Genomic DNA, 144179 nt, shown 5'->3' on the forward strand with positions numbered 1-144179 from the left:
CCCAGAATGGTGCCAGACTGGGCGTTAAACGCCCAACAGCTAGCATTACTGGCGTTTGAACGCCAGCTTCTTCTCCTCCAGGGTGTGCTGTTTTTCTTCCTGTTTTTCATTCTGTTTTTGCTTTTTTCATTGTTTTTGTGACTTCTTATGATCATCAACCTACAAAAAAGATAAAATTAACAAAAGAAAATAGTTAGCTATAAAACATTGGGTTGCCTCCCAACAAGCGCTTCTTTAATGTCATTAGCTTGACAGAGGACTCTCATGGAGCCTCAGAAATACTCAGAACCGTGTTGGAACCTCCCAACACCAAACTTAGAGTTTGAATGTGGGGGTTCAACACCAAACTTAGAGTTTGGTTGTGGCCTCCCAACACCAAACTTAGAGTTTGACTGTGGGGGCTCTGCTTGGCTCTGTTTTGAGAGAAGCTCTTCATGCTTCCTCTCCATGATGATAGAGGGATGTCCTTGGGCCTTAAACACCAAGGATTCTTCATTCACTTGAATGATCAACTCTCCTCTATCAACATCAATCACAGCCTTTGCTGTGGCTAGGAAGGGTCTGCCAAGGATGATGGATTCATCCATGCACTTCCCAGTCTCTAGGACTATGAAATCAGTAGGGATGTAATGGTCTTCAATCTTCACCAAAACATTCTCTACAAGTCCATGAGCTTGTTTTCTTGAATTGTCTGCCATCTCTAATGAGATTCTTGTAGCTTGCACCTCAAAGATCCCTAATTTCTCCATTACAGAGAGGGGCAGGAGGTTTACACTTGACCCTAAGTCACACAAGGCCTTTTTGAAGGTCATGGTGCCTATGGTACAAGGTATAGAAAACTTCCCAGGATCTTGCCTCTTTAGAGGCAGTTTCTGCCTAGACAAGTCATCCAGTTCTTTGGTGAGCAAGGGAGGTTCATCCTCCCAAGTCTCATTTCTAAATAACTTGTCATTTAGTTTCATGATTGCTCTAAGGTATTTAGCAACTTGCTCTTCAGTGACATACTCATCCTCTTCAGAGGAAGAATACTCATCAAAGCTCATGAAAGGCAGAAGTAAGTCCAATGGAATCTCTATGGTCTCATTTTGAGCCTCAGATTCCCATGGTTCCTCATTGAGGAACTCAGAGGAGATTGGTACACGCCCACTGAGGTCTTCCTCAGTGGCGTCCTCCTCCTCTCTTTCCTCTCCATATTCGGCCATGTTTATGGCTTTGCACTCTCCTTTTGGATTTTCTTCTGTATTACTTGGAAGAGTACTAGGAGGGAGTTCAGTAATTTTCTTGCTCAGCTGTCCCACTTGTCCTTCCAAATTTCTGATGGAGGACCTTGTTTCATTCATGAAACTTTGAGTGGTCTTTATTAGATCAGAGACCATTGTTGCTAAGTCAGAAGTATTCTGCTTAGAACTCTCTGTCTGTTGCTGAGAAGATGATGGAAAAGGCTTGCTATTGCTAAACCTGTTTCTTCCACCATTATTGTTATTGAAACCTTGTTGAGGTCTCTCTTGATTCTTCCATGAGAAATTTGGGTGATTTCTCCATGAAGAATTATAGGTGTTTCCATAGGGTTCTCCTAGGTAATTCACCTCTTCCATTGAAGGGTTCTCAGGATCATAAGCTTCTTCCTCAGATGAAGCATCCTTAGTACTGTTTGGTGCATTTTGTATTCCAGACAGACTTTGAGAAATCAAATTGACTTGTTGAGTCAATATCTTGTTCTGAGCCAATATGGCATTCAGAGTGTCAATCTCAAGAACTCCTTTCTTCTGACTAGTCCCATTGTTCACAGGATTCCTTTCAGAAGTGTACATGAATTGGTTATTTGCAACCATTTCAATCAATTCTTGAGCTTCTGCAGGCGTCTTCTTCAGATGAAGAGATCCTTCAGCAGAGCTATCCAAAGACATCTTGGATAGTTCAGAGAGACCATCATAGAAAATACCTATGATGCTCCATTCAGAAAGCATGTCTGAAGGACATCTTCTGATTAATTGTTTGTATCTTTCCCAAGCTTCATAGAGGGATTCTCCATCCTTCTGTCTGAAGGTTTGGACTTCCACTCTAAGCTTACTCCATCTTTGTGGTGGAAAGAACTTTGCCAAGAAGGCATTGACTAGCTTTTCCCAAGAGTCCAGGCTTTCTTTAGGTTGAGAATCCAACCATATTCTAGCTCTGTCTCTTACAGCAAAAGGGAATAGCATCAGTCTGTAGACCTCAGGGTTAACCCCATTAGTCTTGACTGTGTCACAGATTTGCAAGAATTCAGCTAAGAACTGATGAGGATCTTCCATTGGAAGTCCATGGAACTTGCAATTCTGTTGCATTAGAGAAACTAATTGAGGCTTAAGCTCAAAGTTGTTTGCTCCAATGGCAGGGATAGAGATGCTTCTCCCATAAAAATCAGGAGTAGGTGCAGTGAAGTCACCCAGCACCTTCCTTGCATTGTTGGCATTGTTGTTGTTTTCGGCTGCCATGTGTTCTTCTTCCTTGAAGAATTCGGCAGGTCCTCTAAAGAGAGTTGTGCTTTAGCTTCTCTTAGCTTTCTCTTCAAGGTCCTTTCAGGTTCAGGATCAGCTTCAACAAGAATGCCTTTGTCTCTGCTCCTGCTCATATGAAAGAGGAGAGAAAAAGAAAATGTGGAATCCTCTATGTCACAGTATAGAGATTCCTTGAAGTGTCAGAGGAAAAGAGAAATAGAAAGAAGAAGGAGAAGAAGAATTCGAACTTTATTAGTTAGAGTTCGAATTGTGCATTAAGAAGGAGTAGTACTCCATAAATAGAAGGATGTGGGAAGGAGGGAAGAGAATTTTCGAAAATTCAATTAAAAGATTTTGAAAACATTTTGTAAATTTGATTGATAATTTTCGAAAATTAAAAGTGAAAAAGAAATCAAGTGATTTTTGAAAAAGATTTTGAAATTAGAAATTAAAAAGATTTGATTGAAAACTATTTAAAAAAATGTGATTAAAAAGATTTGATTGAAAAGTTATGGTTTTAAAAAGATGTGATTGAGAAGATATGATTTGAAAACAATTTTAAAGGATATGATTTGAAAACAATTTGAAAAGATGTGATTTAAAAAAATTGATGACTTGCCTAACAAGAAAAGATATGATTCAAACATAAAACCTTCCTTAATAGAAAAGGCAAAAAATGTTCAATCAAATCATTAATTGTTAGTAAGTATCTTTGAAGAAGGAAAGAAATTGATTTTGAAAACATTTGATTAAAAAGATATGATTTGAAAAAGATTTGGTTTTGAAAAACTTTGAAAACTTGAAAAAAGATTGATTTGAAAACAAAATCTTCCTCCTAGCACCATCCTGGCGTTAAACGCCCAGAATGGTATACATTCTGGCGTTTAACGCCCAAAATGCTACCTTTTTGGGCGTTAAACGCCCAACCAGGTACCCTGGCTGGCGTTTAAACGCCAGTCTGCCTTCTTCACTGGGCATTTTTGAATGCTCAGCTTTTTCTGTATAATTCCTCTGCAGTATGTTCTGAATCTTCAATTCTTTGTATTATTGACTTGAAAAGACACAAATTAAAAATATTTTTGGATTTTTAATAATCAAAATGCAACAAGAATCAAATAACAATGCATGCAAGACACCAAACTTAGCAGTTTGTGTACTACTGACACTATATGAGACACATAAATACTCAAGCCAAAAGAATTCAAAGATCAGAGTAAGAAATCATCAAGAATTACTTGAAGATCCTTAAGACACATGAATGAATGCATGTAATTGACACCAAACTTAAGATGAGACACTAGACTTACGCAAGAAACAGCAAATATTTTTTTGGTTTTTATGATTTTGTAATTTTTTTGTGTTTTTCGAAAATTAAGTGGAAAAAGGTATCAAAATTCTTAATGAGAATTCCAGGAATCAGTGCAATGCTAGTCTAAGACTCCGGTCCAGGAATTAGACATGGCTTCACAGCCAGCCAAGCTTTCAAAGAAAGCTTCGGTCCAAAACACTAGACATGACCAAAGGTCAGCCAAGCCTTAGCGGATCACTGCTCCAAAAGCAAAATTGATGAAAATCAACAAGCTCTTGTGGTGATAAGTTGAAACCTCGGTCCAATCAGATTAGACATGGCTTCTCAGCCAGCCAGATTTCAACAAATCATCATGAAACTCTAGAATTCATCTTCAAGAATTTCGAAAAAAATAAATACCTAATCTAAGCAACAAGATGAACCGTCAGTTGTCCAAACTAGAACAATCTCAGGCATTGTTACCAAAAGCTTGCTCAAAACTTGAACAATCCCCGGCAACGGCGCCAAAAACTTGGTAGCGCGAAATTGTGAACAATACTTTTCACAACTCTCATAATCCCTGGTCATGAACTCCAAAAACTTGGTGGTTCAATTCCATGGCATTACACAACTTCGCACAACTAACCAGCAAGTGCACTGGGTCGTCCAAGTAATACCTTACGTGAGTAAGGGTCGATCCCACGGAGATTGTTAGCATTGAAGCAAGCTATGGTCATCTTGTAAATCTTAGTCAGGCAAACTCAAATGTATATGGTGATGAACGAAAATAACATAAAAGATAAAGATAGTGATACTTATGTATATCATTGGTGTAAGAGCTTCAGACAAGTGTATGAAGATGCCTTCCCTTCCGTATCTCTGCTTTCCTACTGCCTTCATCCAATCCTTCTTACTCCTTTCCATGGCAAGCTCGTGTAGGGTTTCACCATTGTCAGTGGCTACCTCCCATCCTCTCAGTGAAAGCGATTGCATATGTCCTGTCACGGCATAGCGGAATTCAGCTGTCGGTTCTCGGTCAGGCCGGAATAATATCCATTGATACTTTTGCGTCTGTCACTAACGCCCTAGCCTGCTAGGAGTTTGAAGCACGTCACAGTCATTCAATCATTGAATCCTACTCAGAATACCACAGACAAGGTTAGACCTTCCGGATTCTCTTGAATGCTGCCATCAAGTCCTGCCTATACCACGAAGACTCTGATCTCACGGAATTGAATGGAAGAACAATAGTAATTGCATTAATACTCGAGGTACAGCAGAGCTCCACACCTTAATCTATGGTGTGTAGAAACTCCACCGTTGAAAATACATAAGAACAAGGTCTAGGCATGGCCGAATGGCCAGCCTCCAAAGGTCTAAGATAGCATAAAACAAAGATAGCTACCAAAAGTCTCTCTAAATACAATAGTAAAAGGTCCTACTTATAGAAAACTAGTACATAGATGAGTAAATGACATAAAAATCCACTTCCGGGCCCACTTGGTGTGTGCTTGGGCTGAGCAATGAAGCTTTTTCGTGTAGAGACTCTCCTTGGAGTTAAACGCCAGCTTTAGTGCCAGTTTGGGCGTTTAACTCCCAATTAGGTGCCAGTTCCGGCGTTTAACGCTGGAATTTCTTGAGGTGACTTTGAACGCCGGTTTGGGCCATCAAATCTTGAGCAAAGTATGGACTATTATATATTGCTGGAAAGCCCAGGATGTCTACTTTCCAACGCCGTTGAGAGCGCGCCAATTGGGCTTCTGTAGCTCCAGAAAATCCACTTCGAGTGCAGGGAGGTCAGAATCCAACAGCATCTGCAGTCCTTTTGAGTCTCTGGATCAGATTTTTGCTCAGGTCCCTCAATTTCAGCCAGAAAATACCTGAAATCACAGAAAAACACACAAACTCATAGTAAAGTCCAGAAAAGTGAATTTTAACTAAAAACTAATAAAAATATACTAAAAACTAACTAGATCATACTAAAAATATACTAAAAACAATGCCAAAAAGCATACAAATTATCCGCTCATCACCCGACCCGACGACCTCTTTGGGCTGGGTTAGCAGTCCGTAACAGTGCCCCAACGCGTCAGCCTTGAGGTCTAGGGCTCGTGGCTGGGCGCGTTTGTTTTGCTGAGGTGACAAATTTCCTTCTCTCCTCGGCAGCTCGTTGGTGACGTTTTGTTCTCCTTTCGTTTGGTCGCTTTGGTTTTCGTGCTGCTTTCTAGGTTTCGGCGCTGAGCATTAAATGTCCATCGCTCCATTGATTTGAAATTTCAGGTGGAATAACAAATATGCCCCTGCCAGCACTGATGCCTTCATCAAGAACTTCAGGCAGCAGCTCCTTATTCAGAGGCTCCAATCCATTGAGAACTATGAACAAATGCTTGCAAGGGGACTTTGATTAATGCTATATATCATCATTAATTACATATATAAGGTTGTGTATGCATTCATGCATGTATGGATGTATCATGAATATATATTTGTAAATTGTTGTTTCTTTATTTGCCTTTAATTAGTGCACAAGCAAGCATGATTTATTCCCCTGCTGCCAAAATGGAGCATCATGATGATGATGAATGAATTGAAGCCTTGAATGATGTGTATCGTTCATTTATTTGGCTTATCATTAATGAAGACTAGTTGATATGGTTTAACTAACTGTTCGATACCTCGGGTATTCGGACGGTCGGGTCGCCAATGGGTAGCGGCAACGGAGAAGGGAGGTCCCGGGTCAGCACGGGGCGGATATCTGTCGGTGCGGGAGAGCGAGCAGTGCGGAGGGGGTGGCCACCTGCAAAGACACTCCAACGATCAAGTCAGAGTCCACACTGAGGGTGGCTGAATAGGTAAGAGATGTGACGTACCTTGAGGGGAGAGCTGTCCTCTCCCCTTATATAGTATGCTGGGTGGGCCTAATGATGGCCTAACCCATTGGTGGAATGTGAGTTGCTATTCGTCCACGTGTGCGGGTCGTCCGTACAAGGGGTCGGTACCTCGGGTGACGACCCGGACGACCCGGCTGGTGGTGTGATTGGTGATTGGATCCTGGGTTGGTGACTGTTAACCGACCCGAGAGGATCCGTCAAGGTTCTTTGGGCCTGGATGGGGCGGTCTTCCGACCCGACGGCTTCTTGGGCTGGACTGCCAGTCCGTAACAGTGCCCCCAACGCGTCAGCTTCGAGGTTCGAGGCTCGTGGTTGGGCGCGTTTATCGAGAGCTCTCCCCTTTCTCGGTAACTCGTGGGCGGCGTTTTGTCCTTCGCGTTTAGTCGCTTTGGTTTTCGCGCCGCTTTTTTGGTTTTGGCGCTGAGCATTTAATGTCCGTCGCTTCGTTGTTTTCAGTTTTTTGGGCGAAATGGCAATTATGCCCCTGTCCTTTAAGTGCCCTTCCTCGGTGGTTACGCTTCCCTTTTCTTATTTTGTTTCGTAACCCCCACTCCTCTCCTTTACTTTTCTTTGTCTCTGCTCCACAAGGTCTCCAGTGTTACCGTTGCTTCCAGTGTTACCGTTACTTTTGCTGCAGTTGCTTGAAGTATCTTGTTCTTTGCTTTTCTCTGCAACCTCCTGTTTCTTCTGGTGAGTTTCTTATTTGTTTTACCTTTGTTTCAATTGTTGCTTTGTTTCTGGCGCTTTTGCTTTGTTGCATGCTTGGATCTTTGTGTTTCTTGTTTGTTTTTCCTTTTTAGAGGGGGTGCCACTGGGTTTTTCTTTGATTTTACTCGCATTTCTGAGTTTCTCCTGGGTTTCGCTTGCATTTCTGGGTTTTCCCTGGGTTTTTGCTTGCATTTCTGGGCTTAGGGGAGATTCGTAGCTTCCTTTTTCTTTTTGTTATTTTGAGGGTTTTCGGCTTTCCGTGTTGACTTTAGTGGTGCCCCCACTGTAGGTATGGATGACCGTCTTGCTTCTTCGAGCCAAGCCCAGCGCCCCCTGGCCGACTTCGTCGACCACTATGCTTGGGTCTCCTTTGATGTAAAGGATACCCTATCCAAGGTGACCAGGGAGAGTCTCCAGAAGTTACGACAAGCCGGACTCTTATTTGGGGGGGGGTCCCGAGGAAACGCTCTACCAGATCTTTGTCCCTGCTGCCCGTGAGCGTGTGTGCCATAAGAACCTGGCTTCCCCGACCGTTGTTGATTGGCTATGGGTTTATGAGCCCATGTTCACGACTTTAGGGCTTCGCCTTCCTTTCTCTCCCTTTATCATGGGCTTGCTGAACCGCTGTGACGTTGCACCGTCGCAACTTCACCCGAATAGCTGGGCTTCCATTCGGTGCTTCGAAATGGTTTGCGAGTTCCTTGAGCTCCCAATTTCTGTGAACGTCTTTCTTTACCTCTTTTTGCTCATGAACCCTTCTAGCCAGGGGAAGGCTAAAAAGGGTTATATGTCCTTTAGGGCCCAACAGGGGCGTAGGATTTTTGGTCTTTTGAGGATTCCTTTCACGAGTTTAAGTCTACCTTTTTTAAGGTTAGACCGTTTGAGGGGCATCATCCCTTTTGGCTTTCGGCGGAAGGGGCTCGTCTGATCCCGACCTATTGGAGCTTTGGTGCGGGATCAGATTATCTTATTAAAGTATCTTATGACTGGTTGAATAAGGAGGATCGTAGTATTGCTGACATTCTGTTGTCTATCTTTGGTGAAAAGAATCTTAATCCTCGCTTGCTAATGGGAGACCGGGAGGCCAGTCGGTCGTATGTTGGTGGGTTATCTCTTCTTTGCGCGTTTTTGCGTTTTTCTTTTCTTATCTGTTGACGTCTTTCCTTTCTTCTTTGTTTGCAGTTTCCATGGCTGGTGGGAAGAAAACTTTAGCTGACCTGATGAGCCTCATCAAGGGAAATGAGGAGGCTGAAGATGACGCTCCATCAAGTCCTCCAGCGAGCCAAGGGCATGAGGAGGGTGGTGAGACTGGGGAGACCGGGAGTCAGGCGGCTGAAACTGTCCCTATTCAACAGGGGGATGCTGTCCCTCCCGAGAAGGTTAAGGGGGCTTCCGATGTGGGAGTGGAGACTTTTGAGGATGACTTTGGTGATGAAGAGTTGGGGTTTGTGGGAAATGTCAAGAAGAGAAAACGGGATACTGGTAAGGCTCTTTCAGTTATAGAGAAGAATTTTGATGCCGGGGGCTTCATCGAGTCTCAATTGCTTCCGGGCACAGAGGAGTATTTCCATGAAGCCGACCTCTCCGGGTAGGCTAGGTGGATCTACCGAAGTCTGCTCCGTGCTGCTGCTATTGCCAAGAAGGTCGAACCTGTCTTGGGCGGCTATCACGCAATGGAGGTGAAGCTCAGGAATTCTCAAAAGGATTTGACGGATTCTCGGTCCCGGGAGGAGTCTCTGAAAATCAAGCTGTCGGACTGTGAGAAGAAGCTTGAAGAAGATGCTAAGGAGATCAATAGGCTGGTGGATCGAGACATGGTTTTAATGACGGATCTGAACACCTCTCGTGGTGAGACTGCAGCCATGAAGAAAAGGGTTGAGGAGCTAGAAGAGAAGTTAAAGTTGTCCAAGAGTTCGGCAGAGGCGGCTGCTTGGGAGGTGGCAGCCCTGAAGAAGAGGAACAAAGATCTTGCCAAGGGAGCTTGTGACGCCGTTAAGCTGACTGAGGAGGGAATAAAGCTACAGGTGGCGGTGTTGGCTCCCGATCTTGACCTCACTCAGGTTGGCGCGATGAAGACTGTGGAGGGTGGGAAGATTGTTGACATTCTCTGATTTTATTAGAACATAGTCTTGCTTTTATTTTGTAATTTTCGTTGTTTTTGGGCCTTCTAATAGGCGCCTTTTGGTTGTACTTGAACATGTTGCTTTTGGTTGGATTTTAATCGGGCCGTCGTGGCCATTGCTCTTTATTTCGTTTGTTCGGGCCGTCGTGGCCTTTCGCTTTAATCCGTTTTGTGTCGCGTTTACTTTGAGCCGTTTTTTTTTTCTTTTGGTCCCTTCTGGTTCCCGGGGTGATCAGTCCCGGGTTACCGTTAGGTCGACCGTTTTATGTTGCGTCTTATTTGAGACTTCGTGGTGGGATGAACTTGCAAAGAGATAAGCTTACCGTATTGTTAGACATAGGGATTTGTAATGCATAAGGAATTTTAAACAAAGATATTCACATAAAGCATAAGATTATAAAGCATAAAGGAAAATTGTAAAGGCGGAACATGGGGAGGGGGGTTGGGGCCGTGTTGGCCTTCCCTTCTTACGAGTAGAACCTTCTAAGGTTCGCCATATTCCATGTCCTCGGCATCTCGTTCCCGTTCAACCTTTCTAGCTTGTAGCCACCTTTCCCGAGGACTTCTTTTACTCTGTAGGGTCCTTCCCAATTTGTGGCCAGTTTGCCTTCTCCTGGTGTGGGTGGCCCTATGTCATTTCGTCGTAGGACCAGGTCGCCTTCTCCCAGGTTTCTCTTCAGCACTTTGCCGTTGTACCTGAGGGCCACTCTCTGCTTGATCGCTGCTTCTGCCAGGTGCGCCATTTGCCTCGTCTCGTCGGCTAGGTCCTTTTCAACGGCTTCGCTACCCCCACCGAGGAGTAGTCTCGGACTTGGTTCCTCGATCTCGACTGGGATGACAGCGTCGACCCCGTATGTGAGTCGGAAAGGGGTTTCCCCGGTGGATGACTGGGGGGTGGTTCTATATGACCATAGCACTGGGGCTAGTTCTTCTGCCCATGAGCCCTTTTTCCCCTCAAGTCGTTTCTTCAACCCCTTTAGGATGACCTTGTTAGCTGCTTCAACTTGGCCGTTGGTTTGGGGGTGTTCGACTGAGGAGAACTTTTGCTTGATCCCTAGTCCTTCCAAGAATCCTTTGAATTTTTTGTCGGTGAACTGGGTCCCGTTATCCGATATGACTGTTTCCGGTATCCCGAACCTTGTGATTACTTGTTTCCACATGAACTTTTGGCAGTTCGTTGTGGATATGCTGGCTAGTGGTTCTGCTTCTACCCACTTGGTGAAATAATCTATGGCCACTATTAAGTATTTCACTTGCCCGGGTCCTAGAGGAAATGGGCCCAGGAGGTCGACTCCCCACTGGCAAAAGGTCGGGGGGACAGCATCAGGTTGAGCTCCTCGGGAGGTGCTTTATGGAGGTTGGAATTCTCTTGGCATTTTTTACATTTCTTTACGAACTTCTGGGCATCTGACATCATTGTGGACCAATAGTATCCCGCCCTGATGATCTTTCTCGCCAAAGATCTTCCTCCGATGTGGTGACCACAACACCCTTCGTGTACTTCCCTCAGGACGTAGTCTGCTTGGTCGGGGCGCAGGCACTTTAGTAGTGGCTGGTGGAGCCCTCGCTTGTATAGTTGCCCCTGTATGATCGTGTACTTGGGGGCTTCTCTTTTGATGAATTCTGCTTCTTTTTGGTCGGAGGGTGCTTCTGCCTGCTCTAGATACCGGGAGATTGGGTCTATCCATGAGGGCGTGCTTGATGCTTGCGTTGCACACATGATGATTGCTGGTTCTGTTGCCATCCCTTGGATCAGGGATCTGTTTCCTGTGCCGGGTTTGGTACTTGCGAGCTTGGAGAGTAGGTCGGCTCGGGCGTTCCTTTCTCTAGGAACGTGCTGGATTGTTACTTCCTCGAATTCTTTGCACAGTTCTTTTACTTTTTCCAAGTATTTCTGAAGCAGGGCGTCCCTGGCTTGGTAACTGCCGTTTACTTGGGAAGTGATGACTTGGGAGTCGCTGTTGACTTCTAGCCTTGATGCTCCAACTTCTTTAGCTAGCACCAGTCCCCCTATCAAGGCTTCATACTCGGCCTGGTTGTTGGAGACCGGAAATTCGAACTTGATGGATTGCTCGAATACTATTCCAGCCGAGTTTTCGAGGATGATTCCGGCTCCTCTGAACGTTTGGTTAGATGCTCCGTCGACATGGAGCTTCCACCGTGTGTTCGGTACGTCGGGTGCCTCCCCTGCAACCTCTACGAGGAAGTCGGCCATGGCTTGGGCTTTGATTGCTTACCTTGGTTCGTACTGCAAGTCGTATTGGGATAACTCCACTGCCCATGCCATCATTCTTCCCGCCAAGTCGGGTTTCTGGAGGACTTGTCGGATAGCTTGGTCAGTCCTTAGGATGATTGTGTGCCCTTGAAAATATTGTTTCAGCCTTCTGGATGAAATTAGTAGGGCATAAGCTAGCTTTTCAAGCTTCGTATACCTTGTCTCTGCCCCTTGAAGTGTCTTGCTAATGAAGTATACTGGTCGTTGAGTCTTATCTTCCTCTCTGACTAGTACGGCAGCCATTGCTTGTGTGGTTACGACCAAGTAAAGGTATAGGGGCTCATCCTTCCCGGGTTTGCTGAGTACAGGGGGTTCCGAGAGTATCTTTTTAAAGTGTCTGAACGCCTCTTCGCACTCCTGGGTCCATTCAAAAGTGATTCCTTTTTTCATTAGGTTAAAGAACGGGGTGGCCCTTTCCGCAGATGCTCCGAGGAACCGGGATAAGGCCGTGAGTTTTCCGGTCAGCCGTTGTACATCTTTAATGCACCCAGGACTTGTCATTTTAAGGACGACTTCGCACTTGTCCGGATTGGCCTCTACTCCTCTTTGGGTTATCATGTATCCTAGGAATTTCCCTGCTTCCATGGCGAATGCGCATTTGAGTGGATTGAGTCGCATTTTGTATTTCCTTAGTGCCTCAAAGACGGCCTGGAGGTCGTTTATCAGTTGGCCTGGTTCTGCCGTCTTTACAAGAATATCGTCGACATATACCTCCACCGTCTTTCCGATGAGGTCATGGAAGACTCTGCTCATCAATCTCTGGTAAGTGGCCCCTGCGTTCTTTAATCCAAAAGGCATTACTCTGTAGCAGTAGGTGCCTCCTGGGGTTATAAACGCGGTCTTGTCCTCGTCAGGTCGGTGCATCGGAATTTGGTTGTATCCGAAATAGGAATCCATAAAGCTGAGAAACCGATATCCCGCTGCCGAGTCTACCAGAGTGTCGATGTTTGGGAGGGGAAAAGAGTCCTTGGGGCATGCTTTATTTACGTCGGAGTAGTCTACGCACATCCTCCATTTCCCATTGGCCTTTCTGACCAAGACAATATTGGACAGCAATGTTGAGTATTCGAGTTCCTTGATGAATCCTGCTTCTAGCAGCCCTTTTGTTTGCTTGGCGACTTCCTCCGCTCTTTCCTGCAACATCTTTCTTCTTTGCTGGGCTACCGGTTTGACTCCGGGTTTTATGGCCAATCGGTGGGACATGACCTCGGGGTCTAACCCCGGCATGTCGGACGGAGTCCATGCGAAGAGGTCGCTATTTGCCCTTACAACTTCCATGAGAGGGCCTTTCAGTTCGTGGGGAAGATTCCTGTTGATGAAGGTGAATTGCTCTACCGACTTCCCTATCTGAAATTTTTCCATGTCTCCCTCTGGTTCAGGTCTTGGTTTGTCCTCTATTCGGGCGTCCAGGTCTGCTAGGAACACACCAGCTGCTTTTTTGGATTCTTTCCTTAAGGAGAGACTGGCGTTGTCGCAAGCGACTGCCGTTTCTAGGTCTCCCCTTATGGAACCAACCGTTCCCTTGTCCGTTATGAACTTCATTGCTAGGAACTTGGTGCATATTACAGCTGAGAACTCGTTGATGGTTTTCCTCCCTAGGATGATGTTATAGGCAGTGGAGTCCCTTAGGACTACAAAGTCTGCCATAACCGATCTCCTGGCATCGCCAGTTCCTAAACTGATCGGGAGGGAGATCGTCCCGTCGGGCCTGATAAAATTGTCGCCAAGCCCCATGACTCCATGTTGATGATTTTGGAGGTCGGATTCCCTAAGCCCCATGGCGTCGAAGACGTTCCTGAATAGGATGTTTGAGTCGGCTCCCATGTCGACGAGGATGCGCTTGACTAGTCCTGTTCCGACCATTGCCGTGACTACCATGGGGGGATTCTCGGGAAGGTCGTTGAACCACTTGTCTTCTGGGCCAAATGATATGGTGGGGGGTTTCCAGCTGGTGGTGGGGTTCTCTGTGAAGATGGAGAGCACCCGGGAATCCTTCCTCGTTGCGGATTTAGACTTAGGGGGGTATCTCGCCCAACCACGACGTTAACCACAAAGGCTGGGTTGTTGGCGTCCCCTAGAGGTTCTTGTCTGGGCTTGACAGCCCGGTTTCGATCTTCCTCGGAGCGCTCTCTTTCCCGTCTCCTCGGCTCTCTTATAAGCCGGGAGAACTCGCTTAGCTTTCTTTCCCTGATGGCTTGCTCCAAGGCATCCTTGAGGTCAAAGCAATCCTGGGTCTTGTGACCAAACCCTTTGTGGTAATCACAGTAAAGGTTTTTGTTGCCTCCCGTCCTCTCCTTCAGAGGTCTTGGCCTGGATAGGATTCCTTTGTCTGCGATCTGCTGGTAGACCTCTACTATAGGCGCCGTGAGTGGTGTGTAGTTAGTGAATCTCCCTACCCGTGGTTGTTTGGGCAGCTTGTTTGGGGTGTTGTCTCTAGGAGCTTCCTTATACCTTTCTGTCTGGTGCGCGTGCCGAGGTGGCAGGTTGGGTGGCTGCCGTTTATTAGCTGCCACGACCTGACTGACTTCCTCGTCATTGATGTACTCCTTGGCTACACTTTGGATTTCTTGCATGGTCCATATAGGCCTGGTTGTTAGGTGTTTCCTAAAGTCCTCATTCAATAGGCTGTTTGTTAGGCATAGGCTAGCAACCGAGTCCGTGAGGCCGTTGATTTCCAGGCACTCATCGTTAAACCTGTCCAGGAACTTTCTGGTCGGTTCACCGGGTTTCTGGGTGACCCCTAGCAGGTTGATCGGGTGTTTCGCCTTTGCTATGCGCATTGTGAACCGTGCTAGAAACTTCTGGGAGATGTCTGCGAAGGTCGTGATAGATTCTTGTGGGAGGGTGTTGAACCATCGGATTGCCGGGCCGGCCAGTGTCACAGAAAACGCCCGGCACCTAACTGCGTCGCCTACTCCTTCCAAGTTCATCCTTGCTTCGAAAGCTGTGACATGCTCCTGGGGGTCCTTGGTCCCATCATACTTCATGTCCGTAGGCTTGTCGAAGTTCCTTGGGAGCCGGGCCTTGAGAATTTAGGGGTGGAAAGGGGTTGCCCCCATGATGATGGGGTTTTCTTGATTACAATCCTCCTCTTTCTGGGACCCCGACGGCTTTCCGAGTTGCCTCGTGTGGGCCGGGAAGTCGCTTGTCTGTGTGTCTCTTCGCGCCTTGTTAGGCTTCTTGCTTGGCTGCTGCGTACATGGGAAGGGGAGTGGGTGCGGACGTGGGATTGGCTAGCGCCGCCGTGCGAGTGGCCGGCGTTTGCCTGGGACTGATCCCTTGCCGCTAGCTCCCGCTCCAAGTTCTAAACTCTGTGCCTGAGTTCTTGCATGATCTTGGCGCTGTCGGCTCCTGTTCCACCAAAGGGGCGATGCCTCTCGGGGGTCTGAGTATACATCTGGTTGGGCTGGACGGACGGTCTCGGGTGCTCGGCGTTCCGGGCCGTTGAGCTCGCTTTGCTCAGACGGGCTCCGCCACCTTCGCGGAGCTCTTCTGAGGTGATATGCCGCTCCATGTCTGCGTCGGGCTCCCCACAGACGGCGCCAATGTTCGATACCTCGGGTATTCGGACGGTCGGGTCGCCAATGGGTAGCGGCAACGGAGAAGGGAGGTCCCGGGTCAGCACGGGGCAGATATCTGTCAGCGTGGGAGAGCGAGCGGTGCGAAGGGGGTGGCCACCTGCAAGAACACTCCAACGATCAAGTCAGAGTCCGTACTGAAGGTGGCAGAATTAGGTAAGAGATGTGACGTACCTTGGGGGGAGAGCTGTCCTCTCCCCTTATATAGTATGCTGGGTGGGCCTAATGATGGCCTAGCCCATTGGTGGAATGTGAGTTGCTATTCGTCCACGTGTGCGGGTCGTCCGTACAAGAGGTCGGTACCTCGGGTGACGACTCTGGGGATTTCGACCCGGCTGGTGGTGTGATTGGTGATTGGATCCTAGGTTGGTGACTGCTAACTGACCCGAGAGGATCCGTCAAGGTTCTTTGGGCCTAGGTGGGGCGGTCTTCCGACCCGACGGCTTCTTGGGCTGGACTGCCAGTCCGTAACACTAACCAACTTGGGTTGGTCGAGTGGTCAGCTCACTCGTCCGCTTAAGCAAGTGTTTGGGGTTCGAATCCCGCCTTGTGCATGCAGCAACTCATTGGCCAACGACAAACCGTTAAATGGAGCTTCGATCCACCACGGATTAATCCTTGGCCTGTCGGGTTGAGAGATACCGTGAACAACAAAAAAAAAGTTGATATCGTTTATATATATAAATATACCTTGCTTTTTCTGTGATACAAGGATTCAATCACCCAAATGCTATCTATCTAATGATACAAGGATTCAAATCATCAAACAAAGTCCTTCATAATGGTTTTCTAAAGCATTAGACTTTTCATTATGGCAGAGAGATATATAAGTCTTGGTAGAATGGATAGTCATTTTGTTTCTAGAATGCACATATAAATCTTAGTTAATTGCTGGTAACATTTTCCCTTTTTTGATGTTCATTGGTAGAATAAAAGATTCATATTAAAAAAAAAACACTTTACGATTTATGAAGGATACTTTAGATTTAAAATAAATTTTAACATGTTACCAATAAGTGTATTGATATAGCAGTAAACCCATACTACAACAGCATTCTATATATATTTGGAGAGACTCGCATAAAGATGGCTAAAATAACTTTTTTTAAGTTGCTAACGTGTATTGTTTATTAAAAATTGGTTAATAAAATCTATTTGCAAACTATATGTTTTAAATTCGGTTCGGGTCTTTTTTTTTTTTTTAAATCTATGAAATTAGGTCGTTTCACAGTACTCTTCTCCTCTCTCAACATTACTGCACACCAGCTCTCTTATCTCTCACGGTGGCTCTGTGCCTCATTGACGCTAACCCAAGTTGTCTCCCTCTATCGGCACCGGTCTCTCTCACTGTCTCCGACAAGCTTGTTGTCGGTCTCCTACGGTCTCCGATCTCGCATGCCTTCCCTGCCCTCGTCGTCACTAGCGGCAGTAGCAGCAGCTCTCGAGACTGGACGTCGTTGTCGCTCCGTGTCTTGTCACTGCCTCACAGTCAGTCTCGCGCCGTCATTGTGCTCGTCGTCGCCGGAAATAGAAGCAGCAGGTCCCCGAACTTTCTCCTGGCCTTCAGCAACTCCTCAGCTTCCTTCGCACAATCTGGTCCCAATTTGGTGAGTTGCAACAAATTTTTCTGTTCGTCCTTTTTGTGTTTTGTTGCTGTGTTTGTTGTTTTTTTTTTGCTGAAAAAATCACATTGAGTGAAGATCACCAATATGGACACATGGGTATTCATAAAAACAACAACTGTATCAATGATTGAAGTCAAAATTAGAAATTTTACTATTTTATTAATAATTGTATAATTAGGATCAAACAGAATTAAATGGGTTATGCACAAAACTGGTAATTAAAATTAAAATGGACTTTGAAATAAGAAATAGTGACACGAATAACTAACAATGATGTAGAAGAATCTATGCATGGAATTTTGGAGATATATCTATGATGAATACATTTGTGTTTGTTATGCACACAAATAGAGTCAAAGGTTGTTGAGCATGAAGTATGAAGAGGAGTTTGAATTTATTGTTGTTCTACTCAAATAATTACTCAGTTAAATCTGTATGTTACTGAAAATCATTACCGGGTTGAATTTGTTAGCGATTTAATATTGAATTTGTTACTTTATTGAACCTTAGATAATATCACCTTTTATTAGTTATAATATATGATCTTTGCTTTTGAAGAGGCCAATGTAAACACAACAAATTAAGAAAAAGTATTTTTTGAAATATCATTTAACACTATAATCAGGGTCGTCCGAGGTCAATGTAACAATTTACCTTTTTCTTCTATAAATAGTCACTTATTTTAGAAAAATGTTGTTTATTTCTTTTGTATTAAAAAAATGTTAATCAAATTTTCAGGGTCTATACATAGTCTGAAAGACTCGAATTTTTCTTTTGTTTGAAAACTACCTTTCATAATTTTTAATTATTAGTGATATTATTGTTTATTGAAAACAAAGTCCAGAGGTATATATGCATCAAAGAATGATTAGAAATTTAGAATATATATAGACGATTCTATGGTTTTCTCTAACTACTACAAATACCTTCACAAGTAAGATTCAATTGAAAGGCGCCTTCCAAAATATTAAGTTCATTAAGTGAGAAAAAAGTTCTGATTGGAGAAGCATCACTCGTGGATATTCAAAAAATTTTACCTAGTTGGTTCATCATATTCATGTAGGGTTAGGTAACGAATAAAATATCAAAGATATAAAGAATGTGTGGTTTTATTTCTTTTTATGCCATGTCTGATTGCAAATGTAATTGCTGTAAATACACACTACTGTTACCATGCTGCTTTGTTATTTGAGAATGATTGGAAGCAAGAGAAAAAATATATACAGAAACATTTCTTCCCTTTACGCTTTGTATAATTCTACTAATAAAAGGAAAACAGTAATATTCTCTATATATTAAGCCACAAGTTAATGCTTGCCAAAATTTTATCATTTTAATGTCTATTCTTAAATCTTGATAGCTTGATTTGTTGCTGAAAAATTATTGAGATAAATTTGGTACTGATAACATTCAATGATATTTGAATTTGTTGCTGTTCTACTCAAATAATTACTTAGTTAAATCTTTTTGTTGCTGAAAATTATTACTAAATTGAATTTGTTAGTGATTGAACCTTGAATTTGTTACTTCTAGGCTCCTTGGGTTACAATTCCTCTTTGTATGTTGCATTTTTTCTTTATAACTTGGTTTTAATTTATCAATTTTTGCTTTAGAGTTTGAGTTGCATACAAAACTCTCGTTAACTTCCATTGTAATATATTTTTTTAGTTTAGGTTAAGATGTCTTATGAAACTATCTCCTACTTCTATCTGTTCTTGTTTATGGGGTAAAATTTTTGCCTTTTCGCCTTTTCTCCTTTCAGCATGGCACCGTAACGGACATCTGGACACTGTTTCAGCCACGTCAGCCAATTCTGTTTGGTGTATGAGAGGCAAATACACGAAAGGATTAAATTGTCCTCCGTTTGTTAAAGTCAGGGACTTTTTTGTATTTAAATTTTGTCATAGATGTATTTGTCAAAAATTTAAAAAGTCAAGGACATATCTGTCTTTTTCCCTAAAAAATATTAATTTATACCGATTTAAAATTTAATTTATTAATTTTTTTGCTAAACTGATTTGTCCAGTCTAATTTTAATAAAAATAATACAATTTAATTGATTATATATGTTAAATTTTAATTTAAAAAAAATATTTTTAAAAAAAGACGTTTTTAACATCTTTATCTAAGTGGTTCCCAACTAATTAAGTATAAGATTGAAATGTAATATTTTAAAAAATTTGTAATTGGGTAAAATTTGTTTATCATTTATTTATTTATGCAATTTATTCCTATTATAATTTATTAATTTAGGATTTATAGTATAATGTTTATAATTTAATATAAAAATATTTTTTGGGCCAAATATCGAAAAAAAATGATCTGTATGTTATAGGTTGGATATAATTAGCAACAAAGTCAGATTTATAGGATATAACTTGAATATAATTAGATATAAAGTCAAATTCGTAACGTTAATAGCTTTTTTTTTATATTGTTATGATTCGTTTAATTATAAAAGAACTTGAGAAAGATAAAAAAAATAATTATCCAAATCAGTTTCAAGAATTTTAAAAATGGATATTTTAATCCTTAAAAAAATTAATACGCAGAGTAATTTTTAAGGTTTTATTTCGACAAACAAATTAGTCCCTAGTTCATTTTCTAGTAGAGTAATTATTCAGATCAGTTCTCAAAGATTTTAAAAACGGATATTTTAGTCCTCAAGAAAAATTAATATACAGATTAATTCTTAACATTTTTTTCTATCATACATAACATTCCTTCATCTATTTTACTTTTGCTGTATGTTAATCTTTATTATTATTAACTTAGTTTTGTGCATGTGGACGACGACATTAGCATATTAATCACTTTTTTCGTTAGAAATAGATAAGGTGAATAATGATATTTTGAAATCTAAATTAAAACATTTTCTTTTAATATATACAAACATATTTTTTAAAATAAGACATCTTTTGATTATATTAAATACAAAAATATCAAATAATTTTAATCTTAAATTTTTTATAAAATAATCTCTAATAAATTTATTATTATTATTATTATTATTATTATTATTATTATTATTGAGTGACTCTATATATATAACAAAAGTAATGATAGATTTATTCATTAGATTATTATGTTCATGGGATAAAAAAACAAAAAAAAGATTGTATAAAGAAACAAAAAATTTCATAAAAGTTTGAAAACATTTATTGACGGATGAATTATACACTGGCTAAACTCAACAAATACAGTTTGTATAAAGAAAATCTATATACAGAAATGATTACTATATATTGGGTCTTGAATGTCAATGAGAAATTATATTTCCACCACTTTTTTCCATTATAATTATCATTTATTAGCAATAAGCAAACATAAACAATGGTGGGATTACATAACCCACGCTTTTATGTTGGCTTTTTAGTTTCAATCACATGTCTATTTCTCCTCTAAGTTTATTTTATAAAATATTTTTATTATAATTATACTATAATTAATATTTAAATAATAATACATAATTATATTAATTTAAAAAAATATTTTTATTATAATTATATAAAATCAATATATAATGCATTATTAAAATACTTATTAATTATTAATTGAAAATATTTTTAATTATTTTAATTATATTAATAATAATAATATAATATGATAATTATATATATATATGATAATGGTACTACTTATTAAACCAATTTATATTTCTCTAAATAAATTTATTTTAGAAAAATATCTTTATTATAATTATATTACAATATTACGATTAATGTTTAATAAACAATGTATAATTATACTAATTTAAGAAAATATCTTAATTATTTATCTATCTATTCTATTCTATTCTATTTTATTATATAAAAATAGAGTATTTATACTTAATGATGGAACTGATGTGGCATACTCTTGAGGTATTTCTTGATCCATTTCATTTAATTCGTTAAAGCAAATTAATTATAATTAATTAATTATATCAATTAATTAATTTGATTAGACATTCAAAATTCACTATTTATTATATGAATTGATTAATTATAATTAATTATATTAATTAATTAATTTGGTTAATTATATTAATTATTTGATTTGATTGGAGTAAATATCAAATTATTTAATAAATAATAAATATGATAACGAAATATATGAATAATGTATAATTATACTAATTTAGGAAAATCTCTTTGTTATAATTATATAAAATTAATATTTAACGCATTATTAAACTACTTATCAATTATCAATCAGAAATATTTTTAATCATTTTAATGAATAATGCATAATTATACTAATTTAGAAAAATATATTTATTATAATTATATAAAATCAATATTTAATGCATTATTAAGCTAATTATCAATTAGAAATATTTTAAATAATTTTAATTATATTGATACCATTCTAATTCTTATTCATTATCCAATAATTTTATTAGTGACAAGTTGTTATCTTATGGTAACCCATTTATAATAATAATAAAAAGTGTAATTACCCGTGCCATGCACGTGATAAGATTGAAATTATAATTTTAAATTGTTTCTTTAAAATTAATTTAAATTATAATAATTTGATTAATAAAAAAGTAACATGTTATACATTGTTTGTTCTTTCTTAATATAGTGTTAATTGGATTAACTCTAAAATAGTTATTAATCGATTTTAGTAATCTACTTTCTTCAATAAATCAAACATATATACTGAATGTGACCATAAATAATTTAGTAATAGTTAAATCCACCAACAAATTTTTATATGTTGGTTTACTGTGAACTAAGAATAAAGATAACTTGATTACAAATATAATATAAATAAACATATCAAATAAAAGGTTAAATCAATATGCTTACTAATGTTTTTGTTAAATTTTGCAAATTGGAGACTAAGTATGTACTTGATTGCTTGGTGATTACGTAGATAATCAAGTAATTGAGTTACAAATTAATTCCACATTGTGCATCTTATTTTTTTCTTATTTTTAAATAAAAGCGAAAACTAAGAGAAATAAATAGTAATATATAATAAAAAAATAAAAGACTTTGCATATAAATAGATAATTGTTACAAAACAAAATCTCTTTGTAAAATATTAAAATTTCACATACTGCAAATCATGAAGATCAACCACAATGTAATGGTCACTTTTTTCTGCTTTTGAGCATGATATAAGTTCTCCTTTCCGGTCAAGAGTCTAATAACATCTAATTGAAAAAAAAAAGCGTATTAAAAGTATCAAATTAAGGACAAATAAATGAATAACATAATAATAATAATACAAATTTACTACGTACCAAATAAGTTAGATTTTTCATTTGTTTGTCTCAATATATCAGCATGAACAAAAAAAATTGAAATGATTATTAGGAATTTTACGATCATCAATTGTATTTACTATACGTGACTACTTCTTAAAAGTTATCCTGTTTGTATACGAGGTCTGTGCACAGACGTTATCCTGTTTGTATACATTAACCTGTTTTCAAAATTTTGCCATCTAGATACCCCTTTGTTTTTGCAAACACCTAACTAGAACACTTGCACCTTCTTGCACTTCAAGTTTTGGTAAAATAGTAGTTCCTTGTAACATTTTTGCTTTAAACCATCTTTTAACTTTTGCTTTAAACTACACTTTTTCCTTACACCCAAGTTTTACGAATTATTCGATAGTTGAAAAATTATATACATATATATGCCAAGACTTTTGATTTTTTAAAGTATACAAAAGTAAAGTATTCAAAACTATTTTAGTATTTTACATATTAAGTTAATTTTTTAGGACGAAAATTTTTATGAGTGGGGTAGGATGTAAGACTCCCAATTTTTATTTATTTATTAATAAATTATTTATGATGTATTATATTTATTTAAGACTTTATTTTTTAGAGATTTTATATATAAGTTGAGGAAACCCTATTTATTATTTAGAGTTCTTATGATTGAAAAATAGCGAATATTTTATATGGATTAATTTTAAATATTTATATTTTTAACCTTATTTTCTAAATAAAGGAGAATTAGTTTACTTATTTTCAATTTTTATTAAATTAGTATTTAACTAAAAATAATAGTAGAAAAGAAAAACGGCACGCACAGATGGTGCTAGAGTTGAATCTTCCCAGAAACAAGTAGTAGGTCCGCGTATTTCAACGAGCTGAGAACACCAAAAAAACCTAATTCAGTTTCACGTAAGATAGCTAAAATATGGTATTGACATGATTATGAATGATAGAATACCCGAAACACAGAAAGACCACTCGAAGGAAAGCTAGCACAATAATGATCCAACATTGTAGGGGAACACATGCACGCCCTCCTCTGATCTCTGGTGCTTCGACCTAGCTCGGCGGGTCTTCATATCTTGTTGCTCCTCATGAAGAGGAGATTCTATTATTCTTTGCTCGTGAGTTTTCAAATCGTAGTCAGTCTCAGGTTGAGGAGGAGAAACGATAGTTCCATCCACAACAATCTTATCAGGATCAAGAGGAAAAAGATTCAGGCTAGGAGCAATAACTCCGACCTGTTTCTTAAAGATCTTCCAGGCTTCCCCCGAGCTCTCCACCACGGAGTCCTTCAAATCCTGATAAGCCTCCCGACCTCTCGCCAACTCCTTCTTCAGGTCAAGGTTCTCCCCAAAGAGCCTAACATAATTCTGCTCCACCTTTTTCTTGAGAATTTAGTTCATTATGCTTCTATTATGTATCATATATTACTATCTAATTGAAATATACCTATATTATGTATCATATATTAATATTTAATTTAATAATCAAATGTGTCACATGACACTCTTATTAAAATTGAGAGAAAATATTTTTTTTTCAAAATTAATAAACGCCTTTCCTAAATTCTCTCATCTATATCTCTCCATTTTTCTATTTCTCTCTACTATTTTTACTCTATATATAATTATATTTTATATTAGTAATTTGACAAATCAAAATATGTCATCCGATATTTTTTTATAATTAAAATGTTTTAAATGTAAAAGTATACATATTAAATTATTTTAAATTTTAGATAACGAATGTTAAAATTAATTATTAATAAAAAATTAGATTTTTTCATATAAAAATAATAATTAAAAATCTTATTATTTAATTTTTTATCTGCATATATCTTGGTCTTCTTAGGCAGAGACTTTTGTCAACTTACGACTTTTTTGCAAAAGTAGTTTGATTTTATAAATCTTTTGTATCATGCATAATTTATACGGTCAGAACAAATTGAACTATAATTTTTAAAAAAATTATTCTCGTAATGTTATTATGGATAAAAATACTAGTTCTAATATAATACACAAATGCACTAATGCTAACTTAATACATGAATGATGCACAAATGAACTAATGCTAACTTGATGCATAAATGAACTGATACTAACTAATGCCATTGGTATAATGAAAACTGAACTAATGCAATTTAACAAATTCTAATATAATATACAAATGCACTAAAACTGAACTAATGCAATTTAAGAAAAAAAAGTAGAAATAGAACAACCCTAATTTTAATTTTAATACAAATAATTTAAATTGTAGAATACAACAAGTTAACTAGATTTCAAAATACAAGCATAATTTTATAAACTAAATTCTCATAAGAGAAGCATAATGAACTAAATTCTCAAGGACCTATTTGTCCTTTGAACTTTATTTGCAAAATGACTTCAGTGACATATTTGTCCTTGGAATTTTATTCAGCTTCAAGCGTGGCACCGTAATGGACACCTAGACACCATTTCAGCCACGTCAGCCAGTTCCGTTTGGTATATGAGAGGCAAATAGACAGAAGGATTAAATTGTCCTCCGTTTGTTAAAGTCAGGGACTTTTTGTATTTAAATTTTATTAGGAATGTATTTGTCAAAAATTTAAAAAGTCAGGGACCTATCTATCATTTTTTCCTATTTTTTATGAAAAATTACTACAATATCCCTATTATAAAACACAACTAAAATATTCTTATATATATATATATATATATATATATATATATATATATTGAAAACTTTAAATTCTAACCATATAACGATAGAGAATAAAAGGGTTAGAATTTAGAATTCTCAAAATCAATATATATAATAAGAGTATTTTAGTTATTTTATATAATAGGGGTATTGTAGTCATTTTTTATAAAAAATAATATTAATTTAGACAAATTCAAAATTATTTTTTATGATGTGATATTTGTGATTAAATGTACATATAAAATTTTGTACGTATTAGTTAAATTCTAAAATATATCCATAATTTAAAGTTATCTTTTTATATTTAAATATAAACATTATTTGTTACATTATACACAAATTAACGTAAGCAAATATGTAAATATTTTTTATTTAAATTTAAATAAAATACTAATAATACTTTTATAATGTAAAATTTAGATAAAACATACGAAATTTTAAGTTCAAATTTCACCATTGTCCTAATCTTATTCTAATTGTTATATTTACGTTATTTTTAGAGATTATTCAAAAACTAAATGAAGCAAAATATATATATTTAAATTAGTATATTTTAATTTTACGCGATTTCACAATTTTTTATATTAATATTTTATTTGAGTCAAACAATATATGTTATTATTAATATGGTAAAAGTTTCAAGATCTGTTTAAAAAAAGATTATGTGATACGCAGTTTTGGCTCGCATAATTTATTTAGTTATGGCTGGATTTAGAAAAAAGTCTCAAAAATCTTTCTACAAGTGTTAATTTTATCAGAGAGAAATTGGATAAAGGAATTATTAATTGAAAACCACCTATAAACCACTCAAATTGCACACCCACAACATGTTTTCCACCTCAATCTTGACCGTTAATATTTTTAATATTAAATCTGAATGATTAAATAAGTTAGAACGAAAAAGTTCCAGATTCGTATGATGGAATAGGTGATAAGCTTCTTAACATATTTCACATAACTCTATAGAGACAATGACATACATAGAGCTAGTGGAAACCATAAGTGGGTTGAGAGATTTTAGGGGCAGTTACTTATTTGAATAAGTGTTATCTGCCAGCTAACCCTCGTTTTCAACTTTCTTAAAATAGAGTCCGTGTCGAATCCGACCTCTTGTAAGGAGGTCGGTTGTGTGGGGAGGCCAATCTATGAATTGGACCTTTTTATCTCATTTAGTTCTGGGCCATAGTACTGGGCGAGGATATGAACAGTATTGGTTTTACTTGTACATTTTGGCAACAGAATCAATCATACAAAAAAAATTGGTTCTCAAGTTTTCTTCATAAGCAGTTTACACTAGGAAAACTAGTCTGCTAGTGTATATCTGATAGGAAGACTAAGCTCTGATTTAATTACCCTACTTAGTTGTTATTAGAGATTAATATGAAAACTATACATTAATTTGATGGAGGCCACTCAGATAAAAACGCCTAAAACGTCTTTTTTTAAAGATGTTTTCATGTTGTGTTTTAATTGTTTTCTGTACGGTGTTTCTCATCACATATTATTAAATTTCTCAAAAGATTTTCTTTCCAAAAACAATAAAAAATATTTAATTTGGATTAAAACAAAAAGGTAATAGATTAACTATTAGATTTTTTTAAAAGATTATTTACATAAAAAAATATATCACATTCATCAATATATATATATAACAAGCTCAAGCTTCTAAAATTTTTATAAATAAAAAAATAATTAATTTATATTCGTACAATATATAAAATAATTACTATATTATTATTATATTATAGATTAAGATTCACTAATTAATTTTTTTTTAATATAAGCATTAGAAATAAATAAAATTTTTATAACTAAATGTAGTGTAACAAAATATATATAATATTAATTAGTTCTTAAAAAATTTTAAAAAAATAGTTTCTCATTTTAGTAAAATAACTATTTATTAAAGTAGACAAATTAATTATTTTCTTCTCATATACAGTTTTTTTAAGACATAAAAGTAATTAATTAGGACATTGGTTAAGATAATTAAAGTCACTATTTCATTAAATTTTTAATTTAAAGAAAAATCCTAGTTAATTTTGGTATAGAAATTTCGAATTTGAAAACTTTGATAAAAATTATGTTGAATTTTGATTTATTTGATTCTCATTTAAATTAATCACTACATAAGTTAAAGTTCTGTTTTGAAGTTATATTCGAACTTTAATATGATTTTTAAAGTTTCAATTTACTTAGTTTAATTTTTTAACTTAGGTATCCGTGACTCATATTAGGGTTTTAAGTGTTTAGTTGAAAATAAAAAATAAGGTAAAAAAAATTCAATTGTCACATCAAATAGTCGCTAGAATGTATAATGTAGCAGTCGTTAGTCCATCTCAGCATGTCATTAACGATTTTGTGAGACAGTGACAAAAATAAGATTAGGAACCAATGTGAGTCATAACTATTAAGTTGGGAGACTAAATTGAGTAAATCGAAATTTTTGAAATTAGATTGAAACATAGTTGTTAGAACCGAACCAGTGATCGAACCGATCAAGCTACTGGTTCACTGGTTGAACCGATAAAATCGGTCTCACGTAAATATAAAATATAAAATAGTTAAAAACTTAAAATTAAAATTTGAAATACATATCTTCACTAACATTTTATGAAGAATCAAGTCTCAACTTCTAAAAATAACTAATATAAAAAAACCATAAAATTTTAATACTACAATAGTATCTTATTTTGACACAATAAAAAAATAATTAATTCACAAAGCCTATCATCTAACTATAATATCAGTAGATTTTAACACTAACATCAAAACAAATAACCTTAATCATAACACTAGCAATAAAATAGATCAAGTAAATTAATAAATTTTTAGTGAAATTTATATTTATATTAATAATGGTATATAATTAAAATATAATTAATTTTAAAAATAGAAAAAACAAAAAATTAAATTAAATTAGATATTTATGTATACTATATAATTAGTATTTGTCAAATATAGTACTTAGAAGTGCAATGGCTAAGTGGCAAGTAGAGGTTGTTTTTGCTCCAAGGAGTAAACCGAACTAGACTAGGATCCGGTTCACTAGTTTTCCGGTCGAACCAGTCGATCCAGTTCGATTTTTACAACTATGGATTGAAATACGAACATAATTTTAGAGACCAATAAGTATTATCTCTTTGTTGACAATTAAGTTGTTTTAATGGTAATTAAGATATAATAATGGTTTATAATAAAAGAAGCATTCTTTTGCAACAATGAAACTATAGTAGTAGTTAGGGGTGTTCATAAATTAGATCATATCCGTATAAATTCACAGTATTTATCCGTATCTGATCTGTAAGATGATCGGATTGGATCGGATTGGAACATCCTAATTAGTTAATTTTTAAAATTTTAAAATACGTACGGGAACGTTTCCGTGTTATATATAAGAGTGAACATGAATGTTAAATCTTAAAAAAATTCCTTTTCCTTTCTTCATCTTCAAGAAATTTCATTTTCTTTCTTCAGCTTCTTCAAAAAAGAAAGAAAGAAAGGAAGAAATATTTTCTTGGAGAAACTACTATAGTGCACCCAATGAGCTTGGAGACGAGCATTAGCGTCGGGGTATTCACTATCAGCGTCTCCGTTCCCATGGAGGTTGGAGGCACATATGGGATGACTAGTGCCTACATATCTGGTTTAATAAGTGCTTTCATGATCTATAGATTGATTGTGTGGAGGGGTGGGGGAACACTGGAATGGCGCGTTATCTTCCCAGAGGGGCTAAGGGAGTGGCTCTTATCACTATACGCCCGCACCACTTCTTCTTCCCCCGAGGGTGACTGTGCTGATAATCAGAGAAAAGAAGGTAATAATAATGGCCGTAGAAGACGGAGGAGGAACCGCCGCCGTGGTGGACGATGAACACCAAAGGACGAAAAGCGATGAAGCCTTAGCGTTCAGCCAAGGCTGAGCACGCAGCATTCTTGTTTTCCTATCTTTCGTTTTCTTTAATTTTCATTTTGTCATGTCTTCGAGCCAGTAGAAGCACTAGAAAGAGGTATTGTGCTAGCTTCCCTTCGAGTCGTATTGGCCATTACAATTCTCTCTTTTTTTTAAAAAATTTCTTGATGCATGCATGGAGTTTGTTCATATTATAACTTTCGTTTTCTTTTCATTTTGTCAGTCATTTTCTCCACATCTTCCACTTCATCATCAAGAGGAAACATCTTCGAGAGGAGGACGTGCATGTGTTCCCCTATCATTATTATGCTAGCTTCCCTTCGAGTGGTATTGGCCATTACAATTCCCTCTTTTTTTTTTAAAAGAAATTTCTTGATGCATCCATGAACTTTTATTAGGAATGCAAGGCATTAGTTTCTTCATATCATAATTTTCGTTTTCTTTTCATTTTGTCATAGTCATTTTCTCCACATCTTCCACTTCATCATCAAGAGGAAATATCATCTTCGAGAGGAGGACGTGCATGTGTTCCCTGCGATGTGCTTCCCTTCGAGTGGCATTGGCATTTTTTTTCTTTTTTTATGTATATGGATGAACGTTTATTAGGAAGAGGTATATAGTTTGTTCATATTATAAACAAGAATGAATAGATTATTAGTTTTATTTGTAGAAATCAAGAGTTGAACGTGCCACATTTATTTTGGATATATTATGATTATAATTTTGGATTTCATGTCCCACATTTTTTTTACTTATGGAAAGTTCAATTAGTATTTTCAATTAGTATTTTAAATACATGATCTGTAAAAACAGTGATAGATACAGAATTATATATAGAATTAATTGATTGAAGTGAAGCATCAAGATACATAGAGTAAATTACAGGAAAATTGGTAGTAGTGGATGTTCCCCAATACTTTAATGCAGCCAAATCATAAGTCCTAGCTGCTTTATCTTCTTTATCATATCCACCTACATATATATATATGCATACAAATTAAATAAATTAGAGTCTCCCTAAACACATAATAACAAGAAGGAATCAAAGAGAGACTCTTACCCAAATACACTGAAGGAAGAGAGAAGTTGCATTGCATTCATGAAAATCACAAGAGAAAAGTCATAAAAACCTTGATTGAATGTAAAAATAAAATAAAATAGTAGACACACACCTTGGCGACCTTTTCTTGATTGTCCTTCCCTTCTGCAGCTATTATCCCAAAGATGAGCTTCATATCTTCCAGTCCATCTATGTCTATTTATTTATTTCTTTCATCAATTAATATATTGGAATATACAAGGCAGGAATTTCCAAATTAAACACAATAATGAAATTGAAACCTTGTTATGCCACGGTATATTGAAGTTCTCTGGCCAAAGGTATCTAGAGTTCTTCCATTAGAAGGTGGGGCTTCAATAATGCTGTTATTGTCACAGCTGGTTGTTGATGAATCCTTATTACTACCACTTCCCATGGACAATGTGAGTGCTTGCAGATTATTATTTGTTTGAAACTGCTGCACACAATATAAAGTGGAGCACTAAGATGCATCAGTGGCCAAAATAACAATAAAAGAAAGCACTTGATATTAAGAACAATGAAGATTCTTAATTAACTACTTTTTTCTCCGCGAGGGGTGTTTCTGTCCATGGTTAGCTACCAGGACGTGTCGGGTTGGCTATATAACCGACAGATGATATCATCAGCCATAGGGCAGGCATACATCATTTGCATATGTTTGAATTGTTTGGGTTTGCCTATTTGTTTTGGATTTCTACATTATATACGCTATGTTACCTGATTATGTGCTACTTGTTCTACTTGTACCTTATTTGTGTATTACTTGTCTGTATTGCTTGTGTTTGTACAACTGAGAGATCCACATGTTGGTGTCGGTGTATGTTGAGGGCTGTTCTTGATGAGATGATTTGATGATGCGATTGCATGATGATGATGATTTTTGAATGAGATCATTTGAGCCCCTGGTAGACGCAGTGATGTGATTTCACTAGCTCCAGGCGAGGGTATGATGTATTGATATAGAGTTGCTGAGGCAGAACAACTGGTGATGGCTTTGCTTATGATTCTGAGTCTGATTCGTGGAATAATCAGAAAGTTGGGGAAACGTGTGTAACATGAACTAGATTTAGTATCCCCTTACGACAGATGCCTATTTGGATTAGTGAGAATCTAGGCTGGATACTTGGTGAAAAGGAGTTTAGGATGCTTAGTGAGTTTTTATTGCAGTGCATTGTATTTATTTGGCACTTTTACCGTACTGGGAACCCATGGGCCCGGGGTTCTCATTCCGTATATATCTCTTGTTTTTCAGATACAGGTCCAGGTGCTCAGAAGTGAGCTGTGGTTCGTCTGAGAGCCGGCGAAGATCTTTATTTTCTCTACAATGTGTTTTGCTTAGAATCTCTCCACCTTTGTTTTGAAAGGATTATATTATGTATTGAACTCTTTTGGAACTTGCCTATAGAGGCTTTTATATTTCCTTTGGGAGAGATTAGGACATACTGTTGTCAACTACTTTTATAATTCAGCGCCCCAACCCTTCTTTTTAGGGTAAAATGAGCTGAAATGCTCATAACTAATGTTTATATATGTTGGATCTTGGGCCCACTTAGGCCCGGTTCACTTATTTTTGTCCGTTGGCCCAATTTTGGACCAAAACCTTTAAGATTAGCGCTCTAAATCGCACTTCAAATATTTCTACCTCCCCTAATTATAATTCCTCATTTCTTAATCTTATTTACTCATAATCAACTTTCTCAGCTGCATTACCAGACAGGTCTCAGCTGGTACTACCGGTCAAAATTCCACTGCGCACTTTTACGCAGAAAACTATGTCTTTCGACTCGGGAAAATTCACTGAATCCAATATCATTGAAATCATCAAATTCCAATTGCCAAATCTTCCAACCATAATCGCTCCTACTACTCATTATTAATAATTTCGGTTAGACCGGGTATTACATTCTACCCCCCTAACAGAAATTTTCGCCTCGAAAATTCCATCCATCACTACGAGTACGCGAGCATAGTATGCCTTTATATCAAACACATAACAGTTCCAAGGTCCCTTTTACTCTGCGCGCTTCCGTTGCCGCGCTCTGATTTCTCTATTTCTGAGGATCTCGGTCATTCGTTCCTTACTTTTTTTACCGTCTCATCAACCCACACCCTATTAATCTCAAATCATGACATCATAATATTGCCATCATCGTCATAGCCATCATTCCATATCACTATAATCAATCAAAGATCATCTCGAAACTATAACCACACATCCTCGATTATTGAAAAAAAAAACTCGACAGTACCTCTCCTAAAAACTGGAGTCTACCACCCTCACGGGTTTCCTCAAACCAATCTAAGTACCACATCAGCATTTCAATTTAGTGGTTTTCACATTCACCTTTCGAAACCGATCATTATAAACCTCAATCTAATCCAAGGTCACCATGACCAAACATCATAGCACTCATCTCTCGAACACGACAACTTGCACTCAATCATCATCTAAATCCGACTATGCATCAATGGTAATTTTCCTCATCCATTTCAGAACCATTAAGGCTCACCGTCGCAATTAATTCCAATTATCGAGAATCAGTATCTGTATAAGCTCACTAAACTTTTAAGTACTCAAAGCATAAAGCATTTTTAATCATATCCCACTTTTCCTTATTATTACCATACTATGCTAACGCTTTTAGCAAGCTTCCGCCATGCCACTTTGATTTCTCGTCAAGTATTAGCTCCATCACTTATTTCCTCAAGTACCCAACACATTAGTATGACTGGCATTTCAAATCAACGTGTCCAAATCCTCATTTAGGACAATCCCTTATCTGTTTAAATCAACAGAACTAAAAGTCACGGGTCAAATCCGTTTTACCAAAAATCTAGAGATTAACCAACTATATACAACACAACACATCTTCTCAACAGAAAATTATTTACATCACAGGCATTATCCATTTGTATTAAGGCAATTCCTTACTCGACCATCCGGTTTGCTTCTCAGTCTAATATTAAGCTTGACATTTCCAGTTTTACTGTATAGGCGGTATTATAAAATCACACACTGCCATTTAAGCTTGATTATGCATTACCTCAATCTTACTGTCGCAATCGGCCCGCATCCTGACTCTCTCCTTGTTGGCAATTTCTTGATACATGCCCTGGTAACCCGCACTTGTAACATACGCCTAACCCCAATCGGCATAGCCTATTTGGTGATGACTTCCACACCTCTGACAGCTCAAAACATTAGAAGCAGTCGCTGTTCGCTTTCCCTTACCGTTTTTGGGACTCCTCACTCGTTGTAAAGTTATTCCATCCTTGGGGAAAGTGTTGTATGTATTCTCTCTCCTTAAACTCTCGACCCCTTGTTGGGTATTCTTGATTGTGCTCCCTGCGGGGACTCTCGACGGTCATCTTTGCCTCAACAGCCTTCCTCACACATTCTTCAGCAATACGGCTCTTGTTCACAAGTTCAGAGAAGACCCTAATCTCCATCGGTCCAACGGAGCTCAGGATTTCACTTCGAAGTCCTCCCTCATACTTAATACACTTCCATCCTCGAAGTCTCCCGGAGCTCCCTGACACATGCGGGAAAACCTGAATAGCTCCTCAAATTTTCTGTATACTCAGATACGGACATAGCACCTGCTTCAGCTGTAGTAACTCCAATTCCTTGGCCGTCCCTGGCGGAATTTGGAAAGTACTTCTTATAGAATTCCACTTGGAAGCACCCAGGTGATAGGATCATTCCCCTGCTGCAAGACGTCGAGCCCCTTGCCACCAATGCGATGCTTCCCCCGTGAGCAGATAGGTAGCAAATTCAACACACTGCTCTTCAGGCACCAACTGCGCTTGCAGTGCTCGCTCCATGGCCTGAAACCAAGTGTCAGCCTCAGTCGGATTAGTGGTTCCCTTGAACTTAGGTGATTAACCTTTAAGAAAGTGCCAGTGTCATCGGGCCTTGAGCTCCTCTTCCACCATTGCCATTATTGTTTATCTGTTGCCCAAGAGCCTCCGCAGTGGCTTGCATAGCAGCAGCCATATTCTCCAACGCCGCCATAAGGTTTACCGGGTTATTCGGGTTGACTTTCGGTTCCTGCTGCTAGTACGATCTCTCTCACGTCCCTGACTGGGTCCATTGTTATCTGTTGCCCAAGAGCCTCCGCAGTGGCTTGCATAGCAGCAGCCATATTCTCCAACGCCGCCATAAGGTTTACCGGGTTATTCGGGTTGACTTTCGGTTCCTGCGTGCTAGTACGATCTCTCTCACGTCCCTGACTGGGTCCACGAGGCGCCATCTGGTTCCTATACACACCAAACAATCGATATCAAGTTGATCAGTCTCAATATCGGAAGTATAGTGCTTCAAAGTACCAAAGGTACACTCATGGACTTCATGCTAGATGTATCGGTTAGATACCCTAACTAGCACAGGCACAGACTCAGAGTATGCATTGAAGCATAAGCAGTTCCATCCCTCAGGCTCACGAGGACGAACTGCTCTGATACCATAATGTAACACCCTAATATTCAAATCCTTATGCTCGAGTCATAAGTCAGTGATATTACGGTGGTACGACTCTCAGGTGGATTTTTAATATATAAATATAGGTAATTTTGAAAGGAGTATTAATCGAGAAGCCTGAAAAGAGTAGAAATAAAATCGCGAAGACGTATCACTCACGTTTCGACAACGAAAAGTTAAACCGCGAAGTCGAAAGCCTATACGGACAAGGCATAAAGGAGATTAAGAGATAGATAACAGATAGATATATATAACATAAGTAAATAGCCACTAGTCGCGACCCGCGAAGTTAGGCCGGCTAGGGTACAGTATGAAAGTAGCTGACAACAATATATCATAATCTCTCCCAAAGGAAACATAAAAGCCTATAGGCAAGTTCCAAAAGAGTTCAATACATAATATAATCTTTTCAAAACAAAGGTGGAGAGATTCTAAGCAAAACACAAGTAGAGAAAAATAAGGATCTTCGCCGGCTCTCAGACGAACCACAGCTCACTTCTGAGCACCTGAACCTGTATCTGAAAAACAAGAGAGATATACGGAATGAGAACCCCGGGCCCATGGGTTCCCAGTACGGTAAAAGTGCCAAATAATACAATGCACTGCAATAAAAACTCACTAAGCATCCTAAACTCCTTTTCACCAAGTATCCAGCCTAGATTCTCACTAATCCATAAATAGGCTTCTGTCGTAAGGGGGTACTAAATCTAGTTCATGTTACACATGTTTCCCAATCCGCTGATTCTTTCACGAATCAGACTCAGAATCATAGGCAAAATCATTACCAGTTGCTCTGCCTCAGCAGATCTATATCAATACATCATACCCTCGCTTGGAGCTAGTGAAATCACATCACTGCGTCTACCCAGGGGGCTCAAATGATCTCATTCAAAATCATCATCATTATGCAATCGCATTATCAATTCATCTCATCAAGAACAGCCCCCAACATCCACCAACACCATCATGAGGGATCTCTCAGTTGTACAAACACAAGCAATACAGACAAGTAATACACAAATAAGGTACAAGAAGGACAAGTAGCATGTAATCAGGTAACATAGCATATATGATATAGAAATCCAAGACAAATAGGCAAACCCAAACAATTCAAACATATGCAAATGATGTATGCCTGCCCTATGGCTGATGATATCATCTGTCGGTTATATAGCCAACCCGACACGTCCTGGTAGCTAACCATGGACAGGAACACCCCTTGCGGAGCAAGTAGGTTTGAACTACAACCCCCTTGCTACTACCCGCTCAACCCAGAGCCAGTGGAACAACCACTACTGCGGCTACTACCCAGGCGGGTGTTTAACAGCTCAACCTGGAGCGAGTGGATTCAACTACTACCGCTACTACCCAGGCGTCACAATCTCTGACCTGGAGCAAGTGGGACGAACACAACCCTTGCTACTGCCCAGGTATCTCAAGCATTAACCCGGAGCAAGCGGGACGAACCACAACCCTTGCTACTACCCAGGTATCTCATGCACATATTCATTCAATCTCAATTCATATTATCAATCCTCATTGTTATCAAATCTCAAACATTAACCTGGAGTAAGTGGGACGAACCCCAACCCTTACTACTACCCAGGTATCAGAGTTACATTCATTCAAAACTCCATAATTAACTCATTTATCATAAACATCATTTCCGTCTCATACCCGGAGCAAGTGGACTAGCCACTGCTACTACCCAGGGAAACTCGCATCTCAGATAGTGAAAGTGCAAATCACAATTATCAATAATTCAGCATAAACATGCATGAATTCTCATCCATGGATCAACATCCATATCAGCCATCCGGCTCACGGTTAAATCCATAACCAGCCAATATTCATAGCATACACAGCTATTCCGGCTCACGGTTCAACCCAGAACCAGCCAATTCATAAACAATCACGGCCCTTCGGCCAATGGCATAACAAGCACTTCACCACCATCCTCCACATCTCACATAATCATCAATGATCCTCATTGATTATTCATTTTCCCCTTGCTTCACTCGCAAGTTACCTCATTCACTAGCCCTTTTCTAATAGCTAGACATGTCATAATGATTTAAGATATAAGTGGTGAGATCGGAGGCCTAGAAGTATGAGATTTGGCTTTCAAAACTCAAAAATCATTGGGATGAAAACAGAGCCGCGCGTACGCGCACTCCACGCGCACGCGTGGATGGCCTTAAAAACTCATCGACGCGTAAGCGTCATGCACGCTAACGCGTGGATACCAAACTTGCCCATCGGCGCGCACGCATCAACCACGCGTACGCGCGGGTGTTCTCGTGCCCCAGGCACAACACCGGCACAGTTCTGGCATAACTCTCGGGAAAATGGCTGGGCATTGGGTGCAGCACGATCGGCGCGCGCGCACACCACGCGTACGCGTGGATGGCACTTTTCGGAAGATCGGCGTACGCGCCAGGTGCGCCCACGCGCAAGGGGTTATTCTGCTAAAAATTTTCTAAGTTAAAAGCTGCAGAATTTCACAGATTTTTACCCCAATCTTCCAACGGACATAACTTCCTCATTTTAAATCATTTTTCAACCGTTCTTCGAACGGCATGGACATCCCGGATCAAATTTCATTTCTAAACAGATTTGGTACAAAACAGAGATCCGTAGTCCAAGTTATGTTCCGCCAAAGTATGCCCAAAATCATATTTTTATACAAAACCACAGTATGCCATTTTCAAAACAAACCATTTTCAACTCTTTTCAAAATCAATCAAAACATGCCAATTTCATCCCTTTTTTTGAAATCAATCAAATGTATCAAATTCAACAAGCCTCCTCAACTCACACATTGACACATAACCACAATATACCAAATCACTAACTCATCATTTAGCCCACTTCACCCAAGTGGCTCAAACTCAAACATATTGACATATATACTACTCATGCATGCCAATTCTCAACAACATCAATTCCAATAAATCACCCTTGTACATAATCAATATCATATTCACTGTCACGTGGTTTCACCCCCAAATCAACCTTAATCATTTCTCAAGCATATATCACAACATACATATCTCTCACGCATTATCATACCATCAAGGCATCAATAATCATACTCACATATATGACCACATAATATATCTCAACCAAAATCAAACATACCCCATATATACTATTTCACCCAAAGTTTACCAATTTCCACACTTCAACTCCTCAAACCTCATTATTCAATAACCAACCCAATCATTCATATTCATTATATGAATTCATCCAATCACTTGTGTCATCATACAATGCACACATCAACTTACCTTTCTTACCTTATCCGGCCTCCGGCCCAAAATATACGGCCTCCGGCCCAATTTCACAATTTAAATGTATAAACCACAAATTAATACTCATTACCCCATACATCAAATTTTCAATACACCAAGCATACAAGGCCACACAATTCTCAACCCAATCATCAATTCACATTACTTAAACCGTACCTCTTGTAGCCAATCAATTGAGCCTCTTCTATGGAAGTCTCCACCAAACCCTTAGCTCCAAGCCTCACCAAAGCTCCTCAAGCAACACCAATCTCCCAATTGTGCACCAAAACCCAAATGCACTAACATAACCAACATTACATACATACATCAACCTAGGGCTCATTAAAATGACAAATCACAAGGGTTTGAGCACTTCTTACCTCAGCCCATATGAAGTAGGGATAGAACCACTTAGAATCCATGTTGGAGTATCCCTAAACACCCAAAATCACAAGATTTCAACACTAACTTCCCAAAAACGTGTAACAGTGGGGAATTTCGAAAACTGGGCAGATATGAATGGAATACTCACCACAAAACTTAGATAGAAATGTAGAGGATGAGAAGAGCGACGCGTGGCCGCAAACGGCTCGTCAATCGGAGCTCCGTAGCTCAGTTATGGTGGTTTGAAGATCAAAGAGAGTTAGGTTTTCTCTCTTCTCTTCTCTCTTCTTAATTCAGCGCCCCAACCTTCTTTTTAGGGTAAAATGAGCTGAAATGCTCATAACTAATGTTATATGTTGGATCTTGGGCCCACTTAGGCCCGGTTCACTATTTTGTCCGTTGGCCCAATTTTGGACCAAAAACCTTAAGATTAGCGCTCTAAATCGCACTTCAAATTTCTACCTCCCTAATTATAATTCCTCATTTCTTAATCTTATTTACTCATAATCAACTTTCTCAGCTGCATTACCAGACAGGTCTCAGCTGGTACTACCGGTCAAAATTCCACTGCGCACTTTTACGCAGAAAACTATGTCTTCCGACTCGGGAAAATTCACTGAATCCAAATATCATATTGAAATCATCAAATTCCAATTGCCAAATCTTCCAACCATAATCGCTCCTACTTACTCATTATTTAATTAATTCGGTTAGACGGGTATTACATTCTACCCCCCTAACAGAAATTTTCGCCCTCGAAAATTCCATCCATCACTACGAGTACGCGAGCATAGTATGCCTTTATATCAAACACATAACAGTTCCAAGGTCCCTTTTACTCTGCGCGCTTCCGTTGCCGCGCTCTGATTTCTCTATTTCTGAGGATCTCGGTCATTCGTTCCTTACTTTTACCGTCTCATCAACCCACACCCTATTAAATCTCAAATCATGACATCAATAATATTGCCATCATCGTTGATCATAGCCATCATTCCATATCACTATAATCAATCAAAGATCATTCTCGAAACTATAACCAACACATCCTCGAATTATTGAAAAAAAAAAACTCGACAGTACCTCTCCTAAAAACTGGAGTCTACCACCCGTCACGGGTTTTCTCAAACCAATCTAAGTACACATCAGCATTTCAATTAGTGGTTTTCACATTCACCTTTCGAAACCGATCATTATAAACCTCAATCTAATCCAAGGTCACCATGACCAAATCTAGCACTCATCTCTCGAACACGACAACTTGCACTCAATCATCATCTAAATCCGACTATGCATCAATGGTAATTTTCCTCATCCATTTCAGAACCATTAAGGCTCACCGTCGCAATTAATTTCCAATTATCGAGAATCAGTATCTGTATAAGCTCACTAAACTTTTAAGTACTCAAAGCTAAAGCATTTTTAATCATATCCCACTTTTCCTTATTATTACCATACTATGCTAACGCTTTTAGCAAGCTTCCGCCATGCCACTTTGATTTCTCGTCAAGTATTAGCTCCATCACTTATTTCCTCAAGTACCCAACCACAACTTAGTATGACTGGCATTTCAAATCAACGTGTCCAAATCCCTCATTTAGGACAATCCCTTATCTGTTTAAATCAACAGAACTAAAAGTCACGGGTCAATCCGTTTTACCAAAAATCTAGAGATAACCAACTATACAAACACACATCATTCTCAACAGAAAATTATTACATCACAGGCATTTATCCATTTGTATAAGGCAATCCTTACTCGGACCATCCGGTTTGCTTCTCAGTCTAATATTAAGCTTGACATTTCCAGTTTACTGTATAGGCGGTATTATAAAATCACACACTGCCATTTAAGCTTGATTATTGCAATTACCTCAATCTTACTGTCGCAATCGGCCCGCATCCTGACTCTCTCCTTGTTGGCAATTTCTTGATACATGCCCTGGTAACCGCACTTGTAACATACGCCTAACCCCAATCGGCATGGCCTATTTGGGTGATGACTTCCACACCTCTGACAGCAAAAACATTAGAAGCAGTCGCTGTTCGCTTTCCTACCGTTTCTTTGGGACTCCTCACTCGTTGTAAAGTTATTCCATCCTTGGGGAAAGTGTTATGTATTTCTCTCCTTAAACTCTCGACCCCTTGTTGGGTATTCTTGATTGTGCTCCCTGCGGTGGGACTCCGACGGTCATCTTTGCTCAACAGCCTTCCTCACACATTCTTCAGCAATACGGCTCTTGTTCACAAGTTCAGAGAAGACCCTAATCTCCATCGGTCCAACGGAGCTCAGGATTTCACTTCGAAGTCCTCCCTCATACTTAATACACTTCCATTCCTCGAAGTCTCCCGGAGCTCCCTGACACATGCGGGAAAACCTGAATAGCTCCTCAAATTTGTCTGTATACTCAGATACGGACATAGCACCTTGCTTCAGCTGTAGTAACTCCAATTCCTTGCCGTCCTGGCGGAATTTGGAAAGTACTTCTATAGAATTCCATTGGAAGGCACCCCAGGTGATAGGATCATTCCCCTGCTGCAGGAGACGTCGAGCCCCTTGCCACCAATGTGATGCTTCCCCCGTGAGCAGATAGGTAGCAAATTCAACACACTGCTCTTCAGGCACCAACTGCGCTTGCAGTGCTCGCTCCATGGCCTGAAACCAAGTGTCAGCCTCAGGGATTAGTGGTTCCCTTGAACTTAGGTGGATTAACCTTTAAGAAAGTTGCCAGTGTCATCGGGCCTTGAGCTCCTCTTCCACCATTGCCATTATTGTTTATCTGTTGCCCAAGAGCCTCCGCAGTGGCTTGCATAGCAGCAGCCATATTCTCCAACGCCGCCATAAGGTTACCGGGTTATTCGGGTTGACTTCCGGTTCCTGCGTGCTAGTACGATCTCTCTCACGTCCCTGACTGGGTCCCGAGGCGCCATCTGGTTCCTATACACACCAAACAATCGATATCAAGTTGATCAGTCTCAATATCGGAAGTATAGTGCTTCAAAGTACCAAAGGTACACTCATGGACTTCATGCTAGATGTATCGGTTAGATACCCTAACTAGCACAGGCACGACTCAGAGTATGCATTGAGCATAAGCAGTTCCATCCCTCAGGCTCACGAGGACGAACTGCTCTGATACCATAATGTAACACCCTAATATTCAAATCCTTATGCTCGAGTCATAAGTCAGTGATATTACGGTGGTACGACTCTCAGGTGGATTTTAATATATAAATATAGGTAATTTGAAAGGAGTATTAATCGAGAAGCCTGAAAAGAGTAGAAATAAAATCGCGAAGACGTATCACTCACGTTTCGACAACGAAAAGTTAAACCGCGAAGTCGAAAGCCATATACGGACAAGGCATAAAGGAGATTAAGAGATAGATAACAGATAGATATATATATAACATAAGTAAATAGCCACTAGTCGCGACCCGCGAAGTTTAGGCCGGCTAGGGTACAGTATGAAAGTAGCTGACAACAATATATCCTAATCTCTCCCAAAAGAAACATAAAAGACTCTATAGGCAAGTTCCAAAAGAGTTCAATACATAATATAACCTTTTCAAAACAAAGGTGGAGAGATTCTAAGCAAAACACAAAGTAGAGAAAATAAGGATCTTCGCCGGCTCTCAGACGAACCACAGCTCACTTCTGAGCACCTGAACCTGTATCTGAAAAACAAGAGAATATACGGAATGAGACCCCGGGCCCATGGGTTCCCAGTACGGTAAAAGTGCCAAATAAATACAATGCACTGCAATAAAAACTCACTAAGCATCCTAAACTCCTTTTCACCAAGTATCCAGCCTAGATTCTCACTAATCCATAAATAGGCATCTGTCGTAAGGGGATACTAAATCTAGTTCCTGTTATACACGTTTCCCAACTTTCTGATTATTCCACGAATCAGACTCAGAATCATAAGCAAAGCCATCACCAGTTGTTCTGCCTCAGCAACTCTACATCAATACATCATACCCTCGCCTGGAGCTAGTGAAATCACATCACTGCGTCTACCCAGGGGGCTCAAATGATCTCATTCAAAAATCATCATCATCATGCAATCGCATCATCAATTCATCTCATCAAGAACAGCCCTCAACATACACCGACACCAACATGTGGATCTCTCAGTTGTACAAACACAAGCAATACAGACAAGTAATACACAAATAAGGTACAAGTAGAACAAGTAGCACATAATCAGGTAACATAGCATATATAAGGTAGAAAACCAAAACAAATAGGCAAACCCAAACAATTCAAACATATGCAAATGATGTATGCCTGCCCTATGGCTGATGATATCATCTGTCGGTTATATAGCCAACCCGACACGTCCTGGTAGCTAACCATGGACAGAAACACCCCTCGCGGAGCAAGTAGGTTTGAGCTACAACCCCCTTGCTACTACCCGCTCAGCCCAGAGCCAGTGGAACAACCACTACTGCGGCTACTACCCAGGCGGGTGTTTAACACCCGCCTGGAGCCAGTGGAACAACCACTACTGCGGCTACTACCCAGGCGTCACAATCTCTGACCTGGAGCAAGTGGGACAAACCACAACCCTTGCTACTGCCCAGGTATCTCAAGCATTAACCCGGAGCAAGCGGGACGAACCACAACCCTTGCTACTGCCCAGGTATCTCAAGCATATATTCATTCAATCTCAATTCATATTATCAATCCTCATTGTTATCAAATCTCAAACATTAACCTGGAGCAAGTGGGACGAACCCCAACCCTTACTACTACCCAGGTATCAGAGTTACATTCATTCAAAACTCCATAATTAACTCATTTATCATAAACATCATTTTTCGTCTCACACCCGGAGCAAGTGGACTAGCCACTGCTACTACCCAGGGAAACTCGCATCTCAGATAGTGGAAGTGCAAATCACAATTATCAATAATTCAGCATAAATATGCATGAATTCTCATCCATGGATCAACATCCATATCAGCCATCCGGCTCACGGTTAAATCCATAACCAGCCAATATTCATAGCATACACAGCTATTTCGGCTCACGGTTCAATCCAGAACCAGCCAATTCATAAACAATTACGGCCCTTCGGCCAATGGCATAACAAGCACTTCCACCACCATCCTCCACATCTCACATAATCATCAATGATCCTCATTGATTATTCATTTTCCCTTTGCTTCACTCGCAAGTTACCTCATTCACTAGCCCTTTTCTAATAGCTAGGCATATCATAACTATTTAGGATATAAGTGGTGAGATCGGAGGCTTAGAAGTATGAGATTTGGCTTTTAAAACTCAAATATCAACTTTGGCATGAAAACAATGCCACGCGTACGCGCACTCCACGCGCACGCGTGGATGTCCTTAAAAACTCATCGACGCGCAAGCGTCATGCACGCTAACGCGTGGATTAAAAAGTTACCAAATCGACGCGCACGCGTCAACCACGCGTACGCGTGGATACTTTCGTGCCCCAGGCACAAAGCTGGCACAGTTCTGGCACAACTCTCTGGAAAATGGCTGGGCATTGGGTGCAGCACTATCGGCGCGCCCGCGCACATCACGCGCGCGCGTGGATGCAATTTTCTGGAAGATCGGCGCGTACGCGCCAAGTGCGCCCACGCGCAAGGGGTTATCCTGCTAAAATTTTCTAAGTTAAAAACTGCAGAATTCACAGATTCAACCCCCAATCTTCCGACGGTCATAACTTCCTCATTTTAAATCGTTTTTCACCCGTTCTTCGAACGGCATGGACATCCCGGATCCAATTTCATTTCTAAACAGATTTGGCACAAAACAAAGATCCGTAGTCCAAGTTATGTCCCGTCAAAGTATGCCCAAAAACCATGTTTTCATATAAAACCACAAAGTGCCATTTTCAAAACAAGCCATTTTCAACTCTTTTAAAAATCAACTAAAACATGCCAATTTCAACCCTTTTTGAAACCAATCAAAATATACCAAAATCAACATCAAGCCTCCTCAACTCATACATTAACACTTTACCACGAATCACAAACCGCCATATAACCATCTTTACCCATTTCAAACAAATGGCTAAATTACAAACATATCAACATGTCATACATCCTTCCTCATCCCAATTTCCAACAATACTATTTCGATTCAACCATCATTATACATGATCAATATCATACCCACTAACACGTGGTTTCATCCCCAAATCAACCCCAACCATTTCTCAAGCATATATCACAACATACATATCTCTCATGCATTAACATACCATCAAGGCATCAATAATCATACTCACATATATGATCACATAATATATCTCAACCAAAATCAAACATACCTCATCTATACTATTTCACCCAAAATTTACCAATTTCCACACTTCAACTCCTCAAACCTCATTATTCAATAACCAACCCAATCATTCATATATTCATTATATGAAATTCATCCAATCACTTGTGTCATCATACAATGCACACATCAACTTACCTTCCTTACCTCTTTCCGGCCTCCGGCCCAAAATATACGGCCTCCGGCCCAATTTCACAATTTAAATGCATAAACCACAAATTAATACTCATTATCCAATACTTCAAATTTTCAATACACCAAGCATACAAGGCCACACAATTCTCAACCCAATCATCAATTCACATTACATACCAACTATGCATATTAGCATCAACCAGTTACACAATCCAAACTTAATCCTAGGGGCATCTAGCCTAGGAATTCTCATCACACACACGGTACTTAAATGAAACTTAAACCGTACCTCTTGTAGCCAAATCAATTGAGCCTCTTCTATGGAAGTCTCCACCAACCCTTAGCCCTAAGCCTCACCAAAGCTCCTCAAGCAACACCAATCTCCCAATTGTGCACCAAAACCATCAAATGCACTAACATAACCAATATCACATACATACATCAACCTAGGGCTCATAAAAATCACAAATCACAAGGGTTTGAGCACTTCTTACCTCAGCCCATATGAAGTAGGGATAGAACCCACTTAGAATCCATGTTGGAGTATCCCTAAACACCCAAAATCACAAGATTTCAACACTAACTTCCCAAAAACGTGTAACAGTGGGGAATTTCGAAAACTGGGCAGAGATGAATAGAATACTCACCACAAAACTTAGATAGAAATGTAGAGGATGAGAAGAGCGACGCGTGGCCGCAAACGGCTCGTCAATCGGAGCTCCGTAGCTCAAGTTATGGTGGTTTGAAGATCAAAGAGAGTTAGGTTTTCTCTCTTCTCTTCCCTCTTCTCAATTTCAGCGCCCCAACCCTCTTTTAGGGTAAAAATGAGCTGAAATGCTCATAACTAATGTTTATATATGTTGGGTCTTCGTGCAAGTTGTTGTGTTCGAGAGATGAGTGCTATGATGTTTAGTCATGGTGACCTTGGATTTAGATCAAGATTTGTAATGATCGATTTCAGAGGAATCGTTTGGAAACATTTAAATTGAAATGTTGATGCAGTACTGAGATTGGTTTGAGGGAACCCGTGACGGGTGGTAAACTCCAATTTTTAGGGAGGTGCTGTTGAAAATTCTCCCAAGAATTTGAAGGAGTGTTGGTTATATTTTTTAAAAATGATTTTTGATCTGAGTAACTTCAACAAAAGAGATGTGCCTCGAAAGCTTTTATAGATTATTAAAGGAAAGCGGATTCATAAGAGTTTGTCAGCTTGTTAGTACAAACTCATTGGGTTCTGAAAACGAAGAAAGCTTTGATTGATTATAGTGATGTGGGATGATGGCTATGATTAACGATGATAGCAATATTATTGATGAGATTTAATAGGGTGTGAGTTCATGAGACGATAAGAGTAAGGAACGAGGCTGTTGGTCGGTGTTGAACGAATGGCCGAGACCCTCGAAGATAGAGAAATCAGAGCGCGGCAACGGAAGCGCGTAGAGTAAAAAGACCTTGGAACTGTTATGCGTTGGATATAAAGGCACACTACGTGCGCGTACTCGTAGGGATGGATGGAATTTTCGAGGGCGAAAATTTATGTTAGGGGGGTAGAATGTAATACCCGGTTTAACCGAAATTGGTTAAATAATAAGTTAAATAGGAGCGAATATGGTTGGAAGATTTGGCAATTGGAATTTGATGATTTAAATATGATATTTGGATTCAGTGAATTTTTCCGAGTCAGAAAACATAGTTTTCTGCGTAAAAGCGCGCAGTGGAATTTTGACCGGAAGTACTGGCTGAGATCTGCCTGGTACTGCAGCTGAGAAAGTTGATTATGAGTAAATAAGATTAAGAAATGAGGAATTATAATTAGGGGAGGCAGAAATATTTGAAGTGCGATTTAGAGCGCTAATGTTAAAGGTTTTGGTCCAAAATTGGGCCAACGGACAAAAATAAGTGAACTGGGCCTAAGTGGGCCCAAGACCCAACATATATAAACATTAGTTATGAGCATTTCAGCTCATTTTGCCCTAAAGAAGGGGTGTTGGGCGCTGAAATTGGGAGAGAGAAGAGAAGAGAGAAAACCTAACTCTCTTTGATCTTCAAATCACCATAACTTGAGCTACGGAGCTCCGATTGACGAGCCGTTTGCGGCCACGCGTCGCTCTTCTCATCCTCTACAATTCTATCTAAGTTTTGTGGTGAGTATTCCATTCATCTCTGCCCAGTTTTCGAAATTCCCTACTGTTACACGTTTTTGGGAAGTTAGTGTTGAAATCTTGTGATTTTGGGTGTTTAGGGATACTCCAACATGGATTCTAAGTGGGTTCTATCCCTACTTCATATGAGCTGAGGTAAGAAGTGCTCAAACCCTTGTGATTTATCATCTTTATGAGCCCTAGGTTGATGTATGTATGTGATATTGGTTATGTTAGTGTATTTGGTGATTTTGATGCACAATTGGGAGGTTGGTATTACTTGTGGAGCTTTGGTGAGGCTTGGAGCTAAGGGTTGGTGGAGACTTCCAAAGAAGAGGCTCAATTGATTTGGCTACAAGAGGTACGGTTTAAGTTTCATTTAAGTACCGTGTGGTGTGATGAGAATTCCTAGGCTAGATGCCCCTAGGATTAAGTTTGGATTGTGTAAATGGTTGGTGCTAATATGCATAGTTGGTATGTAATGTGAATTGATGATTGGGTTGAGAATTGTGTGGACTTGTATGCTTGGTGTATTGAAAATTTGATATATTGGGTAATGAGTATTGATTTGTGATTTAAGCATTTAAATTGTGAAATTGGGCCGGAGGCCGTATATCTGGGCCGGAGGCCGTATATTTTGGGCCGGAGGCCGGAAGAAGGTAAGGAAGGTAAGTTGATGTGTGCATTGTATGATGACACAAGTGATTGGATGAATTTCAAATAATGAATATATGAATGATTGGGTTGGTTATTGAATAATGAGGTTTGAGGAGTTGAAGTGTGGAAATTGGTAATTTTGGGTGAAATAGTATAGATGAGGTATGTTTGATTTTGGTTGAGATATATTATGTGGTCATATATGTGAGTATGATTATTGATGCCTTGATGGTATGATAATGCATGAGAGATATGTATGTTGTGATATATGCTTGAGGAATGATTAAGGTTGATTTGTGGGTGAAACCACGTGATAGTGATTATGATATTGACTATGTATAATGGTGGTTGATTGGAAATAGTATTGTTGGAAATTGAGATGAGGAAGGATGTATGACATGTTGATATGTTTGTAATTTAGCCATTTGTTTGAAATGGGTAAAGATGGTTATATGGCGGTTTGTGAATTGTGGCAAGGTGTTAATGTATGAGTTGAGGAGGCTTGATGTTGATTTTGGTATATTTTGATTGGTTTCAAAAAGGGTTGAAATTGGCATGTTTTGGTTGATTTTGAAAAGAGTTGAAAATGGCTTGTTTTGAAAATGGCACTTTGTGGTTTATACGAAAACATGGTTTTTGGGCATACTTTGACGAGACATAACTTGGACTACGGATCTTTGTTTTGTGCCAAATCTGTTTAGAAATGAAATTGGATCCGGGATGTCCATGCCGTTCGAAGAACGGGTGAAAAACGATTTAAAATGAGGAAGTTATGTCCGTCGGAAGATTGGGGGTTGAATCTGTGAATTCTGCAGTTTTTAACTTAGAAAATTTTTAGCAGGATAACCCCTTGCGCGTGGGCGCACTTGGCGCGTACGCGCCGATCTTCCAGAAAACGCCATCCACGCGTGCGCGTGATGTGCGCGGGCGCGTCGATAGTGCTGCACCCAATGCCCAGCCATTTTCCAGAGAGTTGTGCCAGAACTGTGCCAGCTTTGTGCCTGGGGCACGAGAGTATCCACGCGTACGCGTGGTTGACGCGTGCGCGTCGATTTGGTAACTTTTTAATCCACGCGTTAGCGTGCATGACGCTTGCGCGTCGATGAGTTTTTAAGGACATCCACGCGTGCGCGTGGAGTGCGCGTACGCGTGGCATTGTTTTCATGCCAAAGTTGATATTTGAGTTTTAAAAGCCAAATCTCATACTTCTAAGCCTCCGATCTCACCACTTATATCCTAAATCGTTATGATATGCCTAGCTATTAGAAAAGGGCTAGTGAATGAGGTAACTTGCGAGTGAAGCAAGGGGAAAATGAATAATCAATGAGGATCATTGATGATTATGTAAGATGTGGAGGATGGTGGTGGAAGTGCTTGTTATGCCATTGGCCGAAGGGCCGTAATTGTTTATGAATTGGCTGGTTCTGGATTGAACCGTGAGCCGGAATAGCTGTGTATGCTATGAATATTGGCTGGTTATGGATTTAACCGTGAGCCGGATGGCTGATATGGATGTTGATCCATGGATGAGAATTCATGCATGTTTATGTTGAATTATTGATAATTGTGATTTGCACTTCCACTATCTGAGATGCGAGTTTCCCTGGGTAGTAGCAGTGGCTAGTCCACTTGCTCCGGGTATGAGACGAAAAATGATGTTTATGATAAATGAGTTAATTATGGAGTTTTGAATGAATGTAACTCTGATACCTGGGTAGTAGTAAGGGTTGGGGTTCGTCCCACTTGCTCCAGGTTAATGTTTGAGATTTGATAACAATGAGGATTGATAATATGAATTGAGATTGAATGAATATATGCTTGAGATACCTGGGCAGTAGCAAGGGTTGTGGTTCGTCCCGCTTGCTCTGGGTTAATGCTTGAGATACCTGGGCAGTAGCAAGGGTTGTGGTTTGTCCCACTTGCTCCAGGTCAGAGATTGTGACGCCTGGGTAGTAGCCGCAGTAGTGGTTGTTCCACTGGCTCCAGGTTGAGCTGTTAAACACCCGCCTGGGTAGTAGCCGCAGTAGTGGTTGTTCCACTGGCTCTGGGCTGAGCGGGTAGTAGCAAGGGGGTTGTAGCTCAAACCTACTTGCTCCGCAAGGGGTGTTTCTGTCCATGGTTAGCTACCAGGACGTGTCGGGTTGGCTATATAACCGACAGATGATATCATCAGCCATAGGGCAGGCATACATCATTTGCATATGTTTGAATTGTTTGGGTTTGCCTATTTGTTTTGGATTTCTATATCATATATGCTATGTTACCTGATTACATGCTACTTGTTCTACTTGTACCTTATTTGTGTATTACTTGTCTGTATTGCTTGTGTTTGTACAACTGAGAGATCCCTCATGATGGTGTTGGTGGATGTTGGGGGCTGTTCTTGATGAGATGAATTGATAATGCGATTGCATAATGATGACGATTTTCGAATGAAATCATTTGAGCCCCCTGGGTAGACGCAGTGATGTGATTTCACTAGCTCCAGGCGAGGGTATGATGTATTGATATAGAGTTGCTGAGGCAGAACAACTGGTGATGGTTTTGCTTATGATTCTGAGTCTGATTCGTGGAAGAATCAGCGAGTTGGAAAACATGTGTAACATGAACTAGATTTAGTATCCCCTTACGACAGGTGCCTATTTATTGATTAGTGAGAATCTAGGCTGGATACTTGGTGAAAAGGAGTTTAGGATGCTTAGTGAGTTTTTATTGCAGTGCATTGTATTTATTTGGCACTTTTACCGTACTGGGAACCCATGGGCCCGGGGTTCTCATTCCGTATATATCTCTTGTTTTTCAGATACAGGTCCAAGTGCTCAGAAGTGAGCTGTGGTACGTCTGAGAGACGGCGAAGATCTTTATTTTCTCTACTTTGTGTTTTGCTTAGAATCTCTCCATCTTCGTTTTGAAAAGATTATATTATGTATTGAACTCTTTTGGAACTTGCCTATAGAGGCTCTTATGTTTCCTTTGGGAGAGATTAGGATGTACTGTTGTCAACTACTTTCATATTGTACCCTAGCCGGCCTAAACTTCGCGGGTCGCGACTAGTGGCTATTTACTTATGTTATATATATCTATCTGTTATCTATCTCTTAATCTCCTTTATGCCTTATCTGTATATCGCTTTCGGCTTCACGTTTTATCTTTTCGTTGTCGAAACGTGAGTGATACGTCTTCGCGATTTTATTTCTACTCTTTTCAGGCTTCTTGATTAATACTCCTTTCAAAATTACCTATATTTATATATTAAAAATCCACCTGAGAGTCGTACCACCGTAATATCATTGACTTATGACTCGAGCATAAGGATTTGGATATTAGGGTGTTACAAAAATCACAAGAGAAAAGTCATAAAAACCTTGATTGAATGTAAAAATAAAATAAAATAGTAGACACACACCTTGGCGACCTTTTCTTGATTGTCCTTCCCTTCTGCAGCTATTATCCCAAAGATGAGCTTCATATCTTCCAGTCCATCTATGTCTATTTATTTATTTCTTTCATCAATTAATATATTGGAATATACAAGGCAGGAATTTCCAAATTAAACACAATAATGAAATTGAAACCTTGTTATGCCACGGTATATTGAAGTTCTCTCGCCAAAGGTATCTAGAGTTCTTCCATTAGAAGGTGGGGCTTCAATAATGCTGTTATTGTCACAGCTGGTTGTTGATGAATCCTTATTACTACCACTTCCCATGGACAATGTGAGTGCTTGCAGATTATTATTTGTTTGAAACTGCTGCACACAATATAAAGTGGAGCACTAAGATGCATCAGTGGCCAAAATAACAATAAAAGAAAGCACTTGATATTAAGAACAATGAAGATTCTTAATTAACTACTTTTTTTAACATTTGCACAAAAAAATTTCATCAAATAACTAGAAAATCAATTACCTGTGTCCCAAATAGTAAGCTTTTTATATGGTATATAGCAGCATTTCTGTATATGGCATATAGCAGCATCTGAAGTACCCCAAGTGCAAAATCCAACACCTTTGGTAGCTGACAATTAATTACTCAATTAATAAGTCAAGTCACTTTCAAATTCTTTTATATTCAAACTGATAAAGTTGGTGTACTTACGGCAATACATATATCACTGAGAAATAAACCATATGCAAACCACATAACCGCACTTAATGTGAGGAAAAATGACAAATTGAATGGCATAAATTGAACACTCTTTGTTCTTATAACATGTGCCTGCATCACCTACAATAATAACTAATCACAAAGCTAATAACAAGTATGATATTAAGAAATTAATGAAATTAAATGATAATTAATCACTGACCACAATGCTTAGAGGTGCTGCAAAAACAGTGACCGAAATGGAGAAACAAATCCATCCAAGAACTTGAACTCAGAGAATACCATTTACTGCAAAATGTGTCACAAACAGGATCACCCCGAATATTAGGTGGGTGGTGTACTGTCACTCAACGACTTGCACTCTACCACACCTCTCAATGCAAGTTGGTGAGCCACTACCGCAATCCATAATCTTTTCTTTTCTACTTTAAACGGATGGAAAATGAAAATCATTTTCAATATTCATTCGTCAAGAAGACTCCAATTACAAAATAATAATAGCTTTGAATAGAGAAAACAGAGCAATCATGAATTAACAAAACACAAAGAAACTACTATTCTTAATTAATAAGACCTTTAATTTCTTGTCCGCCCTCATCGCCACCCTCATTTATATACCACCTGGGTTTCACTTGTCTTCTCCCTTCTCCACATACTCCTGAATCCTCCATTTTTTTCTCTTCTACAAATTCATTGAATCAAAATCAGGTTCTTCTTTCTTTCTAGTTGAACAACAACCACGTACTTGAACCATTAATTTAGTCCTTACTCATATTCTTTCTTTCTTTCTTGACCAAAATCCATTGGCCTATAAGGCTATAAATCATAGTACAATTGCTACACATTTTCTAGGAAAGAGCCATTTCTTTTCCCTCTAAACAGTTTCCATTGGTGGGGTATGTATGCTACCTATTAATTAATGACGTGTTTTAATGTTCAAGATCTGAGAGAAGAAGAACACATTACCCTGCATTCTCTCTACTAACATCTGAATCTAAATATGGATCTTGTAATGAGAAGACACATGATTTATGTGTCATTGTCAGAATCAGAATCTATTTATAATAACTGAGAAGCCATAACCAAGTTACCTTCATGTTTGTTGTTGCCAGAACAGATTTCAAGTTGTGGTTGGCTTTTCCCAAGTCTATATTTCTGCAATGACCAGAAAAACAAAGAAAATATGTTGGTAAAAGAAAAGAAGTCCATGATATTTGAAATGAGTGAAAGCAAGAATAAAGGGAAATGCCTGTAAATGGCTCTTGAGATGAATTTGCAAATATTATAGCTATGAAAGCAAACCTACAAAATTTTCAAAAAGAGAGAAGCAGAAAAAAAGAAGTGAACGTAATTGGAAGCATGGCGAAAAACTTAGCGCTAACTCAATTGAACTGAAATATAGCCCAACAAAAAGAGAATTTCAATTCCAAACTCAATAAAGAAATAAAGACCATACCTCTGCCAAGATGGTAGGGTGAGCATTGTGTATGCGAGTTTGATCTTATTGGCAACTCCCGAAAGGGATTTAAAATTTGCAGCTGCCTTCCTTACGGCCAAGGATTCGACAGGGTGCTGCCAAGCCCATTCAAACTGCAATCCCCCAATCAAAAGGTGTTAAAATCTGGCTATAATCCCCCTTTTTTTTTTCTTCATGTATCAATATAATATACCCTATTCATATAAAATTACTCATATGTCATATATTTAAATGTCCTAATATTTGTAACAGAATCCAATTTAGGACATTTGCATTATTTCATAACGAGCTATTTATTTTATTTTATTTGGGTAAATCAGCACTTAGTGGGATAAGGCTTTGTTGTTGTTGTTTGTTGTTGGGTAAATCAGAAGGTATATTATAGCTCTATCCTATTCTAACACTTTTCTCTTTTCCTTCACTCCTTAACTTCTCCTTTCTAGCTTCTCCTTTCTCTTTCATTAATCCTTCCACAATTATTTTTTATTTTAAATTCTTGGATTTCCAGCATACTTTCATATTCAGCAGAATCTAATTTTCTGTTTTCAAATCTTCAAGTGAAATATTTTCAGTTAGTACATTAACCAATGATCTTAATAACAGCCATCACAATGCCATGAATATCCAACAGAATGTTCATAACTGCCACCTAAATTCGTCAAGAGCACTAACTGATTTTGGTATATCATTAGCAAAATCATTATCTTAATAAACAACAAAAGGCTTGGCGCTGAGCAAATCAAACCAAATCACGTTTGAGAAACAAAATTCTCAGCAACCAAAGTCCATCAAGATCTAAAAGAGAATAGCATTCTCACCCCCTTAACACTGGTATGCAACAATAACTAGCTCCAAAACAGTGGAGAATAGAAAGGGAGATGAACAATGAAGAAGAATATGCAAACAAGAGTGTATACATAACATACCTTCCGGAGGTGGAGGACAAAAATCAGCTGAAGAAAGCTTCATTTTCAGCAAAATTTCAAAACTAGAAAAAATCAAGCCAATCCCACACAGTCAATTACTAAAAACAAAAGCTCTTTAAGTAGACCAATTAAGTAGGAGCAAAATCCTCACAAGAAGAACCTCAGACCACAGAAAAATCCTTTTCTTCTCTCCCTTCCCGCTGCAAAATCTCATTCTTCTTACCTTTATAATTACCTTTATATCCATTAAGCAAGGCTAATAACAATTCATTCTTCCCTAAAATCCTTTTACTATTTGCTAAATAATAATACAAATTTCTAATTACCTGTATATCACGAAATTTAGCTTCTTCAACAATCAATTTGGATGTTATTTCCGTTACAATGTTTGTACTTCTCCTCATATTTCTTGCTTAACAACTCTGCCTATAAAATAGCAGCAACTGAGAGTTTATTCTTCAAATTTCTTAAAATTAAAATTAAATGACATATTTAACGACAAAAGGAACCTACCTCACATTTATCTACAGATAGCCTTTCTGTAATCTAATTGAGTTACATGAAATTCCTGAAACATTAAGGAAAAGAAAAACAAGGTCACATTTCTCACTATTTTTGCATAAGTAGCTACTTCTTCCAATTTAGAATACGAAGGAGTGGAGCAGAACTCAGCGCGAGAGAACGAAGAACAAGGTGGAGCAGAGCAAACCTCGGCGCGAGCAGAAGAACATGGTGGAGCAAAGCAGAACTCGATGCGAGGAGAAGAACACGGCGGAGCAGAAGAACACGGCGGAGCAGAGAGAAACGCGCATGTGTTGTGAAATTGGGGAAATTGTGTTACGGATGGGATTAGGGATTTAGGGTTATTCATGATTTTGATTCTGAACGCCATCCAAGCGTTCGTCTGGGAGAGATCGGAGACCAACGCGCCTCCGCAATCAACCATGAAACTCACACGCGCCGCCCGAGCAAGCCTCCATGGAGCTGGCGCATCCACTCGAAAGAACCTTCCAGGACAATGGCAAGAGAAAGGAACGCAGAACGCGAGTCAACGTCGTCAAATTGGGGAAATTGAGCTAGGATTGGGGTTAGAATTTTGATTCTAAAATAGTAGGATTTGAGTTCTGTTTCTAAGTGATAGACTAATAGGAGGGAGGAGGTGATGAATCAATTATTGCTTGTGTTTTTTTCCTGTTTTTGGTTTCGGGGAAAATTAAAATATTTGGAGGGAATTAAAATTTGGATGAAAAAAATTTAAGCAACGCTTTCCACCAGTTTGTTTATTACAATATTAATTTATTGGCATGCAATATTAAATGATGTAGAACTAAATCGAAGAATCGAACCGAAATAACCGAAAACCGAAATAACCGAAAACCGAAAAAATCGAAAAAAGTGATGTGTTGCTGTTTTTTTGCGGTTCGGTTCGGTTTTCGGTTCTCACTATCAAAATCCTAATCGAACCGAACCGAACCGGTGTTATTAAAAAAACCCTAATATAAAAGTAGCCTTCCTCCCCAATTCATCCTAATCTAGCCGCAGCCACCCCTCCCCTATCAGGAATCCTAACTCCTCGAGCTCTCTCTCAGTCTCTCTAGCGCAGTGTCTCAGCGCCGGACCTCCTCCTTCTTCTCCGCCATCGACGTCGCCGAACAGCACCATCGCGGCGGTGCGGTCCTTTCCTCTCCCTCTCCCTTCCTCGTCGGCTCGTAGCACTCCTCTCTGTCCCTCATCCTCGACGGCTCCACACACCACCTCTCCAGTAGCCGTCTCCTCCACGAACCAACAGCCATCGTCGTCCTCAACGAACCGCAGCAGAACGCACCAGACGCAGTCGAAGCCGATGCAGTTCGTCGCCCTCTCTCGTTTGTCGTTGAAGTCGTGTCGGTGTCCAGTCTCTTCTTCTCTGTCATTGAAGCAGTGTTGTCCTTCCATCTCAGGTTTTTTTTTTGTTCTGATTCTATTTATTTTTTAAATTCTGTTTTAGTCTTCTTATGGATTCAGATTTTGTTTTTTAATTCTGAACTTTTTGTTCTATTTTGATTTGGGGTAATTCAGGTTTAGGGTTGGTTCTGAATTTTTGTTTATTCAATGTTAATGCAGGAAATGGGAAGGTGAAAGACGAAGAATTTGTGGAATTAGTGCACCAAATAAAAATTGTGGAATTAATTTGGTTGTGTTTCTGATTCTATTTGGTTGTATATCTTGATTCAGTTTAGAATTGGTGCACCATTTTTTCAAAATTTTTGGAATTAGTTTGGTTGTGTATCTTGATTTTCTTGATTCAGTTCAGGTTGATTTATTTTGTTAGGTATTGTTGCTGGTTAAATTATTGATTTATTTTGGTAATTTGATTCATTGTTGCTGATTTTGTTCTGTTTGTTGAAGTGTTTGCTGACTTGGTTATTCATTGATGGATTGCTGGCTTGCTGCTGGTTGTTGTTAACTTGTTAATCAATAAATCAATAATTTCAGTTTTATTGTTCTATATATTTGTTGTTTGATTGTTGATTGTTGTTCATTGCTGATTGTTGTTCATTATTTTGTTGTTATTTTTTGAAATTGCTAGTAATTACTTTGCTGTTCATTGTTCATGGTTGATTGTTATTCATTGTTCATTGTTGATTGCTGGTTGTTGTTTATTGTTCATTACTGTTTTTTTAATTATTTGTTCATTACTAATTGTTTAAAATTGTTAGTAATTAGGTTGATGAAGGTAGCTATTTTGTAAAATAGGTCAATGTTGTTCTTTTTCCCCCTTATAATATTTGAAAAAAAGCTACTTTCTGTTTCAGGTTGGGGAGATTATTAGTAAATTTGAGAAGAAGGGATTTTACTTGAAAGGTAACTTCTTTTGTTTTTGTTACTACTTAACATATGAGCTAACAATTCAGCTTAGAAACTCCACAAATTGCTAGTAATTACAAAGCCTTTCTTTAATGGATTGGTCTAATACATTATCTCTAGTTCTATTGTTGCCATGGTTTGGGAGGGTAAAGGTGTTGTTGCAACTGGCCAAAAGTTGATTGGAGCAACAAACCCCTTGGCATCTGAGCCTAGAACTATTCATGGTGGTCTTGCATCGAATGTGCTTTCTATAGATCTTGCCATTCATGGTAACTATTTACTTAAACTCATCTCAATCTAACAGCATAGTTTCGAATGTGCTTTCCATAGATCTTGATCGTAGGTCTCTTAAGTAAATTTTAGGTTGACAAGTACAATGGTTAATCTTTTTTTTTTTGAAATAATTGTTCAAATTAATCATAAAATCAAGTGCACTTTAAATAAAGGTTGTAGTGGTCTATGTGTGTGGATCTTTTCTGATTGGAGTATTGGACATGTCAGTAGTAAAATTTTAACATTGTTTGATAAGGTAGTCCCTAGTCCCTAAGAGATGATGGTGAAGATTCACTTGTGACCTGATCAAGTGCTTTTACCAATTATTATTGTTTTTATTATGTAATTGACTTTTGATTTCAGGTAGGTTTGCTTGAAGAAGTTTCATTGTTTTTTGGTGTCGTTGGAGAGGACACCAAGACTTGGCTATCTGTTGCTGGAAATTTATTTTTATTTTTTGTTGTGTTGACTATTGAACCTTTAAACTTCTTTAATTGTCGTATTTTAATTTCTTTTGTTGTTGAATTTCATTGAATCGAGACTTTTGTTAGTTATGGTGTACATGTATTCTATAATTTCAATGTTATGACTTTGCATAATAGTATGTGGTTATTTTTTGATTTGATTGAAAAAACCGAACAAACCGAACCAAACCAAACCGATTAAAATCAGTTTGGTTTGGTTCGGATGATTTTGACAAAAAACCGAACCAAACTGAACCGCAGTTTAATTAAACGATCGGATCGGATGGTTTTTCCTTAAAAAACCGAACCAAATCGCACCGCGAACACCCCTAGATAGCGGTTTTAATTAAGACACTTATTATTAAAAGACACCAATTGCGCGAAGTAAGACCAAAACTTGATTAAAATTTTTTTTCACTTAAATAAAATAATAATTTATGTGTAAAAAAATTTTAATCATAAAAACATAAATTAATTTATTATTTGTGTAAAATTATACAAAATATTCAATAAATTTATTCATTAAATTATTTTAATAATTTTATCAAATTAATTTAATTTTACTAAATATCAAATTAATGTATAGTTTTTATAAATTAAAATATAAATTTATAATTTCTTAAAATTTTTTATTGAATATCAAATTAATGTATAGTTTTCATATTAATCTTTAATAACAACGAAGTAGGGTAATTAAATCAGAACTTAGTCTTCCTATCAAATATCAGAGACTGGTACTAAAATTTCTGTCTCTGTCTCTAAAATTTCAGTATTTCAGTACCTTCAAAAAGTAGAGACATAGGGGACTGAAATTTTTAGAGATGGAGACTGAAACTTTAATAACATTTTATACCTAAAATACTTTCATTTCAATTAATTAATTTCAATTTTACCCTTTGTGCAAATTAAATTAGAGTTTCATTCTTGTTTCAATTCCTATCTCCCATTTTGCACCAAAGAGAATATTGAGATTTATTTCAATCCCTGTCTCTTAGTCTCTGTCTCTCAGTCTTAATCTTTCCGTCTCTATCTCTCCACCAAACGCTACCTAGTAGACTAGCTTTTTTAGTGCAAACTGCTCATGAAGAAAACTTGAGAACCAGTTTTTCTGTATGAATAATTTTGTTGCCAAAATTTACAAGTAAAACCAATACTGTTTATACCCTGACCCAACACTAAGGCCCAGAACTATATGAGATAAAAAGGTCTAATCCATAGATTGGCCTCCCCACACAACCGACCTCCTTACAAGAGGTCGGATTCGACATGGACTCCACTTCAAGGAAGTCGGGAACGAGGGTTAGCTGGCAGATAACACTTATTCAAATAAGTAACTGTCTCTAAAATCTCTCAACCCACTTATGGTTTCCGCTTGCTCTATGTATGTCATTGTCTCTATAGAGTTATGTGAAATATGTTAGGAAGCTTATCACCTATTCCATCATACAAATCTGGAACTTTTTCGTTCTAACTTATTTAATCATTCAGATTTAATATAAAAAAATATTAACGGTCAAGATTGAGGTGAAAAACATGTTGTGGGTGTGTAATTTGAGTGGTTTATAGGTGGTCTTTAACTGATAGTTCTCTTATTCAATTCCCCTCTGATGAAATTGACACTTGTAGAAAGATTCTTAAGACTTTTTTTCTAAGTCCAGCCATAGCTAAATAAATTTGCGAGCCAAAACAGCGTATCACGTAATCTTTTTTTTAAACGGGTCTTGAAACTTTTACAATATTAGTAATAACATATATTGTTTGACTCAAATAAAATATTAATATAAAAGACTGTGAAATCGCGTGAAATTAAAATATACTAATTTAAATATATATATATATATATATATATATATATATATATATATATATATATATATATATATATCTTCATTTAATTTTTGAATAATCTCTAAAAATAACGTAAATATAACAATTAGAATAAGATTAGGACAATGCTGAAATTTGAACTTAAAATTTCATATGTTTTATCTAAATTTTTCATTATAAAAGTATTATTAGTATTTTATTTAAATTTAAATAAAAAATATTTACATATTTGCTTACGTTAATTTGTGGATAAGTTACTCTTACTTATGTGTCATCATCACAACATTGATCAAGAAAAATTTTAAAAGTTTATTAATTGATGTACTGTAAAAGTCAAAACTCATAATAAATGTATAGCATGAATATACTACATTATAATGTATGAGTAGTTGTTGTATATTGATACTGTATAATGTATTGGGATAAATTTACAATTAAAATTTTTACACTCTAAATTGATTTCTTAACACAAAAAACCCTCCTTTTGTTCCTCAGGTTCAACATGCATTTCTAAAAAAAAGCAGACACATAGCCATTAGTGACCCAAACCTTATTTTTTGGCCTTCGTTCTATACTCTCCAACACGTTATTCAACCCCAGGACTTAGGCACATAACCACTGACCCAACCCTCTTCATTTTCTATTCTTCACTTCAACCACAGGTTCATTCTGTTATCTGTGGTTGCGGCAGCTATCACTGGAACTCTGTGGTTGCGGGTGTCATCACTGGAACTCTGTTTCCAGTGGCCGGGCTCTGGCGTCGACTTAAGTAACGCCGAAGGATAACTTCTGTGTGCTTGCATGTTGTGAATTTTGTGAACCTAGTAGGTTTACATCTAATCGTGAACAAGCTGTTGCAGGTGGAAGGGGTTTACCATCCCCATTTCTCAACCGGCTACGAATCACGTGCGGGTGTTTAATTAAGATTGTCTCCCTCAAGAAGTTCAGTTCTTTACTCATTGGATTTCAAGCTTCGGTTGTCATCAAGGTATCTCTGTTTCAATTTTTTTTTTAATAACGGATGTTGGTTTAATTTTAATAGAAGTCTCTGTCTTTTAAACATTTCTCTGTTTATGGTGTTAGGTTTAGGTTCTGGAATTAGGATTTTAATTCACATTTGTCAGTTGTAAGTTGTGGCTAGGTTTGGGGCATTGAAATTAAAATATTATACTGGACTCTTAAATAGTTGGCTTAGGTTAAGTAGCCTTGGTTCCGGTGACTGTAGTTTTTTTTAAGTAGTTTAAGTTAGCTTTATGTAGTTGCTGCCATTGGTTCTGTTTATTCACATTTTGGTTCACCAACCTAGATTTTGGCAAGGGTAAAATTATGTCCAAAAATGAGGATGATGTCAAGAATGATTCTGATAATGATTTGGGTGATGATTTCGATTATCAACCGAATGCAGAAGATGATGCTGAAGACGACGATATGGATTTGCTGGATTATACTAGTAAGAGTGAAGAAGTTTGTGGTGTAAAAAGAATAGCGGATTTAATGGTGGAGGATATTTGGAACCTGAAGTTTATGACAGATGATGAGGCTTTCCAATTTTATAATGCTTATGCTTGTTGGCATGGATTTGTAATGAGGAAGAACGACGTGGTTAGGGATAATCAAGGTAGAATCATTAGCAGGCAACTTGTTTGCATAAGGAGGGCTGGAGGAATATAAGAGATCTTGATCTGGATGATAGATCAAGGGAGGCAAGGTTACTAACGCGAACCAAGTGTCCAGCTCGGCTTAGGGTAAAGCTTGACTATGGCTGCGGTAGATGGAAGGTATCATGTTTTGTGGAATCTCACAACCACGATCTGACGCCACCCCAATTTGCGCATCTGGTTCCGGCCAATCGTCGTCTCACTGTTACTAATAAAGTCCAAGTGGAAAATTTTCATAATTTTGGTGTCAAGACGTGCCATATTATGGGGTATATTGCGTTCCAAAATGGTGGATATCACCATGCTGGCTTCACACGCAAAGATTTGTACAACCACATTGATCGTTATCGTCGGTCAAAAGTTAAAAACGGGGATGCCAATGCGGCAATAAACTATTTGATTGGGAAGTCAAACAACGATCCGCTGTTCTTTGGGAAGTATACGTTCACTAGTAACGAAAGGTTGGAGCATATTTGTTGGGCATATGGGCAGTCAATAGTCGACTATCACTGCTTTGGAGATATTGTTGCCTTTGATTCAACCTACAAGAAGAATAAATACAACAAGCCTTTGGTCATTTTCTCTGGATGCAATCATCATGGGCAGACTGTTATCTTCGGCTCCGGCCTACTATTCGACAAAACCACAGAGACGTATAAGTGGTTATTGGAAACCTTTGTTGGAGCAATGGGTGGAAAAAGTCCTAAAGCAGTAATAACTGACGGAGGCCTTGCCATGCGAGATGCAATCAAGAATGTTCTTCCTGATGCAACCCATCGGTTATGCGGATGGCATCTTCAGAGAAATGCATGTGAAAATATAAAGAATCCTAATTTCCTATGCGATTTTCAACTAAACACTTATTTTTTATTTTCAACTAAACACTTAAAACCTTAATATGAGTCACGGATATCTAAGTTAAAAAATCAAACTAAGTAAATTGAAACTTTAAAAATCAGATTAAAGTTCGAATATAATTTCAAAACAGAACTTTAACTTATGTAGTGATTAATTTAAATGAGAATTTGAAGGTTGTGGTAGGCTTAGAGAAGGGGGGTTGAATCTATGCCTTCCTTTTAAGTTGCTGTCATTACCCTTTTATTTGAACTTTCAATTCAGGTTCTGTTTGAACTCAGCAGCGGAAATTTATGAGACAATTTATTTTTGTCTCATGAATATAAGAAAACAGAATGCAGCAGAGAAGAGAAATTCTAACACCAGCATGTATCCTGGTTCGGTTGCCTTGTGCTATGCAACCTACATCCAGTCTCCTCCACAATTATGGAAGAATTTCACTATAGTTAACAGTATTACATACACCAATAACACAGAATTGACCCAATCCTTTCACACTCAAGTTCTAACCTAACTTGACATTGGCTATGCTAATACCTAACTATACCTCTTAGTGCTAACCCAACTAAGAAAAGGATACCTTACAGGTACAAGATACAAGACATAAACACACCTAAAGAAATCTGAAAATAACTCTAGGCTTCTCTATCAAGTGTATCACTCAGCCTTTTTCCACTCATGGCTTTTACTTGAGTTTTCTCACAATGCCTTTTCTCACAAGAAATTACAGAATGATATACATTGAAAATGCATTACAATCAGTAAAACATGAAGGAGATTGACTTCATCAACAACATCTGTGCTATGCGAAAAACCAGATTGGCAAGCCTCTGATTCTGTTCATCATACTGGCGGAATGCACCTTTGATTAGGTTACACTGTCCAGTTAGTTGAACTTCTTCAAAGAGCTCTCTCTCAGAACAAAACCTCTATTCACTGGTTTTCTCTCCTTGGTTTCTGAATGAACAGTAAACCTCTTTTATCTCCTTGCATGTTGCTTGGTTCTTCTTCCAACGTCAAATATGGACAAATAACAATAAAACATGTGGAATTTATTTTCCACGTCAGCATTTAATTTTTTCTTTTCTAAATATATAGTATATCACCACTTTTACTAAAATATCCTTTTGATTAAATAAAAATAAAAAATATTTATTTATTTAATTTTATAAAAAAACTTAAACATCATTCCTTTATTTGATTAGACAAAAAAAAAACCCTTTTAAATTAATCAAATTTTAGAATTCAATTAATCCTAATTTTATAATTTCAAATAATTAAAACAACAAAATAAAAATATATTAAAAAAAACAAAAAATCAAAATTATTCTTGATCTTCTCCAATTCTCTTCACTCTTGATTATTCGTGATCCTCTAAAGAAAAGCAGTTAAAGACCCAAACCAAAGCGACAAAACCCTAGCCCTAGGTTTTTTGTCGCCACTGTCTCCGGGTTCTCAGCGCTTCCGCTTCCTCCTCTTCCCCTGTCCGGAACCCAGGTAGCTCGGCACGTCGTACCCATCCTCGCTGGCTTCTCTGTTCGTGGCTTGGAGCAGTTCGCCGTCGGATCACCGCTTGCCGTCGTCTCGCCGGTTGCCGTCGTGGCAAACCTACGTCGATGACCACCTTCTCTGCGAAATTGAAGGCAACCACCTCTCCTCCGCCGCAATCGTCGGCCAAGACGGCAGTGTTTGGGCTCAAAGCTCTAATTTTCCTCAGGTTATCTTTAATACTTCTCACTTTCTCTCTCCAAAACTCTCCTTCTTTCTTAGTGCTTTGTTTTCCAGATTCATCTGTTCTTTTTTTTTTCGTTAATTTTTCTCCAATTTATCAGATTTGATTTGCATGTGACTTACTGACATATCCTATGGTTTTAGTGTTAATTTGATACATTCGCGCTTTAACCATAGCTGTTTAGTTTTATCAACTGGAGCTAATTGATTAATTTTTCAGTTTCTTAATGTTTCACTTGTTAAGTGCAATTTATGCTATAAATTAAAGCTTGGAGAGAGTCATTAAGAATGACTTGGAGTTTGGACTGTGTGATTATCTGATATGAGATGCATTCCTTTTTATTAGTATGTAACAATATAAGATCAATCATACACTCGTTATTGTTATATATGAAATCGGATATTCACATCACTTGTGCAAGTAACATGTGGCTGGGGATTTCAAGTGTGTTTGGTTCATAGCACAAGTCAAGTGATCCTTGCAATCTGAAATAGTTTTAGTTGATTTGTTCTTGATTGGTCTTTTGTGTTGTGCAGTTCAAGCCTGAGGAAATTACTGCTATCATGAACGACTTTGCTGAGCCTTGATCGCTTGCCCCCACCGGGTTGTACCTCGGTGGCACCAAATATATGGTTATACAAGGTGAACCCGGCGCTGTCATTCGAGGGAAGAAGGTACTGACTGTTTCTAATTATAGCTTGAATTTTGATTGCACAAGTTCATCAAAGAAAATACAACAATCTATGATAATGTGAATCTGCTAATCTGATTGAGTAAATTTATGATGTAATCATGGATTCAAATTGTGGTATGTGACTGCTTTAGGCCATAGCTCACAATGAATCAGCATCAGCGTAAAACTCATTGCTGCACCATGTCCATACCGTTGTTACCTTGATGCTGGTTTTGGTCATTGGTTGTTAAAATCTCAGCTTGTCCTTGTCATGCAGGGTCCTGGTGGTGTTACCATTAAGAAGACGAATCAGGCGCTGATCATCGGAATCTACGATGAGCCGATGACTCCAGGGCAGTGCAACATGATTGTTGAAAGGCTGGGTGATTATCTCATTGATACGGGTCTTTAAGTCTTCTTTGTTATTTCATGTTATCTGCTTGCTTATTTTACTGGCTCCTATACAAGGCTTCGCATCGATTTGCCAAGAGAATGCTCGATTGTAGTGTAATAATATTAATTAATGGTTATTCAAAGTCATGGGATCTGCGTCTAGGGAAGAAGTTATGGTGCTTGAGAAGTGAATGATAACTATAATCTCTGTTGTTGTGCTTTTTAGCGGGTATCTGTATACATTTTACAAGTGGTTTTAATGCTATGGGCATAGATTGGCATAACTTTCTAAAACCTTATATCTCCCATGCTTTTTCTTCTCAATTTTATCTATGCCCAAGGAATATAATGTTATTATCATCACTGATTCACGGTTCTGTTAGCATCATAGTATATTTCCTTTTACTCTTGGAAGAAATGTTACACCTAATAGTTCTCATCAATTTTGAGATTTCTAAACTGTGTTCTTGGGGTGTCAAATTATGAGTGGAGAAAATGGAAAGGGATAGAAAATAGGGACAAAGAATCTCAATCCATTGGCTTTGGACTTTTGATTAAAGTCTTATGTCTGCATTGTGTCTCCATTTAAAATTTGACACATGCATAAATTTCGTCCCCGTTTTCGCCAAGAATTTGGCACTCAGAAACAACTAGGATAGAAACAAATATTTGACTATCCACAAGTACCAAAATATTCATGGCGTGATGCTGCACAAGTTTTCTTTAACCTCAAGAACCAGATGAATTTTTTATTAAACAGGGTTCAAATAAGATGTTCCCCTTAGGCCTTAACAACATAATTTCTTTTTTAATTCCCTTGTATTTCTTGTGCATCTTACGATCCAACAATTTCCTTTGTTGAGTTTACGGAAATATACAACATAAAAGTTCACAAGGGACAATCCACATAGTACATTCTTTTAGAGACAAACAATCCCGAACATGATACTACTCATCACCATAAAAGAGGGTAAGAAATCTTTGAATATGTAGTGATACAAGTATATGTTTTCTGACGAGTTGGCATGTATAGATGGGGGAACCCCACTCTGCATAAAGTAGAAAATTGGAAATAAACCAACTGTACTTACAACATTTTTTGTATAAACTATTCACAAACCAATTACAATGCAAACTAACAAAATACAAATCCAGAAACGACCCAAAAAGTACATACCAATTCTCCACGCTGGTCTAAAGCTTCAAGATAACAGTTATATCTAAATCCAATTTGTTGAGGAGATAGCTGACGGAAAGAATAATCTCTCTTATTATAGAAGACGGTTGGATAATACTATTGCTGCTTATAGTATCCACCTTGATGAGGTGGAGGGTATGGAGATGGAACGGTATATGGAGGCCTGGGAACAGAACCAGGTTGCTGAGCCGGCGCATTATAGTATGGACCACGCCATCCAGGATATGCAGGTTGGCCATACTCTGCTGGTGCCTGCTGATGAACCTGATGGGGTTGGTATGGAGCGGCAGATGTTGGTGGAATGTGGTATGGAGGTGGAGGCTGATGCGCTGCTGAACCATATGAGGGAGGGGGATGTCCGTAGGAAGAAACCGGAGGCTGCTCAGGTGGTTGATAATAAGGTGTTTGGGGACGAGGATCTGTTTGTTGTGTACTGGGTCTTTGGTTTTGGCTTCCAACTGGTGGGTAGCTACTACTAAAAGCACCTGAGTTTTTATCTTGGAAACTCAGACCAGCCACTTGTCTTTGAACATCTTCAATCATTTCTCTGCACTGGATGTTCCTTGTCATTACGAAGTCATTGCTCTGCTGCTTTACATTTGTGATCGCATCCTATCGAACAGAAATTTGCATAAATAGCAAGTACTTGTTTTCAACCATATATTTAATCATACTCAGATAATTTCTTGCATAATAGAATTCAATCAACACATAGTTGATAAGTTCTAACCTGCAGAGTAACATAGAATTTTAACCCTTCATTAATGTTGTCTTTTATCTCTCGAAACTTGGCTATGGCAGCTTCAATCTGCTTATAGCATTTTTCACGTGAAGCTGAGATATTATAAGGAAACCATGAAAAGATCAACCATCAGACAAGTAGGGTGACTACACCAAAAAAAAAAAAAGGAAAGGGTAGCATTCTGTATGAAATAATAAGAGCCATTTCAACTATTACCACTGAAATAGAAAAGAAGGTCCATTAATTAATGTTGCATCAGTTTAAACAATTTTCTGTTGCTGGTTAATATTCAGTTTTGTGTACATTAAAATCAGATTCAATATTGAGGGGAACAACCAAATACGATATACCTTTATAGTCTTCAAGATTGAAGAGAGCCGAGAATTCATCATTCTGAGCCTGTAAACAGAAGCAAACGGTTGTTAGAATCACATGATTGAAGATTGTTGCTTGCTCACAATAATCAATGTAGTAAGTAAAAAAGGAACCCCAGAAAATTTTGTATTAAAAAAAAAACCACCAAGACAGTTTGGGAAATATTTCTCTTAGAAAGTTCTAATATGCATCAATTCTTTTTAAGCGAGCGCACATAATGCAATACCTGGATCTGCATCAACAGTTGCTCCTGTGCCTCAATATTTGAGCTATTTCTTCACAAATATGGTCATATTTTGCTATTTCCTTCTTAAAGAGATCCTCATGAGAGCCAGTGGATGTCATCAACTTTGGTAATATATCATCCTGAAGATATTTTTAGAAATATAAGCAAAGATAAATAGTACGTTACAGATTCATGAATCACGGATTACATAGGATGGAAAAAATTCCACAAGAAGCATCCTAATCAGGTGTACCTTTCTTTTCATCTCTTTAAGCATGTCTTCAAGACCAGCCCTTTGGGCACCAAGAGTTTCTAGTTGCCTCTGAAATAGCGAGCACAAAATTTGATAAGAATTATAAACACATCTAATGCCTATGAAACAATTAGAACATATATTACTAATATTCCTTTTGTAAACTGAAATCCCTTTTCCTACTGCTAACTCTAATCAATACTCCATTCAATTTCACATCTCAAATTTTCCTCCTGAATTTTCTAGCTTTAGTAAGGTTTCTTAATTACGACTGTACTTGGAAGAAAGCTATTCAGTGCTCAGTACATTGTCCCACAATATGACACAGATAGGATGAACTGAAGGACTGTAAAACAAAAATATTACTGAAATTGTCAATATAGCAAAAAATTTGTCACATATACCAGAAAATTCTAAGAGAAAAATAACAGTCATATAAATTATTGATTCAAGAACTGGTAGTGAATCTTATTCTTTGAAAATCATAATACACAATCATAAAATAACCATAACAGGACCAAAAACAGCAACTAACCAGGCTCTGCTTGAGAGATCCCACAATAGCATCTTCATTTTGATCTAAAGACATAATCGGCCTTGCCAAGGTTGGAAGTGCGGATTCAATCTGGTAAAGTGCATAGGAAGTTCAATGACTGAGCAACATGTCCTAGCCACACCAAGAGCCAAATGAATCATAACAAATAGTACAACAATTTACCGGGCGGGCATCAAGGATTGACATGAATGCCGAATTTTCTCTAACCGAACGCTCAATTCGACCATCACTTTCAGCAGCTTGCTTCAAGTTACCTGCAAACCTGTTCAGCCTATCCTGCAAGTTCTTTGTCAAAGTGCTTGATTGAGGTCTAGTCCATTTTGTCCCAAACTGGCTTCTAAATTGAGAATCTTCTCTTGCTTCCTTTTGCAACAGCTCCTCAGTCTGGACCAATAATTCTTGATTCACCCTCCTTAGGTCCCTCAGTTGCTGTAACTCTGCTTCCAAGCCAGCAGGTCCCCCACTGATCTGCACGGCCTCCACATCTTCTTTTGAGACTTGTTGGAAGAGTAAAATTTCCTTCCAAAGCAAGAATAGAATCCGGAAGTTCCATTTCCTTGAGCCTAACTCGTGTTAGCTCACTAGCTTGCTGTAGCTTCTCAGCCTGCATTCTCATAATGTCATCTACCATTTCAGTATACCTGGAGAGGGCCTTTGTACTACTGTCAGGTACAAGGCTAGCAAACATCTTCTCTTTGCTTGCATCCAGCACCTCACTCATTGCCATTGGCTTCACCATAGAAAATGCTGCAAGAGGTGGTAGGGAACTGGGAGAAGGAACTCTCATGAGGTAAACCCTGTCGTTCTCCTTGACAGCCCTTTCCAGGTTTTGGTTAATATTGGCCTCTAATTTGCCAATTGCATCAAGAATCTGTGCTGCAGCACCCTTTGAATTTTTCTTCGCCTCAGTTAGCACGTTAATGGCACTCCTGAGTCGTTCAATCTCCTCTGCTATTTCTTCTTTTTCATGTAGCTCCAATCCATACCTAAAGCAAGCTTCAGCATAGAACAAAGCCGATTTCAGCTGGACATGCGCTATCCACGATTTATCAAAATGTGTGTTTAAAGGTGCAACATTCAATGCAGCTAAAGCTTCCTCATAATACAGCCCAACCTACAGCATCCAATTACAAGTTCAATTAATTAGCTTCATCAGCTTATATTCCTAAAACAAAATCAATTAGAATTTCAGAAGTTCAATCAAAGCAAAAACAGCAAAACCAAAAACTGAACGGACCTGCCTAGAGATCTTGGAACAAACACCTGGTGTGCTTCCTTTGGCGATACCGTTCTCAAAGACGCACTCTTGAGCCTGAGCTAGCATCAGCTTCTCAAGCATCCCAGCGCACTCCCCCGATCTTAATTACATGGTGCATCAGATGTGTTCAAAATGCTTGGGCGGATTTTAGACTGATAATAATATATATATATATATTTTTATTTATACACAAATACATAAAGCTGATTTTTCATGAACAAATACGTAACATTTTTTAAAATTACCCTTCATTTGTAATAAGAAATTCTATCATCTCTGTGATGTACACATTTTGACTCCACATTTAATTATAACCACTTATTAATAGAAATTTGTGCAATTTGTAATATGTCTAAAATCTAGTAATAAAGACAGACACAATTTTATGTCATATTTTTGTCTCTATATTTTGGAGTTATTCTTAACTGTATGGAGAGTAAATCATTATTCTTGCACTCATTAATTAATTGTCTTGCACATTAGCATTACAGGTAAAATAAAAATATTAATAAAAAAAAAAACTAACATCAAACTAAGACAATAAATAGTCAAGAGTAAGAGCATTTATCTGCTCTCCATAGCACACACAGAAAAATTCTATATTTTGTGTCTGAATATATCTTTACTAAAAATAAATGCTTTCAGTGTTTTTAGTAACTAAATGATTCAGAGGATTTGATAATTCATAATAGTCTCTAAGACCATTTTTCTCAGTTCTATAAATGATTGATACTAAATATGGTGCTGCAACTCTCTTACCTTGTCATCAACGAATTTGGACCAGAATCTTGCCTGGGCCCTTTCATAAGGAGAATGAAGAAGAGGGTTTTGCTTCCAAGTCTCATCAATATAATCAAGAATGAGCAGTGATTCAGCAAGGGGCTTACCCTGGTGCACAAGAACAGGTACCTTTTTGTAGACAGGGTTGTATTTAAGGAGCATGTCACTCTTGTTGCTGAGATCTTCTTCCACATATTGGCACTCTATTCCTTTAACTGCTAGTGCCCACTTCACTCTTAGAACAGCTGGACTACCCCAAAATCCTATTAACTTCACTGAATCTCCTTCCATCTTTTTGTCTTCTCAATTAATTTGTTAATCCAAAAGGAAAACTAATTGGATAAAGATGACTTTGATATCAATACCCGAAAAAGAAGGATGGCTTTGCTATCCTTCAAAATATGCCTATTTAACCTTAAAAATTAAGATAAAAAAATTCCCTAAACTACAAAGATGATTGATCATAGTCATATTACCAAGCAAAGAGGCAGAGCAATATTCCCTGAGACTTCATGTGAAGAGAGAGAGTATAAGAAGAAAGAAAGATCCAGAGCAATGTGACATAAGTTAATGAAATATTCATCATTCATTATTCAGTAACAATGTGTGCCAAAGACATCGGTTTGGTTGACAAGTATACAAGTTAAATACATGGCGCAATTGGCAAAGACCAAGCATGATTTCTATGAGAGTTAAATGTTCATCTGTCTTTTGGTTTTAAGCTTTATTTATATAATTTCTTTTATTTAAAAAAACACTTCTTGGTAGAATTTCTGCTGCTTGTAAGTTTTAAATATATCCTCAGAAAGGGGTCTATAGAATACAGAATTGAATATATTCTATTTCTATCGTACTTTTCAAGCTATCATTTCCAGCAAACTAACTCCTCCTCCACAACCTATACCAATATATGCCAATTCATAGCCATTGAAATCATTTGATAAAATGTGTATGCAAGCACCAATCCGAAATACCAACTAACAAAATACTCACCAACAAACTCAACAGGGAAAACAGAACATTTCTTTGCTATGGTAACATTAGGATCAGGAGTGGACACAACGGCATTAGCAGTTATATGCTGGGTTCTCTCAAACCACCACAAGCTTGTCTGGTTAAGAACCTGCAAGTGGGAATAAAGAACATTGAGTGTGATCCATGATCAACCAAGTAAACTGTTCATACAAAGAACAAGGTTAGAGAATAAGAACACAAAACCTGTCCCTTGAAGGGAATTGAAGCAAGGATTCTATCAAATGCACTCTGGCGATCAGTAGTAACCAAAACAAGGTACTCTCCACTATCATATATGTCTCTAACCTGTGCCATAAGACCACATGTAACCAAATTCATCAATTTTTCAAATGCTTTTTTTTAGTACAATGTTTTCTGCTTTTATATTACTGTTGCAATTTTACTAGAAATCTCGACTTCCATTCATTTGTATTAATGAGTAGATAAATTGGAGAGGGATTAAAGAAGGAAATATGCACCTTTCCCCTGGTTTTGGAGGTGAGGGCGAGAACCGTATGGTGAAGATTTGTTTCGGAGAGGCAGTTGAAGGGGGAGGTGGTTCTGATGGATTGGAGCACTTGGTTCTTGCGTGTGCTGTTGCGAAGAGTGTCGAGCAGAGCGGCGTGTTCTTGTTGTTGTGGTTGTGCGGCGGCGGAGAGTGTGGGGAAGTTGTTGTTTGGTTTGAAAGTGAGTGCGGAGGAGGTTGGGGGAGGCGGAAGAACGGGTGTGAGGTTGATTTTGAAGGGGGTTTTGGGAGGGTTTAACGCAGCAGCCATAAACATGGATTCACTCATCGCACTGCAGGCTTCAGGTACCGTTTATTGTAAAGAATAATGCCACTTTTTCAACACATAAGCAACAAAAACTAAATTGAATCCAATTCCAAACTCAGAATGAAAATTAAATTGAATTTAGAATCGCACCAGCATTCAACAAATTAAATAAATTAACCATCAATAAAATTAACTCATGAAATTAGAAATCAGAAATCCAGCAACAATATTATTTCAGAAAATAAGCAACTCAGAATAAGCAAAAATTAACAAAATCATTAATTCAGTATCATTATCTCAGCAACTCAGAATCAGCATTATTACAAAACAAGCAAAAATATATTGAAGCAGCAGTGCTTACCGGCGGCGAGGGAGGAAGGGAAGTGGCGGCGACGGAAGAATGAGAAGTGATGGCGACAACGGCAGTTCCACCCGGCGGCAAGGGTTCGGCGATGAAAGTGGGATGGTGGCTGGGTATCGAAGAGGGTTTAGGGTTGGGTTTTTGAGTTCTATACTTCTTTCCAAGTTTTCAGAGGGAGAAAGGGCCAAAGGGTATCTATCGAAGAGGGGTTTTGATTTCTGAATCTGTTTTTTTTTTTTTTTAATGAAGAAATAAAAACGACGGCGTTTGGAGGCCTTTCGTTTTGAACCGGTAACACTCCAAAAGCCGGGCTGGTCTAACAACTGTTAATTACTGGCATAGGGCTGGTCTAACAATTGTTATTTTATACTTGTAAATAAGGTTCTAAAAACCACATCGATCATCAAACCGTTCTAGTCACTGGTTTATTGGTTTATTGATTCAACCGGTCCAACCGATGATTCAACCGGAAAAACTGCTATAGAATAAAATAATAAATAAATTATAAATAAACATCTTAAAATATCTTCCAAATTTAAAACACTACACAAAAAATTATCAACCAAATTCATACGATCTTATCAAAATACAAACTCAAAAGTTAAATAGTAAAAAGAAATATCTAAATATTAAATTTTGACTTTGAGGGTTAACATGATCACTTAACACCTCAGATTCTAATTTAAAAATGTCAGGAGATAAAGGATTATCAATTTCAAAAAAATGTTGAGATAGAAAATGTTGATCATTCTGTGGTATTATGCTAACTGAACATGAACCTGAACCTGAACCTTGCAAGATGACCTTTTCGGTTTAATCTTAGGCAGCGTTGCGTTCATCTATTGTAAAAGAGCTCTCTTAGCAACAGATTCTTCTTGCTGAGCAAGCCATAAACGGGATCTAGTGTTGTTTCCAAGTTGAGGTATCAACATAACAAGTAGTCATTGAATAAGAAAGCATAACATATCACCAACTACCTATACACTTTGGCATTTATCTTTATGAACTGATCTATACCTTTTATTTAAAAAAAAATTGTATCTAGTACTATTCTAATACGTGAAAGTTTGTGCTAGATTTTTTTACCTGTCAACGAGAACAACACACATTGGTATCTGGTTGTTTTTTATTTGTGCAATCATCAAACAATTCTGCTAGACTCCCTACCGATTGCTACAGATAAAGAGCAAAAGAGATCGAGTATAGTAAAGCTGGTAAATTAACTTTTTTCATTTTCACTTTTATGACATTTTTTTAGGTTTCAAATATCGTCCTTTATTTAATTTTTTTTCTATATAAATAGGCAAAATATCTGGAAGATATGCTCAAGTATGACTCGTTCTATAAATACAACACTCCGTTCAAGCCAAGGATACTTGATTTTGCATTTGTGGATATACTAGAAATAGGAGAACAAGCTCCTGGCTCGTAAGGAATATCTGTATTTGTGTTTTCCTCTTTTAAATTTTTATCTGCATAAGCTAATCGCGTCTTATTTAACACAGTAATGATTGTGGGGTATGGATGGCAACCTGGATGACAAACTATAGGAAGACATATAGTTATACAATAAATGTAATTTTCTTTTGCTGAAAAAAAAATAGTACTTCAATTGCTAATGTATATGGTTTTGTTGGTAACCTAAAATATTTATATTTTTCAGGTTAATGATGGTACAAGGATGCAACTTGCGTTGGATTTGATTCTAAGGCCCCACAACTTGATGCTGCGTAATGTCATTGAATCTGCTACTAGGAATTACAATAAGTATAAACAAAATGAGTCAAACAAAAATTAAATAATTGTAATTGTCATGTAGTCATGTTTAGTTTATATTAACTACTAAGACTTGTTAGTTTCATCTCTTTTACTTAAAAAATTATTATGCACTATATTTTTTATGGACTCTTGTTGAAAATTAATGTTTCTGTCTTTCGTTCGATTTTAGTTGAATTTAGATGAAGCTTAATTTTCACTCTAGCATTTAGATTCCTTGAACCACTTCTGTATTGTAAGCTGAATTGAAAATTTGATACTAAAATATATTAAGCATTTTAAAATAAAAACAATAGGAGAGAATGGTTATAATCTATCTTCTGAAAATCGGTTCGGACCGGCCGGTTGAACTGGTTGAACCTTGAACCGCTACAAAAAACAACTCGGACAAATGTTAACACCCCCAATTTAAAAAACCGCAATTGAACCGTCGAACCAGCCAAGAACTGGTCGGTCGAACCGAACTGTCACCTGGCCAGATTTTTGGAATAAGGAAAAAACGCAGTTTTGAAAACGGTTCGAATCGACTGGTCGAACCGGTCAAATCGTGAACCGAGGGGAAAAGCGGTCCGGACTAAAATTCTGAAAACCAGTTCGAACTGTGAACCGGTATAAAAAATGAATCGGTCATATATCAAAACCGAAAGATTTAGAAACCGTCGTTGGACCGTCGAATCGGTCGAGAACCGGCCAGTCGAACCGAACCAGGACTCGACCGATTTTCTAAAATTTGCTCAAAACGGTGTCGTTGGTTAGAGGAACGTAACCATGGTTCTAAAAAATCGAACCGGACCGGCCGGTTCAACCAGAATAATCGAGATCCGGTCACCTAACCGATTCGAATAAGGTCAGAAACCGCTTGACAAAAAATCAATAAAAACCGGTCGAACCGACGGTTAACCGGTGAACCGACAAAACCTTCCGATTTTTTAGCGGATTTTTGGTTTGAAAGTAATACCCCTAAACTGCGTCGTTTTGTCTCTTTAAAAAAAAAAAGAAGAAAAGAAGAAAAAAGAAGGAAAGACTAAACTAAACGAAGCTGCTGAACCCTAAATTAGTCACCTCCCTCTCTACCTATTTTTCTTCTCTCTTCTCACCCCCCTCTCACCGCTCCTCTCTCTCCGTTCTCTCCGTTCGGCGACCCACCGTCCGGCAAGCTGACCACCATTCTTACCTTCCCTCTTCTCTTCTCGCCTCTCCTCTTCCCTTCGAACGCTTCTGCCCTCCCCAGCTCTCGTCACTGCCACAGAGAGAAGCTGAATCTCTCTGCCCTGCATCGTTTCGCCGTTCGCGCCGCTCTATGCGCCGCCGCGAGCTCAGCCGGCCACCACCAACTCTGGGCGGCACTACTTCTGCTCTTCTTCCCCTTTCCATTTCCCAGTCTGTCTCTGCTACATTCCAGGTCCCTGCCTCATCCCTGCTTCCTGCTCTGTTTCTTTACTTTCTTTTATTAATTCTGTTGTTATTTTTAGTTAGATTGCTGATTAATTATGTTTGTTAGGATAGCTAGATATATATGCTGTTAGGTAGCTAGGTTGTGGTTAGAGGATTCTAGGCCTGATAATTGCTCCGTTCTTGATTATCCAACATGGCTTAATACTGCTTGTTTGCTGAATGATGTTGGTGTGATCATTGCTGTGTTGTTTCTGTTTCATGTGACCTGATTCTACCTGCTGCCCTGCTGAACTGTACTTGTGAAATTAAGTTTGATGCTGCCTCTGTACATGCAATCCATGCTTTTCTCATGTTAATTGCAATTTTTGGATTCATGTGCTTATATTTTATCTTATTTATTTATTAGCTCTGAGGGATATTTCTTTACATTTTGATCATTCCCTCTTGATGTGGGAGTTCTAGTGCAAGTGGGGTTTTCCCTTTTTTCTGGGATTTTGAAGTGGAAGTGGGAGTTCGAGTGATTTGGATTATACCCGAGAGAAGGGGCTGGTTGATGCAGTTTTTATTTAAATAATTAAAAGTTCATTTATGCTCAGTTTTGAATATGCTGCCTGATCAGGGAAAAAAGGTAAAGTTACTCAGCTCATATGTGTGTCTTTCACTATTCTATTATGTTTCACTCAGTAAATCACTATTGATGTCTTTGTTATTTATGGTTATCTTTCAGCAGTTTGTTGAACTACAATTCCCAAATTCACATATTTTTTGTTTATTAGGCAGTCAATGACAAGCAAAATGAAGCCATCACAGCTGCATCTAATGAGTTGGCCAAAAGAAAAAGCGATCTTGAAGAAAATTTAAAACTTTCACATGATTTAAAAGTAAGTATAGTTTCATAATGATCTTAGGCTTTCTATTTCTTGTATTGCTCAACATTACCCAAGTCATAAGTATATTATGTAATCGGAAATATATGGGGGTCACAGATCGGTCCTACACTCACAAATCAGTACACTGTCTTTGCAATCCGGCATCATATTTTTGTTCCTTTCTTGACAATCTACACAATTGATTTATAAGTCTAATGCTCAGGCTGCAATAGCATAACCTCCCCGAAAACATGATTTTCTAACATATAACTTCTCATCAACACATTTTAAAAAATTCCCTAACAAGAGAATGATCTAGGTTGTACAAGCAACAATCATCGCTTAACTACAAGATGGTTTGCAACATGCACATGTCCAAGGTCCAAATCTTCAATTCTTCAGAGCACCAACAATAACAACTCGAATTTAGCTGCACAGTAATTTAAACATCTCTGTTTAGTAGAGAAAAAATGAGGGATGCTAGTTAACCATAGGTCAGAGCAGATAAGACAAAAATGAACTACAAGATGCTAATACAAATCCAAGTTAAAGATTTAATAAATTAGTTGTAACTAGTGACCATACAAAAAAATGGATTTCTTCATAAAAAATTTAGCCCACAGATTCTACAATAACCAGTGAACTGGCTGAAAGTAATGTTAACATGTCAGCAAAAAATAAAGGTTGCTGAAAATGTAGATAGAAAAAATCAGAGGCACATAATTCAATGGATATGACCGTACAATTAAAGAATAGATTGGTCACGGAGAACACCAGGTGACAGCCCCACTTCTAACTAGTGGTTAATACTTTTGGTATATAGAATGAATAGAATGTACTACTCGTATAATAATATTAATACCAAATTATTCAACTCATGTAAAAGTACCCAACCAAAATGAGATAAACAAAACATACGATACATACAATCTGTATCATGTTTTAATTTAACGAAAGTATAGAGAACCACCTTTTAGTTAGCCAACATTAGTGTTTAGGTTTATAATTTAGGATTTAAGGTTAAAGATTTACGAGTTAGCATCTAGATTTTAAGATAAACAAAATAATTTTAAAAAAGTTGGCTGATGTTGGCCAAAAAAGTTGGTTACCTAGAATCACTCTTTAATTTATATTCCAAATATATAGTCTAAGGGGTCAATCAGTTAATTCAGCTTCAATAATTTCTATTATTTGATTAATGAAATGCATTTTTCTATAAAAAAGAATATGATTAAGAACGAGAGAAGATAATAAAAGGAAATGGATGGTAAGAGATCCTCTATGGAAGATCATGGGAAAAAAAAGGAGAGGGAGAGAGGGGGATTTAAAGTGCTTTCTATGACGTGCAGCTTACAAATCTCAACATGTTTAAGTGGGAAAGTCCTCTAAAAAGAACATTAGCTTTATACCAAATAGATGTGACAAATTTAATCACATCCTACAAAACATGCTTGTTCTGAAAATCTGTTTTATGCAAGGCAATGAAATATATTCGACAGAAAACGGGAACATATGTGACAGAAGTATACTAAGTTATTCTAATTATCTTCCCCCCCACTCCCTCCCTCTCCTTCTCTTTTGATTTTGTTATTGAATTTGGATCCTCTGAATTTTCAATTTTCACTTTAGAGAGTAAAGTGTAATCTCTCATTATTGAATGGTTTCTCTCTCATATTTTTTCTTGGCCCCACTTATGAAATAAATAGTGAGAGATCACATTTTACCCTCTAAAGTGAAATTTAAACTTTAGAGAATCCAAATTCCTGTTATTTGTCATCCACAGAGAGACAAAAATATTAACCAAGTAAATTTTATTCCGTTATTTATTAGCAAAATACCATTGACTAGCATTGAAATGCCCAAAATAAAGCTAAACAGTTGTGCTGACTACAATCCTGCATGAAAACCACGGAATGAATCCAGACTTGAGGATAAACGAGAATCTTCAGCAGGAGGTATCGAGTTTGACCTTGGAATTAATAACAACTTCAATGACTATGGATAAGTGAATAAGAGAATAAAATGAAAACTGAAATCTAAGATACATGGTCACGGGTTCAGCTCAACTATGAAAAGTGAGAGACAGTGTATTTCATTTTGGGGGAGAACAAAAGCATCTATAGATAGTTTATTCATAGTAAAGTCATCCATAGATAGTTCAAATTAGCTACATTATTATTTAAATAAACCAAAATTGTTTGACAATGAAGGCTACCTAATTCAATTAGCAGGATTCACAGTCAAATCACAAACACAAAGGAAGAAAATCCATAGAAATTTCCTATAAATAAACCCACATATAAAAAGGTACAAGTGAAAGACAAAAGGTTTATCACAAAACTCATGTAAGTTGCTGCTACCATTATACTAATAAACTTCATACCAACTAACTGATTTCCTTCTGTTACTCAATCATAAACTAACAAAATGATTTATTAGGATTATACCCTATATCCAAAAGTAAACTCATAAACTGTTTATGAGATGACTATGATATGCCAAATACTGTCTTCTTTGTCTGCAGCTAATTGCTTCTAGTGATAGCATTCTAACATATCTACAAATCATAATACCAAAATACATGATGAACAATTTCATTTTTATTTCAAAACTGCAAATTCCCATCGTATCTTAATTTCATGAACTTCTATGACCGCTCTTCGTCCATCAAGACATCACAATCTTAGACAAAAACAAAAAGAAAAATATAATCCTACACAAATTATGCTAGATAACCATAAGACACAAGCTATATTAGTTATCAGAAACAAATCAAAATAGAAGAAGAAAAAAAAAAGAAATTACCTAGTTCATTACCACTATTGCTGTTGCTGGTTTTGTGGGTTCGGTGGAGGAGGCATGCCTGGGCGAGGAGGTCCGAACACCGGAACGCCGCTGCCAGGTGGAGGAGGCATCCCAGGATGAGGCGGAGACGGGGCGGGAATCCCCGCCCTTGGCGGAGCAGGAGGCCCTCTCACCATCTGACCAGGTGGTGGAGGACCCATAGGCTGCTGCCCAAACTGTGGCGGAACAGGGAAAGGCTGTGGAGGCCCACCACTGGGCCTGGGTGGTGCAAATTGCCCAGGCGGCATCGGAGGTGGCGGGCCTAGTGCCATTGGCGGTGAACCCTGACCAGGAGACAGAGACAAAGAGAGAGGATAGGAAGAGGAGAGAAGACGAGGAACACTGAAACCTTCATAGCTGAACGAGAAGGTTTCTGAAGGCAGATGAAGAACAATTTTGATTTTTTATTTTTTGGGTAAATACCCTTTCCGGCCGGCCCCTGAACATTTTAAAGTGGGACATATCGCACCTTTATCATCCAGAAACCTCAACCAGGTCCTCAACCATCAACATAAGTGGACAAATCGACCCCTGTGACCGGTTGCCAACAGATTGTCTAGATGACATGTCAGGTGGAGGCTGAGTTGTCAACTCCAGGTGCCACGTGTAAGTAGAAGTTGTTGCAGGGACTCAAAACCCCCTCCCTGCAACTGAAACGGCGTCGTTGCATTGAGTTAACTCAAATGCAACCTACTCCCTGACCCAATCTCTCTGTCTCTGAAAAAACAAAAATCAGCCTTCATGAGCTCCTCCGACCTCTCCTCTCTCTGGCTCCCTCCGCCACAATCCGCCGCCTCCACCTCCACCTCCGCAGCACCGCCACCACAGCAACAACAACCACCTCCTCCGCCGCCGTTCAACCAGGAAACCCTTCAGCACCTCCTCCCTTCCATTTTGCCGGCTTCCTCCCTCTCTTTCGCGGCCTCTTCTCCGGCTCAATAGCCTCCTTCACCACAGAAGCTTCCAAATCCGAATAAATCCGAATGATCTGAATCTCCACCTCCGCCACCACCGGACTTCACATTGGAAGCCGGCAAGATCACGCCGGAAGTAAAAGACAGTATTCCATCCTCAATGCTGCTCCGCGAAGTAGGGGATCTCCTCTTCTTGTTCTCATCGGATACAAACTGCGACTGAGACTGAACAGAGAATAAATTGTTTCCACCATTATTACTGTTTACAGACAAACTCAGAATCTCACCAGATTCCGGCTTCAACGAGCTCGATAAATTCAATTCCTTCAGCACAACACCCTGATTCTATTGCGGATTCTTCGGATACAACCGGCACCGTTTTGTTGTTGGCAACCGTTTTGATCCCACCTGCCGAAGAAGAAGGGTCGTTGAGCCACAACGAAGAAGGATCGTTCTCTCCTTGATCACAACGCAGCTTCATGCACTTGTGGTGAAGCTTGGGGTTTCTGGGTGTGTTAGAGTCAGCAATGCTTATATGGGGTTGAAGACTGTGGTGTCTTGGACTGTAGTCTTGGAAGGTGTGGTGAAAGGGGAGGGTTTGGAGAATGGGCGGAAGGCGTTCGATGAAATGCCAGAGAGGAATGAGGTTGCTTGGACTGTGATGATTGTGGGGTATGTTGAAAATGGGATGACTAGGGAGGCTTTTGAGCTTTTGAGGGAAATGATTTTTGGGTGTGGGTTTGTGTTGAATGATGTGAGCCTTTGTTCGATTCTTTCGGCTTGTTCGCAGTCTGGGGATGTGAGCTTGGGGAGGTGGGTTCATGGGTATGCTGTGAAGGAAATTGGGTGGGATGTGGGTGTCATGGTGGGGACGGGTTGGTTGACATGTATGCAAAGTGTGGGAGGATTGGCGCTGCCTTGGTTGTGTTCAGGAACATGCCAAGGAGAAATGTAGTGGCGTGGAATGCCATGATTGGTGGGTTGGCCATGCATGGGAAGGGAAAGGATGTGGTGGATATGTTTGATTCCATGATCGGAGAAGGAGTGAGCCCTGATGCAAATAGTTTGGGAAGGGAAAGGATGTGGTGGAGGAGTGCTGGGGAGGGGTGGTGAGTGGAGGGTGTTGCCGGTGGGGATGAGAACAGTTTGGGCAGGGAGGGAGTTTTTAGTCCCTGCAACAACTTCTACTTACACGTGGCACCTGGAGTTGACAACTCAGCCTCCACCTGACACGTCATCCAAGCAACCTGTTGGCAACCGGTCACATGGGTCGATTTGTCCACTTATGTTGATGGTTGAGGACCTGGTTGAGGGTTTTGGATGATAAAGGTGCGACATGTCCCAATTTAAAATGCTCAGGGGCTGGAAAGGGTATTTTACCCTTATTTTTTTAATATGTTTAACATAGATGAAAAGAATAATTTTAATTTTTTGTTTTTTTAATGTGTTTTTGTTTTGTTGTTTTAATTATTTGAAATTATAAAATTAGGATTAATTAAATTTTAAAATTTGATTAATTTAAAAGAGTATTTTTGTCTAATCAAATAAAGAAAAGATGTTTAAATCTTTTTATAAAATTAAATAAATAAATATTTTTTATTTTTATTTAATTAAAAGAGTCTTTTAGTAAAAGTGGTGATATACTATATATTTAAAAAAGAAAAACTTAAATATTGACGTGGAAAATAAATTCCACATGTTTTATTATTCTTTGTCCATATTTTAAACGTATCGGTACGTATAAATTTATCATCGTACCGTAGCAATCACTATTTTTAAAATCAATTTTAAATCCTAAACTCAATTAAATTATTTAGTTGCACAAAATTACTCTCTATGAAGTACGACGTAAATAATACAGATATTTTTTGCCTTCGTTCTTGTCCCAATCTAAAAACCAACAATTTCTTTTGCCTATTTTTATGATTCTGTGAATGCAACAATATTAAAGTGCCTCAATTTCTTTGATTATATCCAAATATAAAAACCATCACCCCACTCTTTTGTCTAAGATGGCTTCCACCCTAGTAGCAGTGATCAATGGCGATATTACACCGAATACCGATGTAGAGGAATTCGACGAATTAAAGTAAATACTTTTCTTTTGTCATGTATTTTCTTATTTTCCTCTAATTTCTTTGCACGCATAGGGTTCCTAATTTTTCCTCTCTGTACATAATTCTATTGATTTTCATGTTGAATTTAAAAAATAAAAAGCAATTTTGTTCCCCCTTTGCTAATTTTTGGGTGTATATAAGTTCTTATTTGATTTTATGGATGATTTTTGTTTTTTTTTTTTCAAGGAAAAAAATCTCTATTTATGGTTGCTCTTTTAATTTCAAATACTAATATTTTTATTTTTTTAAAAAATAATATTTTATGACGTGTTTAATTTGATTTATTTCCTTTACTATGTGATGTGAGGAACTATATATATATATATATATATATATATATATATATATATATATATATATATATATATATATATATTTTTTTTTTTTATTTCAGGTATTATATATTTTAATTTGCAATTTACATTTGAATAAATTTTGTATTTAACTAGATGCTTTTACATAATGTCTTGTTTCCATTACTTGCTCCAATCTGTGTTGGTTTTCTTTTTCATAGATTTATGGCTCGAATAAAGATATACGGGACCATTCATTTATTATGGTCATAGGTATACACGAAGAGACGCTCTTTTAACTAGACTCTCATATTGATTTGTTCATGATAAGGGATCGTAATCAAATGATGCAAGATACAATTAGTAAACGAATTCCATGATGGCTAATAAAAATTTAGTATATAAAAATCTGTTCGGCGAAATTAATTCCATAGTATTTGGAAACTACTAAAAAAAATAAACTATGCAGACTTTTAAGTTTTTGGCATAAACATCAAAAATATCTGAACAGTAATACCACACTGCACAACTCTGTTTTGAAGAGTTTGAAGCTTTGCAACATGGTTAACGCATACTACCATGATGAGAAAATTAAACCAAGCTACCAGCAGACCTTTCGGAATGGCCAATCGTGGATGCCAAGGGGATTCCTAACTGTGGTGGCAGTGATAACTCTACTGGATGGGTCCTTTCATGGGTGCAACTTGAGGATGAATTTAAGATCAACATATTTGGTGTGGTGAGTATATAATTAAACTTGTCAATGACATGTAGCTGCCTAACAAAATAAACTGTTATTTGGTATGTTATTAATTTCTTACATTACATCAATAATTGAGACGTGGTTAAGAATTATACATTTAGATGTATTTCATAATAATTATCAGTGTCTTATGAAACTCTTCCATAGATAAAATCATGAGCTTAAACTTATTACTGATTCATGCCAGCTAGATGATGCTATTGTGAGGGCAAAAGCAGCAGTGTCTTTGGTAACTTCTCCATTCAATAGATTGAGGAAGCACATTCTTGATGATGTTATGGACTGGCAAGCACGCCAGGCATGCCAAGCACCTCACCAAGAATCCTAAGATAAACTTGGTAGTGTCGAACAATGCTGATGTCCACTTAATTGCAACACTATTTTCATGCTTTTGCATCTCTTTTGCAATACCAGAGAACTTGTTGAGTGGTGTTGTTATTTAAAAAATCCCTGTCCTTTAACATTAATCTTTCTATCTTTTTGTGCCCATGGGCTTTTATTAAGTTGTTAGTGCGAAGCTGTTATATCCTTTAATTCTCTATATTTTGTGATGGACAGGAGCTTTAGTTTGGTAGTTTTTTTAATTTATTAATATTATTATTTATAATATTTTGTGAAATTCGTGACATTTGCTCATGCTGTTGATTAGAAAACAATCATTAATATTATATTTTATGGGAGCCTTTGATATTTGCTTGTGATATGCAAAATTTATTGTTAGGCATATTTGTTTGTTAATAATTAGCTTTTTAGCAAATTATCCGCTCAGGATATAGGATAGTATTTGCTTTGTTTCTTTGCATATTTAGACAAAAAAAACTTTTTAGTGAAGTCCTTTATTTTTTAATGGAAGGAATTAGATATGGTACCTGAATTTATACCATGATACATAAAAAAAATTATGCATTTATATAATACATTAAAGGATAAAGTATATTTTTTGTCACTAAAGTTTGACAAAAGTTTTAAAAATATCCTTAAATTTTATTTTATTTTAATTTTGTCTCAAAAATTTTCGATTTACATTAAATATATTCCTTACGGCTAATTTTTCAAAAAATTTAAGACCAATTCAACAACAACTTCATAAGAATAACCCTAAACACAAGAAAATCAAGCATAATTTTTATACATTATTGTTAGATTGATCTTAAATTTTTTGAAAATTTAGCCGTCGAGAGTATATTTGATGCAAATCGAAAACTTTTTGGATAAAATTGAAACAAAATAAAACTTAGGGATATTTTTAAAACTACTTTACCCTACATTAAATTATCCTAGGAGAAGAAGTACATATTAAAATGAGTTTACGAAGGAAAATGATCCAATCAAATATTACCTAATATATTGAACTCTTCTAAAATGTCGTCCGATAAGATTTGTGGCATCTAGTGTTACAATTCTACCGAAATTATAGAAAATATAGAGTATGTCTATTCTTTTTAAATAGGGAATTCGGATGGTGTGTAGGAAGCTATTCTCTTGGTCGATAAACAAAATATTCCTCAGAAAATTAAATTTTGTAATAAGCCATGAAGCTCCAAGCTCAGTTACGCCATTACAACAAATTCTTAACAAAGAAAAAAAGGCAAGATCAGTTGCACACGGTTGCTTCAGTTGCACAAGGTGGGTCTCCTGGAGGAGCAACTAATGTAGATCCATGGACATTTGATATAGTATTTGTTGCTGCCGTTGCATCACAACCTACATCCTCAGCAGCCCTTGCCTTTAGTGTATTTCTATAACCCAATCATGGGAAACAACAAATCTTGCATCGTTCTCTATGCCTCTGGCGGAAACCCCCCTAAACCTCCCTAAACCAATCCATAAGGCATCCATGGCGACTAGCTCGAATTGAATCCCAATCTGTAGAAAATGAATTATACATCCCTTCTTTTGCATCATTTCTCTACCGGCACAGAACAAGTGATTCAGGCAATTTTGGTATGTGACAATGAACGAGAACTCAAACTATGTGCTCGCATGGTATCTAGAGATTCCATTCTCATGTATGAGCACCTAAAAGCTAATGGATCATCGAAAAACAAAACATTCCAACAATATTGTAGATTAAGATACCTAGCTACAACATAAATAGTATAAAGTGTCTCTTTTGTTGAATCAACCATCATTGAAGCTACCTTTTTAGTAGTGGTCTGAATAATAAGAATACCTCAAGTGTGAAAACTTCTGCCGCAGACTTTTCCAATGGTTCAAATGTTGTTTGCATAACCGGCATTTCTTTGATATGGACTTAAAGTCAGCCTGTTGTTCTCTAAAGCGCATATGCTCTATACACAGCGATGCCATACACTATTTCGTTACACACAATTTCTTCTACTGCATATTCATCGTTGTCCTCAAATTCATCATCTTTCTTGTCAACATTGTCATCTTCAAAAATTATATCATTCAAAAATAAAACCTCCTCTTCTTCTTCATAGTTGAAATCCTCACTACTATCCATATATAAGGTACAAAGTATAAACAACTTGATAGTAAATAAAGGGCTGAAATTGATGGTTGAAACAGAGAATATCCAGCATAAACAAATCCATTATCATTAGAGTACAATAAAGAATACAAAAAATAATAATCTGGTAATTTAAATAAAAGTTTCAATTGCAAAATAAAATATGTAGCACTTCATTATTATAAGGGAAGCAACATCACATTAAACCAAATTAAATACATTATAAAATATCATTTTTTAAAAAAATAAAAAAATATTAGCATTTGAAATTAAAAGAGCAACTATGAACAGAGATTATGTTTTTTTTCTTAGAAGAAAAAGAAAATAAAAATCATCCATAAAATCAAATCAGCAATTTATATACACAAAAATTAGTAGAAGAGAGAATACAAGCTTTCATTTTCAACATGAAAAACAACAGAATCATGTCCAGAAAGGAAAAATTAAGAACCCTTCCTATCTGTGCAAAGAAATTAGAGGAGAATAAGACAATACATGATAAAAGGAAAGTGGAAGTGCCTACTTTGATTCGTCGCATTCCTCTACACCGGTGTAATATCGCCACCGACCAATGCTACCTAGGGTGGAAGCCGTCTTAGATAGAAGAGTGGGGTGATAGCTCTCATATTTAGGTATAATCAAAGAAACTGAGGCATTCTAACATCGTTGTATTCACATAATCATAAAAATAAGCAAAAGAAATTGTTGGTTTTTGAATTGGAGCAAGAACGAGGGCAAAAAATGTCTGTATTTTTTATGTCATGATTCATAGAGTGATTTCGTTCCACTACTAGATGATTTAATTGAGTTTGAGGTTTAAAATTGATTTTAAAAACTATCGTTACTCATTGATAAATACAACAAAATAAATTGCAATAAATACTTTGCCTCGAAAAATTATTAGCTATGCATGTGTTGTGTACGACTATATATGAGGTTGTGGCTTTTTCCTTTCTTTTTTTCAGTTTTTATATTACTATTTTCTTCAGCAACAATGCTAGGGAACCAACTCTATATAAGCCAAGAATCAGCCAACTAGTAAATCAGAGGCATTGGTGACTTTAACGGGATGTTGCTACTGATAGACACACGGATGTTTCTTTTTCTTGTAAATTGGATGGTTTTGGATATGATTTCTATGTTTCATGTGTTACGCATTAATAAAATATAATTAATTATATGGAACTAACTAATGAACTGTTCCGTGATTCTCTCCTATCACTAGCGTATCTTCCCTTATGTTTTGAACGTGGTCAACAATAATTTAAAAAACAAATTAAATTATAAATTAATAAAATTAATTATAATTAATTATGTTGTTCCATTCTTGGCTGATTATTAGTTGGTTCCATATACTTTTCCTTTCTTCAGAGTCAAATTACTGGAAAAAAAATATGTTACTGTTTATTAATTTAACAAAATATAACTAAGTAAGATTATTAAATTAAATATGAGATCAAAAATAAATTTTAAATTTTTTGTTTGAATTAGATCAATTCATTTGATTCTAAAATACTTTTTCAATGATATCAATCCTATAATCAAAAACCTATTTAAACAAATTAAAAAAATGTACACTCAACATGTCCAACTCTCTTCATGAAATAATTGACATGGCCACTTGGGCTCTCATAAATTAAATTCTTTTAATTTCTTCTTTTTTTCAAATAATATTATCAAATGCAATTATGTATCATATACTTTTTAAATAAGACTAAATAAAAATACTATTTACACACCAAAATCAACTATTAAATTAGCTATCATGTATTTGGTTATAGATACATATATAATTTAATTTATTTTTAATATGTATGTTATATTTCAACGTGTATTTTATCATAATTCTGTTGTTAAACCATCTTCAATTTGCATCATATTGTCTGTTGCACTTGCCAACTCTTGAACTATAAAGCAGCTGATGTCAACAATGATTTCCTGCATGGTGACTTGGCTAAGGATGATTACATGCACCAACCAAGAGGGTATGAACAAGGTGATGCCACCATGGTTTCTATGCTGACCAAGACTCTATATGGCTTGGAGTAAGCTCCTCAGGCTTGGTATGTGAAGCTGATGGGAGCTTTCAAACGTTTAGGCTTCACCCCCACTAAATCTGACACTTTTCACTCGTCACAAAGATCACAACCTAGTTCAGATTTTATGCTCTTGTCTACGTCAATGACAATATCTTAACTGGTGATTCGAGCTCAGATATTGATCAAGTTATTCATCAGTTGAAACTCAACTTTGTTCTCAAAGATTTGGGAGAATTATATTTTTTTTATTGATGTGCAAGTGACAAAGACAACAAATGGAGATTTAACTCTAACTCAAACTAAGTATATTCAAGATATTCTAAAGAAAGCAGGGCTGAAAAGCTACAAACTTCGCAAAACTCCCTTGTCATCTACTCTAAAACTCATTGCAAATGGAGGTATTGCCTTTGATAATCCCTCTTTGTATAAAAGTGTGGTTGGTAGCTAGCAATACCTCACCATGACCAAGCGTGAAATTGCATACTCAGTTAATAGAGTGTGCCAATTTATAGAGTCACCATCAGAAGATCACCAGAAGGTGGTGAAGCGAATCCTTCAATACCTAAGTGGTATCCTTTATCATGGTTTACATTTCAAGAAAGGGAAGAATCTGCCTATCCTTGCCTATTTGCGATTCAGATTCGAGAAGTGACCCTGACTACCGAAAGTCTACTAGTGGTACCTGTGTCTTCCTTGGTCCCGATCCAGTTTCGTGGACCTCTAAGAAGCAAACTGTTGTAGCGTGCTCTAGTACTGAGGCAAAGTATCAATCCATGGCATTGGCAGTGGCTATATGATCTGAATAAGGAACCTGCTGGCTGAGCTAAAATGTCCCTTAAGTACAACTCCTTAGCTCTTTTGTGACAATCAAAGTGATGTATTATTAGCTGCTGACCGAATTCTTCATTCGAAATCATAGCACTTTGAGCTAAATCTCCATTTTGTCAGGAACTATGTAGAAAAATGCACCATTCAAGTCAGTCATATACCAGGCTCAACTTAAGTTGCGGATGTTCTTACTAAAGTCGTTCCTTCCTTATCGTTTCTTGACTACAAAGCCAAACTCAAGGTTGCAGCCTAACCAAAATTGAATTTGAGGGAAATGACAGTGTATATGAGTCCACAGTAGCTAATATAGATGAGAGTATAGCTTATACTAATTAGAGCATGTGATGGTTGTTAAGTTTGTTATGCTTAGTCAGCAACAGTTAGTTATGCTCAGTTGTTATATATAGTAATAGTGTAAATGTATTGTGTAAGTGATACAAAGAGGAAAGAAAAGGGATAAATAAGAAGGGAGAACCTGATGGGGCATGTGTATAATGTGAGTCTTCTCTTCTGACTTGATAACTTTTCTCTGTACTCTCTCTGTACTCTCTCTCCCTGAAAACTACACATTCTAATTCAGATCCCCCTTGCAGGTGAACTTGGGCTACATTCATTGATTCCTTCATTCCTTCCATCTAATTCCCTCATACTCTGATTACTTGGACTCATCTCTAATACTGCTATACTATACTTGTGCTGTTATACTACACTTGTACCACTTTCAATTTTTCATCAGAATCCTTTATAGCTTGCAATTGCTATCATTTGGTGCTTTCATTGAGTTCTAATGACAGAGAATACGCGTCTCCAGACATTGCAAGCTGCAATTTTTTGTTTAACCGAGCAATCGGATGGCTACATCGAGCAATTCACAGCTCTCACACAAAGAATTGGTTCGTTACAGGAGCAGTTCGCCTAACACTTGGCAGAATCCCCGAGACGCGGACCGTCCTCCCCTATCTTTGGCCACCCTCGGCAGATGAAAGTGGACTTCCCTCGTTTCTCTGGCGCGGAGGATGTCTCCCAATGGATCTATCACGTGGAACGCTTTTTCTGGATCTATGATATCCCAGAGGACCAACGATTGGATCTGGTGGCCGTCAATTTGGAGGGCCGGGCCCTTGCTTGGTTTCAGATGTGGGAGAGACTCGAACCTATGGCTGATTGGCTTGCCATCTCCACTGCCTTGCAAATGCAATTCGGGCCATCCCATTTTGAAAACCCCCGAGAAGAGCTACTGAAATTGAAACAATCCACCACGGTGAATGCTTACTTTGAATCCTTTAACGACCTAGCAGCCCGTGCATATGGCTTAGATGATGCTTTGCTTCTGGATTGCTTTGTGGGTGGTCTTCATCCAGAACTGAAACGGGAGGTGAAAGTCCGTTCACCGATCTCTTTGTTGCAAGCAGTTTCTCTTGCCAAATTGTTCGAGGAAAAGTTTCTGCCCCACACCCAACGCTGGCGTTCTGCCGTTGCTCAGACACAGCAACCGCCGACTCGACCTACCACCGCCCTAGCCCCAAACCACTCACTACCGTTTTCCCTACACAACCGCCGCCTCAAAACCCTCCACTGCTCCCCACCCCTCCAAAGCCTAACACAATGCGCAAATTAACCCCAATGGAGATACAGTTCCGGCGAGAAAAGGGCATCTATTTTACCTGTGACGAGCGCTATTCCCCTTCCCACAAATGTGCTTCCAAGCACTATTTTCTGATCCAAACTGTAGAGGAAGTCCCTACTGACCAGGACTCTGCAATTGAGATTCCCGAAGTGGACCAAATCCCGCTGGTACTAGCTGAGGACAGGGTTGAGCCACTCCACCTTTCGTACAATGCCATGGCTGGCATCCCTGCCCGACGGTCGATTAGGTTCCGAGGTCTGGTGCACGGCAGAGACATCCATGTACTCATGGATGGCGGCAGCTTGGATAACTTCATCCACCCGGCTTTGGTTCGACGCCTGGCAGTGCCCGTTCATCATTCCCCACGATTCAAGGTTGAGGTGGGTAATGGTGGTTTGCTCCAATGCGAGGGTGAGGTTCGTGATTTACCTGTTTCCATTCAGGATCATTTGCTCCTTATATCGGCTTTCGTACTTCCCATTGCTAGTGAGGAGCTGGTTTTAGGGGATATTTGGCTTGAGACACTGGACACCCATTTGGTGAATTACAGGGAAAAATTCATTACCTTCATGGTTGGGGCTGAAATGGTTACTTTGCAGGGTGAAAAAGATGCCAACCCAGCCCCGGCACAATTTCATCAGTTGCGGCGTTTGCACATAACAGATGAGATTATGGAAATGTATACACTTCAGCTCCAAGAACCGGTTACAGACACCCCTCCTCCTTTGGAATTACCTTCTGATTTGGCGCCCGACTTAGCTACTATATTGCGGGATTACTCAGTTGTTTTTCAGGTTCCAAAAGGATTGCCCCCGCCGAGAGTACATGATCACACCATTCCCTTGTTGCCCGGAACGTCGCCTATTAAGGTCCGCCCTTATCGATATCCTCATTGCCAAAAGGCTGAGATTGAGCGGATCGTCGCTGAGATGCTAGCCGAGGGCATCATACAGCCAAGCACTAGCCTCTTCTCTTCGCCCGTGCTGTTGGTGAAAAAGAAAGACGGTTCATGGCGGTTTTGCACTGATTATCGGGCCCTCAATCATGCCACCATCAAGGATTCCTTTCCTATGCCGACGGTGGACGAATTCGAGAATTGTTTGGTGCTCAGTTCTTCTAAACTCGATCTCCGCTCGGGGTACCATCAGATTCGTGTGTCACATCTGGTATATGTCTTACGCGTGCTCAAGCATCATTCCCTATTTGCCAAACTCTCTAAATGCTCTTTCAAAAAAACACAAGTTGAGTACCTGGGCCATGTGGTTTCACTTGAGGGGGTGAGAGTGGATGACTCAAAAATTGAAGTAATTCGTTGTTGGCCGACTTCAACCTTAGTAAAGCAACTCCGGGCGTTTTTGGGACTGGCGAGCTACTATCGAAAGTTCATATGCAATTTTGCCACTCTGGCAGCACCGCTCACTGACTTGTTGCGCAAAGAGGGGTTTGTGTGGTTGCCTTCAGCCTCGGATGCTTTTGTGACATTGAAGGAGGCTCTAACTCATGCACCAGTCCTGGCACTTCCCGACTTCTCCAAACCTTTTGTGCTTGATACAGATGCTTCGGGTACCGGTATTGGGGGGATTCTCATCCAAGCTGGACATCCCATCGCTTATTTTTCAAAGAAACTTTCCTGCACGGCTCAGAAGCAATCCGTCTATGCCCGGTAAATGCACGCAATCTTAGCAGCGGTGGCTAAGTTCCGCCACTACTTGCTGGGTCACAGGTTTGTGATAAGAATGGATCACAAGAACCTCAAGGAACTCCAAGCTCAGACCATTCAAACGCCAGAACAGCAGACTTGGTTGGCCAAACTCTTGGGTTATGACTTTGAGATAGAATATAAAAAGGGCTCGGATAATCAAGGTGCCGATGGGCTGTCTCGCCAATTTCTTGCTGTCACCTCACTCACTTGCGACATTCTCACGCAGCTATGGTCCGATCTTCAGCACTTCAACCCCTCGGATTTATTTTCTGAGGTGGATCTTCGGTCTGGCAATTTGCAGCACTGGCAGGGTCTTTGGTTTTGGAAGGACCGACTGATAATCCCTTCTACTTCGTCCCTCATCCCGAAGCTTCTTTATGAGTGCCATGACTCAACCATTGGTGGACATGGTGGTTATCAAAAGACATTGTGCCGATTGACTCCCCAATTTTTCTGGAAGGATATGGCTCGTATGGTCAAGGATTATGTGCGCCAGTGCTCTATTTGCCAATAGGCGAAGTACTCCACACTACCACCCGCCGGTCTCCTCCAACCTCTTCCGATCCCTACTGATGTTTGGCAGGATATTGCTATGGATTTTGTGACGGGGTTACCGGCTGACACAAGGGTATTCGGTCATCTTCGTGGTCGTGGACCGACTATCAAAGTTTGCCCATTTCCTACCACTAGCAGCTACTTTTACAGCCCCCCAAGTTGCTGAAACATTTATCAAACATGTAGTGAGTATTCATGGCATGCCACAGTCTATTGTGTCTGATCGCGATAAGGTATTCACAATCAAGTTTTGGGAGCAATGTTGTATGCGCCAAGGTATCACACTAGCGCGGAGCTCGGCTTACCACCCTCAGTCCGATGGCCAGACCGAGGTGCTTAACAGGTGTCTAGAGATGTACCTTCGTTGTTATACTCAAGACAACCCCAGGACTTGGTGTAAGATGCTTCCATGGGCGCATTTCAGTTATAATACTTCCTTTCATTCGGCAATCAGCATGTCTCCCTTTAAGGCCTTGTTTGGGCGGGATCCTCCGCCTCTACTCCGATATGTCGCCACCTCTACAGACGCTCCAGCTGTCCAGGAACAATTGCAACAGCGAGACTCCCTGATAACAACCTTGAAATTCCACTTGGGGAGAGCTCAGGCCCGGATGAAGGCCACGGCTGATGGCAAGCGCCGTGACCTGGAATTTCAGATTGGTGACCTTGTTTATGTCAAGCTCCAACCATACTGTCAACGTTCTGTGGCCTTTCGAAAGACCCAAAAGCTATCTATGCGCTACTTCAGACCTTTTCCCGTGGTGCAGCGTGTGGGTAAAGTCGCATACAAGCTGGAGCTTCCTTCCACTGCCAAAATACACCCCGTTTTCCATATTTCTCTCCTTAAGAAGTGTGTGGGCTGACCACCTTCGGTTACCCTACCGGAACCTCTAACCGTGGATGAGAACGGTTGCAAACTGCTGCCCCTCCGGGTGCTAGGCCATCGTATGATCAAAGTGAACGATACTTGGCAGGAACATGTGTTAATTCAATGGCAGAATCTGTCGCCGGAGGAGGCGACATGAGAAGGGTATGCGGACATGCAACAGCTTCACCCCTCCTTCGACCTTGAGGACAAGGTCAATCTCCGGGGCGGCGGTGTTGATACAAAGAGGAAAGAAAGGGGGTAAATAAGAAGGGAGAAAAGGCCCTGATGGGGCATGTGTGTAATGTGAGTCTTCTCTTCTGACTTGATAACTTTTCTCTGTACTTTCTTTGTACTCTCTCTCCCTGAAAACTACGCCAAGGCTACATTCATTGATTCCTTTATTCCTTCCATCTAATTCCCTCATACTCTGATTACTTGGACTCATCCCCAATACTGTTTTACTATACTTGTGCTGTTATACTACACTTGTACCACTTTCAATTTTTCATCAGAATCCTTTATAGCTTGCAATTGCTATCAGTAAACTGGTTCAACAACAGTTCATCATTTTCTCTCATTTTCTCTCTTCTCTTAACTCTCTATCAGATTTAAGATTGATACCTTTTAGAATTATTATTTCTGTATAATATAGCAATTAAACCACTGAAATAACACACAAAAAAAATTACTGTTTTAATAAAAAAAAAAGTGCCGTTTGGAGATTTTTTTAAAATGATAAAAATTTATTAGAAGTCAAAGTGTCTAAAATCTAAAATTATTTGAAAATCAATTTGAGTGTAATATAAAACCACCTAACACAAAAGGGACACATGAATAATGGATAAAAATTAAATACCCTTTTAGTATACATAACTTGGTACACTCAACAAGAAACCATTAACATACATGAAATAAGTTAATTCCATTCCAAGAAAGGATGAACTAACAGATGATGAAGCAAATATTAATGCATATCCATGGTTGCACCGCTGCGTTATTTAGATAAACACACTTAACCTCAAGCCAAACACAACATAAATTATTATTCATATAGATATAGATGATATACTTTTTTCCTTTAATTATAATGGTTGGAGAGCTATGCCTTGTGAAGATGATCACCAACTTCTATAGTACTCTTCTCTAAAAATTCCAAGAAGCCGTATGGAGTTTTAACATCCTCATTGATCTTCTCGTATTCAATAGTCCATTTAACACTGGCGCTTTCGTTGTTTGTCTCAGTCACTTAAACATTGCTCTTAAAGAGTTTGTAATTTTGACCAATATCTCCATTAAAGATGCTGTATTTAATCAACTTCTTCTTTTCATCGATGGCTTCAATTTTCTCTTTGAATGTAACTACCTTACCATCTATTAGTTTACACAATAAATTAGTTAATTAAGATAAATAACCATGGATAAGAGATATCTTACTTCAAAAAATAAGATTATAACCAAAATTGTATCATTTTAAGTTGAAAAAATATTATTAATTATTTATAAGAAAATTTTAATTATTTTAAATTGTAAAAGATTTTATAAAATTATATTGACTCTCTAAATATCAAAATATTAATAACAATCAATATTTTCATACAAATTTTAGTAATTTTATCATATAAAAATATTGTCTTTATGTAATCTATAAAAAAAAAACTCATCTTAAGAATCACTTTATAACTAAACTAAATTAAACTAGATATAAATAATCTCACATAATTAATTATATAAAAAATTATTAAAAAGACGAATTTCATCAATCTTTTAGCTTTTCTAGATGAATCTCTCATTTACAATTAAAATAATGCAAATATAATTTCTATTAGAATAATGCTAGGTAACCAATGACTTTTTTGAATAACATGAACAATTATCAATCAAATAAAAATATACTACACCTCCAAATTACCCACCTAAATCTTAATATTAGAATAACCATCCACACACCTAATAAAATAAACATTCGATATATTTATTGTTCACATTGTTACTTTCTATTAATGAAATAAGGCTTAATTACCTACTAGACAAGTCCAATTTTTAACCGAATCAGTGCAATGCCAGTCATCACCATCGTGCAAGTTGCCTCCATGCACTCTTTCACAAATGTTTTGGACAGTGTGGAATTCCTTTGCCAAAATGTGGGTCTTTGAACCCTTTCTAGCACTGAGTCAGTGAACGAAATGCCGAACTGACTCTGACTTGCCATGCTGAACATGGGTTAAATTGTATCGTTTTGTTCTGGTGCTTAAACAAGCGAAAACAAAAAGATAAAGAAGAGTTTATATGATATATATGCAAATCGTTTTATCTCCCCTCGTTCTCCAAAACGACCTCGTTTTTGTCTTGTTCAAGCACCAAAATAAACAACGTCATTTAGCCTGTGTCTAGCATGGCAAGTCAGAACTAGCTCAATATTCCATTCGTTGACTCAATGTCAGAAAGGATCCAAGGACCAATTAATATGATGCTTGGAGCTGGATTTCAGGAACAAATGTAGTGAATTTTGAATCTAAATGACTAAAATGGTGAAAGTTATGAAATTCAAAGACCACTATGAGATTTAACCTAGATATTACGCTTTGCAATTTTCTAGCTCCAATACAAAAGTTAACATGCAAAACATTTCAAGTTATTATTTACAGAGTTATGAAATTATTTCTTGTTCTACTCTATTTTATGCTAATTTTTTTTTAAAAAAATAGATTATACAAATCAAACTCTATTTTCTGTTATAAAAATTTCGGTATTAATTATGTTAGGAAATTATATATTTTTTTAGTATTATAATGGTTATAATATGATTATACAATTTTCTCAATATTTAAACAATTTTAGTAAAATTAAAGGCACACTTTTTATACATTTTTGTAGTATTTTTTGCTTTTATTTTTTTAAATTAAAAACTATTTTTAAATATTTAACTATTATTATTTTAATTTTAACCATACTTAAAAAGTGCTATTGAAGTTGTATGTGTAACCATCATAATAATAGTCACTATACTCACTAGAGCATGCACCGAATGTACAATTACCCTTGCCTACTTTAAGTTATAAAGAACAAGGTAAGCAACACTTGGAAAACGTGAATGAAATGAAATGAATTGGACAGGGAGTCTTGTGATCTGAGGGGTCGATATGGTTAGGGCATATGCAAGGGACTGATTCTTATTTGACACTGCCCGGTAAAATATAGTTACGAGAGTGACTAATAAATGATGCTGAATAAGTTGTTAAATATGAAAACATAATAATGACAAAGCAACTACCATTCACATACACGTTTGTGTTGGGAGATGGCCGGTGATTCATATTTTTCTCCTTAGTGTGCGATTGTAATAAAAGAAACGAACTATATAGTCCATTTTAGGAATACCCAAGCCATCTAAGCCTAATTGAGAGATAAAACATTAATTATTTTTTTTTAAAGTTAAGAGTGAGACTCGAATTCGCGACCTTTAGGTGAGTATGGGGAGACTATACCATTTGATCTATAGCTCATTAACATATTAAATAAGTTTATAATAACAGTTTAAGTAGCATCTATATTCTCATTAGTTAACTTTCAGTCATATTAAATAAAGGAAAAGTATAAGTAGATAATGAAAATATTAAATAATGTGAATAATGGATATATCGGATGTTCAATTCACTAGGTGTGTGAATGGTTGTTCTAATATTAAGATTTAGGTGAGTAATTTCGAATGTAGTATATTTTACTTGAATTGGACAAATTTTAAAGCATACTGTTTATGTTGTTCAAAAAATTCATTGGTCACCTAACATAATCCTTAAATAAAAAATGTTTGATTTATGTAGTAGAATAAAACGGAGTTTTATAATAAACATTATAGGCTACTTCCTATCACTACAACAAAAAAGGCATATGGCTACGTTTTTTTTTGCTACGCTTTAAAAGCATAGCCAAAAGTGGTCTATGGCCACGCTTTTATGAGGGTGGCGATAAAATAAAGATTTGGCCACATTTTTTTTGCTACGCTTCAAAAGCATGGCAAAAGGTGTCAATAGCCACGCTTTTATGAGAATGGCAATTGATGCGAGATTTGGCCACGCTTTTATTGCCATGCTTAAAAAGCGTAGCCGTAGAGAGAAACCGGCACGCTTTTAAAGCGTAGCAACAGAGTTTTGTTATTGCTACGTTCGAAAAGCGTAGCCATTTCCTAGAAGCCTTTTGGCACGCTTTAAAAGAGTGGCCAAAAGGTTCCCTCGGAAAAAAAAAAAAAGGTAGGGATAAATTAAAAAACCCGTTCTTCATTAAAGACTCAGTTCACTTAGAGAAAAAGGTTAATTGTGCTTTGCCCTAACCCCTTCTTGTTCGTGCTCTGCCCCAACTCCTCCGTCAAAAGCCCCAACGCGAGGAGACACTCACTGCCCTAACTCTTCCTCCTTCATTGTGCTTCGCCCTCACTCGCTGTGGATGCTCCCCTTTGCCGCTACTCCCTTACGTCGCTGCAAAACCCTAACCCCCTAACCCCTTCCGCGCCGCTCCCTTCCTGCTTCTTGCTTCTTTGTAAGTCCTCTTCTTTTATTTTTTCTTTTCCTATTTCACCTTACCCCCTCTCACTCCCTCCCCCCTTTCTGCTCATTTATTTTTTACTTTTAATTACCTGATTCGTTGAAATCAGGATGTATTGAAGGCAATCTCGTTGAAGCAGAAGTGGGATTTGAACGATTTGTGGGTTCTCAATTTAGAATCTGTTGGGAACAGGTTCAGGTTCGGAACGTTTCAGAACTTCGAGTTCAGAATTGGGTTTGGGAAAAAGAGCAATTTTTCTGTGAAATTCCCTTAGCCACAGGCGCTGCAGAAGTAGAACGCGGTCACCGCCGAGGCGCCGCACAAGGCACAGAAGCAGAAGCACTTCATCGCCCTCTCCTCCTCCTCCTAAATCGCGCAGTCCCAGTGTTGTTGCGAACCATCATAAGCTCAAAAAAGACGAAGAAGAAAAGAGAAGGTAACTGATTTTTGTTATTTATTCCTTCATTTATTTATCTATTTTGTAGTTTGTGTTCGTGATTTTTTTCCTGAATTGGTTGATAATTTAGTGTGTAATATTGGTGAGAAAATGTGAAACGAAGAGAATTCTATTGGTTGAGACTAGCAATTTCTGATTCGTGCTTGCTAGTTTTAACTTTAATTTATGAAGAAATGCACCGCACTGGAAATTGGGTATGTTGAAAATGCGTGATAATTTTAGCAGTTATTTGATGTATTTTAGTAGTTATTCGATGCTTGCTAGGTTTTTGGGGACCCCAAATATAATTTCGAGAGGGTGAGCCTTTGTATTTCTACAGTTAACATGAATATGAAGATATAAATTTGATAGCAGTTGGGAGATTATGTATGTGTGCGGATTAGGATAAGCTTATTTTTGTCTGACAAATCGATTATCATCAAAAGCTTATTGACTGTGAGAGATTTTTATAAAATGGTTTTAGAAAGTTAAATGTAGCATGCTTGCAATCTAGGTAGATCTTTTGGAATGAATTTCCTTCTTCTATGAGGGTAAGTGATGCCAATTTGAAAATGCAACAGGTTAATTTCCTTTCAGAATTCTGATTTTGCTGTACTTTATGTGCAATTTGGTCTTCAATTTATGAGTAGAGGAAATTGGTTATGTAGCTATGAAAGTTAAATATATATCTCACATTAATTAATGTTTACAAGGTTAGTAGCTATAGGTTCTAATGATTTCACTGTCACTTTCTTTGCTTCACACAGTTGGATTAGATCACATGACATGACATGTTGGTAAATGGTAATTTTGGTGCTTATGTCAGTCTTCACAATTTAGGTTCTGAATATTCCAACCAAGATCAACAAGGGTATTGTTGAAATTATCACCCCTGGAACTTATTAAGAAGGGTGACAAGGTCGGTTCTTCTGAAGCTGCACTGCTTTCCAAGCTTGGCATCAGGCCCTTCTCATATGGTCTTATTGTCCTGTCTATGACAATGGTTCAGTATTTAGCCCTGAGGTTCTTGATCTCACTGACGACGACCTTGTTGAGGAGTTCGCCGTTGGAGTCTCAATGGTGACCGCACTCTCATTGGCCATTTCATACCCGACCCTTGTAGCTGCCCCACATGTTCATCAACGCCTACAAGAATGTTTTATCTGTTGCCATTGAGACAGATTACTCTTTACCAGACGCTGACAAGGTAAAGGATTATTTGAAGGTATTGTCTCTTAAATTTAGATTATGTACACTAAAATACTACTGGGATTTTCTTCTGTTTTTATTATGATTCGTGTGGTTGTGGTTGTCATGTTCGTGTTGTTCCTTACCTTTTATTCGCAGTTAGATAACAAGAAGCTTGAAGCTTTGAAAAAGAGCAAGGATCGTAGCATTGTAACGCAGGTTAGTAGCGTTTATATAGGAAACCACAATCATCAAAGCCTTTAATCATCATTTGTTCTATTATGATTGTATATTTGTATTTACTCTGTGGATTGTGTTTGGGATTCTGTACAAAAGCACATTTGATTATAAATCCTTACCAGCATTTGTAAGTATTGAAGCTATTAGAATGTATGTATCTTTTGTAGTCCCCTTCATTCAGCACTTTGGGATAAATGCTCTACTTTGATTACTTTGTTTTCTTCATCTTTTTTTTGGGACCTTTTTCTGCTGCATTAAGCTCTAAATTTAGACAATAACTTAGAGGGATATTGGGGCCAGCATCTTTGTGTTGCAATTTGTAATATTTTGGAACTAAGATCTGATGCAGGATTATAAATTACGCCTCTGAATATCAAAGCATCATTCTCTCGGTCTCGGTTTCCAGAAAATAGAGATCCTTGTTTGATTGCCAACATTTTGCAGCATATTGATATGTCTAGTTTGATGAATAGGAGAATGAAATTGTTCTGTCATGCAATTTGTTTTGGTTTGTTATGTAGGCACAGACTTAATGCGTTATAAGGTTTCAAACAACATTTGTATGGATAAAATAGATCACATGCTATTTATCTCTGGATGCATCTAAAAGGCATATTCGTTTGTTATTTCTTTTAGTAAATTATAAAAAGGAAATCATTATATGGTCTCGGTGTTTATACTCTTATCTTGTTGGTTACATTAACCAAGATTACCTTTTTCTTATGATTTAGCTTTATGTTAGGGATGCATCTAAGAACTGGAAGTTGGTTCAGTCGGAAGGGAATAATCGATTCTCTCTGAGAGCCATCAGAAAATCTAATCTTGCTGGACTATTTCAACCGAGAGACAGAAGGGTATTGTAGATTTCGATGATCATCTTGATGATATAAGCAAGTAAGTGCTTTTGCCATGCAGCACTTTATATTCTGGTATTATAATTGATTACACACAATCTATAATGATGGGGCAGAATGCAATTAAACTAAAATTATTTATCAGCATTCAAATTGGTTTCTTTTCTTCTGCAGGAAAGACTGGGCCAGCTGTAGCAGCATGATGACAAAGTAGAACTAAAGAAGCATGATTTCTTGCACTATTCTTATATGTAAATGTTCTTCATTATTGATTACTAATGAGCTTGTGCTGATGTTTGTGCCTCGGCCATTGAAATTTTATGTTAATATGTACTTTATAAACGTGCTTTTAATTTCTTAGTCAATGCCCCAATGGTCCTTATGTTGATTTCTGGCACAATCATGGTGCTGTTGTACTTCCATTGTATAGTTGCATTATTAGTTCTTGATATCATTGCCTTAATGTGTACAGTTATTTCCTTTTCCTTTTTCTAAATTATATTCAAGTTTAAAGGGCTAATTTTATTGGGAAAATTTGTTAGTTACATTGATCATTGTTAATTGAGCTCCAAGTTTTCTATGCTAATCTTTGTTAGAAACAGGATTTTTTTTTCAAATTTGACAAGGCTATCGCCACGCTGTAAAAGTGTGGCCGTATCTCTCTATGTCATACGGCCACGCTTTAAAAGTGTGAAAACGTGGCCATATGTCTCTATTGGCACGCTTTTAAAGCGTAGTCATATGTCTCTCCTTTGGCACGTTTTAAAAGCGTAGCCATATTTGGCACATATGGCTACGCTTTTAAAGCGTGGCGATCTTTAAAAGCGTGGCAAAAAAAGCGTGGTGATAGGTCGTCGAAAGCGTAGCGATAGAACAACCGGTGACCCTTTCAAAAGCGTGCCGGTAGCTCAAAAAGCGTGGCGAAAAGCTATCGCTACGCTTTTTCAACTTTTCGCCACGCTTTAAAAGCGTAGCAAAAAACTTGTTTTCTTGTATATGCTGTTTAACCTAAAAAAATTCAGAACGTAATTGATGAATATTTTAAAAAATATATATATCTAACCTATATAAAGTTTTCGTGGACATATTTGAAATATATTCGCTAATCAATGTATGAGTTGGTTCGAGATGGTAGTTAATAATTGTAAATATATATTTATAAAAGCATTCTTCAAGGCTCGGGATACTACAAGGAGCATATGATTTATCAACAATTTTTAGGGATTTGCGACAGTTTAAAACTGTTGTGTTCGGTGTCGGGTTCCGAACAGGTCGGGTGGACAGATGTAGGGGTGAGGGCGCCTTAACTTGGATCGCACTGCTTGCGGGTTGTCGAGTAGCCGAGCACTGGTCGCGGAGAGATGATGAGGGGGGGTGCCACCTGCAAAGACACTCCGACGCCCAAGTCAGCTAGTGTGCAGGTGGGAAAAGTTATGTGGGAAAATGTGACGTACCTTGGGAGAAGAGCCAGCTTTCCCCTTATATACGTGTCAGATCTGGGCCCCTCATGAGGTCAGGCCCATTTCGTCAAAGACGCTGTCCCATGGTCACGTGTGAGCCGTACGGGACGCGTGTCCGGGTCAGTGGGAGGTGGCATGACCGGGTCGGATGGAGATCGGGTCGGGTCGACCCGGGGAGCCATTGGGCCAGGCCGTAACAGTGCCCCCAAGCGCCAATGGTAGCTGTGGAAGCTATCAATGGCGTGTTGTCTTGTTTCTTGCTCGGGGTCGTCTGGTCGGCCGTTCGTGATGAGGACGCGTCTTCTGCGCGCGTGTCCTTTGGTTGCGCCAGCAACCGTTTCGTCGCTTCGTTCCACGTGCCGAGCATTAAATGCTCATAATGGGGTGAAAAACCCTCGCTGAAAGGACCATTTTGCCCTTAGCCGTTTCGCGCTTCCTGGGGTGGTTTTTAAACAGGGCAGTTTGAGCACTTTTCTCTTTTTTGTGCCTTCCTCTTCTCTGCCCTCTTCTTGCTCCCAAAACACAACACTCCTTTGCAGTGCTACTGTGCGCCTTTCTCTTCGCATCTTCCTTCAACAACCACTCCATTAATTCAGGTATTTTTCGAATCCCACTCTCTTTTGTGCATTATTTTTGTATGTTCGCTGTATGGCCCTGTCTCTGTTGTGTGGCCTTTCATGGCGGTTATGCGTGTTAGAGGGGGGGGGGGAGCCATTCCAGGGTAGGCTTTTCCCTGTCCACCTCTAGTGTTTTGTCCTTAGTTGGGGAGTAGTGGTGTGGTTGAACTGAGCAACCGATCTACCGATCTCTTAGACTAACTGGATGATCCCCCCGTGTAGGTATGGCTCGAACGGTCTCCCGGGCTTCCGTTAACCCCGCGGCGTATGATCCGTATGCCTGGGTTGTTTCCGACGTGAGCGAATCACCCAACCAAATGGGCGAGGAGGAGCTCACCGAGTTCCGACAAGCCGGGTACTTGTGTGGCGGGACTGACGAGGAGGCCAATTACGACGTTTTCGTCCCGGCTCCTCACGAGCGGTTGTACGAAATCAACTTCCATCCCCGCCAGGTCGCCGACTGGATTTGGTTCTACAAAGCCATGTTCACTCAAGTCGGAGTTCGTATTCCGTTTTCAGCCTTTCAAATGGCGCTTTTGAATCGGATTTCCGTGTCACCGTCGCAGTTGCATCCGAACAGTTGGGCCTCGATCCGCTGTTTCGAGATGGTCTGTGAATATCTCGAACTGCCGGTGTCCGTGGATGTCTTCCTCTTCTTTTTTACCCTCACAAACCCTTCCAAGGAGGGGAAACATAAAAAAGGATTCATGTCCTTCCGAGCTGCCCAGGGTCGGAAGATTTTCGGTTTGTTCGAAGATTCCTACCACGGGTTTAAGGACAAATATTTTAAGGTCCGCCCTGTCAAAGGTCGTCACCCCTTTTGGTTGTCTTTGGAGGGGGTACGGCTCATCCCGACTTATTGGAGTTTCGGGGCAGGGTCCAATTCTTTTATTAAGGTGGCTTATAGGAGTATGTCGAAGGTGGATAAGCAGATTGCCGAGGTGTTGATGGCGGTTTTTGGGAAGAACCCAGTAAATCCCCATCTCCTCATGGGTGACCGGGAGTCCGGTCGTAATTATATTTGTGAGAAACTTTTTACTTTGCCCTTTGTCTTTTTCCCTTTATTGATATTATGTGGCGACTAACCGACCTTCTTTGTTTTCCTGCAGTGGATATGTCTGCGTCGGTGACGGGCCTTGCCGACTTGTTTCAAACCTTTCTTGCCGGCGGTGACGACGAGGAGGGTGACGAGCAGCCTGCCCCCGAGGGGCCCGATGCTCCTCCGGAGGGCCAGGATGTTCCCGAGCAGAAGGCCGCAACCGTCGAGATCGGGACCTCGGCTCAGGGTGCCACGGTTGAAGGTGGCAAGGCGGTCCATGTTTCCCCTATCCGTGAGGTGACCGGGATTGGGGGTTCGGTGCCCAATCCGGATGATGAGGAGGAGGTGGTAGAGGTCTCCAGCCTGAAGAGAAAGAGGAAGAAGGCATCCACGGTGTCGTCTAGTCCTGAAGGCGTCCTTACCGTTATGGAAAGGAATTTCGATGCCGGAAATTTCATAGACACCCAGCTGATCCCCGGTACCGAGGAGTATTTCCATGAGTCATCCCTTGCCGGGCAGGCGAGGTGGATGTACCGTACTCTTCTGCGCGGTGCGGTCATAGCTCGGAAGGCCGAGTTCAAACTGTCCGGGATGGAGTCTCTCCGCCGGAGGTTGGATTCTGCCGGGAAGGCCAATAATGAGCTAAAAAGTGAAGTTGAGACCCTTCGGGAGCAGCTGACTCAATCTTCAGAAAAATTGGACGCCGCCGAGAAGAAAGCCACCGCTGCCGAGCAGAAAGCCGCTGCCGCCGAACAGAAGGCCACAACTGCTGAGGCAAAACAAAAGGAATCGGACGCGACGGTTGAACGGTTGGTCGAGCGTGAGATGGCTTTGGAGAAACAGGTAGGCGCGGCGCAGAAGCGTGCGGCCGAAGTCGAGAAAGAGAAGCAGGCCGTGGAGGCCGAACTGGCAACATGGAAGGCCAAGTACAAAGACGTCGTTAAACAGGGCAAAGGCGCGATTTTGGGCACCGAGGAAGCCCTGAAAGCTCAAATTAAAATCGTTGCCCCTGAGTTCGATACATCGGCGATCGGTGTCTTTAAGATTATTAAGGATGGCCAAGTTGTCGATGTCCCTAAGAAATGAACTCTTTGTCTCATCGTTTTTTGTTTAGCCGTTTTATTCTGGCTTGTAAACAGTCTTGATTTTGGCCGTTTTGGCTTATGAACAATTTAATCTTAGCCGTTTTTTATTTTGGCTCGTGAACAATGACTTTTTGATCGCTTGCTCGTGTTGTCGCGATAAAGTCTTTCTTACTCGTCTGATTGCGTTATCGTTTCTATTAACCGTTTTTGGTTTATAGCCGTTTACTCTGGCGGCCCGTGGCCTCTCGTGTAGTTATTCGTTAGAACGGTAGTTGATGATCTCCCGGGGTGATCAGTCCCGGGTCAGGTGTCGTCGTTAGTCATGACGAGATGGTTTATCTGAAAAACGGAGATAAAATAGGGTGGAGAATTTGTACAAGTATATCTTATTCGGTAATCACATAAAAGACTTGAAAGCTACTATGAAGTTCAAATGACAAATTAACCACTTAGCTAGATTAGCCGGCATGTCGTTCCGTCCTTTAGGGATAGAACCTCCTAAGGTTGTCCGCGTTCCATGTCCTCGGGACTTCCTTGCCATCAAGTCTTTCTAATTTAAAGGCTCCTTTTCCCATCACTTTTTTGACTCTGTAAGGGCCTTCCCAGTTTGCCGCTAACTTGCCCTCTCCGGGAGTTGGCAGGCCGACATCGTTTCTTCTTAGGACGAGGTCGTTGGGCTCGAATTCTCTCTTGAGCACTTTGGTGTTGTAGCGCAGAGCCATTCTTTGTTTTAGTGCTGTTTCTGTCAAGTGGGCCATTTCTCGGGCTTCATCTACCAGGTCTTTTTCTACGGTTTCTTCCACCCCTTTTAAAAGTAACCGAGGGCTTGGTTCTCCGATCTCTACGGGTATCACCGCATCCACCCCGTACGTTAGTCGGAAAGGGGTTTCCCTGGTGGAGGATTGCTCGGTTGTTCGGTAAGACCAGAGAACCGATGCTAGCTCGTCGGCCCAAGCACCCTTTTTGTTGTCCAATCTCTTTTTTAGCCCTAAAAGGATAACCTTGTTGGCAGACTCCACTTGCCCGTTCGTCTGAGGGTGTTCAACCGAAGAGAACCTTTGCTTTATGCCTAGGCCGTTAAGGAATTCCATGAACTTCTTGTCAGTAAATTGCGTGCCGTTGTCGGAGATGACGACCTCCGGTATCCCGAATCGCGTTATCACCTGCCTCCACATGAATTTCCTGCAATTGGCCGAGGATATGCTAGCCAGCGGCTCGGCTTCTATCCATTTGGTGTAGTAATCAATTGCGACAATGAGGTATTTGACTTGCCCTGGGCCGACTGGGAGAGGTCCCAAGAGGTCGACGCCCCATTAAGAGAATGGTCGAGAAGTCGTCAGCAAGCTTAACTCGGAGGCCGGTGCCCTGGCAAAGTTGGCGTTTTGTTGGCACTTTACGCATTTTTTGACGAATTCCTTAGAATCTGTCATCATCGACGGCCAATAGTATCCGGCTCGGATTAGTTTCCTCGCTAGGGCCTTGCCCCCTATGTGGTGCCCGCAGCAGCCCTCGTGGACTTCCCTTAGGACGTAGTTCGTCTGGTCGGGATGTAAGCACTTCAACAGGGATTGGTTGAGCCCTTTCCTGAACAACTGCCCTTGGATGACGGCATATTTGGCCGCTTCCCTTCTCAACTTTGTCGCATCCTTTTCATCACTGGGGAGTTTGCCGTGTTCTAGGAAGTCGGTGATGGGGTCTAGCCATGAGGGACTTAGGCTTGTCACGTGCAGTGTGATTGCTGGTTCTCTCGTCATGCCTTGGATGAGAGATCGGTTCCCTTCTCCCGGCTTTGTGCTAGCTAACTTCGATAGGAGGTCTGCCCGTGTGTTCCTTTCTCTAGGGACGTGATGGACTGTGACCTCTTCGAACTTTTGGCTCAAGCTTCTAACCTTTTCCAAGTACTTTTGCAGCAAGGGGTCTTTGGCTTGGTAGCTGCCGTTTATTTGGGAGGTGACGACCTGGGAATCACTGCATATTTCTAGTCTTCTTGCCCCGACTTCTGCTGCTAGAGTTAAGCCTCCTATAAGGGCTTCATATTCTGCCTGATTGTTTGAGATGGGAAACTCGAATCTGACCGACTGTTCGTATACAACCCCCACCGGGCTCTCCAAGATGATCCCGGCACCTCCGAAGGTCTGGTTGGAGGCTCCGTCCACATGGAGCTTCCACCGTGTATTCACCTCTTCGCTCGGATCTCCCGTTACTTCTACTAGAAAGTCCGCCATCGCCTGTGCCTTAATGGCTTGTCGGGGCTCGTACCGTATGTCATACTGGGAGAGCTCGATGGACCAAGTCATCATTCTTCCCGCCAGGTCGGGTTTTTGGAGTACTTGCCGGATTCCTTGGTCCGTTCTGACGACAACTTGGTGGCTTTGGAAGTATTGTTTCAACCTTCGTGAAGAAGTTAGAAGTGCTAAGGCTAGCTTTTCCAACTTGCTATACCTTAACTCTGCCCCTTGCAATGCCCTGCTTATGAAATAGACTGGTTGTTGAGCTTTCCCGTCCTCTCGTACTAGAACTGCGGCCAGGGCTTCACTTGTTATGGCGAGGTACAGGTATAGCGGTTCTCCGTCCTTTGGCTTCCCGAGAACGGGTGGTGCTGCCAGGATTTCCTTGAAGTGCCGAAAGGCTTCTTCACACGCGGGCGTCCATTCAAACGCCATCCCTTTCTTCATGAGGTTAAAGAATGGTAAGGCCTTCGTTGCCGAAGCCCCGAGAAACCGGGATAATGAGGTCAACCGTCCTGCCAACCTCTGGACGTCCTTGATGCAACCTGGGCTTTTCATCTGGAGTATTGCCTGGCACTTCTCAGGGTTGGCTTCTACCCCTCTCTGAGTAATCATAAATCCCAAGAACTTACCAGCTTCCATGGCGAAGGCGCATTTGAGGGGGTTTAGCCTCATGCCGTGTCGACGGAGGGATGCGAATACACTCGCCAGGTCGTCCAAGAGGTCGTCAGGTCGTGTTGTTTTTGCCAGGATGTCGTCCACGTAAACTTCAACCATTTTCCCTATGAGGTCGTGGAATATTCTGTTCATCAGCCTTTGATATGTTGCCCCCGCATTTTTCAAGCCGAACGGCATCACCTTATAGCAAAAAGTTCCTCCTGGCGTTATGAACGCCGTCTTGTCTTCGTCGGGACGGTGCATCGGTATCTGGTTGTAACCGGAGTAGGCGTCCATGAAACTCAGATACCGGTATCCCGCCGCGGCGTCGACGAGTGCATCTATGTTGGGGAGGGGAAAGCAATCTTTGGGGCATGCTTTGTTAAGGTCTGAGTAGTCCACGCACATTCTCCACCTGCCGTTGTGCTTTCTCACCAATACCACATTCGAGAGCCATGTCGAGTAGTCTACTTCACGTATGAAGCCTGCTTCTAGGAGGCCGGCCGTCTGCTTGGCTACCTCCTCTGCTCTTTCTGCCGACATCTTTCTTCTTCGTTGAGCCACTGGGCGCGCTTCTGCTTTAACGGCTAGGTGATGTGAGATGATTTTTGGATCTATGCCTGGCATGTCGGCTGGTGTCCAGGCGAACAAGTCCCTGTTGGCCCTTACCATTTCAATCAAAGGCTCCTTCAGCTCACGTGGGAGGTTCTTGTTAACGAATGTAAACTTTTCCTCTTCGTCACCGATTCTAAACTTCTCGAGGTCCCCTTCCGGTTCCGGCCTCGGCTTGTCCTCTACTCTGGCATCAAGGTCAGCTAAGAACACGCCGAATGCTTCCTTGGACTTCTTCCTGAGGGAAAGGCTGGCGTTGTCACAAGCGACCGCCGTCTCGAGGTCTCCTCTTATGGTCCCTATGGATCCATCATCAGTGACGAACTTCATAACCAGCAGCTTGGTGTTGATTATGGCTTCAAAATCATTGATTGTTTTTCTCCCCAAGATGATGTTATAGGCTGTGGAATCTCGGAGAATTACGAACTCGGCCATCGCCGACCTTCGACCTCGGATCTGCCCCACCGAGATTGGTAGGGAAATGACTCCGTCCGGTTTGATGAAGTGGTCGCCTAGCCCGATAACCCCGTGCTGGTGAGTCATCAGGTCGGCATCTTTTAGCCCTAGTGCGTCGAAAACGTTGCGGAACATGATATTTGAATCAGCTCCTGTATCGACAAGGATCCGTTTGACGAGGCCGGTTCCCACTCTGGCCGTTATGACCATGGGGGGGTTTTTCGGGGCGTCGCTGAACCATTGGTCTTCCGGGCCGAAAGAGATGGATGGAGGTTTTTTGGAGCTTTGCACTGGCGGGGATGAGATCGCCAGTACCTTGGCGTCTTTCTTATGTGCCGACTGGGATTTTGGCGCAGCGTTTTTTGCCGTTACCACGTTTATCACCGTGAGGCCATGGTCTCTGTCTTCGGGTTCCTGTCGTCGCTTGGCCGAACGTGTCTTGCCTTCCTCGTCTTGATCGCGATAACGCCTTCTCGGCTCCCTGATGAGATGGGAGAACGCCGCTAGCTTTCCTTCCCTTATCGCCTGTTCTAGTGCATCCTTCAGGTCGAAACAGTCTTGTGTTTGATGGCCGTATCCCTTATGGTACTCACAGTAAAGGTTCTTGTTTCCTCCCGTACGGTTCTTAAGTGGTCGGGGCTTCGGAAGAATTCCTTTCTCAGCTATTTGTTGATAAACTTCCACGATGGGGAGGGTGAGTGGAGTGTAGTTAGTAAATTTTCCGACCCGAGGGAACGACCTAGGTGCTTTGTTTGATGCCTCCTCCCTGCCCTTTTCTCTTGCTCTCTCACTGTCGCCCCCGGACTGCCGAGCCTGGCCGTAACTGGACTGCCGCTTATTGGCAGCCACGACTCGGCTGACTTCCTCGTCGTTTATGTACTCCTTGGCCACCGTTTGGATTTCGTGCATTGTCCAAACCGGCTTCGTGGTGAGGTGTTTCGGAAGTTCTCGTTGAGGAGGCCGTTTGTCAGGCAGAGACTGGCCACCGAGTCGGTTAAGCCGTCAATTTCCAAGCATTCATCGTTGAACCGATCTAGGTATCTCCTGGTCGGCTCTCCTTGTCTCTGGGTTACCCCTAGAAGGTTGATAGGATGCTTGGCCTTTGCTATTCGCGTTGTAAATTGGGCCAGGAATGCACGGCTGATGTCCGAGAAGTTGTAGATGGAACCTTGAGGGAGGCCGTTAAACCACCTGATCGCTGGTCCAGCTAGGGTTACCGGGAAGGCTCGGCACCTTACTTCGTCTCCCACTCCTTCCAGATTCATCCTGGCCTCGAAGGCCGTGAGGTGTTCTAGAGGGTCTTGAGTTCCGTCATACCTCATGTCTGTTGGCTTGTCGAAGTGTTTCGGCAGCCGGACCTCGAGGATGGATCGGTGGAACGGGGTGACGCCCATTATCACAGGTTGTCGTGTTCTTCCGTCTTCGCGACCTCTTGTCGCTCGATGGGTCGGTCTGCCGCGGGAGTAGATGATCGTGTCATTTCGTCTCCTCATTATGGGTGACTCCTCCCGCGAGCTCTCCGCTTCCGTCCGCAGGCGGCTTCGGTGGGAGTCTTCCTCCTCGTCCTCGGGAGACGGGGTATAGCTCGGATCGGTAGACCGTCCATCCCGTTCCCGGTCGGCAAGCTGCCGTTCTAGGTTCTGAACTCTGTGGCGTAGCTCTTGCATTATTATGGCGCTATCGCCGCCCGTTCCTCCGAATGGTCGTGTCCGCGTGCGCCGATGGGGGGACCTCCGCCGCCCCCCTTGCGAGGCAACGGAGGCTGCCCCTTCCGCTCCGGCTGCCCGAGCGTGGTCGCCGGGACCCAGTACGACTTCCATTTAGACGATCCCCACAGACGGCGCCAATGTTCGGTGTCGGGTTCCGAACAGGTCGGGTGGACAGATGTAGGGGTGAGGGCGCCTTAACTTGGATCGCACTGCTTGCGGGTTGTCGAGTAGCCGAGCACTGGTCGCGGAGAGATGATGAGGGGGGGTGCCACCTGCAAAGACACTCTGACGCCCAAGTCAGCTAGTGTGCAGGTGGGAAAAGTTATGTGGGAAAATGTGACGTACCTTGGGAGAAGAGCCAGCTTTCCCCTTATATACGTGTCAGATCTGGGCCCCTCATGAGGTCAGGCCCATTTCGTCAAAGACGCTGTCCCATGGTCACGTGTGAGCCGTACGGGATGCGTGTCCGGGTCAGTGGGAGGTGACATGACCGGGTCGGATGGAGATCGGGTCGGGTCGACCCGGGGAGCCATTGGGCCAGGCCGTAACATGTTGTAAAACAAATTATCAGCATTTAATAACCGTTATTTTTTAAGGTGTGAGAAAATAAATTCGTAACAATTTTCAGCAACTGCTAACATAATTGTCACTATATCAAAATATTGTGTTAATTTATTTTTTGCAAAATCTAAAATTTATTGTTATTTTTTACATATTTTTTAACTACTGCTATGCTATTTGGCATTATAAATTTTTCAAACTTTTATTTCGCAACCACTATGTGGAAACATAAAATTTCTAAAATTTTTGCGGCAGTTCTCCATTTAAATTGATGCAAAAATATTATATTTTGCAGCATAAGTCTTTAAATGTTACTTTTTTTTTTGTTAATTTTTTAACCTTTTTAGTATTTTTTAGGGTATATTTTTTAATTTTAAAAATTCTATATTTTTTTTTCTAGTAATATATAATTTAAGATTTTAAATTCAGAATTTGGGATTTAGTACTTAGAATTTAGGATTTAGGAGGATGGGTGGCAGTTGGCAGAGGGGGAAGGCGGGGTGGTCGACAACAACAAGGAGGCAATCGACGGTGATGGTGGGTGATGAAAGAAGTAAAAAGAAATTAGCTGGTTTTTGTTGGCTCCCTAACCAGCTTGTTATATACGTCAAAAGACCAACTTATAAGCAATCTTATGTTATTATTGTCACGAGATGTAAATACCAAATTTTATTTTGGAAAATTAAAACATATATGATCAAATGTACAGTTGAATGTTGAGACGATTTGGCAAAAATAAACAAAAATAAATAAATAAATAAAACACACGGATATGAAAAACATCCCACTTATTATATATTACACAAGTACACAACACACTCAAACGAGAAATCATTGGCACACATATACAAAGCAAGAAGGATGAAAAGCCGAAGCAAGCAGCAGCAACCATCCTTATTATATTGTTCGTGTCCAAGATTGATTATTGCAATTATTATATATATAAGAAAACCTCTTAATAATATTAACCACAAGCTATATATATATATATAGCCAAACACATTATTTTATATGTTGTTGAGATTCTTCTTCATAAATAGCTGTTGGATATGCAGCTATCTATCTATGCCTTGAGAAGATGAGAATCAATATCTTTAGCACTCTTCTCAAAGAACTCCAAGAATCCATATGGAGCTTCAACATTCTCATTGATTTTCTCGTATTCAATAGTGAATTTAATTGAGGCACCACCATCACTCTTTTCAAACACTTGAAGAAAGACCTTAAAGACTTTGTAGTTCTTACTTATGTCTCCATCGAAAAAGTTGTATGTAATTGACTTGTTCTCCTTGTCAATAGCTTCAATTTTTTCCTTCAACTTAAATGGCTTGCCATCTATGTTTTTATCACAATAATCAATTAAAATAAACAATTACTCAAAAAAAATGTATATATTAATTTATATAAAAAAATATTTATTTGGATGTCGATTAAATTAGGTTAAATTATTCTATTAGTCTTTATAATTTCATAAAATTTATAATTGACGCATACATTTAAAATTTTTTAATTGGATCCTTACGCCAGTTTTAAATTTCTAATTGCATCTTTGGCGTTCAAAAAATATTGAACGTCGGAATATGACAAAAACATATTTGCTAGTAATGTAAGATGGACGAAAATATTTTTATAATATTTACTCTAAAAAATGGAATTAATTATAAATTTAAAACCGATATAGAGATTTAATTAAAAACTTTTAAAATATAAAAATCTAATTATAAGTTTAAAAAATTTATAAGAACTTACGCACTAATTTAACCATTTAATTATTACCTACGAGAAGAGTCCAATTCTTAACCGAATGAGGGACATGCCAGTTATCACCTTCATGCATCTTGGCTTCAAGGATTCTTTCACAAATGTTTTGAAGCTTGTGTGGAATTGAGTTATAAAGATGTTGAAGTACTTTGCAGCTGGTGTTTGGAGCGTAACTTCAACACTAAGTTTACCACTTAGCGCCATGTCTACTCAAGAAAGAAGCCAAAAGTATTTGTGAAGGAAGAAAAATATGTAAATGAGAGATGGATAAACATATTCTGCCTTATAGACCCTTATATAGAAAGAATATAGCTTCCGATATAATCTAATTAAGCCAAGTCTCTGGTGGCTATGTCTATGGTAATTAGTGGTGGCTAGAGCTACACTTCTAAGTTAAAAGTGTAGCTCTTCACAAAGAAAAGCGTTACCTAATGGAAAAAAGTAAATTAGAAGATTTAAGAGAAGAAATAATTAAGTTATCAAAATTAATAGATAAAAAATTAATGATTTTAACTAATGTTAACTGTAATGACACCGAATTCTTAAAATCAATACAAAATGATTTTTCTCAAAATCTTTACTTTACTATAAGTTTTATTGAAAGACTTCAAAAACCTGAAAAAACTTATTTTTCACACGGAATTTCTAAAAAATGTTATCATGGAAATGATTCCCCACATCTATATCATACTTTTAACCCACAATTAAATTCTATAGTAGATATGCTTGAAGAAATATTAACATCCATAAAATTTCAAAAAGAAGAAGAATTAGTAAATTCTGAAAATATAGAAAATGAAGAACATATCTTAGATTATTCAAGTGACGAAGAACCAACAATTCTAATACAAGTTAAAAATGAAGCTGGAACATCTAAGGATAATCAATCTCAATTTAAATGGGAAACAGGTTTTGATAATTATGCTTTTAAAAAAGGGTTTATAAATAAAGATTCAAAATATACAAAAATACCATCAAAATACGTCCCTAAAATCCAGGAAATGGAAGGAGAAAGAATGCTTGACTTAGACTGTAAAAAGAATGAAAAAGAAATTTTCGAAAATTGGTTGAATTCCTTTTTATTAGAAGCTTTTACTAATAAAGCTTAGTGAATTGTCTGGAAGAGATATTTTAGAAAAGAAAATAACAATAAAAACAAAAGACAAAGAAATAACTATTGCCCGAATAAAAAAGAAAATTGTAAATGTTAGTATTGTCAAGAAGAAGGACACTACGCAAATGAATGCCCGAAAAAGAAGGATAAAAAGAATCTTACTAAACAAATAGAAATTGCTAAGTCTTGTTTCATGAAACCATTAGAAGAATCTGATGATAACTTAGACTATATTTTTGAATATGTCTCGGAAACAGACTCAGAGACTGAGTAATAATGCTACATTTATTACTATAAAAATAACAGAAAAGTTTATAAATGCTTTCATAGATTCTGGGGCAACACAATGCTTTGCTAGTTCAAATATAAAACTTGATTGGAAAAAATTAAAAAAACCATTAAGAGTTAGAATAGCTGACAAATCAATACATAAAATTGACCAAAAAGCAGAGATGGTTGAAATTTTTATTTAAAATTATAGGTTCATTGTTCCATCTATATATATGTTAGATTCTGGAATGGATTTTATCATAGGAAATAACTTTTTAAAGCTATATCATCCATTCATTCAAGAATTAACATATATAGTTTTAAAAGCTCCACATGATTCTTCAATAAATCAAAAATCAAAACGTATAAAAATACCAACTACTACTATAGATAAGATCTTAAAATTTAAAATATTTTCTATATTAAAAACATGTTATTTAAATCTATACTTTCAGATAAATATTCCAAAAAATAATCTTGAAATAAAGATAGAAGAACTCTTGAATGAAATTTGTGCTGAAAATCCTTTAGATATTAAAAATACAAATAACGAATTAGTAAGCATTAAATTAAAAGATCCCACAAAAGAAATAAATGTTCCAAATAAAATTCCTTATTCCGCAAGAGATAGAGAAGAGTTCTCATTAGAATGTAAAGAGCTTTTGGAAAAAGGAATTATAAGAATAAGTAAAAGTCCTCATGCGGCCCCAGCTTTTTACGTTGAAAACAATAATGAAATTAAAAGGGGAAAACGAAGAATGGTAATAAACTATAAGAAAATGAATGAAGCAACTATTGGTGATGCTCATAAACTTCCAAGAAAAGATTCTATTTTAGAAAAAATCAAGGGAGCAACTTGGTTTTCATCTCTTGATGCAAAATCAGGATATTGGCAACTTCGTTTAGACGAAGAAACAAAGAAATTAACTACTTTTACTTGCCCAACAAAAGAATCAACAGTGTGTTGCTTTATGAGAATGTATTACCATTCGGATTAAAGCAAGCCCCAGGTATTTATCAAAGATTTATGGAAGAAAATCTAAAAGAATTAAATGAATTTGTTTTAGTATACATTGATGATATACTAATTTTTACAAAACAGGATAAAGATCATCTTCAAAAATTAATAGTTTTAGAAAGATGTAAACAGAAAGGATTAGTTCTTAGCAAAAAGAAAGCAAGAATAGCAAAACAAGAAATAGAGTTTCTTGGATTAATTCTATCCACTCAAGGAAAGCTAAAACTTCAACCAAATGTTCTAGAAAAGGTAAATTTATTCCCTAACAGAATAGAAGATAGAAAATAATTACAAAGATTTTTAGGGTGTATAAATTATATTTCGGATCAAGGATTTTTAAAGAATATAACAGAATACACTAAAAGCTTATTTCCAAAAATAAGTACTAAAAAAGAATGGAAATGGGATGAAAAAGACAGTATACAAATTCAAAGAATTAAAGAATTATGTGAAAAACTTCCAAAACTTTATATTCCAGAAGAAAATGACTACTTAATAGTAAAAACAGATGCTTCAGACATAACCTGGTCAGGATGTCTAAAAGCTAAGAAAGCTATAAAAAGTTTGGAACAAGAAAAAGAATCACTAGATTCTAAATATCCCCCAAAGGAATTACTTTGCAGGTATATTTCAGGGACTTTTACTCCAACAGAACAGAGATATACCACTCATGAAAAGGAAACTCTAGCAGCAATTAAATCTCTTAAGAAATGGAAAATTGATTTACTACCCAGAGAATTTACATTAAGGACAGATTCAAGTTACCTAACAGGTTTCATACGATATAATTTAAAAGTTGATTATAATCATGGACGATTGATAAGATGGCAATTATTTTTGTTACAATATCTAATAAAAATTGAATATATTAAGGGTGACAAAAATGTTATTGCAGATACATTAACAAGAGAATGGAGTTCGTCTACAACGCATTAGATCAAGAAATCCGGAAATACGAACAAGAACTCGAAAAATGCAATCACTGTCAGCAAATAAGGACACAGATCCAATCCCTCAAGAAGGCCATCGAAGCAATGAAATCAACACAACAACCAAAACCATCAGAGTTCAGCCAGCTAAGCGTGGTGGACAAATCAGGTGAAGAAAAAATTCCAGAAAATAAAACAATTGCTGAAATTATCAAAAAATCCACCCAAGATAAAAAATATTATGTAATTTATAATGGTCCCATGAAAGGAGTATATGATGCCTGGGAAAAAGCAGCACCATTTACACATCAGTCAAGGATAATTCATAAAGGAGGGTTTTTAACACTGGAAGAAGCAAAGGAATCTTTCAGGGAATATGAAGCTCTTCATCCAGAGCAAACCCTAAAAAGAGTAGATAAAGCTCCAATTCAAACCCAGAGAACAGGAATAAGAAACATTCCTACAAGGGCTGAAATCAAGGAAAAGAAAAGGGTCTGTAGATCAAATCTCAGAGAAACCCTTAACATAGTCCTGAATTGGACTGAAGAAAAAAGAGCAATCTTGGGATATTATCCTGTTGCCAAAGAACAGCTAACAAAGCTGGTTATATTTCCAGATGCTTCCCCATCTGACACCTATCAGTTTTTCCAGTATGGATTAATTGATACAATTTTAATTTTTAATGATTTGAAAATTATTAGTGAGTTTCCTGCAGGATTTATTGATGCAGTAAAGAGATTTAAAAATATGATTGACAACGTATATCCAAGGGATATATCCCTAAAATTTACGAACAGTCAACCTATTTTTAATGAAGAAGAAGAATGCTTGGTTCCAGCACATCAAGTAATCTTCATGTCCGTCTTCCCAGAAAATTTTCAACCAATTGATCAAGTTCAAGATTTAACAATTTACAGTCATGAAGGAAGACTAGCCAGCACACTAGCAAGGGTCTTCGAAAGAACTCAAAAGATAACAAGGGAATCTCACACAATAATCAATTATAAAAGCAGAAATACTTTGCTTGTGTCCAGTAAAAGGAATGAAATTGAAGAAGAGATGAGACTCTTAGTGGAATTTGAATCAGCATTCTACAACTTATCTGGGCTCTTAGGAAAGCTCCCGAAGGGATAAAGAGGAATCTCTGCTATTTGATAAAAGACAGAGAAGACCACAAGTGCCAGCTATGTCTCAGAGTTATCTGAAGAAAGCAATAATGAACGGAATCAACCCACATGATAAAGGAAGAAGACACACATCTGAAGGTCACATAATGAAAGAGGAGGACAGCACATCTGAAGCATCTCTCAACATTATTGCATAGTGACGTAAGCGCTTAGGTCATAGAGCACCAATAATGTAGCTGGTGCAAGATAATAAACAATGACGTAAGCAATGACGTCATAAGAAGGGTAAGGATGGGAATTGTCCATCAGACCCAACCATTATAAATAGGTTGCTTAGGCAATTGTAGAAGGCATCAAACCATAGAAAGCAGGAGGCTACGAGTACTCATATGCTAGGAAAGCAAGGAGGAAGCTGCCGAGGCGATTCTATAGTTTGAAGAAGAATTCCTTTAGGAAAAACCAATTCTAAACTCCCCTCTGGAGTTAGTATCTACAATCTCCCCTCTGGAGATAAAAACATCTTATGTAAAATATACTAAATAAAAGAAGTTTTTCTCCAGAAAGGTACGCCTTTATCCTAATTTCTTAGTTATGAATTATTTAGAAAGCTTAGAATTAACAGAAGAATCTGATTATTATAGATTAACTGCTTTATTAGATAATGAAAAACAGGCTGTTCCAAAAACAGAATTAAATCTCAAATCAAATGAAAATTTCAATAAACAAAATCTTTTAAAAGAAGTTTTTAATAGAAAAAATATAATATACTATGGAAAAATTCAACTTGAAGCCCCTATAAAGATAAAATCTGCCAATGGAGAACTTGAAATAGCTCTGATAAATGATGAAGAATTGAGTAAACAGATTGAGAAAATTAAGGATCAACAAAAATCTAAAATTGGATGGATTCATATTAGTACTACAAGTCTTAATCAAATCTACATATATGAAAGGAATTAATTCACCAATAAGCTTAGCAATCTGTGATAAAGAATTATGATGACCCAATAGATCAAATAATTGGAATTGTTCATGGAAACTTGGCAAACGTAAATGTTAATTCAATGCCCATCTTGGATATGCTATACCTTTATCAACTGAAAACCTTGGAAGATCTATAAGTTTGGCTTATAAATTTCATAGAAAGAATCTAATGGAACAAGACGATGAACCTTTTTCAATTACATATGCAATTATGCTTTAACAAACAGCCATCATAGTATAATATTTAAAAACAGAAAAAGGATTTATGTTGATGAATTATTTCAGAAAATTGTAAAAACAGAAATACCAAAATATAAAGCTATTGAAAACCCAGTTCTATTACTAAAAAACCATCAGGAAAATTAGTTTCAAAGGTCGAAAAATTAAATGAGACCCTAAACACTAAACTATGACATAAATAAAGAAGAAATATAGTAACTTATCAAGACAAAAACAAGAGCTTTGAAAGAGAAAATCGTTTGAATTATTACAGTTTTCTGAAATAAATCAAAGAGCATTTGAAACCCTAAAAATAATTATGACAAGTTAAAAAGAGAATTGAAGAGCTAGAAAAATTAATAGAATCTCTAGAAATAGTGATGAATCGATGATAGAGTTTGCGGAAATTTTAAATAATGAAGCATAAAAAGATTGAAAAACCAGAAAATAAAATAAGAAGAAATAGGACGAGAAAATTAAAAAGTAAAATAAAGAGTAAAAGGGATTAAATAATCTTCAGATTGAAATTGAAGATCTTATAAAAAAGGATAGAAATAAGAATAAATATAAACAAGTTGGAATTAAACTTAAAAAATTATAAATGCTGGAAAACCATATATGACTTAAAAGAATTAAAGCTGCTAAAAGAAAAAATGGAGAATGAAATTGAAAAATTAAACAGATATTTAGAAACAAGAGAAAGTGTAGAAATAAAAGAAGTAATTGAGGATTTGAGAAATTATATTAAAAAAAAAGACAAACAGATAAAAGATTTTATATACAGTAATCCATGCAAAAAAGAATATTATAAACTAAAACAAGATTAAAAAGTTATAAATATACATCAAAGTAGTAAAAATGGTCAATACTATAGAATTTACAAATTATTTTTATTCAAAGTTAAAAATTTGGTATCAGAGCCAAGTTAACGATTAAGGGTAACACTTTTTCTTTAAGCAACATTTTTAGTGATACGCTTTAAAAAAAAAAAAATTACCAGATGTCCACAATTAATTGGAAAACTTCTTTGTAGTCACCATAGGTACAATAAAACAATAGGTACCATAGAAGGCACCATCTAATTAATAACGAGCTATAAAGCATATGAACACTTTGTTGAGTTATCGTGTTTGTGTGTCGTATATATTTTGAATATAACACTAATCGACACTTGTTTGACATGTTTGTCTGCTGTATCCAATCGTATTTTAATAAAAAATAAAAAAATTTCGGACATACTTAAATACCATCAGTGTGTGTCTAGCCTTATTCTTAACGTATATCCTTGAAATAAATTTAGAAATAATATATATTATTATTTATTATAAAAATTTAAATACTTTATATAATTAAAATAAGACATTAAAAAAATTAATTTATCTAAAAATATTTTATATTTTATATATATGCCGTATCCTTGTATCGTATAAGATTTTAAAATTCGTGTATCTGCGTGTCCCATATCGTGTCGCGTATTCATGTCAGTGTCCATGCATCATATATAACGAGGCATGACGTGATGCTGTGAGTTTAGAAATAGGTTTTTAGTGGTTAGCTCACTAGTCCGTTTAAGTAAGTATCGACGGTTTGAATCTCGCTCTATGTATGCAGCAACTCATTAGCCAATGACAAACTTTTAAATGAAGCTCAAATCTACGATAAATTAGCTAGTCTTTGGTTTGCTGGGTTAATGAATATCGTGAAAAATACAAAAAAAGTAATTTTTTTTAAAATTTAAATAAGTAAAAAAATTAATTAATCAATATTAATTAAATTTTATGTTATTATAAAATTATTTTCTTAATATTCATGTTTTATAAAATTTAAAATTTAGTATGACTGAAAATACTAAAATGGATGATTAATAGGCATATACACAAGGTTCTAAAAGTTGAACTAGATATATATAGAACTAATGAAATTAGAAGTTCAAAGATTTAATTAAAATTTAATCTGGACTGAATTAAATATAATAAAATAATATATTTGTGTTTAACATATATCATTTCTAATTTTTTTTTTAAAATTTATTATTTTAAACTGATTAATCACTAAAAATTACACCAGTTCGACTAATTAATCAATTTTTTAACCTACTTTTCGATCTTTAACCAATTTGCTGCAAAGTAATTTTTACTTTAAACCGGATTAATTTGGTGATCAATTTCTAATTAACTAAATTAAATTGGCCAATTTATTTCGATTATCAGAACCATGGCCATACACATACATAAGGACAAAATAAAAAATAATTGTACGAAAAAAAATTATTTTATCAAATATAATAAAATGTTAACTTATATCTTTAAAAAGTTTAAACACATCTCCAATCATTTTTTATTTAAAAACGTGTTTATAATTTGTCTTGATGTATTAGGTAAATTAAAGTAGCTGATTATCATTTAATCTTGTCGGATGGAAATATTTCCACATGAATGCAAATTTAATATTTAATATTAGTAATTTACATTATGACCTTTGTTATTATCCAGGTAGTGATGATTAAACAAATCAATAAATTGTTCGACAAAAATTTTTTTGTTAAAAAATTATGAAATCCTTATCTGGACTACTGTGATAACTGATTAAACCATTTATTTATATTAATAATACTATTAATCACCTAAGAAAATTGAATCTTATTGTGATACTGAATAGACAATCATTTATAATTTTTTTTTTTTTGTCGTGCTTGATGATTTGATTTTCTTTAATTTTGTGGACGAACACACGCACATACGTACACACATATTAAAAAAATAACAATCAGCTAATATTTTTTTCAATTTTTTTTATATCTACTTCTATTATATAAAATAGAGATTTAAAAAATTTTGGTGCACAAATTTTTGTTTATGAAATAAACTTCATCGTTTATATATTTGCAGTTATATATTATTAAAACTTGAAATCAAGATTTATTTTTAGAGTGGGATGTGTTTACTATCTGCACTGTACTAATCCTGTATTTGTCATTTTTATACTTATTTAATAAATAAAAATATAAATTAATAGACAACAGTTTAATTACTTTTTAATATACTAGTCAATATAATGTATTTAATTTTTTTAATATCACCCTTACTTTAATTGTGATGTTTAAATAAGCAATAATTACGAATGGTTTACAATTTTTTTTATCATCAATGTGTAATTTTTCTTACTATTTTAGTATTTTTATTTGTTATTTTATTATTTTTTTAAAAGGTAAGAAGCGAGGAGAGGGAAGAAAGAACATTGTATATTTTATTTACAAAAGTGTAATTTTCCTTTAAGATTGTGATCTTTTAAATTTGGGAAAGTATGAGGAGCCAATGGAATATTTGTACAATATGTACAATTGAGGTTTAGAAAGTATTAGAGATATAACCATTAGTGTTATTTTTTTTTATTAGCTAAAACTTTTGGAATAAGTAGTATCATGATATGATATTAGAATTGTGAACATAACAAGTTTTTGTTATGTCACAAAATTCTTCTCTTTATATTTACTAAGATTTAGAATTTAGGGTTTATTCAGGAATCAAGAACTGTAGGGATACCATGAAGGCATAGAAAATTGAAGAATATTTTAATTTGTTTTATTGAATGTTGCAAGTCACATACACTAGAATATATATTGAGTACTTCTAATATGTTATTCACTTAAAACATAATTAACCATATTTATAACCACATCTAGAGATTACAGTTTAACAAATTGCAACTCTAATTTGCATTGTTTCCTAAATAACTGATTCGATCAAATCAGATACAACCATACTAACTGATTTTAGTCTTATTACTCATTAGAAAATTTTATAAAAATATAAAACATGAATACAACAATATATGTAATGTTATGTGTAAAAAAAATCATATATCATATATTTAGGTATATTTTTATACATGTTAATCTATATATTTTTTTAACTAAATAAATAGACATTCAAATAATTAAACATATCATAATAGAATAATAAATCTATAAAATAAAATAATCAAATTTATTTACAGTTGTATGATAATTTTTTTTGAAAATAATAAAATAATCAAACATATCATGTCTTTTTTTTGATGAATTTCATGTCTTTTTTGAATTCATGCATGTATTTGCTTGTAAAATGTAAGTTCATCAAGAAGGTGCTTCTTTAAGGATTTGGTAAAGGTGGAATCTACAAGTTCTTCAATGTTGCTATTTTACAATCACCGTCTGTTTAAGTTAATCCTAATGTGTTGTCTATTACATGTTCTTCATATGATTTGTGACATAAAAGATTGGGTCATGTTACAAGAAAAAATTGTTATAAGTGTTTTTTAATTTTTTAATATTTTCTAAATGACAACGACAATTACAATGTCTGGAATCCAACACATCTTATATCTCATTTGGATTTTAGATATTTTATTATTTTTGTGGATATTTATAGTAGATATACATTTATATACACAGATATTCGTACTCTCATGTTCATGAAAAGTAAGGTAGAGTTGAGAAAAAGCATCGCGATATTGTTGAAACAAGTCTAGCCATGCTCTCTCATGCCTCTATGCTTCTCACCTTATTGCTGCTACCTAATCATAAATAGACTTCCTTCTGCAGTTTTAAATGGAAAATCACCATATGAATTGATATTTCACCATTTACCAAATTATGATATGTTGAGAGTCTTTGACAGTACTTGTTATCCTAATTTAAGACCGTACAACAAAAATAAACTTGAATATAGAAGTCGAAAATGTCTTTTTTTTTGGTTATGCTCTAAATCACAAAGGTTATAGATGCATTTTCTAATCTGGTAAAATTGACACTTCTAGAGATGTTATTTTTGATGAGCAAAACTCCCTTATAAAAAGTTAATTGTTTCTCATACTAATGCCTTGTCATTAAAGCAAGAGCAAGATAATTCTGATTTTGCAGCTCCTGCTTCCCTTCAACATTCTAGATCATCAAGAGTTCAATTAAATTCACATCCTCCAAAGTTATACCGTAATTTCACATGTCATGGGATTCACATCCTCTAATTCCCCGCTGTATGCATCAACAATTATATGTCTTTAGCTAATTTGTTACAGCCTCTAAAAAATCACGTTCAAGCAGAAAGTCCTCATAATTCACTACAACCTCCAACAAATTATGTGGATTATCTATACTTTATTGATTCGTGCTAGACTTCCACAAATTAGGTTCAAGCAGAAAGTAATCATAATTTGTTGCAGTCAACGAGTTATGTTGACTATCTATACGACCATACCCTATTAATTCGTGTTAGGTTGTCATGATTTATGTGTGCGGACTTGGTAGATTTTCGTTTTCAATCCCGAGACATGTAAGTTTGGCACGAGAAGTAAAAATATTAATACATAAGTAAAAATTAGAGAAAACCATTATCACAAAGAAAGTGATTTTAGTACTCTAAAGGTACTCTTACGGACTCAGCTCCTGGGTCTCACACGGGAACAGCCTTCGAATCGGCCACCCGAAAACAAGTCCCTCCTTAGCGGTACATACCGTTCCAACAATTCTCAATCAACATTCAAATTCGAACCTATCTTATCTCAGCCAGATAAGATAAGATGAGATAATTATTACTAGCTAGCTATATAAAGGAGAGCTAGAAGTCCCCTCAGGTACATCACTCATTCCCCACACTTTAGACTTCTTAGATCTATTTTGATTTGAGTGTCGGAGTGTCTTTGCAGGCACTACCCCGCCGCTTCAAGAAGACGATCCGACAACCATTTCGACTCATAAGTCTTTGATCCATCTCACAACCAGTACCAGAGACTTCTAGTACATGTACTATTCAAGACAGTGAAAAAAATTAACAATAATGTAAGTCGTAAGATTTACGTGGACGTTGGTCAAAGTGATAAAGTGTGTCAAGATTTATATGCAACAAAAGAATGTTATTAGCTTAACTATGTCATACGAAATAGCTAGAATATTGAGCAACACTATGAGTATAAACATAAATTTAGCATGAAATCCGACAGGAACGATGGTGCACCACGGAGGTAGCAATGCGGCGGTCTGTGCAGCGGAAATGGTAGCGCACTACATCGGCAGAGAAGCGATGGTCTGCACGAGGGAGAAGGCCGACGCTATGAGAGGAAAGGTTGACGACACTGTGTTTAAAGAGAGGTTAATTTATCAAATCATTATTATTCAAAAACGTAATTAATGTCAATTAATCAGATTTTGTCTTTGAAAAATAATTTAAAATTAATAAATATTAAATGGAGTTGTTTAAAGTTGGATCGTTTAGGCGTTGGTCCCTAGACTTTTTGGAAATCAAAATACTAATTGGGATAAACGATATGGACAATATAAAAAATAATGATACTATAACAACAACAACAACAACAACAACAACAACAACAAAGTCTTGTCCCACTAGGTGGGGTCAGCTACATGAATCAAACGATGCCATTGTGCTCTGTCATGTATCATGTCTATAGAGAAACCGTTTACATGTATATCTCGTTTGACCACCTCATGGATGGTCTTCTTAGGTCTTCCTCTGCCTTTCACCCCTTGTCCATCTTCCATCTCATCCACCCTCCTGACTGGGTGTTCTATCGGTCTTTTTCTCACATGTTCAAACCACCTGAGACGCGATTCAACCATCTTTTCCACAATGGATGCTACTCCAACTCTCTCCCTTATATCTTCGTTTCTTATTTTATCACATCGCGTATGACCACTCATCCATCTGAACATCTTCATCTCTGCCACACTCAGCTTATGTTCGTGCTCCCCTTTGGCCGCCCAACACTCCGTACCATAAAGCATAGCCGATCTTATAAAGGTGTGATAGAATTTACCTTTAAGTTTTAAAGGCACTTTTTTGTCGCATATAAAACCAGATACACTCCGCCATTTTGACCAACCTGCTTGGATCCTATGATTTACATCCTGTTCAATATCTCCATTATCCTATATGATGCACCCAAAATACTTAAAACTTTTAACTTTTCGTAGGATGTTTTCACCAATCTTCACCTCTATATTAGGGTTTTCCCTTCTCAGAATGAACTTACGTTCCATATATTCCGTCTTGCTACGGCTTATGTGCAGACCATACACTTCTAAAGCTTCTTTCCATAAGTCCAACTTCTTATTTAGGTCTTCCCTTGACTCTCCCATAAGAACAATATCATCGACAAAAAGCATTCACCATGGCACAGGCTCTTGGATGTGCTCTGTGAGTACTTCTAAGACTAATGTAAAAAGGTATGGACTTAAGGATGATCCCTGGTGTAATCCTATACCAATAGAAAATTCTTCTGTCATACTACCTTGAGTCTTCACACTAGTTGTGGCCCCATCATACATTTCTTTAATTGCACGAGTATATGCGATCCTTACTCTCCTCTTTTCTAAAACATTCCATAAGACCTCCCTTGGCACCCTATCATACGCTTTTTCCAAATCAATAAACACCATATGTAGATACCTTTTATTACTACGATACATTTCCATCATCCTTCTTAATAGGTATATTGCTTTAGTGGTAGATCTGTCTGGCATAAATCCAAATTGGTTCTCTGTTACTTGTGTCTCTTTTCTTAACCTCCGTTCTATCACCTTTTCCCATAACTTCATGGTATGACTTATGAGCTTGATCCCTCTATAGTTTTCGTAACTTTGTATATCCCCTTTATTCTTTTAGATAGGTACCAAGCTGCTCTTTCTCCACTCATCAGGCATCTTCTTTGACCTTAAAATCTCATTAAAAATCTTGGTTAACCAGTTGATGCCTTTTTTCTCCAAGGCCCTTCCAAACCTCAATCGAGATATTATCAGGTCCTACTGCCCTGCCTTTTTTCCAGTTATCTGCGTTGCGGCATAAAGACCACTCTTTAAAGTACTCCTTTTTTATCTTTATCTTTTCTTGTACACTCGCATTCCACTACCAGGACTCCTTGTCTCTTGGTCCTATTCCTTTAGATTCATCAAATATTTCTTTTGCTGTTCTTCTAATAACTTCTGCTATCTTCCTCCACATCTCTTCCGTGCTTTCATTCCCATCCCACTTTGCCTCTTCTCCTACCCGTCTTAAGAAGCTTCTTTGTTCCTCACCTTTCATCCGCTACCACCTCGTCCTTGGGTTCTTCGTATGATGTCTTTTTCTCAACTTTTGCTCAGTGCGAAAATCCATGACGAGCACCCTATGTTGTGTTGTTAAACTCTCTCTCGAGATAATTTTACAATTAATGCAAAATTTCCAGTCGACTCTTCTTATTTGAGAGCTTGTCATGCCGCTCTTATAGGTTATAAGATGTTCGTCTCTCTTTTTAAAACATGTATTTACGATGAGAAGATCAAAAGTTGAGGAAAAGTCCAAAATAGTTTTACCCTCGGCATTGATCACCCCGAAACCATGGCTTCCGTAAATACTCCTATACCCAGTCACTTCTCTCCCAACATGGCCATTTAAATCTTCTCCTAAGAAAATCTTATCTCCCGAAGATATGTCTTGAACCAAACTCTCTAGATCCTCCCAAAACCTTATCTTGTGTTGTTCATCCGAACCCACTTGCGGTGCATAGGTGCTAATCACATGGAAAGCACCTCCCTCCACCACAAGTTTGATAGAGATGATTCGATCTCCCACCCTCTTGACATCCACTACGTCCTTCTTCTATTGCTTATCCACAATAATTCCAACCCCATTCCTATTCTTCACATTTCCTGTATACCAAAGTTTGAAACCAGAAGTATCCAACTCCCTAGCTTCGCACCAACCCATTTTGTTTCTTGTAGGCACATAATGTTAATCTTCATCCTTGTCATGGTGTCTACCACTTCCATGGACTTTCCTGTTAGAGTGCCTATGTTTCATGTCCCAAATCTCAACCTTCTGTCGCTCCGACCTTTACCTTTTACTTTGTGAACTAACTTATTTATCCTCATCCGTTCACGAAAATGCGAGAACCCTTGCTCATTTAACACTACATTCGGACACCGATGCAGCGGCTCTTGCTCATTTGACACCGTACTCGAGCCACACAGCGCGTTGCTTCTGGGCAACGACCTAGTTTTAGTACAATAATATCTTTGATTCATGTCATGGGAATTCAACTATATTTTTATGTTGGTTGTCGAAGACCTAATAATACAAGCCTCCTCCTTTATCCGAGTTTGAGACTGGCTATGTACCGCAAGTGTAACATATGCGGAATTATAAAAAAAAATTGATGGTTTCAGTGGCTAAGAGAAGGGGGGGTTGAATCTTAGCCCCCTTTTTGCTTGTTGACACTTGCTGGATTTCAGAGGAGACTTTCCTGTTTTATCTCGTCCCTAGTCACGAGACATTTTCATTTTGTCTCGTCACTTGACACGAGACATTTTTGATTTTTCATCTGAACAGTAAAAACAGAATTGAAGTAGGAAGAGAGAGAAGATAACACCCAGATATATCCTGGTTCAGCTGCTAAGTGCAGTGCAGCCTACATCCAGTCTCCATCACAACAATGATGGAATTTCACTATAATCATCCAGATTACAACTTGTAAAGTGCTAACCCAACTTACAAGGGGATTCCCACAGAATCATGAAACACAACACAGATGTACAAAGGACCTCTAAGACATCTATGGCTTTTTCTTTTAATTTTGCACTCTCTGCCTTTTTCCGCTCTATGGCTTTTTCATTACAAACCTCACTGTTTGCCTTTTACCATGAGACTCAAGACATGACAAAATTAAACAGAAAAATATTAAACAGAAAACATTGAAGGAGAAGAGCACTGCTAGCTTAGGTAGCTCTGAGAACTCTGTGCCTTGCACTCTCAAATCTTACTCCTTGCTTCAAACCATGACTGTTCACCTCTTTTATAGAGAAGTGAAGCCTTCACGGTTGAAACACAAACCCGAGCTCAGCTTCTTTTCCTTCAACAAAAAACCGGTTCGGCCATACAGAGAGAAGAGGTAACTCATGCAAAAACCAACATGCAAATACCTCTAGTCCTTCCTTGTTCATCACTCTTCATCAATCCGAGCGCTCCATCCTTGGCTTCCTCTCCAAGATGGATTTCTGGCCCTTGATGCTTCATGATGATGATGACTTCATCTGCTTCAATCTCTGCCTTCAACCATCACTTCGCCACTCTAGCTACTCCCTGTGGTGGTTGATCAGAAACGAAGACAAGTCACGCCTCCAAGATCTTTCTTGCTGGCCGAATCTTCATCCTTATTTTGAGTATGAAGGATCCGAGATTACCTCACCAAATCTTGCCAGATTAGGTGATAATCTCAGCCACAGCATACTTTTCTTTTTCTTTTTCGTGCCATCAACTCGATGGTCTTTAGCCTTGCTTTTCTTTCCTTTTGGTAGCTCCAAGTAGCTTCCATGGCTTCCTGTGTATTAACCGAAGAGAGAAGGAAAGAGATGAGAGAGAAGAGAGAAGTTTGAACTCAAACTAATGGGTAATAATGAAATGAAATTAAAAGTCCCACTTCCCTAGTTTAGAGTAGCGTGTATCATTATGATCACCATCATGTCAATCACACTCTCTCTCATGTTCCCCATGCTAGTTTAATTAAATTTCAAATCCTTCAAAAATTGAGTTGGAATCCGTTGGAAGCTTCATGGATTCGGGTAATGCATGGAGGCATTCAATAATTTTGGGCTAGGTTGCAATAAGGATTATTCTTGGCCCAAATAAAAGCATTTGCTTTCCTGATGCATATTGGATTCGGATCATGCATGGAAACAACTTTGGGCTTATATTAATAATGAATAAAGCTGGCCCAAACAAATAATTCAGCCTCATAGTGTGGGAAATATTCAACAAGGCTGAGATAAAATTATTCCAATGGGCTTGCATCATATAATTTAATTTTCGGCCCAATTCAATTCCTACATTACAAAATTATTAATTAGCATATAATCAAATAACATTGTATTAATAATTTTGTAATTAGATATTTTAATAATGTTTGTTCATCATAAAAATTAATTTGGAGTTTTCCAAACTCATCAATCTCCCCCTTGATGACAAACAATATTAAAATTAAAATGGAAAGAAATTAAGGGTTAGAGTACGAGTACTCCCTTTGAAGATTGAGTTTCTCCCTTTCCATATTGTTGCATGGATCCCCCTTAATATATGTTATTTTACCAAGGGTAGCATAACCTGTAACATTTTAATCAAGCTTCAAAATACCATGTTATTTAGCATATTTATACATGATGCTAAATGCTTGATTTATGAGCAGTTTTAATTGATAATCAAAACTCATTTGATATCAAAACTGATTTACTGCTCAAATACATACATCAACTAAACTCAAACAATGTTGTTCAAAAAAAAAATTCAATTATTTTCCAGTCAAGGTATCAGAGTTATATCATTCAAGTAAGGAAAATATTTTTGAATCTTATATGAACAAAACATGGCAGTGTTAGATATCACAGTTTAAAGGAACTACCAAAAATATGTTTTCGGATCAATATATTTACCAAGATGAATAAGAATATCCCAAATAAAACATGTTCATCAGGTAAATCCACAATCAGGCATTCAATAAATCAAACATCATTTTAAACCAAATGCCTAATGCAATAATCAGCAGTAACCATAGTGAAACAGATATGATGACAGCATACATTCTTTAAACAAGGGTAATCATGAATTTTCATCCCTGTTTTCATTATCCTCCCCCTGTTTCATTTAGCTCCAAATTTTAATTTTGGAGACTATCCTCCCCCTTTTGTCATCAAGGGGCACCTGCACAGAATATGAATAATACCACAAAATATTTATAACAAAAGTACCAAGAGTGTGTCAAAGTATCACAGAGCAGGGAGTTTCAAGTCATGCTCATACAAAAAATAGATTGAGCCTAATAGAGCCAATATCAAGGAAGAGAAAACAAGCATTAATCATCAGACAAGTTATAATCAGAATCTGCAACTTCTTCTTCACTGCCAGCGCCCAGATCCTTTTCCAAGTTCTCCAGCATCATACCAACTCGCTCTCTACATCTCCCCCAAGCACGTTCATTTTCATAGGCTAGCTTTCGAGAAGCCCTATGGAATTGAATCATGAGGGTAGACATGTTGGAGAATTCGGTGAGGATTTCCCTTTTTGACTCGGTTGCTTTGGAGGATTCAAACTGGCTTTCAAGGTCACTGTCCATTGGCATTGATTTCTTTCCCTTTGCTCCTTTTACAACACTACCGCCTTTAATCATAGAGATTTTATTCTCCACAGACTCATTTGTTAAATCTACCTTATAGTACTCAAAAATACACGTGAGAAACATTCCATAAGGTAAGTTAGCCTTTTTGGTACTTCTTACGCAGTCCCACATATGTCTGATAATGAGATAAGCAAATGAAATAGGAGTAGAAGTAACAAGGGCAAAAATTATTAAGGAATCGGATACAGTTACCCTATTGTGAGAACCACTTTGTGGAGTCAAAATGTGGGTAGTGATGTGATGCAGCAATGAGTTGGTTGGTCCAAGAGCTCTGTGAGTAGGAACAGTGCCATCTAATCCAGACATGTTTGCACAGATTTGAGAGAGAACTTGCTTGTAAGGAATCCCAACATGATCATCCCATTTGTCACTCATGTATACCCTCGGTCCCTCGTCCGTGTACCCAAGGGCAGCACTGATGGTTTCAGTGTTCAGAGCCATATGCACACGTTTCACATAAGAGTGAAGAGTACCATCAATCAGTCTGAGATTCGCATAGAATTGCCTAACCAATTTTGGATACACCATTTTGTGAGTGTGTAGCAGTGGAGACCATTTGATGTTATCAAACAGGGGTTGCAAAATAATTCCCTTGGCTGACAGTCGATCAAGATTCACCAGGTAGGAGGGACAGATATGCCTCTTTTCCAGAACTTCTTGATGGAATTCATAAAATGCACATGTCAGGAATTTGGATGGATCATAGTGAGAATGTGCCTTGTGAAATTTATTTTTGAATTCCAGTGACTCAAGATTTGCCGGTTCCTTGGTTTCATGCAACACGAAACCTTTGGGCTTCTGCCTGAAGTGTGTGGTGTTGTCTTCTTTGGTGATCGCGGCGGTGGAGAGGGAACGGGTGAGGTTTGAGACGACTCTTCTTCAACACTGGGCTCCTTGTTTTTGCCACGGCCAGAACTCTTGTGAGCAATCTTCTTTCTCATGGTGGATGTTGGTTTGACCGATTGAGAAGGAGAGGAAGAGGATGTTGAGTGAATGTGAATATGAGTGTGTGTTTGTGGAGTGAACGGTTTTTGAGAGAGATGGATTCTTTCACTTTTTCTTGATGCAGTTTTCTTTTTCATTATGAGAAGAGAGATAATGGGGGTGGAAGAAGAAAAGGTTGGCCGAATGTGGAGAGTGGAGGGAGGTTAAGGGAGCAATAAATGTTGATTGGAGAGAGATGATGGGGGTGGTTAATAGTCATTATGCACGGTTATTAACCAAGGCGGTTTCCCAAAAATTTGAAAAGAGAGTTCCTTGAATCAAGGGATTAGTTGAAAAGGAAGGATTTGATTTGACATAATCCCTTTTTCAACTAGATATGATAGGACATCTTTGAGATTTGGTTTTAAAAAAAATGAATAACTAACAAAACGGTCAGAGATGGATCAAAGGGATTTTGTGGGGCCCAATGGAATTTGTTTTTGCGCAGCCTCCCCCTTAATCATAGCTCTCTTATCATGCATTTATTTTTATCTCGTCCATTCCTGCGAGATAAAATTGAACAAAGTCAGAAATTCACAGTTTTTTAACTTGATTAAAATCAATCATTCCCAAGCTTTTCCTTAACAAACAGAATCTATCTTCACAGAGGGGTTTTGTAAAAATATCATCAAGTTGTTCTTCAGATTTTACAAATTGAATATCAATAGTACCCTTTTGCACATGTTCTCTAATAAAATGATATTTAATTTCAATGTGCTTTGTTCTTGAGTGCAGAACAGGGTTTTTGGAAATATTTATTGCACTCATGTTATCACAAAATAAGGGTATGCTATTGATTTTTAATTTGTAATCTTCCAATTGAGTTTTTAACCAAATTAATTGTGAACAACACGCAGATGCGGATATATATTCAGCTTCAGCTGTAGATAGAGCCACTGTGGCTTGTTTCTTGCTTGACCACATGTTGAGTGAGCTTCCTAGGAAGCAACACATGCCCGAGGTGCTTCTTCTATCCACTCGATCTCCCGCATAATCTGCATCACAAACCCTACTGCACAAAAATCATCAGATTTTGGATACCATAAACCATAATCACATGTTCCCTTAATATACCTAATGATGCGTTTAACAGCCGTTAAATGGGATTCTTTTGGGTGAGATTGAAATCTTGAACATACACCCACACTTTGAACAATATCCGGTCTAGAGGATGTAAGATACATTAGTGAACCAATCATTCCTCTATACCGTGTCTCATTCACATCTAGGCCATCATCATCTTTATCAAGTTTAGTATTAGGATGCATTGGTGTTCCCATTGATTTGGAATTTTCTAAGCCAAATTTCTTTATCAATTCTTTTGCATACTTGCCTTGGTGAATAAAAATACCACTAGGAGTTTGTTTAATTTGGAGGCCAAGAAAGAAAGTTAGCTCTCCCATTAAACTCATTTCAAACTCACTAGTCATGAGTTTTCCAAACTCTTCACACAAGGTCTTATTGGCTGATCCAAACACAATATCATCCACATAAACTTGAACAAGAAGAATGTCATCATTAGAAACTTTAATGAACAAAGTAGTGTCGGTGGTTCCCCTTTGAAAATGATTTTCTAACAAGAAGGCACTAAGCCTTTCATACCAAGCTCTAGGAGCTTGTCTAAGGCCATAAAGAGCCTTTGAAAGTTTAAAAACATGATTAGGAAAATCTTTATGTTCAAAACCGGGGGGTTGAGCCACATACACTTCTCTATCAATAAAGCCATTAAGGAAAGCACATTTAACATCCATTTGAAACATTTTAAAACCCTTATGGGCAGCATAGGCAAGAAGCAACCTAATTGCTTCCATTCTAGCAACCGGAGCAAAAGACTCATCAAAATCTATTCCCTCTTCTTGATCGTAACCTTGGGCCACTAATCTAGCCTTGTTACGAACAACTTGTCCATCCTCACCAAGTTTATTTTTGAATACCCACTTAGTACCCGTTACCTTCTTACCATCCGGATGAGGTACTAAAGTCCAAACCTTATTCTTGTCAAATTGAGCAAGTTCCTCTTGCATGGCCTTGACCCATGATGGGTCTTCAAGAGCTTGTTTGACATTGTTGGGCTCTATTTGTGACAAGAGGGCAAGATTGCTAGGTTCGGTTTGCCTTTTGGTGGAGGATCTTGTGGTTACACCTTGAGAGGGATCACCAATGATGAAATCATGAGGATAACCCCTCATGGACTTCCATTCTCTAGGCTTTCGGACAGGTGTTGAGCTTTGATGAACTTCTGATGGTCTCACTGTTTCAGTTTCTCGTGTCTGCTCGGGAGACAAAATGGAAGTTTCTCCTTCAATCTGACGAGATAAAACAGGGCTGACAGATTCTTCATTTTCCACAGTTTTGGAATTTTCTTTACTTGTTCCATCCTCTTCACAATCTGAATCATTTTCCTTTACAATACTGGGAATTAAGTTAGAATCACAAAAGGTAACATGTATGGATTCCTCTATGGTCCTATGTTCTTTGAGATAAACTCTATACGCCTTGCTTGTGGTGGAATACCCAACAAACATTCCTTCATAGGATTTTGGATCAAATTTTCCAAGGTTTTCCTTATTGTTAAGTACAAAGCATTTACATCCAAAAACATGAAAGTACTTAAGATTTGGAGGGGTTCCTTTCCATAGCTCATAAGGAGTTTTCTTTAACCCTTTTCTAATGATTGTTCTATTCAAAATATAACATGCTGTGTTCACAGCTTCAGCCCATAAAAATTTGGGAATTTCGTTCTCACATAGCATGGCCCTAGTCATTTCTTGAAGGCTTCGATTCCTTCTTTCAACCACCCCATTTTGTTGGGGGGTTCTAGGGCATGAAAAATTATGAGAAATCCCTAAGTCATCACAGAATTTTTCAAAATCTTGATTTTCAAATTCTCTTCCGTGATCACTTCTCAAATGGGCAATTTTCAAATCCTTTTCATTTTGAATTTTCTTACAAAGGGTGGAGAAGGCATAAAATGCATCATTCTTATGAGCAAGGAAAAGTACCCAACCAAATCTAGAGTAATCATCTACCACCACAAGACCATAGTGTTTACCTCCCAAACTTTGAGTTCTAGTAGGACCAAAAAGATCAATATGTAACATTTCCAATGGCCTTTTGGTTGAGATTCCATCTTTAGATTTAAAAGAAGATTTTACTTGTTTGCCCAATTGGCAAGCATCACAAGTAAGATCCTTATCAAACTTGATGTTTGGAATTCCTCTAACCAAATTCTTTTTGACTAGCTTAGAAATTTGGTACATGCTAGCATGACCCAACTTTCTATGCCAAAGCCATTTTTCAGATTCAAAAGATGTAAAGCATGTTACATTTTGTTCTTTTAAATCCTCAAGAGTTAATCCATACACATTGTTGCATCTTTTAGCTTCAAATAAAACATCCCCAGTTTTCTCACAAATAACCAAGCAAACAAACTTCTTAAAGATAACATCAAAACCTAAATCACACAATTGACTAACACTAAGCAAGTTATGTTTTAATCCATGTACAAGAAGGACATCATTTATACAAGATGAGAGATTTTTACCCACTTTCCCAACAGCTACTATTTTTCCTTTTGCATCATCACCGAATGTGACAAATCCTCCATCATATTCATCAAGCTTTATGAAGAAGGCTGTCTTTCCGGTCATATGCCTAGAGCATCCGCTATCCATGTACCACGTGTTCTCTTTTCTTTTGGATGCTAGGCACACCTACAAAACAATGCTTAAGAGACCTTAGGTATCCAAATCTTTTTGGATCCTTTAACGTTAAACCATCTTCTATGTCCTAAGCCATTGTAATCAAAAACAACTTTACAAACCTTGTCACCAATCATTCTTTCACCAAAGAAACATTGGATAGGAAAGTGTCCATTTCGATTGCATAGTCTACAAAATCTTGGAGTTGCTGTTTTGTTAAAGCAAGTTGGGTCTTGATACTTTGCATCATTTGAAGATGAAGCCATGTTTTCAAAATGTGATTTTTCAGATTTATAAAAGCCCAACCCAGCTTTATCATAAAGAGGTTTTTGACTAGCCAAGATTTGATTCAAATTTTCAGAACTTTGGGTGAACTTGGCTAAGTCTTCTTTAAGTCTGTTAACCTCTTTAAGCAACTCTTCATTTTGCTTAAAACAATTTACATATGCAAGGACTGAATGGTCACTTTCACAACTTTTAATTTGGGCTCTTAACTGCTTATTCTCTTCAACAAGATCACAAGCAGTTTCGGCCTCTCTCACTTTTTCTTTTAGAAAATTATTTTCAGCTTGAAGAATGGTGACTTGTTGTTCAAGTTCTTGATTTTCCAGTAGAAAGCATCTTATTTTTTCAGAAAGGTGGTCTATCATAAGATGAAGATCTTCAGTGTCAGGGTTATGAAAGACTACCTGATTAACATGATCTGCCATAAGGCACTGTTGGGACTTGGTTTCTGATTTTTCATCATCATCATCTGAGTCATTTTCCAACTCTTCCCATGAAGCCATTAGTCCTTTCTTCTTTCCTTTTCTCGGCTTTTCTTCCTTCTTCAACTTGGGACAGTCAGATTTGAAATGCCCCATTTCCTTGCAATTGAAACAGGTTACCTTGCTAAGATCTTTCTTTGTCCTCCTGGAGCTGCCGCCTTTGCCTTTGAGCTTTGCCATTTTCCTGAATTTTTTTGCAAACAACACAAACTCATTTTCAGAAGAGTTATCACTGGATTCATCATCCAGAGGGTTAGTCACAGAAGAAAATGCAATTCCTTTCTTTTTTGAATCTTTTTTCAAATAGGAGTTTTCAAAAGCAAGTAAGTTTCCTCTCAAATCATCAAGTGTCATGGAATCTAAGTTACTACTATCAGAAATAATTAAGGCTTTTGTTTCCCACTCTTTTGTGAGACACCTCAACACTCTTCTCACTAGCACAGATTCTGAATGTGTGATTCCAAGAGCATCTAAGCCAATAGTGATGGCATTGAACCGTTTGAACAGTTCATCGATGGACTCTCCTTCCTTCATTGTAAACATTTCATATTCCCTGTTTAACATGTCTGTCCGAGTCTTCTTTACAATGGTAGTTCCTTCATGAGTGATTTGCAACTTGTCCTAGATTTCCTTTGCCGTTGTGCATCGTGATACTCGTCGGTACTCCTCAAAGCTGATAGCACAATTGAGCAGATTGGTTGCCTTGGCATTTAACTCCACCTTCTTCCTATCTTCTTCGGTCCAGCTTGCTTCTGGTTTAAGAGAGGTTACTCCTTGAGCATTTGTGGTAGTTGGAAATTCAGGACCTTCCAAGATGATCTTCCAAAGTCTGTAATCTACAGCTTGTACAAATATCTTCATCCTCTCCTTCCAATAGGTATAATTTTTCCCATTGAAAAGAGGAGGTCTGTTGCTTGATTGTCCTTCGGTCAGATTATAAGACACCACATTTGCGCCACTGTTTTCCGCCATTAGGATCTTTACTCCAAGCTGCAAAGCTTGATCTCTTTGAGACCAAGCTCTGATACCAATTGATGGTTTCAGTGGCTAAGAGAAGGGGGGGTTGAATCTTAGCCCCCTTTTTGCTTGTTGACACTTGCTGGATTTCAGAGGAGACTTTCCTGTTTTATCTCGTCCCTAGTCACGAGACATTTTCATTTTGTCTCGTCACTTGACACGAGACATTTTTGATTTTTCATCTGAACAGTAAAAACAGAATTGAAGTAGGAAGAGAGAGAAGATAACACCCAGATATATCCTGGTTCAGCTGCTAAGTGCAGTGCAGCCTACATCCAGTCTCCATCACAACAATGATGGAATTTCACTATAATCATCCAGATTACAACTTGTAAAGTGCTAACCCAACTTACAAGGGGATTCCCACAGAATCATGAAACACAACACAGATGTACAAAGGACCTCTAAGACATCTATGGCTTTTTCTTTTAATTTTGCACTCTCTGCTTTTTTCCGCTCTATGGCTTTTTCATTACAAACCTCACTGTTTGCCTTTTACCATGAGACTTAAGACATGACAAAATTAAACAGAAAAATATTAAACAGAAAACATTGAAGGAGAAGAGAACTGCTAGCTTAGGTAGCTCTGAGAACTCTGTGCCTTGCACTCTCAAATCTTACTCCTTGCTTCAAACCATGACTGTTCACCTCTTTTATAGAGAAGTGAAGCCTTCACGGTTGAAACACAAACCCGAGCTCAGCTTCTTTTCCTTCAACAAAAAACCGGTTCGGCCATACAGAGAGAAGAGGTAACTCATGCAAAAACCAACATGCAAATACCTCTAGTCCTTCCTTGTTCATCACTCTTCATCAATCCGAGCGCTCCATCCTTGGCTTCCTCTCCAAGATGGATTTCTGGCCCTTGATGCTTCATGATGATGATGACTTCATCTGCTTCAATCTCTGCCTTCAACCATCACTTCGCCACTCTAGCTACTCCCTGTGGTGGTTGATCAGAAACGAAGACAAGTCACGCCTCCAAGATCTTTCTTGCTGGCCGAATCTTCATCCTTCTTTTAAGTATGAAGGATCCGAGATTACCTCACCAAATCTTGCCAGATTAGGTGATAATCTCAGCCACAGCATACTTTTCTTTTTCTTTTTCGTGCCATCAACTCGATGGTCTTTAGCCTTGCTTTTCTTTCCTTTTGGTAGCTCCAAGTAGCTTCCATGGCTTCCTGTGTATTAACCGAAGAGAGAAGGAAAGAGATGAGAGAGAAGAGAGAAGTTTGAACTCAAACTAATGGGTAATAATGAAATGAAATTAAAAGTTCCACTTCCCTAGCTTAGAGTAGCGTGTATCATTATGATCACCATCATGTCAATCACACTCTCTCTCATGTTCCCCATGCTAGTTTAATTAAATTTCAAATCCTTCAAAAATTGAGTTGGAATCCGTTGGAAGCTTCATGGATTCGGGTAATGCATGGAGGCATTCAATAATTTTGGGCTAGGTTGCAATAAGGATTATTCTTGGCCCAAATAAAAGCATTTGCTTTCCTGATGCATATTGGATTCGGATCATGCATGGAAACAACTTTGGGCTTATATCAATAATGAATAAAGCTGGCCCAAACAAATAATTCAGCCTCATAGTGTGGGAAATATTCAACAAGGCTGAGATAAAATTATTCCAATGGGCTTGCATCATATAATTTAATTTTCGGCCCAATTCAATTCCTGCATTACAAAATTATTAATTAGCATATAATCAAATAACATTGTATTAATAATTTTGTAATTAGATATTTTAATAATGTTTGTTCATCATAAAAATTAATTTGGAGTTTTCCAAACTCATCAAAAATAATGATACAAGAAAAGAAATTTATTTTATCAAATATAAAATGTTAACTATACTTTAAAATATTCAAACACATTTCTGATAATTTTCACTAAAAACGTGTGTGTAATTTGTCCAATGTATAATTAATCATCAATAGTGATTATATATAATATTTGTATTAGGTAAAGTACTTGATTCTCATTTAATAATCTTGTCGGATGAAATATTTTCATATCTGTGTTGTCAATGCAAATTTAATATTTAATATTAGTACGTAATTTACTACATTGTGATAATTGTTATTGTCCAGGCAGTGATGATTAAACAAATCAATCAATTGTCAAAACAAAAAACAATTGTTAATAAATTATGAAATCCGTACTTTGAGTGATCATTGATTAAACCATTTATTTATATTAATAATAATCACTATAAGAAAATTGAATCTTTGTAATTATTTGTAGAATTTTTTTTATCATGCGTGATGATTATTATGCATGTTTGGTTTATAGAACCTTTTTTTCAAAAAAATCAGAGAAATTTTCGCGTCATAAAACTTCAATAACGTGTTATGTTTTTTTTTTTTTTTTTAATGATAACGTGTTATTTGTTTATTGGCTTATTGCATAAGTTCTCTCTTAATCAAAGAAAAAATAAAATAAAAACTAACTCTTTTTTCAATTAACAATCAGTTAATATTTTTTTAAAAGAAAAATTTTTATGATACTTGGAATATATAAGTATATATAGGTTTTTTTATTTATTTTATTTTTGAGCTCAAACAAAAATTCTTTATTTAATTTATTTATTTTATTTTTGAGCTCAAATAAAAACTCTTTATTTAATTTATTTATTTTGGAGTTTAAATTTGCAACAAATAATTCTTGATCTGCTAAGTTAAAAGATATTATGTATGAAAAATTCAAAAAAAAAGCTAAAATAATATATTTAATTCTCTAATAATATTCTTAATTTTTCATATAATTCTGTAATTTTAATTTATTGTCCTACTACTCTCCATAAACATTATTAGTACAAAGATTATATTTTGAATAGAGTAACAATTAGGTTTTTAATTATTTCAATCTCGAACAAATGAGCTGGTAAATAAAAAAAAGATATCAATTAAGTTTTTTTAGTGGATACATTATGTCTTTTGGCCAATTTTTTGGTAAAATTTAATAGCAATGTTTTTATATACCATTAATCACATACAGTGAAGTATTTGTTTATGGAAAATCGTCAAAGAAACAATAATTTTTAGAGTAAAATTTCACCTGCTTTATTAGAATTTGTCATTTGCGATAAATAATAAATAATCAGTAAAAATATATAAAAACTTAAAAGATAACAAATATTTTGCTGTCTAAATTGACATTGTTTTCGCCGTACTCATATGACAATAATAAAATCAATTTCGTTAGGTAACCAAAAAGGATTATGCTAACTCTACCAATTCTTGTTGGATTAGATTTTAAAGCCCACAAAAAAAAAAAAAACACACACCTCAATTACTAAAATTTACCATAATTTAAAATTACATTTTAGCACTTTCTCCTACTTTTTTTTACCACGGCCGTACTCAGCGCTGTAACACCCTAACTATCAAAATGTCACGCTTCCAGCTGCGTCACTCTGATAGCTCGGATATTACAACGACTTTTAAAATATTTAATACTAAAATATGAGCCTGTTTAAAAATTTAAACCGTATAACCGCTCAAGAGACTTCTTATCTGATAACATACAACCACATTTACAATACAACCTACAATACTTACAAAAGATACAATATATATATATATATATATATCATACCAATATAAAAACTTCACACATCAAAACTCCTATCCCTCTTGCGAAAATTGCTAGAGATAAAGGCGATGGAAAAATAAAAACTAAGATAATACAAAATCATGTCGAATAAACAGAAAAACGAATATAACTCTTCTGAAGCTTCGTCGTCCATATCCTGAAAAGGGAAAAAACCTGTAGGGGAGTGTGAACAGCGTCCTCGAAAGGGTTCTCACTATAGGGTTATAGAATTGCTATAATAAGATACGAAAATAGAACCGTTTTTAAAGTACAGTGATTAATAACCGCCTCATGCTTCTTTTCAAAACCAAAGATTTAACCTTCAAAATATGAAATCCTTTCTAAAAGAAAAAGCTGTTAATTTCTCAGGAATCTAAAAGCCTTTTTAAAAGTTTTTCCTAGACAGCATGAATGACCAAACTGTTCCAAGCATAGGTTCATTAAGTCTATGCTGAACCAGTTTAGTTTTTCATACTTTTCTAACCCAAAAGCACAAACCCAACACAGTTTTCAGCTCATCTCATAATCAACCACGACCCTAGACTCAAACAACTCAATCAATAACCAATTCATCAGAATCCAACCAATTTTCAGTCACAAACACAAGTAAGAAGGTTCAAACACAATCAAGCAGTTATATCAAGTAGAGCAATTAGCAATTAAACATAACTATTCACATAGGCAAACCAAGTACAATATGTACACCCAAACAATATCATATAAATGCATATGATGCATGCATGTCCTATGGCTAATGAGCTCATCTGTCGGTTATCTAGCCACCCCGACAAGTCCGAAAACCTTAGACTGTCCCCCGTCGCGCATCCCCAAGAGTCTATGCATAGATATTCATACATCATTCAAATCACTCACTGGGGGCTATCCATACCCGGGAATTTATACGTGCCCGGTCACCCTTACGACGTAGGGTCAACAGAGAATCAAGATTCAACCTGGAACACATGGTGGCAAGCCACGTTACTTTACCCAGGGAAACTCGTATCTCAGATAAACGTGCGGAAGCCACTATATTTATTCATAATCATTCATCCATCATCATTTCCGCATTTCATTAACAATTCATATCAAACCAATCATTATTCAAGCCATAAGTCACTTTCTATTTCTCAAATCTCTTCAAACTCATAATTCAACTTTTCCTCAAAATCAATTCTCTTTCAAATCTTAGTCACTTAATATAACATTTTACAAAACTTCCAAGAGATTTTCAATCATCACCTTAAAATGGAACTTTCTTTAAGAAGACACAAGACTCTAGGGAAGAATAACCTGCGTCACTTCTTAAACTCTTTAGAAATCCTCGGAATCATAGTTACTCAAACTGAAATCATTTAAAATAGAGACTTAAAACCAAAACCAAGGCATGTAGGCCAAAAGTTTCGAACTAGATTCAAAACCAACATTATTTAAGTCCAAAAACCCAATTTCTTTAATTCTTAAATCGAAAACTTTCCCAAAGGCTCAGATTTGGTTAGTTAAAATTTAAAGAATATTTCAAAAGCAATGCAAAATTAAGCAATCAAAGTTCAATTTTCTTTAAAATCCGCTAAAAAAATCCTCCAAAGGTACTTCTTTGACCAAACCGCAAAACATAGGTCCCCTCATGTTTAAATCAAACTTAAAACATAAGCTTTCCTTAAAAGATTAAACTTGAATCACCTGTTTCTTAATAAATAAGAACCAAACAATAGAACCTCTCGAATCCAATCCTTTTCTAAATCATATTTGAAAACAAAATCTTGAATTTCATAAAATTTCGGCAGCATCTCTCCTAAAACTTGGACTTTGCCACCCATTTCGGATCCCAACCAAGCCAATATACAATCCCTTCCACGGGTTCAAAACCAAATCAGTCTAAAATCAGACTAATTTTGAAAATTCATATCCTTATTATAATTCAAGAAATCAAATCCAAACTCAATCTATTTTCAATGAACCAACTCGTTTTCCAAAATTGTAATGAAATATTTCAGCAACCAACCATATAACCAAATCAAACAACAATCCAATTCAACCACAAATATGTTCATCACAAAACAGCCCAGCAATACATAAGGCTTATACAATCACCAAAAGTACATTTATCACATTAATATCCATTTATAACAACTTCAAATCATACAATTAAGTTCTTTGAAAAGACCCCTACCCTCGACACGTTCAAACTACAATCCAAATGCCTCAAGAAATTCCTTTTCTCTCGACCCAAAATCAATGCAACTGAAACCTCAGCTCTGCTTGCTTCCTCAAAAGCAGAACAGCTTCAAACGTGACATGCGACCTCAGTTTCTAATCCCTAAAACATCAATATCGTGGAAACCTCAAAACACATATAAGAAAACCAAAGGTGAGGATCCCGGGATACGTAGAGACACTTACTGGAATAAAAGAACGACGCGCTAGCCACCCCAAACTTAACCGGCAGTAGCTCCGACAGCGGCCAGGGGCTTCAGTGGCTCAGCAACAACCTTAATTTTTGACATGCCGCAATCACCAAAACCGAATCCCTAAGGTATCAACAGCTCAGAATCTCTAACAACCTATATTAAAATACTAATTTTCAAAGGTTCTGGAAATAAAAACGCTCACCAAGAAGGCAAAGGCTCGATGGCCGCTTCCAATAGTCAGAACGGCGGCGGTTTGCAACGGTGACATGACTCTGGCGACGAGGCAGATCCACGGCGCTGATGGAAGCACGGCAGTGACGAGCTCCCTCAACGGCGACGCAACAGATCCGACGGCAATGGAATCCTCGGCGGCAGCATGAACGTCACACATGCAGTGGTGAGAGCGAGCTGGGAGCAACGAACCACAGTGGCTCTTCACCCTCTTCGTGTCGGGTTCTCCTTCTCCCGGTGACCCAGCTGCGGCGGTGACGAAGGAACGGCGACTAAACACGGTGGCTGGACTGGTCGTGGTCCTCTCTTTCCCACGCGTCTTCCTCTCCTCGTGGTTCGGTTGCTCAACGGCGGCTCAAGGACGGTTCAGCGGCGTGGTCTTCCTCCAAGGTCCGATGACGGTGCAACGGTGGTGGCGAGGCATAGAGTAGCAACGGCACATCTTCTCTTCCTTTCCTTCTCTCGGATCTCTTTCTGTCAACAATAGCGGCAACGGTGGCAATGGCACCCACCGCGCCGCCTTCCCTTCCCCCCTCTCCTTCTTTCTTCGGTCCCTCTCTCTCTTCACTTTTCTTTTATTTTTCTTTCTTCCTTTTGTGGGTGTGGGTATCTGTATGTGTATGAGGGTGAGCCGTGGGTGAAGGGCGGGGGTGTAGGTGCTGTTTGTGTGTTAAAGGGTTAGGGTAAAAGTTAGGTTTAGATAAAATTAGGATTAGGTTAGGATTTTAGTTTAGGTATTTTTAATTAAAAATAGGGATAGTAGCGTAATTTTATGAAATAAATAGAAAGTAAGATAATAGTAAACATCGAATTAAATATAACGTATCCATCTTTAAAAATACCTTTTAATTAATAATCTTTAAATAATTTTCAGTTAAATACCAATTTAATAAAAATTAGAGATAAGTAAATTAATTCTCTTTTATTTATAAAATAAGGTTAAAAATATATATATTAAAATTAAGACATACAAAATACTAATTATTTTTCAATTATAAGAACTCTAAATAATAAATAAGAGTTTACTCAACTTTTATATAAAAATCTCTAAAATAGTCTTAAATA

General features: G+C 37.8%; 8 protein-coding genes, 1 long non-coding RNA gene and 1 other non-coding gene across 15 annotated transcripts; 4 read left to right on the forward strand and 6 right to left on the reverse strand.

The window, feature by feature from the left end:
- The first annotated feature begins 1961 nt into the window (after window positions 1–1961).
- Window positions 1962–2069, forward strand: LOC130942448 (small nucleolar RNA R71). Its single transcript, XR_009071018.1, has one exon. It is a non-coding gene; the product is annotated as a small nucleolar RNA R71 (small nucleolar RNA).
- Window positions 2070–13632: 11563 nt separating this feature from the next.
- Window positions 13633–14748, reverse strand: LOC130939366 (uncharacterized). The gene has a single exon (XM_057867477.1). It carries the CDS (start codon window positions 14746–14748, stop codon window positions 13633–13635), a length of 1116 nt encoding a protein of 371 aa, XP_057723460.1.
- A 30586-nt stretch (window positions 14749–45334) lies between these two features.
- LOC130939368 (bidirectional sugar transporter N3-like) lies at window positions 45335–52058 on the reverse strand. The gene is made up of 5 exons (XM_057867478.1): window positions 51962–52058; window positions 51590–51651; window positions 51379–51498; window positions 51231–51297; window positions 45335–45420 (listed from the first exon to the last, which is right to left on the reverse strand). Exons 1-5 carry the CDS (start codon window positions 52056–52058, stop codon window positions 45335–45337), a joined length of 432 nt encoding a protein of 143 aa, XP_057723461.1.
- Window positions 52059–65312: 13254 nt separating this feature from the next.
- Window positions 65313–70102, reverse strand: LOC130940936 (vacuolar-sorting protein BRO1-like). Its single transcript, XM_057869228.1, is given in 11 exon segments — window positions 65313–66322; window positions 66441–66544; window positions 66803–66851; window positions 67054–67094; window positions 67097–67193; window positions 67307–67375; window positions 67842–67931; window positions 68025–68354; window positions 68356–68976; window positions 69100–69272; window positions 69880–70102. Coding segments are annotated over 10 exon segments (2019 nt in total). The 5' UTR covers window positions 69202–69272; window positions 69880–70102; the 3' UTR covers window positions 65313–65806.
- Window positions 69853–70191, reverse strand: LOC130939369 (probable glutathione S-transferase). The gene has a single exon (XM_057867479.1). It carries the CDS (start codon window positions 70189–70191, stop codon window positions 69853–69855), a length of 339 nt encoding a protein of 112 aa, XP_057723462.1.
- Window positions 70188–72245, reverse strand: LOC130940937 (phosphoribosylaminoimidazole-succinocarboxamide synthase, chloroplastic-like). 3 transcript variants are annotated; one of them, XM_057869231.1, is made up of 5 exons: window positions 72049–72236; window positions 71394–71719; window positions 71119–71220; window positions 70894–71023; window positions 70188–70798 (listed from the first exon to the last, which is right to left on the reverse strand). In XM_057869231.1, exons 2-5 carry the CDS (start codon window positions 71706–71708, stop codon window positions 70758–70760), a joined length of 588 nt encoding a protein of 195 aa, XP_057725214.1. In that variant the 5' UTR covers window positions 71709–71719; window positions 72049–72236; the 3' UTR covers window positions 70188–70757. The 3 variants fall into 3 exon arrangements, with proteins under 3 accessions (XP_057725214.1, XP_057725213.1, XP_057725212.1); XM_057869230.1 differs by having other exon boundaries at window positions 70188–71023; window positions 71394–71753; window positions 72049–72245; XM_057869229.1 differs by having other exon boundaries at window positions 70188–71023.
- Window positions 72246–81702: 9457 nt separating this feature from the next.
- LOC130942134 (uncharacterized) lies at window positions 81703–83692 on the forward strand. 2 transcript variants are annotated; one of them, XR_009070817.1, is made up of 3 exons: window positions 81703–81935; window positions 82799–82995; window positions 83207–83692. XR_009070817.1 is itself a non-coding variant. In XM_057870831.1 (3 exons), the coding sequence occupies exons 1-3, from the start codon at window positions 81859–81861 to the stop codon at window positions 83208–83210; spliced, it is 309 nt and encodes a 102-aa protein (XP_057726814.1). In that variant the 5' UTR covers window positions 81739–81858; the 3' UTR covers window positions 83211–83692. The 2 variants fall into 2 exon arrangements, 1 of the variants encoding a protein (XP_057726814.1); XM_057870831.1 differs by having other exon boundaries at window positions 81739–81935; window positions 82768–82995.
- A 6290-nt stretch (window positions 83693–89982) lies between these two features.
- On the forward strand, window positions 89983–91653 carry LOC130939370 (uncharacterized). The gene has a single exon (XM_057867480.1). The coding sequence runs from the start codon at window positions 89983–89985 to the stop codon at window positions 91651–91653; it is 1671 nt and encodes a 556-aa protein (XP_057723463.1).
- A 5756-nt stretch (window positions 91654–97409) lies between these two features.
- LOC130941590 (uncharacterized) lies at window positions 97410–100879 on the forward strand. 2 transcript variants are annotated; one of them, XR_009070654.1, is made up of 6 exons: window positions 97410–97644; window positions 97760–98086; window positions 98854–99311; window positions 99434–99493; window positions 100246–100408; window positions 100543–100879. It is a non-coding gene; the product is annotated as an uncharacterized LOC130941590 (long non-coding RNA). The 2 variants fall into 2 exon arrangements; XR_009070655.1 differs by having other exon boundaries at window positions 98854–99293.
- Window positions 100880–111581: 10702 nt separating this feature from the next.
- Window positions 111582–112804, reverse strand: LOC130942170 (MLP-like protein 34). 2 transcript variants are annotated; one of them, XM_057870866.1, is made up of 2 exons: window positions 112610–112804; window positions 111582–112127 (listed from the first exon to the last, which is right to left on the reverse strand). In XM_057870866.1, the coding sequence occupies exons 1-2, from the start codon at window positions 112755–112757 to the stop codon at window positions 111856–111858; spliced, it is 420 nt and encodes a 139-aa protein (XP_057726849.1). In that variant the 5' UTR covers window positions 112758–112804; the 3' UTR covers window positions 111582–111855. The 2 variants fall into 2 exon arrangements, with proteins under 2 accessions (XP_057726849.1, XP_057726850.1); XM_057870867.1 differs by having other exon boundaries at window positions 112569–112804.
- Between the last annotated feature and the right edge of the window lie 31375 nt (window positions 112805–144179).

The sequence above is a fragment of the Arachis stenosperma genome, chromosome 7 (genome assembly GCF_014773155.1).
Source record: "Arachis stenosperma cultivar V10309 chromosome 7, arast.V10309.gnm1.PFL2, whole genome shotgun sequence".
In the NCBI taxonomy this organism is placed as follows: domain Eukaryota; kingdom Viridiplantae; phylum Streptophyta; class Magnoliopsida; order Fabales; family Fabaceae; genus Arachis; species Arachis stenosperma.

Bases quoted from the DNA above. Each gene is read 5' to 3' on its own strand.
- LOC130939369 (XM_057867479.1), bottom strand. From the start codon at position 70,191: ATGGAAGGAGATTCAGTGAAGTTAATAGGATTTTGGGGTAGTCCAGCT.
- LOC130939368 (XM_057867478.1), bottom strand. From the start codon at position 52,058: ATGGAGGATTCAGGAGTATGTGGAGAAGGGAGAAGACAAGTGAAACCC. The intron at 51,499-51,589 runs GTCAGTGATTAA...TAGGTGATGCAG, and splicing joins CAGCACCTCTAAGCATTGTG to GCACATGTTATAAGAACAAA. The intron at 45,421-51,230 runs CTGCTATATACC...ATTACAAATCTT, and splicing joins ATATGCCATATACAGAAATG to GATCTAAATCCAAGGTCACC.
- LOC130939370 (XM_057867480.1), top strand. From the start codon at position 89,983: ATGGAGATACAGTTCCGGCGAGAAAAGGGCATCTATTTTACCTGTGAC.
- LOC130939366 (XM_057867477.1), bottom strand. From the start codon at position 14,748: ATGAAGTATGATGGGACCAAGGACCCCCAGGAGCATGTCACAGCTTTC.
- LOC130940937 (XM_057869230.1), bottom strand. From the start codon at position 71,708: ATGAGTGAATCCATGTTTATGGCTGCTGCGTTAAACCCTCCCAAAACC. The intron at 71,221-71,393 runs GTGCATATTTCC...CTTATGGCACAG, and splicing joins CCTCCAAAACCAGGGGAAAG to GTTAGAGACATATATGATAG. The intron at 71,024-71,118 runs GTTTTGTGTTCT...TCCCACTTGCAG, and splicing joins CAATTCCCTTCAAGGGACAG to GTTCTTAACCAGACAAGCTT.
- LOC130942170 (XM_057870866.1), bottom strand. From the start codon at position 112,757: ATGGCGCTAAGTGGTAAACTTAGTGTTGAAGTTACGCTCCAAACACCA. The intron at 112,128-112,609 runs GCATGTCCCTCA...ATAAAAACATAG, and splicing joins ATGCATGAAGGTGATAACTG to ATGGCAAGCCATTTAAGTTG.
- LOC130942134 (XM_057870831.1), top strand. From the start codon at position 81,859: ATGGCTTCCACCCTAGTAGCAGTGATCAATGGCGATATTACACCGAAT. The intron at 81,936-82,767 runs GTAAATACTTTT...ATATCTGAACAG, and splicing joins GAGGAATTCGACGAATTAAA to TAATACCACACTGCACAACT.